Source organism: Prionailurus bengalensis, chromosome D1 (assembly GCF_016509475.1).
Source record: "Prionailurus bengalensis isolate Pbe53 chromosome D1, Fcat_Pben_1.1_paternal_pri, whole genome shotgun sequence".
NCBI classification, from domain to species: Eukaryota; Metazoa; Chordata; class Mammalia; order Carnivora; family Felidae; genus Prionailurus; species Prionailurus bengalensis.
The window spans coordinates 114,890,700-114,991,689 of NC_057346.1; the positions used below are offsets into that span (position 1 = coordinate 114,890,700).

The following is a 100,990-nucleotide window of genomic DNA, read 5'->3' on the forward strand; positions in this document are numbered from 1 at the left end:
CTCACAGGGCATCGGACACTTCTCGCGGGCCTGGCCTACTTATTCCTAGGGACGCTTCCCAATTTCCAAACATCAGAGAGCCCAAGCCAGGGACACAGGCCCGACCCGCGTGGGTGCGTGTGAGCACGTGTGCGCGTGTGTGTGTGCAGGATGCGTGTGTTTCAGGAGCCGGGAGAGAAGAGGAAGCAGGAGGTGGGGGGGTGCTGAGCTGGCCCCTCTCTGGGGGCTGCCAGAGGAGGCAGGGTCCTTGAGTCCAGCATCCTAGGAGCCCTCAAGAGGCTGAAAGCTAGAAGCCTTGGGCTGCTGCTAAAGCAAGGCTATTTTTAGCTCAAGAACATCTATTTATAAGTCTGGCAGCCCCTTGGAGTCAATAAAACCAGGACTGGAAGAAAGCTGTCTCAAGCACCGCGTGGTCTCTCCCACTCTCCCTAAGGCAGGAGAGCACCTGCAGGTACAGGAGGCAGGGTGATGGGGCCTCTCCCAGGCTGGCTGGCTGGGGCACAGAAGGCCAGAGGACACTGGGGGGGGGGGGTGTATAAGAATTCAAGCGGGGTGGGGGACGCCTTTTGCCAAGTTGACCAGGGAAGGGGAGGTCAACTTGCCCAAGAGCTGAGCCTAGCAGGTAGTGAGGCCAGACCGGAACACCGGTGGGCTGGCCTCCACCTGCTCTTGGCCACACGGCCCGGTGCCCATCACAAGGGGTCTTCTGTAAACACTGGGCGTCCTGCCGGCTTCTGCCTCTTGCTCCCCTGCCTCCCTAGGTCAAGAGCTTCAGGCTCTTGATGGGTCTTGGGTGGGTGAGTAGACTGGTCAGTGAAGGGTTGCTTTGTGTGTGTCTGGGCCCATGGGTTGTGATGCTTTCGGCCGGGGGTACCGGGGGCCCTCACCTGGCCCACACTACTTGGTGGCCCCCACGGGGCCAGGGGTGTGGCCACACCGGCCCTGCCAGTCCCTACAATGACCACAGGACACACCTCAGCAGCAGCCATAGGGGCCCTTGGAGGAACACTTACTGCCCACAGGTCCTGGCAGGTGCACACACACACCTGGGGCCACACGGCAAGGTCACGGGGAGAGAGGGAGGCAGCGTCTCTAACTTTTTGGGGTTGAGGGTGGCGGCTGGGGTTTCTGGAGTGGTCAGTTATCAAGGTCACCCAGGACTTTCTAGAGGGAACTTCACGGGTGGGGCGGCCTGGCTCTGGCTCTTTATCGAGTTGTGTAGCTGGCAATGTGCTTATGTGAGATGGGTGTCTCTGAAGTGAATGCCTCGGCAGTGAAAGGCTTAATGCCAGGCACTTAGATTAACAATCAGAAACGCTACTCATCGGGCACTTATGCTACAGGGGTGGATGGGGGGGTGGGTTAAATGGTTGGGCAGATGGGTGAATAGGGGTATATGGGTGGATGGATAGATGGATAGATGAGTGGTTGGATAGATGGATAGGTGGATAGATGTACGGATGTACAGGTGGATGGGTGAAAGGGAAGACGGATGGGTGGACGGGTGGACAGCAGGTTGACGGATGGGTAACCGCGAGGCAGCAAGAAGGAGGGAAAGAAGGTAGGTGAGTAGTAACATGACATGGTGCACTTCTGCTGGTCTACCTGATATTAGAGCTGGGTCCTAAGTTCATTCTACCGCCAGATTGTATGTAGGCTTCTAGTCCTTGCTTATAGAAGATGGGCAGTAAGTGTCCAATGTAAAACCCACAGCTCAGAGCCGGAGACTACTGTACAGACCCAGTTCGACCCTCCCCGAGGCCCAAGGAGGCGTTAGAAGAGAGACAACAGGCCCAAAATGGAGTCACCTGTGCTAAGTTCCCAACCAGCAAACAAGACTTAACATCTAACCCGACTGCACTTTCAGCCCCTCCCAGGAGTGAACTCAGTCTGGAATTTCCTGGTCAGCACCAGTGAGGTCATCGGCCGGATCAGACCCCTCCCTTCCTGAAACAATCCACTCGTTCCATCTCCTTGTCCCCTCCAGCCCTTCTGCCCAGAAAAACCTTCCATTCGATACAACTCCTCAGAGCTGCTTTCTACCTGCTAGGTGGGGTGTTGCCCAATTCATGAGTCTTCGTATGAAGCTGATTCCACCTTCAAATTTATCCAATCGAATTTTGCGTTTTAGCAAAGGGAACTGACATTCCGACGTCCCCCAGAGTTGGGACAGAGTTGGGGTAGGCTGTTTCCTGATCTCTGGGTGCCACTCATCCCAGCTAGCAGTCCCTGGAGGTGTCCCGAATGGGGCCAGCCTCAGTGGCCCCTCAGGCCCCTTCCAGCTCAGACCCTGCTTCTGAGGCTCAGACCTGAGGGGCTTAGAGGAGGGGAAGCTTGAAGCCACTGGTTCTCAGGAAGGTGGGGGGCTGGCCTCTGAAAGCCAGGCTGGATTTGGAGCCGTGTGTAAAGGGGACAATGCAGCCAGACCACAGAGAAAGGGTGGGGGTGGGGCTGCATGCTTCAGCGGGGCGGAAGCTGACTGCCTCTGGCCAATGGGTCCAATGGGAGGTGCAGTGCGAGGCTCAGAATACCGGTGGGAGGGGGTGTTGGGAGGTTGACCTGTTCTCCAGAAAAGTGGTCCTTCCTGAGAAGCCATGGGGCCTCCAAGGGTCAGAAAAAATGGAAACTGTCAGGGGCGTCTGGATGACTCAGTCAGTTAAGCGTCCGACTTCAGCTCGGGTCGTGATCTCACGGTTGTGGGTTCAAGCCCCGCATCCAGCTCTGCGGTTCAGAGCCTGCCTGGGATTCTCTCTCTCTCCCTCTCTCTCTCTCTCCCCCCCCCCGTCTCTCTCTGCCCCCCCCCCTCCCAATCGAGCTTTCTGTCTCTCTCAAAATAAATAAACTCTTAAAAAAATGGAAACTGGCAGTTGGGTGTCCCATTCTCCAGAAAGGGGTGCTGGACAGACAGGCCGACTGCCAGTGGAACTTCACAGGGCGTGTCTTGTGCACCTAGCATGAGCACTCGGGAAACAGTTCTCCCTCCGTGGAGGGGCTCCTTCAGCCAACCCCCCAGAGTAATCTCAGCCTTCGGTGGTGGGGGGGACGGTGGCTAGGCTGACAAGACAGTCCCAGGGCCTCCTCCCGGCCCTGGGGTTGGGGGTGTCTCCAGATAGAAGGTCATCTCTGAAGGAGTGGCCAGGCTTTGACAAGGGTGCCAATAGCTTGATGAAGGCAAGGGGATGGGAGTGGTTCCCTAGAGGACAGACCGGAGGCAGGCAGGCAGGCAGGAGGGCACCAGGCTGAGATGCAGGGGCCAGTGCCCAGAACCTGAGGAAGCCTTGGTGGGCTGGGGAAGGACAGTGCCCCATTGCCAGAACACACACAGGCCACAGGGCAGGGTGATGACAGGGTCAGGCCTTTGCCAACCGGGCAGGTGCCTGGAGAGCCCCTCTAGCCTTTCCAAACCGAGCAAATCTTCCAAGGACCATGTTCCTGGGGAGCACCAGGGGAAGGGAAGGGCTGGGGGCGGGGCCTCAGGAAGAAGAGCGGTGGGCGGCGCGGGACCCCGGGACCCCCGTAAATCGGACGGGACTAGAACACACTGGCGTTCGGACGAGAGGCCTTCATTCCGGAGGGAAGAGGCAGAGGCCACGGCGGGCTGCCCTGTGGAGCCCGGTGGGAGGCTGCACCCCTTTTCTTTGCAAACACGAAAGGTGAAACCACAGCGCCAAAGGCCTTTCCTCAGGGCAGCCCAGCGGGGTAGTTCTGAGGACCGAAGGGAAAGTTGCCCCCTTGCCGCCACCACCCCTGCCCCCATCTCGAATGAGGGGGCTGTCTCCCCCAAGCCTGCCTCGGGTGCTGCCGCGCCCAAGGTGGGATCCGCCACACTCCGGGGCACTCACGCACACCTGGGGCAGCCCGGGGCCCAGCAGGCCAGGTAGCTGCCCAGGCGGGGGTGGTGGCGCCCTTGGCTTGGGGCCGGCGGGAGCCAGACTCAGCCTGACGCAATTGGCGGACGTAGCTATAAATAGCCAAGGAGAGCTTGAAATAGAAGTGGGGGAAGAGATGGGGGAGGGGGCCGGACTCCTGGAGCCGGTGGAGGGGAGAAAAGGCCAGAGCGCCCGAAGCCCGGAGGAGGAAGACAAAGCCGGGTCCTAGAGCGCCCCACCCCCACCCAGCCCGTCTAAGGGGGTGTTTGCGCACAGAAGCAGCTGGGGAAGAAGGGTGGAGTCAAGAACCTTGCCGGCCCAGGGCGGGGGTGGCGACCGAGGGCCACAGCCCCCGCTGCCTGTCCCAGGTGGAGAATTGGACCCTCTTGATGCCTAACGGGACGGGATTCCGTGCCCCTCCTTCCTCTGCCCCCTCCCCAGTTTAGCCCCTGACCCAGGAGCTCCTTCCAGCACCCCTCGCACAGCTCCCAGGGACTGAACTAGTCTGCCCAGGAGGGGGCTCCACTAGGCGTCCCGTGCTTGCAACGTGGAGCCCCGACGTGCTCTGGGCTCAGAGGCAGGAGGACCTGTCCAAGGTCACGCTGGGCTGATGCCGAGCGGGGATCTTTTCTCTCTTCCACCTGTTTATTTGGGGGGCCTGGGGACTTAGTCCAAGACGGGGAACCACAGGCCTGCAGGGCTGAACCTCCACAGTGAGGCCCAGAGGTGGAAGGGAGAAACCCAGGGCCTGCTCTCTGCACTCCCGCCCCTCCCCGTGCTCTCTGCCCAGGTTCCTGCCCCAGGACACCCCCCGCCACGCGCCCGCCCCTCTCTGCTCCCGATCTGTTGGTGGTCAGCCTTGGGGAGGAGCGTGGGCAGGCTGGCGGCCGGGGGGCAGGCGTTAGGGCTGATAAAGAACGAGGGGACGTCGCAGGCGCAGCAGATCAGGCCCTTCTCCGCAAGTGGGCCCTAACGGGAAACTGCAGGAGGGGCAGGCTGGGGTGGGGGAGGCGGCGCTCGGCCCTCACCTCTCCCGGCAGGTGGTTGGCTGCCCCACCCTCCCCGAAGCCGAGGACCCAGTTGGAGAAGGGGGCAGCCGCTCCGCCAGGGGGAGGACGGGAGCGGTCCCGGCGGCGCGGGCGGGGCCGCTGGGATGAACGGTGACGTCAGCCCAGGTGAAGGGCCGCTCGGGGCCTGGCAGCTGGCGCGGGAGCAGCCGGCCTCTGGTCCTGGGCTCCCCAGGGAGCGCCCCCACCGCACTCTGGCTCCCGGGTCCTCCTCCCTAGAGGCCCGATCCCACCCCCCCCCTCCCCGCGCCCGCACTGCCCCCCGCAGCCCCGGGCTCCGAGGGTCGAGAGGTTGGGCCCGGTGGGGGCGCCGCACCGCCCGCGATGAGCTCACGCCGGGAAGGGCCGCGCCCACTCCTGGACGCCCGCCCGCCAGGCCGGCCGCGGCGCCCTTCATCCTCAAAGCGCCCCGCGGGTGCTCCCAGGGCTCCCCGCCCCCGCCCCCGCCCCCGCCTCCGCGCGCCCTCGTCGGCCCCGCTAAGAGCGCAGGGCGGGCGAGCAGAGCACCTGCTCGGCGTGGGAGCCCGAGGCCCGCGCGCCCCCACCCCGCGCTGCAGTCCTGGCCCCGGGTGGCCGAACACCTGCTGGGCAGGGCGGCGAGCGTCCCCCCAGAGGGTGCCTTTTAGACCCGGGGTCGCAGCGTGCGTTCCTCTGGGCCTCGGGCTCGGATCTGGCCCCGCGGGCCACCCTCCTCGCGCTCCCGGAGCCGCGAGGGCCGACGGCAGCCCGGCAGCGCCATCTGCTGCCCGCGCCCGCCAAGAGGGGGCGGCCGGGTTGCCAGCCGAGTAGCCCCCAGCCTGTGCACATCCTACCTGTGTGTGTGTGGGGGGGGGGAGGGGTTGGGTCTCCAGCGGCCTTGAGCCCCGAGGCTCCCACCCGCCCCTCTTCTGAGGGCCTCGCCTCGTCCCAGCCTCAACTGCCCTTGAGCGGCTCTGGGGCTCCGGGCCCCACAGGAAGGTCAGCCACACCCGTGGCTCCCGGGACGCTCGTGCAGTCGACTGCCCCAGCTGTATCACCAGTCAGATTTCATCCTCGACCTTCAGACCAGGAAATGCCAACACCGGCTGGATCTCAACACCTCCAACTCTCTTCCCTGCCCCAGCCCTCACCCCTGCAGCTCTAGTAAGCAGTACTGGGTATTGTTCTTGACTCTTACCTGCCTCACCACCACCCCCCCCCAGCCTCTGCACCTCTCACTGGATGGTTCCACCTGCCGCCACCCCCACCCACCCATCCTCCAGGGCTGTCTGCAAAGCACCCTCCTTTTCTCTTCCTAGAAGGTGCCCCTCCCCTGGTCTGCCAGCATATTCCATGCCCTCAGCGGCCTCACCCGGTCCTAGATGCATGGCCTTGCTAGGGTCCCCTCCTTGCTGAGGGGACACACAGTGTCCCCCTCTGTTGGGGGCTTGCCTCTGTCCCCCACTGTCCAGCAGAGCCTAAAACTGAGAGTCCCCACCTCTGCCCCCACTCTCCATGGGATTCTCCCTATGTCTATGTCCAAATGTCCCCTTTTTGTAAGAACACCAGTCATGAGATTAGGATGCACTGTAATCTTATCTTAACTAATTTCATCTGTAAAGACCCTAGTTTCCAGTCAGTTCACATTCTGGGGTACTGGGGGTCAGGCTCACACATATCTTTTGTGGGAGGGACACAAACCAGCTTATAACAAGGGTCAGTGGAGGGAGGGAGTTACCCACGTGCACTTCAGGACCACCGGGGGGAAGCCACTCAGCCCTCTCTCGCGGCCCTGCCCAGCAGCCTGCCCTGGGCACAAGGCTCTGTAGCAGCGGGTCTGCAGAGCGGCCTCCAGGGCTGACTGGTGACTTTGCAGACCAGAGCAGGAGAGACGTTGATCAGGAAAAGCCATCAGGGGCCATCTGGCTCAGGGCTTCTCACCCGGACACCTTTCAGGGTCACCTGGCAGCATCTTTGCATGCCGATCCCTGGGCCCCACCCTGACCCCCAAAGTCAGACTCTAGGTGGGGGGGCCGGCATCTGTGTTCCCAAAGTTCCTCCAGGGAGTTTGCTGTGGTAATTGATGGGGGGATCTAGCATTGGGACCCCTAATCTAGTGGTCCTCACCCATTTGATGGAGGGGATGGGGGTGAACCCGAGCTGGTTAATGGCAGGCCAGGAGGAAGGCCATCTCTTGGCTCCCTGCCAGGCCTGATCCTTCCACTACCACTGGCCCAGGGCCATCATCTAGGGACCCTCAGCCTGCCCTGCCCCAACCAACCCTTGGACTGGAGCTTGGGAGGGCTATGGAATAGATGATGAGGGGGAGGAGCCTTGGGAATGGAGCGGCCCCTACCCCTGGCACCTGCACATTCTTCTGGCTGGTTGGAGCCCAAAGCCACCCAGTAAGGGAGGGGTTAGGGAGCAGTCGCGTGGGAACCCCTGAAAGGGGTGGGTGAGAGGCAGTGAGACCTCTGTGGTTCCTGTCACCTTGTTCACCCTCTTCCTCCCCCTCGGGAGGAAGCCCCAACCGGAGAGGGGCTGAGCGCGGCTTTTTAAGGCCCCGCTGGTCTTTGAGCAGGAGGCCCAGCCATCCCCGCAGTGGCCAAGCTGCAGCCCAAACTGGGGACAGAGCTAGCACCCTGCTGTTCCAGCTCCCTCCAAGGCACCCATCCCCCCCCCCCCCAGGCCTCCCGGGGCACAAGGCTCCCACCAGGACGGCCTCTGCCACACCGGGCCCGGCTCCTAGCTCTGGGCTGCTGCCAGTGGGGTCTGCATCGGCCCCAGGCCTCCTGAAGAACTCAGCTGGCCGGCCAGCACCCAGCCCGTCCCATGGGCCTCAGGGGCCCCGGTGGGAAAGGCAGTGGGAGCAGAGCTGGTGGCCTCCTCCTCCCGACCGTGAGTGAGAATCCATGTCCGGCCTGGCTCCACCAACTCCTCACCGAGCCACCCCGGGCAAGTGCCCCCTCGCCGGGCCTCCGTGTCAGCCCACGAGATGGGAGTGGGGGCAGGGAGAGATTTCGCTGCCTTACTTTTCTGCTCCCACCTTGTGTGCATTTTTTGGGGTTTACTAACAAGTACTGGGCCACTGCATAAAAGAGACCCTTCAGCCCCCCAAGTTCCCCCGCCCCCCCCAAGTCCCCCCACCCCTGCCCTCATACAATGGCAGATGAGTGGCAGGGGCCATGTGGCATGCCACCACAGTGAATCCACGGTTCCTGTGACAGGGAACGTGCAAAGATGCCGCCACTTGAGGACGTAGTGCCTGGAGGAAGGGGCATCTGACAGAGGCCTTGAGGGATGAGCAGGAGTTCTCTAGAAGGAAGGGCATTGCAGAGGGATGGAACAGCATGTGCAAACTTCTATAATGTGACAGAGCATACTGGTTCGGGCCACACAGGTCATTTATTGACCAGGCATCTGCCCTGGGTCAGGTGCTCTTTGGGCTACAAAGCGGGGTTAGTGTGGGGAGAAGAATGGGGCTGGGTCAGCCCCTGAGGGTGAAGAGAGCCGACCAGGCCGACACCTCAGAAGGGTTGCTGGGAGGCTGGCACCGCACATCCAGGAAGGAGTGGCGGTTCTCCCGCTGGGTAGAGGTGGCAGGCTGGGTGGCGGGCACAGACCGAAGGGCAGTTCCTAACCCAGCAGGCCAGAGACCGCCCTGCTCCCAGGTATGGCCTGCAGGTGACCCTGTGGGGTTGGGTCCTCAAGGGGCAACCTGAGTGGTCTCCACCTGCTGCCTGCCAGGTACTCTGTCCACGTGAGGTGGGGCGGGAGCTGGCAGAAGGCCTCGCCTGTATCTGGAAAGACAGTTCTGGGGACGGCTGGGGATGCTGAGAGAGAATGGGCATGATGGTGTGTGTGGGGGGTGACACTTCCTACCAGGCACTGGGACAGCGGGTCACGGCTCGGCCTGGGAAATCCTGCCACCCTTCCACTCTTGCCGCCTCCTCTTGTGGGGGCTCCCCTGGGCCCTGTCTTCCAACCCCGGCCCCTCTTGAGCCTGCTCTGGTGGCTGGAGAAGATCCTGCTGGGGTCAGGGCACCCCCAGCCCCTGGACACCTCCTCCCCTTTCCTGGAAATAGAGGAAGATGGGGCTTCCTCCCAGCACTTCGCCCCACCCTGGCCTCTGGCAGGGGCGGGGGGGGGGGGGGTGGTCCCCAGGAGGCGGGGCCGGATGGGGACCTCTCCAAAGGCCAAGGCGGGGCAGGGGCAGGACCTGCCAGGAGGAGAGGCGGAGGCTGGCCAGGGCCAAGACCTGCCGGGACCTCCGGGCCAGCGCTGGGGGAAGGCTGAAGACCAGCGCTGGGGCAAGTCGGACAGGCAAAAACACTGCAGATTCGTCTTCTTTTGAAAAACTGGGAGACCTGGCGAGGCTCGGCCTGGGGTCCTTGGCAGCAATAACCAGTGGGAGATCATCTGGATCTTGGGGGCCTTTGCTGATGGGACAGGGGAGCCAGGAGAAACTTACCTTCTTGAGGTCATTTCTTGCCGTCCTGAGCTGGACGGCAGAACAAACAATAAAATGGAAAACGTCTCCGTCTGCGGGAGAAAATCTTCCCGATATTCAGGCCTGTGAAGGCAGGACACGTCTTCCGTGCTTAGTCTCCTGCCGCGGAGGGTCCAGGAAGAGGGAGTTCTTCTAGGAGTGAAGGTCCAGGGAGAGCCGAGGTTAGCAGCGCCTTTGAAAATCCCAACAGGTGGGGCACCTGGATGGCTCAGTCGGTCAAGTGGTTAAGCGGTTAAGCGGCCGACTCCAGCTCAGGTCATGATCTCACAGCTCATGATTTCGAGCCCCGCGTCGGGCTCTGTGCTGACAGCTCGGAGCCTGGGGTTGCTTCGGATTCTGTGTCTCCCTCTCTCTCTGTCCCTCCTCCGCTCATGCTCTGTCTCTCTCTGTCTCAAAAATAAATAAACATTAAAAAAAAAAATTGAAGAAAATCCCAACGGGAGATTCAAGCGAGTGGAATTCAAGTGATTCACCATTTGGGTGGGGAAAGTTCCAAGTCCCGCCTTAACGATTCATTCCTTAAAAAAGAAGCTTGCCTGTCACCTCAGAAATTGGTGTTTAGTTAATGACAAGTCACATCTAGATTAATGACACTCGGCAAATCTATAAGTCTTTGGGGACTTCCAGAGTCCCATCTAAATCCCAGGGCAAGCATGTCATATGTGACGAAGGAACCACCCCTGTTACGGGCTGAACTGTGTGCCCCAGAAGAGGCATGTGGGTGTCCCAACCCCCGGGCCCTATTTCCTTATTTGGAAATAGGGTCTTTGCAAGATAAGACGCGGTCATTAGGGTCGCCCTGACCCGATGGCCGGTGTCCATATGCAAAGAGGGAAGTTTGGACTCAGACACAGAATCCACGCAGGGGGAAGGCGGTGTGGAGGGCGGCAGAGAGAGGAGCGAGCGGTCCGCAAGCCAGGGAGTGCTGGCAGTCACCAGACATGCAAGGAAGATCCTGCTGCCACCTCGATTCCGACTCCCGGGCCCCAGGACTGTGGAGCCATGCACTCCCATGGTTTTAAGCCACCCAGTCTGTGGCCGTTTATTACAGCAGCCATAGGAAACTGACACAGCCTCCCACCAAAATCCGAATTTGTTTTTTTCCTAAAGGTTGGATCTCCACCCAGAAGTCCCAAAGTGACAGCCAGTATCCTGGGGGGAGGGGGGTGGCTGGCACATCATCTGAACTCAAGCATAACGATGAGACTTCGGACGGTGAAGAAAACACGAGAAGTCCTTCATTCGAAAGGTCCCACCCTTCTTTAGGTGCCGGATGCCCTCAGGTGAATAAACAAGGTGGATTCTGGGAGCGGAGGCACCAGCTGGCGCTGGTTCTCCGTGGGTGCCGGCTGGCCGAAGCTGTGAGCAGGGGCGTTGCAGTCACCTGCGCGTTCCAGGATGGAGGAGGAGGAAGGAGACCTGGGAATGCCAGGGGGGAGGGGGGAGGGGGACAGACCCGCCTGGGACCTCAGGCATCCCAGGGTGTAACCTGGGCCAGCGTGCTGAGCCACACCTGTAAGAGAGGTCTCTGAGGGCCCCCGCCTGGGGGGGTAGCAACGGGGTACACGGAGCACGAGCCTGGTGCCCGGCTGGTGGCGAGCACCCCGGAAGCGATCCCAGGTGATATCGGTTATTGGTGTCCCTGTCGCTACCTTGGCCCTGAGCCCTGGCCGCCCCACGGGCCCCAAGTCCTCTCCCTTACCACCTAAGCCAAGTGCACCACCAAGGGGGCTTCCTGCTTTCTGCAGGGGGAGGGCGCTGAAGCCACTGTCACCCAACACCCAGGGAGGAGAGCCCCACTGGGAAGCAGGGCACAGTGGGAAGATGGGGGGCTTGGGAGCAGAAGGTTCTGGGATCCCATCCCCCTTGGGCCGGTCCCCGCCCCTCGAGGAGCCTCAGTCTCCTGCCTGACGACCACCGCCCAGACGCCGTGGGGTTTAAGCGAAGGAACGCGTACAGGGCAAAGCTGGCCCACCGTGGGTCTGCAGGAGGGCGTCTCGGTGTTTGCTGAGGGCTTAGGAGGGTTGATGCCGCAGGAAAGACAGCGGCCACCCACCATGGAAGCGCTCGTGGGACTGGCTTCCTGAGTACCCTTCCCAAAGTGTCCCCCCCGCCCCAGGCCAGCTTCTCAGACAAGCAAATGCTGACCCTCTGGGGTGGTGGGAACGGAAGGGGCTGCCGCAACCAGCCTGCCACCCCCTGCCCCGGCCCCCGCTGCCCCTGCACTGCCGGCGCGCACCCTCAGCCTTACTTGGGACTGTACCCGGCACAGGAACCCGCTCAGGAGGCAAGAGGGAGCCATTGTTCTCCGGCCTCCAGAGTGGAGGAGAATGTGTGTCACGAGGCGCGCCCCGTGCCAAGGCCTCCTGGCGGGGCGGCCAAGCACAGGGAGGGGGTGCCCTGGACCGACCCAGGCTGTGGGCAGGGGCCCGGTGGAGGGCAGTGAGTGAGCCCGAGGGACAGACAGGGTCAGTCCAGACAGAGGCAGTGAAAGAGGAGGGAGGGCCCCGGGTCAGCCGTTGAGCAGAGACCCCGCTTTCCTCTGAGACTAGGCCGTGCGTTCACGCTTCTGCTACAGGTGTCAGCCTCCACCCGCGACAGGACCGTTTCCCTGGGGGGAGTTCCTGCCGGTCCTCGTCTAGAGCAAAGCAGAATTGGGCAAATTCTGTCTCCCAGCCCAGGAGCTCCCGGCTGGCACGGCCCCTTGGCATCTGGGCAGAAGGCGGGTGCCTGGTGGAAAAGGTGAGGTTGTGGACTGGAGCCTGTATGAGTAAGAAAGGAACACAAACTGGGCGGCTTCACACAACAGAAGTTCATTGTCCCACAGTTCCGGAAATCGGAGCCCCCCGAGTCTTTCGGGCGGGCAGGGCTGGTTCCTCCCGAGGCTGTGAGCGAGGATCCGGCCCAGGCTTCCCCCGCCTCGTCCTCCCCTGTGTCCTCACGCTGCCTTCCTAACCCTCTGCTCCCGCTTCCTCCCTTTTTATAAGGACACCTGTCATACTGGATTAGGTGCCCACCCTCGTGTCTGTGTCCTCATCTGAACTAATTTAATCTGCAATTACTCTCTCTACAGGGAAGGTCCCATCCTGTGGTCGTGGGGGCAGGGGACACCCAGCATTCTTTGTCCCTATCATCGGTGTTATTGTGTCTGACGTATTATATGTCTCATTTTTTCCCATTGACTGTCGGCTCTCAATAGCCTGTAAGCTCCATGGGGGTAGATTCTTGTCTGCTTTGTCTGCCCACCCACTGTATTCTGAGCACCTTACGAGTGCCCGGCATATACTTGGCACTCAGTACTTATTTGCCAAATGAATGAAGGAATGAATGGAAAGAAGGAAGAACGGATTGAAAATCCTACAAGTCCGGGGTGCCTGGGTGGCTCAGTCGGTTAAGCATCCGACTTCAGCTCAGGTCACGATCTCGCGGTTCGTGGATTCCAGCCCCGCGTCAGGCTCTGTGCTGACAACTGGGAGCCTAGAGCCAGCTTCTGATTCTGTGTCTCCCTCTCTCTCTGCCCCTCCTCTGTTCACGATGTCTCTCTCTCTCTCTCTCTCTCTCTCTCTCAAAAACAAATACACATTAAAAAAAAAAAGAAAAGAAAATCCTACAGGTCCACCTCCTGCTTAACTAGACCGCAAGCAGGGCTTTGTGGCCAGAGAAGTCACAGAGGGGCATGCCACCGCCCAAGACCCGAAGGACACAGACAGCGAGGTTCCTGTCATTCTCATCCTCCCCCTGCCCGCGCAGGAGGTGGAGGGGTGTCGGTGATGGACACTGTGCTTGCAAGTTTAAAAGACACGACTCCAACTGCGGCTGTCCTTTCGAGACGTGGTGTCCTTCCTGGAGCAGGTCGGCACATTTGTTACGCAGCTACGGGTCTCACGGACGCGACGCGCCCCGCCTCAGAGCAGCGCGCTGTCCTGTGGCCAGACCAGCAGTGTGCCCCTGCCTTCATGCCGCGGGGTCAGATCGTCTCCTGTTTTCCATCCCTGTTTGGTCCACGCAGATTCTGACCGTCTCGGCAGGCCTCAGGGTCTCACACTATTCCACCGGATGATGGCTTCATGCCAATAGGCGGTGGAGCCCAGGACTTGGTGACATTTCGGGAGTTCAGCGGTCTGGGAATGTCAAGATATCCCCTGCAAAGTGGAGGACAAATCTTTACGCCTTGATCACCGTAACGACAGGAAGAAGGCAGACATCCGGACGAGGGTATCAATTAGGTAATTGCCTTTTACTTCGAGTAACAGCAACAGGGAAGAACAGTGACGTAATCAAGAGTTTTTCCGTTAAAAGGAGTCCAGAGGCGAGAAGTTCGGGACTGCAGTGGGGGTCCCAGAGCAGAAGCGGGAACCCCATTCTGTCCTGCTCCTCTGCCTCCTGGTCCTGGCAAGCTCTAATGGAAGAGAGAGATGGCGGGGGGGGGGGGGGTCCGGGTTTTGGAGCAAAGCCGTGTCACCTGAAAAAATAAATGGCGATTCTTTGAGATGCAAGTTTTGGCTTGCCACCGGGCACAATTCAAACTGTACATCAGACGGGGGGGGTGTCACACGACCATGCGATCTGAGCTGCTCATTAGGGACTGGGTGACGACACAGGCTGTAAAGTGGGGTGTGCCTAGCCATGCGCCATCACCAAGGGAGAGGGGATTGACCTTGAGCCCAGGTAAATTGCCGGGAGCAGGTAGGCCACACTCCCCATTAGGCCCGGTCACACCTGCCGCTTCCGCACCTGCAGCCTGCACCGGTGAGCTCGCGAAGTTTCCTATGACACATGTGGCAAGGGTTACTCCCATTTCTCCAGCAAAGACGCTGAGTCACGGGGACATTAAGCAACGTGTCCAAGTCACCCGGCGGGTTCGAGGAAGAGCCGGGGGGGGGGGGGGGGGGTCTGACTTCCGGACTACCGAGGGGACGGCCGGTACACGGCGGGGGCGGCGGGAAGGAAGACGATGTAACCGCAGCCCCTCCCAGGACTCCCATGCCCGGTGGCCCGAGGCCGGCGGGGTCAGCGGGAGCTCGGAGTCCTCGGGCATGGCGGTCTAGGGGGCCGCACCAGGCGGAGGTGCAGCCTGACGAGGGGCTGGCGGAGGGCAGGGTCGTGGGAGTGGGTCGCGTCGCAGAGATGAGGCCCCCCGCGCGGGGCTGCGTGTCCTTCCTTTCCGAGATACGACGGGCTCGGCGACTCTCCTCTTCTGCCATCTGTCTCCTCCCTACTTCAGTGGTTGTCGGCGGCCAGGGTCGCACACGACGCAGGGGCCTTAGGGTCGCAGAGCGCGCCTTCCCCCCCCCCCCCCCCAACCCGCAGCAGCCTGGGCGCGGGGACAACGCGGTTAGGGCGAAGCAGCGAAGCGGGGCGGCCTCGGGGCTCCCCTCCGGGGTCCTCGCCTCGGCAGGCGGGGTGCGCCCCCCTCTCCAGAAGCGCCCGGCCCCTGGCTCAGCCGAGGCGCGGGCGCGGGCGCGGGGCGACCCCGGCCGGCAGCCCCTGGGCCCCGCGCGGCCACCCCGCCGTCCCCGCCGGCCCTCCTTCGCGGGGGGTCGGTGGGGGCAGGCAGCCGTGCCAGGCGGGGGGGTCCCGCGGGCCGTCGGCCACTGTCACCCCCACAACGGCGGAGGACGGCGGCTCGCCCGAGTCGCCCGCGACCCGGCCCCGTCTTCTGGCTCCGCGTTCTTAGCGGCAGCCGCCCCGCCCCCCGCCCCCCGCCCCCCGCCCCCCGACGTGGCCCCGGCTGGCTCCGGTGCCCCGGGCGTCGCGCCCCTGCACAAGCCCCGGGCGCCCCGGCACCTCTCTTCGGAGGCTTCCGGAAGGGAAGCCCGCGGCCTCCCGGGTCCCCGTCACGGTGACCTCAACACGACCCTGGCCTCCCGCTGCCGCAAGGGACGCTGGGAGGACACGGGGTCGCCGGCGGCCCGCGGCTCTGGGGACGGCGCGACAGCGGGGGCTCACCAGGCCCGTCGCCTGGTCCCAGAAGCCGCCCCCCACCGCGCCCCCGCCCCCGGGGCTCCCCTTTCCCTCAGACGCCCCTGCGGGCGACGGCGGGGGGGGGGGCGGGGGGGGTGGGGACCCGTCTGACGCGTGAACCTTCGCGTCCGCAGGGACCGCAAGGCGGCATCAGGGGACCTGAGGGGAAGGGACTTGGGGGGGCGGGTCCTCTGACAGCGGGAGGGGCTGCTTCCCTCGGGCCTGGAGGAGGTCGGTCCCAGTGCAGGGGGACATCCGGGGTTGTGCGGGGACCTCCGGGGTGTGAGGGGACAGCCGGGGTGTGAGGGGACATCTGGGGTTGTGAGGGGACATCCGGGGGTGCGGGGACTTCCGGGATGTGAGGGGACATCTGGGGTTGTGAGGGGACATCCGGGGGTGTGGGGACATCCAGGATGTGAGGGGACAGCCGGGGTGTGAGGGGACAGCCGGGGTGTGAGGGGACAGCCGGGGTGTGAGGGGACATCTGGGGTTGTGAGGGGACATCCGGGGGTGCGGGGACTTCCGGGGTTGTGAGGGGACATCTGGGGTTGTGAGGGGACATCCGGGGGTGTGGGGACATCCAGGATGTGAGGGGACAGCCGGAGTGTGAGGGGACAGCCGGGGTGTGAGGGGACAGCCGGGGTGTGAGGGGACATCTGGGGTTGTGAGGGGACATCCGGGGGTGCGGGGACTTCCGGGGTTGTGAGGGGACATCTGGGGTTGTGAGGGGACTTCCGGGGTTGTGAGGGGACATCCGGGGTTGTGAGAGGTCATCCGGGGTTGTGAGAGGTCATCCGGGGTGTGAGGGGACATTTGGGGTTGTGAGGGGACATCGGGGGTTGTGAGGGGACATCTGGGGTGTGAGGGGACATCTGGGGTTGTGAGGGGACATCCGGGGTTGTGAGAGGTCATCCGGGGTTGTGAGAGGTCATCCGGGGTGTGAGGGGACATGTGGGGTTGTGAGGGGACATCCGGAGTTGTGAGGGGACCTCCGGGATATGAGGGGACATCTGGGGTGTGGGGGACATCCGGGGTGTGAGGGGACATCTGGGGTTGTGAGGGGACATCTGGGGTTGTGAGGGGACCTCCGGGATGTGAGGGGACATCTGGGGTTGTGAGGGGACATCCGGGGTTGTGAGGGGACCTCCGGGATGTGAGGGGACATCTGGGGTGTGAGGGGACATCCGGGGTGTGAGGGGACATCTGGGGTTGTGAGGGGACATCCGGGGTTGTGAGGGGACATCCGGGATGTGAGGGGACATCTGGGGTGTGAGGGGACATCCGGGGTGTGAGGGGACATCCGGGGTGTGAGGGGACATCCGGGGTTGTGAGGGGACCTCCGGGGGTGCGGGGACATCCGGGGTGTGAGGGGACATCTGGGGTGTGAGGGGACATCTGGGGTTGTGAGGGGACACCCGGGGTTGTGAGGGGACATCTGGGGTTGTGAGGGGACATCTGGGTGTGAGGGGACATCTGGGGTGTGAGGGGACATCTGGGGTGTGAGGGGACATCTGGGGTTGTGAGGGGACATCTGGGGTGTGAGGGGACATCCGGGGTGTGAGGGGACATCTGGGGTTGTGAGGGGACACCCGGGGTTGTGAGGGGACATCTGGGGTTGTGAGGGGACATCTGGGTGTGAGGGGACATCCGGGGTGTGAGGGGACATCTGGGGTGTGAGGGGACATCTGGGGTTGTGAGGGGACATCTGGGGTGTGAGGGGACATCCGGGGTGTGAGGGGACATCTGGGGTTGTGAGGGGACATCCGGGGTTGTGAGGGGACATCCGGGATGTGAGGGGACATCTGGGGTGTGAGGGGACATCCGGGGTGTGAGGGGACATCCGGGGGTGTGAGGGGACATCCGGGGTTGTGAGGGGACATCTGGGTGTGAGGGGACATCTGGGGTTGTGAGGGGACATCTGGGTGTGAGGGGACATCCGGGGTGTGAGGGGACATCTGGGGTGTGAGGGGACATCCGGGGTGTGAGGGGACATCCGGGGTGTGAGGGGACATCTGGGTGTGAGGGGACATCCGGGGTGTGAGGGGACATCCGGGGTGTGAGGGGATATCCGGGGTTGTGAGGGGACCTCCGGGGTGTGAGGGGACATCTGGGGTGTGAGGGGACATCTGGGGTGTGAGGGGACATCTGGGGTGTGAGGGGACATCTGGGGTGTGAGGGGACATCTGGGTGTCAGGGGACATCTGGGGTTGTGAGGGGACATCTGGGTGTGAGGGGACATCCGGGGTGTGAGGGGACATCTGGGTGTGAGGGGACATCTGGGGTTGTGAGGGGACATCCGGGGTGTGAGGGGACATCCGGGGTGTGAGGGGACATCTGGGGTTGTGAGGGGACATCCGGGGTGTGAGGGGACATCCGGGGTGTGAGGGGACATCCGGGGGTGTGAGGGGACATCCGGGGTTGTGAGGGGACATCTGGGTGTGAGGGGACATCTGGGGTTGTGAGGGGACATCTGGGTGTGAGGGGACATCCGGGGTGTGAGGGGACATCTGGGGTGTGAGGGGACATCCGGGGGTGTGAGGGGACATCTGGGTGTGAGGGGACATCCGGGGTGTGAGGGGACATCCGGGGTGTGAGGGGACATCCGGGGTTGTGAGGGGACCTCCGGGGGTGCGGGAACATCCGGGGTGTGAGGGGACATCTGGGGTGTGAGGGGACATCTGGGGTGTGAGGGGACATCTGGGTGTGAGGGGACATCCGGGGTGTGAGGGGACATCTGGGTGTGAGGGGACATCTGGGGTTGTGAGGGGACATCCGGGGTGTGAGGGGACATCCGGGGTGTGAGGGGACATCTGGGGTTGTGAGGGGACATCCGGGGTGTGAGGGGACATCCGGGGTGTGAGGGGACATCCGGGGTTGTGAGGGGACATCTGGGGTTGTGAGGGGACATCTGGGTGTGAGGGGACATCCGGGGTGTGAGGGGACATCTGGGGTGTGAGGGGACATCTGGGTGTGAGGGGACATCTGGGGTTGTGAGGGGACATCTGGGTGTGAGGGGACATCCGGGGTGTGAGGGGACATCTGGGGTGTGAGGGGACATCTGGGTGTGAGGGGACATCTGGGGTTGTGAGGGGACATCTGGGTGTGAGGGGACATCCGGGGTGTGAGGGGACATCTGGGTGTGAGGGGACATCTGGGGTTGTGAGGGGACATCCGGGGTGTGAGGGGACATCCGGGGTGTGAGGGGACATCTGGGGTTGTGAGGGGACATCCGGGGTGTGAGGGGACATCCGGGGTGTGAGGGGACATCCGGGGGTGTGAGGGGACATCCGGGGTTGTGAGGGGACATCTGGGTGTGAGGGGACATCTGGGGTTGTGAGGGGACATCTGGGTGTGAGGGGACATCCGGGGTGTGAGGGGACATCTGGGGTGTGAGGGGACATCCGGGGGTGTGAGGGGACATCTGGGTGTGAGGGGACATCCGGGGTGTGAGGGGACATCCGGGGTGTGAGGGGACATCCGGGGTTGTGAGGGGACCTCCGGGGGTGCGGGAACATCCGGGGTGTGAGGGGACATCTGGGGTGTGAGGGGACATCTGGGGTGTGAGGGGACATCCGGGGTGTGAGGGGACATCTGGGGTTGTGAGGGGACATCCGGGGTGTGAGGGGACATCCGGGGTGTGAGGGGACATCCGGGGTTGTGAGGGGACATCTGGGGTTGTGAGGGGACATCTGGGTGTGAGGGGACATCCGGGGTGTGAGGGGACATCTGGGGTGTGAGGGGACATCTGGGTGTGAGGGGACATCTGGGGTTGTGAGGGGACATCTGGGTGTGAGGGGACATCCGGGGTGTGAGGGGACATCTGGGGTGTGAGGGGACATCTGGGTGTGAGGGGACATCTGGGGTTGTGAGGGGACATCTGGGTGTGAGGGGACATCCGGGGTGTGAGGGGACATCTGGGTGTGAGGGGACATCTGGGGTTGTGAGGGGACATCCGGGGTGTGAGGGGACATCCGGGGTGTGAGGGGACATCTGGGGTTGTGAGGGGACATCCGGGGTGTGAGGGGACATCCGGGGTGTGAGGGGACATCCGGGGTTGTGAGGGGACATCTGTGGTGTGAGGGGACATCCGGGGTTGTGAGGGGACATCCGGGATGTGAGGGGACATCCGGGGTTGTGAGGGGACATCCGGGGTTGTGAGAGGTCATCCGGGGTTGTGAGAGGTCATCCGGGGTGTGAGGGGACATCCGGGGTGTGAGGGGACATCTGGGGTGTGAGGGGACATCTGGGTGTGAGGGGACATCTGGGGTTGTGAGGGGACATCTGGGTGTGAGGGGACATCCGGGGTGTGAGGGGACATCTGGGTGTGAGGGGACATCTGGGGTTGTGAGGGGACATCCGGGGTGTGAGGGGACATCTGGGGTTGTGAGGGGACATCTGGGTGTGAGGGGACATCCGGGGTGTGAGGGGACATCTGGGTGTGAGGGGACATCCGGGGTGTGAGGGGACATCTGGGGTGTGAGGGGACATCTGGGGTTGTGAGGGGACATCTGGGTGTGAGGGGACATCCGGGGTGTGAGGGGACATCTGGGGTGTGAGGGGACATCCGGGGTGTGAGGGGACATCCGGGGTGTGAGGGGACATCCGGGGTTGTGAGGGGACCTCCGGGGGTGCGGGAACATCCGGGGTGTGAGGGGACATCTGGGGTGTGAGGGGACATCTGGGGTTGTGAGGGGACATCTGGGTGTGAGGGGACATCCGGGGTGTGAGGGGACATCTGGGGTGTGAGGGGACATCTGGGTGTGAGGGGACATCTGGGGTTGTGAGGGGACATCTGGGTGTGAGGGGACATCCGGGGTGTGAGGGGACATCTGGGTGTGAGGGGACATCTGGGGTTGTGAGGGGACATCCGGGGTGTGAGGGGACATCCGGGGTTGTGAGGGGACATCCGGGGTTGTGAGGGGACCTCCGGGGGTGCGGGAACATCCGGGGTGTGAGGGGACATCTGGGGTGTGAGGGGACATCTGGGGTTGTAAGGGGACATCTGGGTGTGAGGGGACATCCGGGGTGTGAGGGGACATCTGGGGTGTGAGGGGACATCTGGGTGTGAGGGGACATCTGGGGTTGTGAGGGGACATCTGGGTGTGAGGGGACATCCGGGGTGTGAGGGGACATCTGGGTGTGAGGGGACATCTGGGGTTGTGAGGGGACATCCGGGGTGTGAGGGGACATCCGGGGTGTGAGGGGACATCCGGGGTTGTGAGGGGACATCCGGGATGTGAGGGGACATCTGGGGTGTGAGGGGACATCCGGGGTGTGAGGGGACATCTGGGGTGTGAGGGGACATCCGGGGTGTGAGGGGACATCCGGGGGTGTGAGGGGACATCCGGGGTTGTGAGGGGACCTCCGGGGGTGCGGGGACATCCGGGGTGTGAGGGGACATCTGGGGTGTGAGGGGACATCTGGGTGTGAGGGGACATCCGGGGTGTGAGGGGACATCCGGGGTGTGAGGGGACATCTGGGGTGTGAGGGGACATCTGGGGTGTGAGGGGACATCTGGGTGTGAGGGGACATCTGGGGTGTGAGGGGACATCTGGGGTGTGAGGGGACATCCGGGGTGTGAGGGGACATCTGGGGTGTGAGGGGACATCTGGGTGTGAGGGGACATCCGGGGTGTGAGGGGACATCCGGGGTGTGAGGGGACATCCGGGGTGTGAGGGGACATCTGGGGTGTGAGGGGACATCTGGGTGTGAGGGGACATCCGGGGTGTGAGGGGACATCCGGGGTGTGAGGGGACATCTGGGTGTGAGGGGACATCTGGGGTGTGAGGGGACATCTGGGTGTGAGGGGACATCCGGGGTGTGAGGGGACATCCGGGGTGTGAGGGGACATCTGGGGTGTGAGGGGACATCCGGGGTGTGAGGGGACATCTGGGGTTGTGAGGGGACATCCGGGGGTGAGGGGACATCCAGGGTGTGAGGGGACATCCGGGGTGTGAGGGGACATCTGGGGTTGTGAGGGGACATCCGGGGGTGAGGGGACATCCAGGGTGTGAGGGGACATCCGGGGTGTGAGGGGACATCTGGGGTTGTGAGGGGACATCCGGGGGTGAGGGGACATCCAGGGTGTGAGGGGACATCCGGGGTGTGAGGGGACATCTGGGGTTGTGAGGGGACATCTGGGTGTGAGGGGACATCCGGGGTGTGAGGGGACATCTGGGTGTGAGGGGACATCCGGGGTTGTGAGGGGACACCCGGGGTTGTGAGGGGACATCTGGGGTTGTGAGGGGACATCCGGGGGTGAGGGGACATCCAGGGTGTGAGGGGACATCCGGGGTGTGAGGGGACACCTGGGGTTGTGAGGGGACATCCGGGGGTGAGGGGACATCCAGGGTGTGAGGGGACATCTGGGGTGTGAGGGGACATCTGGGGTTGTGAGGGGACATCCGGGGGTGAGGGGACATCTGGGTGTGAGGGGACATCCGGGGTGTGAGGGGACACCCGGGGTTGTGAGGGGACAGCCGGGGTGTGAGGGGACATCCGGGGTTGTGAGGGGACACCCGGGGTTGTGAGGGGACATCCGGGGTTGTGAGGGGACATCCGGGGTGTGAGGGGACATCCGGGGTTGTGAGGGGACATCTGGGGTGTGAGGGGACATCCGGGGTTGTGAGGGGACATCTGGGGTGTGAGGGGACATCTGGGTGTGAGGGGACATACGGGGTTGTGAGGGGACACCCGGGGTTGTGAGGGGACATCCGGGTGCGAGGGGACATCCGGGGTGTGAACGGCCCGTCCGTGGCGTGAGGGGACGGTCTGTGATGTGGGGGAACACCCGGCCTGTGAGGTGATATCCGAGGTGTGAAGGGACACCCCGGGTTGTGAGGGGACATCCGGGGTGTGACGGGACATCCTGGGCCGTGCGAGTAACTGTCCCGCAGTAGGGAGCGGGCCGTCGGGGCCGCCCTCCGCCCCCATCCCCCGCCCCCATCCCCCGCCCCCATCCCCCGCCCCCATCCCCCGCCCCCATCCCCCGCCCCCATCCCCCGCCCCCATCCCCCGCCACGCCCCGCGCCGGCTCCCTGGCTGGGCGGGCCTGGCCTAGAAGCCGCCGGGACTACGCGTCCCAGCAGGCGGCGCGCGCCGCGTCACTTCCGGCGGCGCCCGCGGCGCGCGTGTGGGAGTGTGCGAGCGAGTGTTTACTTCCGGCCGCCGCCGCCGCCGCGGGCTGAGGGCCGAGCGTGTCGGGCGGCGGGCCCCGAGCAGCCATGGACTGGCTCATGGGGTGAGTGGGGCGGCGGGGCAGGCGGGCCGGGGCGGCGGGGCGCGCCGCGGGCGGCACAGGGTCGCGGCGGCGGGCCCGGGCGCGGCGGGCCGGCCGGGCGAGGGGCGTCTCCTCGGGGACGGGGCGGCGGACGGGAGCTGCCGGCCGCGGGGCTGCGGCGGCGGCGGCCGGCCCGGGCGGGACGGACAGGCGCCCGCCCCCGGTGACCAGCGCAGGTCCGGCGGCCGCGGCTCGCCGCTGGGCGGGGGAGGGGGGAGGGGTTGGGGGAGCGGCCGGGGCTGCTCTCGCCGGCCGCCGCGGGGAGCCGGCCGTGGAAGAAAGAAGTGTGTCGCCGGCCGGGGACGCTCCGCGGGGGAGGGGGCGGCGGGCACAGCGGGTCCCCCCCCCCCCGCCGCCGCGCCCCCGTGCTGGCGCGTCCGCCGGCGGCGGGGCCCGGGCGGCGGGGGCCGGAGGGCGGGGTGCGGAGCAGGGCGGTCCGGGAGGCGGCGGCGGCGGCGGCGGCGGCACGCTGGCCTTCCGTCCCGCCGGCCCTGCGCGCGGCTGGAAACCCGGGAAGCACAGCGTGGCGTCGCGTCCAGAAGTTGCTCTCCCCGAAGCGAGCTAGGGTGAAAACTTTTTTGTTGTTGAGGAACGAGAGGGGCGGGTACTTTTCCCCCGGTGGCGCGGCCCTCGTGCGCCCCCCCCCCCCCCGCCCCGCCGCCCCCGGGGGCTGGGCTGGCAGCGCGCAGGTGGGGGTGCCCGGCCGACCCCGCAGACCCGGCGGGGGGGGGGGGGGGCGAATGGTCTTCGGGTCCGGGTCCGCGCAGGGCCGGGGGTGGCCGCGCGGGCCAGTGACGGGGAGACCGGCGGAGGTGGGCACGGGAGGGATGGATCCAGAGGCCAAAGAGAAGTGCGAGCTCGGCAGGGGAAGGCCTGGGCCCAGAGGGCAGGGCTGGGACCGCCGTGGGGCGGGGGCGCCCCGCTGGCCGCCTGGACAGGCCGGCCTCCGTCCTGCGCCCGCTGCTTGGCGGCGGTGTGCCTTCACGCCGTCAGGTCACGTCTCCAGACCTGCTTTTCTAACGCCGCCCGGGACCCGGAAAGGGCAGCAGCGCTCGCGGGCCAGGTCCGGGGAGGTAGACCGAGGCGGCGGCGAAGAGCGCTTGGCGCGGGGCTGGGCACTGGCGACCGTGGGCTGCCGGCAGGACGGGGATGCGCTTTGTGGGGGGCCTTTGTACCGCACAGGCGCGGAGGGTCGAGGGCAGGCGGCCGCGTTCGCTTATTTGGACCCTCGGACGCTCTCTGCGTGGATAGGCCGCCCCGCGGCGCTTCGGGGAGTGGACGGCTGATGGGCCGAGTTGACTTCCCGGCGCCGCGGCCGCAGGGCCGGTCCGAGCGTGGGGTTGTGGAGGGAGCGGCCGACTGTCTCGTGGTCTGCGTGGGATCGCTCGGCGCGCCGGCCCACACGGAGCGGGTCCTCCGTGCTGAACACCCGCCGGCAGGCGGTCTTTTCAACCGAGTTCCGCGCTTTGTGCCCCTTGGGTCGTCGCGGCCAACGCCCGGAAGCTGACCCCAGTGAGGCTAACCGGGCACTGTTCTCGAGGCCCTGGGCGAGACTGCAGCCGGGGCGGGGGCGCAGTAGGGTCAGCGGAGCCCTGGCCTGCTGGGTCCACGTGCCGCAGGAAGACCGCGCTGAAAGGGACGGGGCCTTAGGAAGGGCAGGAGCGTTTCCTGCCGCCTGGCCGTGAGACCGGCGGTTCCGAGAGGACGCTAGAGGTCTCGGCAGAGGGACTCGGCTGGGGCTGGTTATCTGTGCGTGTGCGTTTTCGGTTTAGTGGATTCACAGGCTGTGAATCAGAAGTTCTTCGTCGGTTCCTTAACCGCGGACCTCCCGCCCCCCTAAGGAAAAGTGACGCGGTTTCAGTTGTCACGCAGTGACGTCCCTCCAGAGCTGGTCATCCTAGGACGTGAGAGCTGGGAGGGCCCGGTGCCCTCTGCCCCTCCCGCACGTTGACTGGGCACCTGCTGTGGGAAAGGAGGATGCCGAGGCCTTGGCTTTCCAGCTGCAGAGGGAGTGAGCAGCCCGGACCCCAGGTGGCCCTCCCGCTGGTCTCCCCTGGAGGTGAGCCCGCCCACGGCGCGTGAAGAAGCCTGTCCTGCCAGGCACCTTCTGCGCGCTCAGTGCCGGGGCTTTAGTTGCCCGTCGGGCCTTTCTCTGCTTTTCAACCTGGAAGAGTTGAGGAACTGTGGTATTTTTTACCGTTCCTTGATATTTTTCTTAATTCACACCATTATCAACCAGCCAGTCTGAACTACAGTTCTCTTCTTATGTTTTAAACGGTCTTTCTTCTTTTTTAAGAACGTTTCTTTGCCATGGTTCATCTCGGGTGACAAAGCGTGGACTCAACTGTAGCGGCAAGCACCGCTCCCGCCCTCTGTGCTGGCAGCTGTCACGGGCGGAGCAGCCAACGGACGTACTTGTCTGTCACAGAAAGTGCGCTGCTGACTAACACCGGCGGCCTTATCTGAGGAAAGGGAGGTCTTGCCGGAAAGCTGCCGCGGGAAGTTGAGAACAACGCCAGCGTGTCACGACTTGCCGTCGGAGTTCGCTGGGACTCAGCTTGGAGGAGAGTTTTGCGATGCGTAGCTTGCCTCCGTGTGTTTTACTGCACGTTTCCTCTGCTCGGCGTGGAGCTGGCTCGTGAGCTAGGTGTACAGTAACTTTTCTTTCCTTTTTCAAAGAGTAATTTCTGACTTGAGAAGGGTCGCCGCTTCTCGTGTGGCTGCCTCTTAAGTCCTTGGCGATCTCCGTCCTGGACAGTTGATGACGGGGGAGGAAGCGCGCCCCAGAAGAGACGCTGCGTGAGCTACGTCAGACTCCGCGTGGTCCCAGACAGTGAGGAGCCCTACACATAGTGGGGGGTGGCTTGGGGGAAAACTTTTGGCTTAACTGGCAGTGACGGGCATTTGTGAGCAGACAGTAAGAGTGCAGTTTAGTTTTTACCCAACAGAAAGCACAGTCCAGAAGCTTCTGAGTATCTGGGAATGTAGAAGAGGAAATGCACTTCCTCCCACTTCTGAGTGGGGGGAGCGCCTCAGCCCTCCCCGCTGGTCGTGGGCGAGGCCGACGGGGTGAAGTTTGCAGGGACATGCCCGCCCTCCACCCTGCAGACTGGGCCCGGAGCCAGGGCAGGGGCAGGCGCACGCCAGCCCCCTTCCTGGGGCTGTGGCCGCCCTGTTGTTCTTCGAGCGGCGGATGAGGTGGGTGACGTCCGTAGCTCAGAGCTCTCCGGCTCTGGCAGGAGATCCGCCTCTGGTGTTGGCAGTTTAACGCAGACCACGACGGAAGTTGGCGCTCCTGGTCAGCCAGCAGGCATTTCTAGATGGCCACGGGGCTTTCTGGCCTGTCTGGCTTGGCCTTCGGAATCTTGTGCTCAGTTGAAGGAGATAATTCCCGTGTACGTGTACCTATGCGGGATTTGAATGGGGCGTTGATGACTTTTTCTTTGCACTTTGGCTCATGGGACGACTGGCCTGGGACTGACCACCAGATCTGATCGTGTGGACACCCAGACTGGGCTTGCCTGAGTCGCCAGGCTTTTTTTTTTTTGTTTTAACAGCCTCATCGAGGCGTAATTTACACGGCGTGGAGTTTCCTTGTTTTAAGTGCACAATTGGGTGACTTTCAGTGAAAGCACAGAGCAGTGTAGCCATCAGCACGGCTCGGTATGCCAGTGTTGCCATCGCCCCGAAGGAGCCTCGTGACCATCGGCGGTCACTCCCCTTTCCCAGCCCTGGGTAGTGACTGACTGACTTTCTCTAGATCCGCCTGTTCTGAGCGTCTCCCGTAAGTGGAATCACAACACGTGGTCTCTTGTGGCTCTTCACTTAAGCGTAACGTTTAAAAGTTTGCTCACGTTGTGCGTGGATCAACCATCCGTCCTTTCCACGGCCAGGTGACATTCTGGGGTACGGAGATACGCACACTTGGCTTCTCTGTCGGTGGTCTGGGTTGTTCCCACTGTTGGTCGATCGTGAGTGATGCTGCGGTGACCCAGCCTTTTCTGACAGTGAGTTGGGCCACTTCCTCAGCTGAGGTTACCTTCGGGTCCTGACGGCATCCACTGTCCACTGTGGGCCGGGCCCTGTGCTTCCGAGATCAAGGAGACAGTCTTTGCTTTGTCAGGCTGGGAGAGGAGGGCCGCGGACACTGGTGACCCAGCGTGGAGGGGTGAATGAAGTAGAGCTGGGGTGGGGGGGCCAGGCCGGGAGGGTGGCTCAGAGCAGGGGAGCTCATATGGGGAGATGCGTAGGAATTTTCCAAGCAGAAAGGAAGGACTGTGGCCCGGGCGTGTGCAAAGGCACGGAGGCATCGACGGAAAAGCTGTCTTCCAGCTGGTGACCCCCTCGGAAGCTGTGGTCGTGGAGCTTCCGGGAACGGCCGCGGTACAGACGGCTCCACCTGGGCGGCTGTTTGGGCCCGGGCTTGCTGAACTTCTTGGCTGCGGCCGCTGGTGCGTTCAGATTCCCGTTAACACCAACCCCTTTGTGGGGTGAGCCCGTGCACCTGGGTGCTCTCAGAGGCGCCTCATTTCTCATTTGTCCTCCCGCTTGGGGTATCCCCTGGGAGCTTTGCAGGGAGCGTCCCAGCAGCCGTGCCTCTGCGGGGAGACGGGACGCGCACTCACCAGTGGCGCTGCAGACAGGCTCTGCCGGCGACGGGGGTTGTGGCCTGGGAGGGCCCCGGGCCACCCTGGTGGACGCTGCTCTTCCCACTAGGTGCCACCGCCTGGTGCTTGCTCACCAAGGCCTCTTCCCCAGAACCCAGAAAAGCCAGACAGCACTGGGGGGGGGGGTGGGGAGGGAAGGGGGGGCTGGCTGCCAGGCCTTGTCAGGAGCTGGCGGTGGCTTGGGAGGGGCTCACTTGGTACAACGGGGCTGTTGTTCGCTCTAAGGCCTGCCGTGGGAGGGAGCCGTGTGGTTCGGGAAGGTGGGTGCCGGGGGCCTCGGCGGGGGTGCCTGTGCCGGTGTTCCTGTGGTCGCGGTGTCTCCTGCTTCGTCCTGGGAACCGACGGGCTCTTGGCTTTGTCGTGAATGTGCTCGTGTGGCCTGTGAGGTGCTCGGTGAGGCGCTCTCTGCACTTTTTGGGCACATGGATGCTGGGAGCTCGTCAGGGAGCTGGTCTCGGGCCCCGCCCGTGACTTGTGTGTGTGCCTTTCCTCCCGTCAGTGTCAGCCTGTCCGGAAAAGGAGGTGGTGCATGCTGTTCCTGTCCGACTTGGCAGGAGTGCCGCCCTTCTTTGTCTCCCGTGTTTGTTTTTCTTCCAGGACAGGACTGCTCCTGGCTGGGCACGCCCACCGGCGCCGGGAGCTGCTCTGTAGAGCAGTGCGTGGAGACGTGGACGTAGGAAGAGGCGAAACCAAGGAGTGAACTGTGGAGGCCTAAAGAGGAGAGAGGGAGGTGCTGGGTGGGGTGTCCAGGCCACGTATGAGCTGTGGCACTGTTCCTGTGTAGAGCCGTGTGGCTTTGGGCGGTGACCGCATTCACGTTGTCACCTTCTGGTTCCTTTCTCTTTGAAGACGGTTTCCTCTGCTAGCTCGAGAGAGCTGACAGTGCACGGCTGCTGGGGTGGGACATACTCTCCTCCTTCCTGCAGCTGTTCCTGGGCACATCCCTGGGAGAGCGGGGTGTGTGGTTACAACCTGTCGCACCTTTTTGTTTGTTCGTTTGCTTGTTGGGGATGTCGTTGCTAAGTTGGGTCATGGTGGTGACTTTTGGTGTTAGTTGAGCATTTCTGTGTAGGGCGAGGGCAGGGAGCTCCCGTAGGGGCACGCACCTTCTCCCCCAGAAGGCAGGCTGACCGTTGGCAAGCAGGGAGGTGTGCCCTCGTTCCCCTTAGGGTCAGGGGACCTCTCCCCTCCAGCCTTTGCACCAGGCTGGCCCTGGGCTGGCAGACTGTTCTCTCCCAGAGAACGGCGCCTCTGGAGTCCCGTGGTCTCGGGGCTCGGCCTGCACTGCCCGTGCTCACCAAAGTGGCCAGCCCCCCCACTTCACTGGCTGTGTCCTTCAAGGCCAGCCGGGAGACCCTCCCCAACCCCAAACGGCTTACTGGTCTGACCCCCAGCAGTGATGTGGGTGGCTTAGCCAGGTTGTGGATGTGTGGCCCACATCCAGTCCTGGGGTCCAGTGGACTTGGCCCCATCGTGCCAGGTAAATGTGTCTCTTTTCTTGGGCCTTGGGTGGTGTCTGTTGCTGTGAAAGCAACCCCAGAACTTAGTGGCTCCGAACAAGGACCACCATTTCTCTCAACTCTGGGTTGATGGGTGGGGCCTCAGTTTCCCCATATGGCCTCTCTGCATGTGGACTCTGGAGCAGCATTCTCAAACTTTTTGGTCTCAGGCTCCCCTTACGTTCTTAAAAATTATTGGGTTTCGGGGTGCCTCCGTCGGTTAAGTGTCTGACTTTGGCTCAGGTCACGATCTCACGGTTTGTGAGTTCAAGCCCCGTGTCGGGCTCAGTGCTGACAGTTCGGAGCCTGGAGCCTGCTTCGGATTTGGTGCCTCCCTCTGTCTCTGTCCCTCCCCTGCTCGTGCTCTGTCTCTCAAAAATAAATAAACCTTGAAAAAAAATGATTGGATTTATATGGGTTGTAGCTAACAATATTTACGTATTAGCAAATAAAATAAATTTACGATATTCTTTAATTCACTTGAAGAGAATAGTGAACCCAGTGTATGTCAACGTAAGTTGTTTTCAATTAAAAAGTAACTATATTTTGCAGAATACAAAGCACGAGAAGAATGACCCAACTTTTTGCAAATCTCATGAGCTGGATCCCTATATCTCCTTTTGGGTTCGTTCCGTTATAATCTTACAAGTCACGTAGCTTCTGGAAAGCTCCGCTGTACACGGGTGAGAGAATGGGACTGAGAGGCAAGTACCGTCTTCAGGTTGTCACGAGAAGAGCTTTAACCGTGGCCCCCCAGGTCACACTTCAAGCACCGTGACAGGGGCTCTCTACGTGGCCTTGCTGCAGCAGGAGAGCCACGGTGGAAGCTGTCAGCAGACGAGTGTCGGCTCTGCTGTGTCGGTCAGACAAGTCACAGGGCCACCCAGATATGGTGGGAGGGGACAGACTCTCCCTCCCGAAGGGGGGGGGGGCACGTGTGGGGAAGGGGAGGGCTGCCGGCAGCCCCATCTGCAGACCAGGGGGCATGGGAACGTTAGGCCGGTTATTGCTGGAAGTCCGGTATCCGGGTGCACGGGCCGCTGTCCTGCAGAGGTGCTGAGCCCGTGTGGCCCCGGGGCAGCTGCCTCAGGTGTGAGTCCTGGCGCCACAGCTTGTTTAGGGCCCCGGAGCCTCTGTTTCTTCATCTGCGACACGGCCTGAGTCGTCATCTTCCTGGCAGCGCTCGGGGGGTTTTGTGAGGCGTCCGCGTGTGGTGTGGGTGCACCTCAGGCAGCTGTTGTAGGGAACCCCCCTCCCCCAGCTGAGACGGGGCTTAGCACCGGCCGGGTCTGAGAACTCATTTCCGGGCCTGCACTTTCTTCCTGGAGACCTGGGGGTGGGCTGGTGTGCGAGCGGTCCCTGCCCTGCCCGCCCCCGGCCTTGGTGCCAGCTATGGTGGCCAGTGTGGGAGCGGTCCCGTCCTGCCCCCCCACCCCCAACCCCGGGTGCTGGCTGCGGTGGCCGGCATACGTGCTCAGCGCCCCAGGGGGGCCGGGTACACGTGAGGTGCACACGGCTCGCCTTCCTGGCTGCTTCCCTCCTAGCTTGTCTGCCCCGAGAACTTCACCGCACCGCAGCCTCTAGAGCTCCGCTGTCACCTTGCATGTCACCTTGTCCCTATCACCTCTGTCCTGTTCTCGGAGAGCTGCTGTTATGTGCGGTTAGGCCTCGTGTCCCGGTCCCTAGGGAGAGCCCGGTCGGATGAGCACACCATCCTGCGGGTACGGCTGCTCTTGGGACTGCAAGGTCGGCACCTGGAGCGTGACCCCGGGGTCCTGTGGCGGGTCCGGCTCTCAGGGCGACCGTGGGCAGAGGGCGAGGGTTCGGGGGCTCGGTGCTCTCTGGAGACTGCCTGACCCCATCCCCGAGCAGAGAGTGCCTTCCGCCTGTGACCTGCCGGTTCCCGGTCCCACAGGGCCTGAGCGGGGGCGGATGTCATCCCGCCACGCTTGCCTTCCCTGCCAGATACCAGCGCCTCTGCTGACACAACCCCAGCGTCGTCAGAAGGGCGCCGGCATGCCCCGTTTGCCGTCTCCTGCCTCCACCTTTGTGCCGTGGGGGTTGCCGGCTCATCCCTCTCATTCCGTGCCCCATGCCTGTCCTGACACCGTCACACGCTGGCCCGCACAGGATGCCGTGGCACCGGGTAGCGACGGCGGACCGTGGCCTTTGTGATCGATGACGCGGGTGCTGTGGCCGCTTCTTCCCTGTGCTCTACCGCTTTCTTGGTTGTGAGCATGTTCCTGCTGCCAAAGAGGGGAGGCTGAGAGGGCGCTGGCCTCACTGAGAGCGGCTTTTCGCCACCCTGCCGTTTGAGAGGAGCACGCCTGCCCCCCGCTTGTTCACGTTTCCCTCCGTCCGGGCTCCCCACGGCCATTGTGCCCACTATTTTCCCCATAGCGGACTCCTCATTTCCTTCTCCTGCTGCCCCCCTCTGGGGGCAGCCGCCCTCCGCCCTCCGGGCCCTCCACAGGTGGACTCTTGTCACACTTCCCTCCTGGGCTGGGGGGCCGTGCCAGGTCCTCCCCACCTCCTGTGCCGCCCCAGCGCTGAGACCCTGCCTCTTGCCCTCACTCAGCTCTCCCCCTGTGCCTTTCGTTCTCCACCCTCTGTCCCCCCCCCCCCCCCGCCTTCCTCCCCATCCCCCACCACCACTTCCCTTCTTTCCCTTCATGTCTGGGCCTGGTGGGGGGCAGTCCCAGGGCAAGGCAGTAAGGTTCAGCAGCAGAGGCCGTGGCCCGTGGCCCTGCCTATCCACGGGCAGCCCCTAAAAGGAGACGCCTGCTTTAGCGTGAGCGACGTGCCTCCGTGGCGTGTCTGATCCTGAGTGAGCAGCCCGTGGTCCGTGGCTGGGCTCCATCAGCTGGGCTCCATCTGGGGGAGCACTTGAACTGAGCCCGCTTCGGGATGCACGAGGGGTATACATGACCTGAGGTTAGGCTTATCTCTAAACCCGGGTGGCCACTTCTCCAGCCGTGGAACAAAGGAGCAGGCCCAGCCCCGCGAGGCCAGCAGCACAGAAGTAGCCGCCGTATTCCTGGCAGTTTGGGAAAAGGTGGTGGCTTTCAGAGTGCTTGTTCCTTCTTCCTGTCTGCCCCTCCCTGGGCAGGCCTTTGAGGGGGCCATGGGGACACTGGCCTCAGCTTGGTGCTTCAGTTGCTGTCAGTCAGGTGATTTGGCGAGACCCGGGGCCACCCCAGCTACACTCCATGGGACGGAGGCTGTCTCCCTCGTAGAACACACGTGGCCCGTCAGCATAGGACGCAGAGCCAACGGCAAGTTCCATGGCTGTAGGGCCCCGGATCCCCTGCTCAGAGCCTGTCGGCTTGGTCCAGCCTACCAGGTGGGCTCTGGCTTCTATATACATGAATGTGGCCCCTTTGGCCCGTCCTGTGCATCCCTCGGGAACTGCGCTGTCGTGGAGGATAGAGGATGACCAGGCATTATCACCAGCCCCAGCTGCTCGTTAAGTAGACGCTTCCAAAACAGATACGCCTCCGGGCTGCGGCTGTTTTTAAGGCTGTTCTCTACCTGTTCTCTACCTGTCTCCCCCTTACTGTGAGCCTGAGGTGCTAGGACAGCTGGGGGGAGAAGGGGGCTGACTGGGAGTCGCTTCCTGTGGTGTAGGTGGGCTGCTTGTGGCCCGTGTCCTTGAGGGCACGCAGCCTGGTGTCTCTCTGGAGGCAGAGCCAGATTCTCGAATGTGAGCAGCACCTGCCTGGCACAGCATTGGCCCAGTGTGTTGCCACTGCTAGGGTGCTCTGGCCCAGGGATGCCTTTGGGGAGGGGCTGCTCTCTGAACGTCTCATTTAGGAAAAGCGCCTGGGAGGCTTGGGGGTTCCCAGCCTGCCCCCAGCCTGTTCCATTCAGCAGGATGTGAGTGCCCTGGCCTCAACCCCAGGCCACCAGCCAGCCTCAACGGAGGCCTCAGAGTGAAAGGGAAGGGAGACCCTGAACTGCAGAGGACACACAGTTGGTCACCAGAGGGGAGGGACGGGATGGGGATCAGGGAGGGCACTTGTGATGAGCGCAGGGCCACGTGTGGAAGTGCGGAATCACTCGATTGTACACCTGAAACTAACATTACGCGGTGTGTTAACTGGGGTTTAAATAAAAACTTTAAAAAAGGGAAAGGGGGAAACGCCAGGCAGCAGGCTTCAGAGGGCGCAGCCTTCCCCTCCGACCTTCAGACTGCCCAGCCTTCCCCTCTGACCTTCAGAGCGCGTAGCCTTCCCCTCTGACCTTCAGAGGGAGCAGCCTTACCCCCTGACCTTCAGTATGTCCAGCCTTCCCCTCTGACCTTCAGAGAGCGTAGCCTTCCCCCCTGACCTTCAGAGTGCACAGCCTTCCCCCCCTGACCTTCAGAGCGCATAGCCTTCCCCTCTGACCTTCAGTACGTGCAGCCTTCCCCCCCGACCTCCAGAGCACCTAGCCTTCCCCCCTGACAGTTGTACAGCGGCTTTAGAAGCCTCAACCAGCCCCTGCGGCAGGCCTCCCCTTGGGGTGGTTCACCCATTGAGTCACACTGTCTGTTTAGCCCTGGCTCATCAAAGCAGACCCCTTTGATAGGTTCACAAGGACTGTCTCTAGTTCAGAGAACGGGGGCCCCAGCATAATGTTCCTCAGTAGGGGAGGAGGGATGGGGTACATGGGAGGTGATGTTTACTGAATGGGGTCCCTGGGTCTAGCCACGTGGAGGGCACTGCAGGCTGATGGGAGACAGTTGGGTACCCCTGTCACTGCAGCTTTATCTTGGTGGTGCCTTCCTAACAGCTGCTGGGGGCTGGGTGTGCAGGTGTGGGGAGTAGGGGTGGTCCTTACTAAGGTCCCTTATCCTCCTGGGCCTGTTACATTCTTTAGAAGTGGAAGTGATCGGGGCACCTGGGTGGCTCAGTCAGTTAAGCGTCCGACTCTCGGTTTCAGCTCAGGTCATGATCTCACAGTTTCATGGGTTTAAGCCCGACATTGGGCCATGTGCTGATGGTATGGAGCCTGCTTGGGATCCTCTCTCCCTCCCTCTCTTCCTCCCTCTCTCCCTCCCTCTCCCTCCCTCTCCCTCCCCTCTCCCCCCTCCCTCTCTCTCCCTCTCTCTCCCTCTCTCACCCTCTCTCTCCGCCCGTCTCCTACTCACGCTGTCCCTGTCTCTCTCAAAATAAATAAACTTGAAAAAAATGAAAAAAAAAAGTGGGAGTGAGCCATTTTCCTGTCCTTTCTGAGTGGCGGCTGTGGTTATAAATGATGGAGAGTGCCCATGTGGAGTGCCTGGCATTGGGGTGGCCAGTGAGGGCGGGTGAGGGTGGCATTTTTACAAATGTCATTAGTTGTACTGGGAGGAGGGGTGGGACGCTCTGTGCTGGAAGCTCCTGAGACATCCTCAGTCCCTCTGGCTGCTCAGAAGGATGGGCGTGTGCTGTTGGTCCTTTTTCAGACTGATTGCATGTGGTGGCCCAGCGTGGACACTGCAGACACGAGCTGACAGCACCAACTTGGTTTCTGAGCCCGCCAGGCTGTACCTCTGAAGTGTGGGGACTGACTCGCACTCACTTTTGGCCCTCAGAGCCTGGGACACTGGCACATTGAGCAACTGGTCCCTGCGGGAAGCGAGGGCCCATCCTGTCACCCCATCAGCATCCCACAGAGCCGGCCGCCAGTGGTCTCACCTGCTGGGGATGTTTTGGTTGGAGACATTGCAAGGCTTGGGTGGGGGCTTCTGGCCCCTACATCCTGTGGTGCAGGACAGCCTCACAGTAGGAAGGACTCCTCTCCAGGGGCCTTGTATGGTGGAACCAGCCTGGGCCAGGCCAACACCACATGGCTGTAGGGCATGAATCACAGGAGGTGCCCTGAGCAGTTGCGGCCTTGGTCCAGGGCTGCCCCCGTCCTTGACTGCTGTCTCCAGGTGCTGGTGATTGTCAGCCCTGCACATGGGTCGGCAGAAAGGCCTCAGAGCCAGGCCCGAGGGGGCCTGTCATCCCAGAGTGGCTGCACTTCCTGGGCGGTTGGGTTGGGATGCACTGGGGAAATGTGGGATGCATAAAAAGGATTTTGGGTGCCGTGGGGGCCGTCTTGGGGAGCCACCAGAGTAGACATGCGTGCGTCTGTGGTTTCTAGTGGTTGTGCCCTTTTGAGCTAATATCGTGTCACCTGCAGAGAGTGCTCTTGAGGCCCAAGGAGGAGAAGGAGTAGTGGGTTCCAGGTGCAGAGGGGCACTGGGGTGCCGGGCCACCGTGTGGAAGCACGCAGGAAGTGGAGGTCCACTTGGATCTAGGGGTCTAAGGAATTCCAAAATCTCAGTTAAGAACACTCCTGAAGGGTTTCCCGGGGAGAGAGGCAACAGCACCCACTTGCTCACTCACTGCCTTGCGAGCACCACTGTGTATTCCTTTGTGTTTCCTGCTGGTGTGCGAGGGAGCAGAGTGCCTGCTCCCGCGGAACTTGATTTCACAAGTCTGTTGTAGAAATATGAAAATACGGGAAACGTAGAAAACAAAAAGTGAGTGATCCTGCCGCCCAGAGACCGCAGTTAATGCTGGCGTCCTGCTGGGCCGGACTCTCCTGCAGCAGTCAGCAGTCGCCGGCAGGAGATCCTGGTGGCTGCCTGGGGACACTCCATAACTCACGTGGTTCTCTGTGGTTGCGTCTTGAGGATGTCTCCTCCGGGTCGAGTGGTGTTCTGCACACCCTTGCACATCACTCACTGTGCCCGATGTTGGCATTTCCTTGGGTGGAATTCCGGAAGGGGACTGGCGGGCTCCAAGAGCAGGGCCCGCGAGGGTCTCCCTGGAGAGGTTCTGCCCACTCACGTTCCCAACAGCATTAGCAGGCACTCGCCTCTGCTTTGTGGCCAGCTGCCTGTGTTATTCTTTTGTGAGAAATACCTTTGCCGCGTTGACAAGTAGGAAAGGGTGTTTGGTTGGAGCCCGGTTCCTTGAGGGGAGCTGGGGCTGACATTCTCGTGCGCTGGGCCCATGTGTTCTTGGTGAATCCTCGGTGTGCTCTTTGTGTGCTGAGTGGTCTAGCTTTCTTGTGACCGGCCTGGGTTCTGTACATTCTGAGGTACAATGTATACTTAACCAAGTATTAAGATTTTAGAATTCTTAAAGAAACAACAGCAAAGACAGAGCCAGGGAGGTGCTGCAGCCGGCGGGAGTGGGACCACCCCCCGGCCCCCAGTGCCCCATGTCTTGCCGTTTCCCAGGGACATTCATTCTCCAGCAGAGCAGAGAGTGTGTGTGGCCGTGCTGCCCAGACCAGAGAACCCACAGGGGGTCAGGGTGTGCCAGGAGACCAGAATGGTAGCCATGGGACAGCGGACACAGCAGTGTGTGAGCATGTTTGGGCTGTGAGACTGAGCCCCACACCCTCTGCTAGGCAGTTCTGGGGTATAGCCTGGGGAGGGCCATAGGCACAGACCAGAGCTTGGCCCTGTGCCCTGCCCTTTTCCTTCCTGGCTGATGCGTGGGGGGTGATCTCAGCATTCCGTTTTCTTGTGCAGCCTTTATCACCACCACCCCTCCTCATATGCACACGTGCATGCGTTACTGGAACTGTGTGTACCGTTTGGTTTGTTCTCCTGGGAAGACGTTCAGTTCACGTTGGTATCGTGAGCTGTTCAGGAGCCCCTTGCTTGCCGACTGCCTCCTTGGGGCTGAGCTACAGGGGTTATTGAGAAAGCATTGGGGCCAGAGGACAACGTGGAGAGTCCGGAACAGGGCTTTTCAAGATGCCCCTCGAGGAGCACTCATCGTCTGAGATGCTGGATGAGTTTGGGACGCCCTGGCTGAAGTCTGGGGTCGTCTGGGAAGCTCAGTGGTCAGCAGTAGTTTGGGCTGTGAGCAGTCCTAAGGAAGATCACCATATGAGCTGTCTGTACAGCTTGTGGGTCACACTCCCCCCCGCCATAGCCCTCTCCCAGTCCCTCTGCCCCATTTCCTCTTGGCTGTTGGGGTGAATGAACAAAGAAGGGCTGAGAAGGAATCCAGGCGCTGCTGTCCTCACCACCCCCTGCCCTCCCGCCAGCTGATGATGGGCCGCAGAGAGGAATCCTCCTGGGAGGCCTGGTGTCCTCGGGGCGATGCTCCCAAAGTGTGTTTACTTCTTGCTGTGGACTGTGTCATATTCCCTCCTGTGCTGGGTGAACTGTGTGGTGGCCCACAGGGCAGAAGGTGGGCAGGGCCTAAGGCCGCATGAGCTTGTCTGAGAGTCACCGACACGGGCTGTGCAGCTGAGCACCGTGGCTTCAGCAGGAGAACAGAGTGGGCACCTTTGTTGGTCCGGGACAGGGTTCCCTCCCTTCCCTGAGAGGGGTGTTTTGTGCTGCACTGGCTTTCCGCACCTGTGATAAAATACATTACAAGAGCTCCCCTTTCGGGTGGGCTTCATCTTCTCTCCCCAGGCCCCTGGGGAGCCTCTGCCGTACATGGTGTGGTCAGGGAGGAGGCAGCACCGAGGTGTTCTGAGCCTGCCAGTGGGCAGCTGGCGAGGTGAGTGCTGGCGGCAGGCGTGTGTCCCGTAGGCCCTGGCCTCGGTGGGGGGGAGGTGCTGGCACAGAGGCCTGGGTGCTCCTTCGGCGTAACACCTGCAGCTCGGGATCTCGGGCACCGTGACTGCTCCCTGAGCCTCAGCACCCAGGTCACAGCCCCTGCCCTGCAGGACGGTTTGGGCTGGGACGTAGTTTGTAGCAGGTGCCTGGTGGTGGTAGGCATCCGCCTCGTCGTAATCAAGTTTACTGGTTTCAGAGAGATGGATGTGCGAAGCCCCAGAGGGTGCAGAGGCACCAGGGGCACACGGGAGTGCGTCTTATGGGTCACTTTGTAATCACACAGGCTGTCCCTGCTGCCTGCCTCCTGGAAGCAGGGCATCCAGGCTGAGCTCTCTGCTCTGATGTACAGAGGGGACTTGTTTCTGGCTTGCACTGTGGTCTGGGGATGCACGGTTTGCTCCTATGCTGTCAGAATGGAGACCCAGGCCTCAGCCAGCTGGGGTTTCAAAATGCTTTGTAATTAAAATCCTTGTTTTCAAGTACATTCTATTGTTCCTGCTGGGAAGGCCTCCTACCTTTTTGGCTGAAGAAGTGCTGGGCTCAGCTGAGTTCTGTTGAGAGTTCCTGGCATTTGTAATTCATGTAAAAATAAACGTGTTGTCTTGCTGTGACCTTGTGGGCTTTAGTGTACTTCCTCCAAGGCCGGCCGAGTGCACCTGTTGTTCAGTGAAGTGGACTGTCAGCCCTGAGGTGTCGCACTCTGACCCTCTTTACAGGGCTCTGTGAGGAGCAAGGCTGTGGCCCGTGGGCAGTGCTTTCTCCTGGGGGGCCTTTGCACCCTGGACCGTTTTCTCTCATCTGCTGCCTCCTCACTAGGCTCATGGCTTTGGGGAGTAGCCTTAGTGGTTTGCAGGCCCCTGAGGTCCGAGCTGTCACCAGGATGGCGACAGGGCCCTTGGTTTGCCCGAAGAGCTTCCTGTCTCCTGACGTCTGAGCGAGAGTGAGGGCACAGCCCTCTGCCCTCTGGTGGAGCTGGGGCCCAAGGTGGCCTTTGTGGGACTCACATTCCGCTCACCCGGGTTCTAGGGCCCCGCCGAGCCCCTCACCCAGAGTTCCGGCCTGGACCTCTGAGGCCCGGGATGGAGGAGGGGGGATGAGAGGCCTCAGAAGAGGGTCTGTGCCAGGCGGTGCTGTGGCCCAGACCACTCCCTGCCCCACTGACCCTTTCCTGCTGTGTGCCCGGGCCCTGGGCAGTCCCAGGGCAGCCCCCAGGTAGAGACCTCAGGGGTGCTGCAGCGGCTCAGCTTTGTGCTTGCTGTCCTCGCACCTGGCATCTGGCTGTGCCCAGGAGAATTGTTGGCAGCAGCATACCGGCTGAGGGGCCTGAGGGGTCCCGCTGTCCTGTCCCCTGCGGCCTCCCGTTGTGTGCGGCAGGCTCCCTGCTTGTGTGAGCACGGCAGGGACACATGGGTCAGGGCTGACCCACAGCTAGCGCTGGTGGCCAGAGGTGCCACCTTCGCTGTCCCGTAGACTCGCTGCGGCCCCTTCCCACCGCCAGCGTGTGCCTGGGGGCTGGTGTTCAGGTCCTAAGCTGTAGGCGCCCTGCCTGCCTGTGAGGACTGTGCTGCCTTGCCGGCCAGGGCGCTGTCCTGGCATCTGGCTCCCGGTGGCAGCCGGTCCCGCTGCACCTGCGGTGGTGGCCGCATTGTAGGAGCAGGTGCTGCTGTGCGGGACTCGGTGGCTGGGGTTTTCAGTGTCCTGGCCCTGTGCTGACCTGGCAGGGCGGGGACGTCGGCGGTACTTTCTTGGCCTCTGGTAGTCGGCACCTGTAGTGCTAGAGGTGACGAAGGTGCTGGGCTTGGGCTGGCTACCCCCTGGGGGAGCAGGGATGGGACTAGGCGGTGGGAGTGGGGTGTGGTGTAGGGGCCGGAGCCAGGGCTCACAGAGCTGTGGCCTCTGAGTCTCTTCTGATGGCTTGTTTTTAGCCAGATGGTTCAGATGCAGCATCAACATGCAGTACCTGTACGTGTCGCCAGTTGTCCCATTGGTTTTTTTTAAGCTAATTCTGCTGTAACTGGAGTCACAAAGTGCTCCTGGTAACACAGCAGCTGGGAGAACAGTAATCATGGGGCCGTTCTTGCTCTCCGGAGCCAGGTACCCCTGCCAGGAGCCGCCCACAGGGACCCACGGTTTTCCATTTCTTTTGCAGAAGTCCGGGTCCTTTGATCTCTAATACAAACAATATAATGTCCCCTCAAATGACGTTTGCAGGAGTCTAGGGTGAAGATTGCACTCTTTGGCCTGTATGCCGGGGCCTAGGGCCTGTGCCGGGGAGGCCGTGTCCTGGCTGCTCACACACCCTGTGGTTCTGGCTGTAGGCTCGGTCCGGGGGCCAATCTAGACGCCAGGACCTCATCAGGGCCATGGCTTTGCTGGGCTCCCTCCAGGCAGGCCCCAGAGCCCTGGGCTCTCTCAGATACAGGCACCCAGGTGTGGGGTTGGGGGCCGTATGTCCTTATCTTTGACTCCAATCTTCCAAGACCACCAGAGAGCAGATCGTGTCCTACTCCTGCTTAAAAGATACTTTGTCAAATTTCCCATCTCCCTCCAGCTCCCACCCCATGCCCACCCCACGGGTACCTGTTGTATTGCAGCCTGGTCAGCCCCCCGTGTGCCCTCTTCCACTGAGACCCCTGGCCCACGCTCACGCTGTCTCCGTGGCCTGGCGAGTCTCTCGCTGCCTGTTTTCTGAAGAACACGTACACATGGCCAACAGATACAGAAAAAGAAGCACCACGTCACTCATCGTCAGGGAGGTGCACATCAAAACTGCCCTGAGCTGTGACCTCACACCTGCCAGAATGATGATCATAAAAGAGGAGATGACAAGCGTGGGTGAGGAGGGGGGGAGAGGAGCACTGTTGGTGGGGGTGCACGCTGGTGCAGTCGCTGCGGAAAACAGTATGGAGGGTCCTCAAGACGTTAAAAATGGAGCTACCATTTGACCCAGCAGTTTCTCTTCTGGGTATTTAGCCAAACAAAACCATGACCTTGAAGCCACGCGTGTATCCCCGTCGTCGCTGCAGAGTTATTCCCAGCAGTCCAGGTGTGGAAGCAGCCTGTGCAGCTGGCGACAGAGAAATGGGTAAAGAGCGTATGGTAAACAGACACAATGGAATGCCACCCGGCCTTAAAAAAGGAGGAAATCCTGTCATTTGCAACAACATGGAAGACCCTGGGGGGGTATTACGCTAAGTGAAATAAAAGCCTGATGAAGAAAGACAAATACCGCATGGTTTCACTTATCTGGGGAATCTAAAAAAAGAAAGGAAAAGTCAAACTCAGGAGCAGAGTGGTGGAGTAGTGCCAGGGGCTGGGGCAAAGAGGGAGAAGTCAGTAGAAGGACACAATTTCAGGGAAGAAGGATGCTTGTCCTGGCTCCGCCCCTCTTCTTGTTTCTGCCTCCCCGGGGTCCTTGGACAGCACCCCGGGAGTCTCTGGAGCTACCCTGCTGGCCCAGGGCCTTAGGAAGGTGTTGGGAGGCCGAGTCCACCTGCTGGCCCTGCTCTAGGGATGCCGGGGAAGGGGATCCTGTCACAGCAGCTCAGCTTGGCAGTACTCTAACCAGACATGCCAGCTAGCGTGAATATTTGAAAACCACGACTCACACATTTGAGCCAATATAGAGAATAGTGAACCCAACAACGGGGGGGCCACACACCCTCTTTAAGCCCTCATCGAACATTCGCAAACTGACTGAAACCTCGACGGATTTCCGCCAGCTGCAGCCATCCGGTGTATCCTTGGCCTAAGTGGAATCCAGTCAGACGTCAGCAACAAAGGGAAGCTAACTCCCTCTATTTAAAAATTAGGAGACACACTTCTAAGTAACCAGTGGGACAAATAATGATTCAGAATGGAAATTAGGAAATATTATTAGCTGGAAAATAACAGAACCCCACCTGTCAACACCTGTGCGCTGCGGCGAGACGGGAGAGTAGTTCAGAGCCTTGGATGCACGGATCACACATGAAGGAATCACCCAAGGAGTGGCATCCAAGCCCAGAGGAGGCAGTGGAGGGAAGGAAGGCCGCGGCACAGACTGGATCTCCAGCAGAGTCATCAGGGCCAGAGTTTGATGCATTGAACGTATGGATAAAGTGAAAATCTCTGGCAAGACTAATCAAGACAGAAGAAAGAGACGGTCCAGAGAGTCTTTTAGTAATGCATGCCGGGTCAACTGGGTGTCCGTGTGTTAAAAAAAAAAAAAAAAAAAAAAAAAGGAAATCTTGGTCCATACTTCACAGCATACAAAGGAGTTGAGCCGGGAAGAATGTAGGTCTAAAACTTGGAGAGCCTCACGTGCTCACCGAGAGCTTCAGCTGTGCTGAAGTGCACAACACCTAGATTTTGAAAAAAAATAACGTGAAGTGTGGTTTTTGTGTCTGTTGCATATTGAAATGATGATCCTCTGGGCTAAACAAAATATATTAAAATTAATTTCACCTGTTTCCCTTTACCCTTTGTGGTGGCTCCTAGAAAATCTGAAATTTCAGACGTGGCTGGCATTTGTGGCTTGTGGTATGTTTCTCTTGGACAGTGCTGTTCTAGAAGATAACACAGAAGATGCTATTCTTGGCCTTTGGGTGCATAACGGTTTTCCAGAACAGGACCAGGAAGCGCAGATCATGAGGGGGAAGAGAATTTGGTTTATGTTGAACCTAAGGCACTCTGTTCACCAAAGGATACCCCTCGAAGAGTGAAAAGGCCAGCAGCACCCTGGGGAAGTGCGGCACACGTCCCTGACGGCAGGGGCACAGCCAGACCTCGTGGAATAGCAAGAAACAGGCCGGAGACTCACGGAGGAGGGGGGCACACCTGGCCCCCGGACAGAGGCAGAAGTGGGCCGCCCCGGGGCTCTGGGCTGCACGCTGCAGTCCCCACGGCTCTGGCGACTGTCACGTAACCGGGCTGCACATGAACCATCTTTCTTTTTAGCCCGTTTGCCCTCGATGCTTGCGGTGGTGGCCGGGTCGTGTAGGTCAGACCTGCCAGCACTGCCTGTCCGCCTTTCTTTGAATGTGTTTGTTACCGCTCTTTTAAACCCTCCTTCCTCCTAACCCCCACTGCTTTGGAAGCTGTGCACTCACGTCCCTTTCTTTCAGAGGTGTCTCGTGGCACAGAACCAGAGCTTACCAGCATCTGATGCTGCGAGTCGCCCTCTCCGCCTCCCTGCAGCGCCCAGACCTCAGGCCCGCACGCAGTTGCCCTCCCCGGGGCTTCTGCATGCTGCTGACGTGGCTCTTCACGCAGCACGTGTTAACCCCCGGTGTCAGCAGTGTTTTATACGCTTGGCGTTTGTTGAGGTGCACACTTTCTTTCCATCCCATGTCGGGATTTGCCGTTCTCTTTGTGCCTTAGTCCTCCTGGCGTTTGACTTCCTTCCACGGCTGGTTCTTTTCTGCCTGAAAGACGTCCTTTTCATCTGCTTTCTTCAGTGTCGGTACATGGGTGGGTGGCTCCCCATCTTTGTCGGCCTGAAAATGCCTCCAATTTGCCTTGTGTTCTCACTGCACAGAGCAGTTTTGCTCGGCTTTCTTTCAGCCCATTTAGGTGTCTGGCCACTGGCTTCTGGCTTCTAGAAGCCACCTGTCAGGTAAACTCTTCTCCTTTGGAGGTGATCTGCTCCCCCTTCCACCCTCCCCCCCCACCCCCAATACTGTTTACTTTTTATTTGCAGTAATTTCAAAGTTAGAGGAGTTGCAGAAAATAGTTTCAGTAATTCCTGTATACTCCACCCACATTCCCTAGCGTTAAACTTCTCATGTTTGCTCTGTCATTCTCTCCTCCCCCCACGTATATATTTTTTTCTTAACGGTTTGCGAGTGACCTGCCCCTTTAACCCAAAATAGGACAGAGCATATTTTTGTGGGAAGGTGCTCGGCTGCACTGCACTAGAAGACGCAGCGAAGGAGTCCGCTGCCTCTGCCCTGCTCTGTATAGCTTAGAAATAGGATCCGAAGTCACTGGATGAGAGCCACAGGGAAGGGAGAAGGCAGAGGTGAGGACGATGTGGTATCAGGGTAGGAAACAGAACATCGGGCTTGCCAGCTTCTGAGGCCCATTGCAGCAGAGGCAGGGCAGGGGCGGAGCCTGGAGGGCCAGGTCTCCAGGGGTCGCCGGGCTGGTGTGCCCTCTGGAAGCCCCACTTCCACAGAGGCGCATGTCTGCCCTCCAGCTCCCAAGGCCACGGAGAGCAGCCCTTCCCTGGCGGCAGGGAAAACAGAATGGATGGGACATGTGGGGAAGTCTGGTGACTGACAGGTTAGAGGCAGAGTAAGACACAAAGCAGTCAGTGTTCCCCAAATACGTACATTTGTTGTATTTTGTAGGATTTTGTGTCCAGCTTCTCGGAAAGAACGTCAGGTCTTCTCTGCTCCTCATCTGCAGCCATCGTTCTTGCTTTTGCGTTGGTGACACCCCTCCCCTAATTGTGAGGTTGGAGATGCCCCATCTGCGGAGAGCAAAGTCTGTGGAAGGAGTTGGTTGGTATTTTCTAGAGCCTGTCTGTGCTCCGGTGAGCTAGCTTCCTTTTCCAGCACGACCTCAGGTGAACCTGGGCTCTGGCATACCTTGGTAAAACAGATCTGCTCTTTTGTCACGAGGCCCATGCTAATCCCTGCAGTGTCCCCCGGCAGGTTCCAGAACTCTAGCTGGGCCCTACCAGTCGCCTCTCCCCTCTCCTGGTGCAGCCTCTCGGTCAGTGCCACAGCCTGACTTTTCACTTCTCCACCGAGGTGGCAGATGCTGCCCGGGACAGAAATGTGCCAGGTCCCAGCCCCAGTCTCTTGCCCCGGTCCCTCGGTGTGCGGAGTTCCCTCCAGCCTCTGTTCCTTTCTGTTGGCTCTACTCGCTGACCATCCCCTTGGAGGCAGGGCAGTGAATCCTTGGGTGCTGTGTCCCGGGGTCTCCGGGGCTGGCCTGGGCAGGTGCCCGGTGATGTGTGTTCGGTGGGTGCAGAGAGCCCCTGTGGCAGGGCCATCTCAGCCTCCTCCACTGCCTTTGCCCAGCCTCTTGCCGGCACCCCAGAGAGGACAGGCCTGGCCATCTCGGTCTTAGAGGGACTCCCGCAAGGACACAGGGCTCCTGGGGCTGGCATCAGCGAGAGAGTCCTGAGGCTGCTTTCTTTGTGCCTCCTGTGTGGGTGGGAGTAAGCCATCCAGTCCACTGCAGTGGTGTTTGAGAGGGTGGAATTGGGGGCATCAAAGCAGCCACTTGGTGTAGGGAGCTGTGGTTTATAGTGAGGCACTTTGGCCTTGCTGCCTCCAGCTCGCTCATCCACCCCAGGTGACTGGAGACGCGGCCCCAAGGTCACGATGCCGGGGGGAGGGAAAAAGACCTGAGCCCCATTGGAGTGGCTGGACAAGGCCCTGTCTGGCTGCTGACCACCTCCTCCTCCCTGGTGCTGGCCCGGCAGAGGGGATGTCTTCCCGGGCCATCCTGGCACGGCGCCTGGTCTGCGTCCACAAAGGCTGATAGGTTCTGGCGGTGGCCATGGGCAGGGAAGGAGTGTGATTCGGAACACATCTGGCATCACAAGTCTGTCTTTGTGCTGGCCAGAAACCCCTCACCCACCCCTTTCAGAGCTCACAGCTTTCGTGTGGTCCCCACTGGCCACGGAAGTTGGAGTTGAGCACATAGTGTCATTTACTTGGTACCTCATTTCTCCTTGTTGGGTGAGAGGGAGAGAGCAGGTGCAAGCCTCACCTTCCTGGGTGTGTGGACACGTTGCTGAAGGCCACATGCCAGTGTCAGGGCAGCCTGGAGTGCAGCACTCTGACCAAAGACCTGTCAACTGCTTGGTTCCCCCAAGATACCCCGAGTCAATGTAGGAAATTCAGGATAAATGCTTGATTTTTTCCCTCTTTTACCAGCTCTCACAATTAAGGAGTTGATACCCTGACATCTTCTCAAGGTGACCAGGAGGATTTAAAATATACATGTTTCAAGAAGAACTCATAGATTAAAACAGTCTTGGTCTTTGAGTCTCTTGTGGTTGTCCTCCTCAGCAGTGGTCATATCGTCCTGTCTCTTGCCCCCGGGAGCTCATTCAGGCTGGGTCTGAGTTCTGATGACCCGGGCTCTAGTGACCTTGGATAGTGTCGCTCCTCTGCTGTGATAGCAAGGTCCAGACCTGGAATCTGCCTCTTCTCTAAGAACCCCTGGTTTCTTGTGGTGGGAAATGCTTTTCCAAGACCACGTTCCGGGTGCCAGGGTTGACCCTGTTGCCTTGAGTTGACCACGGTCTCTAGGCCTTTTTGGCGAACAGACCACGCGTGGACGGACAAAGGTGCTGTGGAGTCATGCTCACCCTTCTCGTTCCGTGTGGGCCTGGGGCTTTTAATTAATTGAATCCGTTTTATAGCCATCTCCCACTGTGCTGGAAATCAAGATTCTCAACCTTAACCAGCATAGTTTCCCTGTTGATTCATCCCCTATCCGTACGCAAGACTCTCGGAATATAACGGCAGGATGAGCCTCGCCCCCCGACAGAGTTTGGGCTGGGCGCGGCCCCGAGCTCCTTGGGTCTGCCCCCCCCCCCCCCCCAAGCTGCTCAGTCCTCCCATCTGGGCGCACCAGGCACTCGTGCGCCATTCTCTCTGGAGGGAACGCTACGGACTGGTTCTGTGAGGTCAGGTTCTTTTGTCACGTGCTCTGAGTGTTTCTGATTCTGATGTGGCATCACGGTCCTCTCATGGCTTCTTGTATTTTCCTCATTGTTAAAACAGTTTTGAAATTGTGGGTTATGGTTTTTATCTTGAGGGGTGGGCCCCTTTGGCGGGTGTTTATTGCATGGAGGGTACTTGTAGTCCTGGGCTTTTCGGTCGGTCCTTCAGCGACCAAGTCAGATTCACCCATCACCCTTTTCTGTCAGTCTCTTTCTAATTAAGTAAAACGAGTTTTATTTTTTGGTTGGGTTTTATTTTATTCTCTTTTCGGTGGGGAGAGCGGGGGAGCATCTAAAACGTCTTTTCAGTTTTGTGCGCTAGGTGGCCCTCTCCTGTTGTCTTCAGAGGGTTGCATCAGCCTCCTCCCTGCCTCTGTCCGAGCTGTGTCTCCTGTCCTCTGCCCAGGCTCCAACTTGGGAAGGAGCCGTCGTTAGTGTTTGCTAGATGGCTCTGCACCATCAGACAGTGCCGCGTCGGGTTCTGTGTGCCCCAGGCCTGCCTCGCTTCCCAGGGGCACCTGTGGTCGCCGGTAGACCGACTCGCTGCTGTTCAGGGAGGCCAGTTTGCCTCCCCTTGCTTCCTCCTGTGGCACAGTGTCGCCCCATCGTGTGATGATAGTCCAGACGGCTGGCCTGCTGGGTGTGCCCACTAGCAGCCTGCTCACGGCCGATCGCTGGTTCGCCCCCCTCCTCGGTAAGGTTGAGTGGGCTGCCCTGCCTTAACCCCAGTCCAGGGGGCTGCGTGGTGGTGCGCCGTGCCCGAGGGCTCACGGCCTCGTCACTACCCCCTGGGCCCGGGCCTGCCTCTGGGGAGGAGGATCCGGTGCCGTTGCTCCCAGGAGCGAGGAGTGGACTCTGAGTGCCTGTCTCCTGGGTGTGGCAGGGTAACCATCGGTCATAATATGCTCAGCCAGTCACTTGTTAAATTATACAATGAAATGTGCAGAACGAGCCATCGTATGTCTGCCCTGTGGTATTCCTCCTTTGTTTCTGCATGAGCTGAGGACAGCATGAAGGCAGGGTCCTTCTCTGTCCCATAGAGGCATTGTGGGAGGGCCCCTTGCCCTTATGGAGGGCACCCTGGCTGGGTGTCCCCTTGCTGCCCTACTTTTGGGTTTTGGCTCGCCCCGCGCTTCTCAGCTTCTTCCTTTCTCTGCACGAACAGTGGTCTAGTTACCCCCCCTCTTGCTGTGCTTGTTACAGCCATTGGTGGCAAAGCTTTCTAACTTGATGGAGGGGCCCTAGGTTTGGGCCACCAGGGTTTCCAATCAATCTATGTTGGGGAAAGACTGCAGCAGGCTCACCTGGGTCAGGGGCCAGATTTGGTTATCGGAAGGGATTCAGATCCAAGAGGCCAGGAGCTGGGTGCTGGGCTCAGGGCAGAAAGGGCAGCGAGTGCTCAAGTACAGAGTGGCGGATCCCAGACTCTTGCTGAGCTGAGGCCACTGGAATGAAAGAGTGCTGTGCTTCTTAGTAACCACTTAGGGAGTGGGGACACGGGAGGAAGGTGTCTGGGCCTTGGGTGGTGTCCAGTCCCTGAGCACATGATGCTGGAGCTTCAAGGCTCCCCATCAGTGTGGCTTCTCTTAACCACCACAGCCCCTTGGATTGGGAGCGTCCCAGGGCGTGGGGAACACTGCCCTCTCGTGATGTTGGAGGGCCGTGGCGGAAGCAGGAAGGAAACTCGCAGGTACTCTGACTGCAGAGCTGGCGAGGAGTTTGGGGGTGTTGGGGTGTCCGTTCTGTAAGAGATATTTTGCAAGAACTTCTATTAAGTGACATTTTGAATAACTGTCTGGAACAGAATCTGAAAAGCAGCTCCAAAAATAGCAGACCTCACTTAAAGTTTATGGCTAGCTCGTAAAAACACTGACGCAGTGAACACACTTAACTACATTGCATTTGGAAAGCATTCTCCGTTGAGTCTGTTTGCGAGCGTGGTTTTGTTTTTGTCAACCCAGCAATCCTTCTCCTTAGGACTGTTGCAGACCCACGTGTGTTTGTAGCTCTTTCCCCCTGGAACAGACTCTTCAGCAGAGAGGATGTTTCAGTTGTTTCCAGAATGTGTAATGTGTGAATTTGTGCCCCTGTTGGTAGCTGGGACCTTCCAGTAGACACATCTCAATGGGTGCACTTTCCAAGGCCCTGTGTCCACACAGGTCGTCCCAGATAATAGGCCAGATATGGCCACCGTTTGTTCCAGAACAGTCTTCCGAAACTTTGTGGTCATGAAATTAATTCATTTTGTAATGTGACTTAGAATAATACACTGCGCAAGTCTGTGTATATGTGGTGTGTGTGCGCATGTGTGTGTGGTCTTTATGTATAACTGAAACGCACTGGTCTGGGGCATGTGCCCTACACCGATCATTTCTGTTCTGGGCTACTTGTTTTTTTATTTTGTTAAAAAAGGTCTGCCCCACCTGGCCGGTTTTATAAGCCATATTAGTGGGTCTGGCCTGTAGTTTGAGAAACTGTAGGTCCAGGATAGTTTCCATTTTGAAATAAGAAAAATCACACATGTAAGGAGATCTGTTTAAAATGGCACAAAATCCAGGCTTACAGTCAGAGTTGTTTGAGAGGCTGTTGTACTTTAAAGGAGGAGACGGATGACGGGGACGATCCTGCGAGTGGAGTGTGAGCGCTGGCCAGAGCTCCTGCACAGGCCCTCATGTCTCGCCACGCAGGGCGTGCGTTGTTTGCATGCACGTGGTGGGGGCTGTGCACCTGCCCTACGTGGTGGGCGCCTCCTCTTGGGAGAGGTGCCGAGTTAGTGATCTGTGCCATGCAGCTGGTTGGGGTGGGCCGAGGTTCCCCACCCCTCTGGGGCAGGGGAGTGGTCCTAAAGCTAGTGCTGTAGGGAGGGGCGCACAGCAAGCATGGCCCCACCCCTGGGCTGGGGCCCCTGGCTCTTGAAACACCAGGACCTGGGCTTTTCACCGAAGTCCCTGGTGGCAGAGGGCAGATGTGGGTCCCCGTGTCCCCTGCTGTCTCTGTCCCTTGCCCTCTGCGCCCCTTCCCGGGGCCTGGCTGCAGCTCACCAGCCAGGAACCTCAGTAGGCCCAGCACGTACTGCCTTTCCTTTCCTCTGCTCAAGGCAACAGAGTGACGAGTCAGAATTAAGACTCCTTTGAGAAGATGAGGCCCCCAGGTTGTCTGGCAGGTGTGATTCTATACCACGAACACCAACTTTAAATGAACGAGCGAAGGCTTTTCCCAAGTGGGACAGTCTTGCCCGGCACCCTTCCTCAGGCCAAGCCTTGATGCTGACCGCGTGTGGTGCCTGCCTGGAAGCTGAGGGCCACTCGCTGCCTGCGTGTCTGGCCCTCGGGGCAGAGAAGTCCCCGCAGGCAGCAGCAGGGGCTGCGGCGCCAGGGCCACATCTTTTTGTGCAGTGGTGGGAGCTCTCCTTCTCGGGGGTGCTGAGGCTGCAGACGCCTTGCTGGGAAGGCCTCTGGGCAGCGGGGCACAGCCCCAGGCCTCCGCTCCGGCGCTGTGTGCAGGGGCCAGGCGGCAGGAAGGGTTGGATGGGAGCGATTCTCATTTCCGCTCTGGTGGATGACCTTCCAGTGAGGCGTAGGTGTTACTCTCAGAGCTGTCTGAGAACAGAAGCGTCGGGCTCCTCCCTGTTTCTGCTAAGCATTCGGCGGCGAATTGCTGGGGGATCATTTCTAGAAGTGTTGCTGTGGGCTCTTGGGAGTCCTTTGGAGGACTTTTGCAGGCCGCCTCTCTTCCCATGACTGTGAGCCTTGGACTCTAATCTGGCTGTGCCCGTGCCCCTGCTGGACCCAGCTTGCCGCCGCCTCCCACACATCCTGAGTTCCCGTCCTGTGCCTGCTGCCCACCTGTGTCTCCACCCCTGTCTCTACCCACGTGGCATGTCTTCAGTTCAGACTCCCTGTGTCTCAGAGTTTCCCTGGTTGCTCCTTCTTTCCCCTCTGGCCCTTCTCTTAGTGGGTCTGGCTCATTGGCTGGCTCTGCCACAGCTACGCGTCTCTGGTTCCTTTGTCTCCTTCAGGCCCTGGGAGGTCAGCTCCGCCGTCAAGCACACCCCAAACCTACTGGGTTCTGGCCATGCACATGAGCCTTGTGGGCACCCCGGCTTCTTACTCCCGGGCCGCCTCCATGGCATCCCAGCTGGTGCCCTGCTGCTTCTCTGCCTCTAGCGGCAGCATGTCGGCCGTGTCACTCCTCCCCTAGGGCCCCAGTGGGTTTCCACTGCACTGGACTCCCACGTCAGCTTGTGCCCCACGGGGCCCAGCTGCAGCCTGCCGGTCTCCTGCCTGTCTGCATGGCAGGCTCCTTTGTGTCCCACGATCTTTGCACTTGTTGTTTCCTCAATACCTTTGCTTGGCTGTCCCTTTGCATCACTCAGGTCTCGATGAAAGTACCTGAGTTCTCTGTGGTTTGTCTCCATCCTTGGAAACAAACGACAGTGTCCCGGAGGCAGGGGTTTGGGCTGCACAGTGTAGCGTAATGTCACGTAACTGACTTTGCCACGTTCCTGACACCAGAGCAGGCCAGGCGCGGCGTCCGTGTGCCTGCTACAGTGTGGGCTGAGCGAATCACGACCCTGCCCAGGCTCACTGCTGCAGCACATCAGCCTGTGGGTGGCCGGCCTGGCAGAGTCCTCTCTTCACTGCCAGGGCCACTGGTCTGTACGCCAGGGCTGGGACTCGGCGTCGAGTCTTGCCGGCTGACCCGCCCTTGGCACTCCCACGGGGGGGGGGGGGGGGGGAGGCCGACGTCGCTCATGTGCATTGCGAGTGGAAGGTGAGAGGCCATCTCATCAGGGCCCCCGGGGCCAGGGCTCCATCCCAGCTGTAGCTGGTGCCAGGTGAGAACCCACTGTGGACAGGGCCTCCCCATGGTGGGCGGGGTCTCTCTAGTGCACTGGCTGCCGGAGGGTCCTGAGGAGGCATGCTTAAGCCAGGGAAGCTTAGGCACCGGGGGAGACAAGTTCTGTAGGATGCACGAGGCCTGGGGCCAGGCGGGCAAGAAGGGCACGAGTGAGCACATCCCGTGAGGCCAGAGGGACAGGCTTCAGGCGGCCTCACAGACTTGAGGTGTGTTTCAGGCACATCAGGAAGCCTTAAGAGGGGCTTAGCGTGGCCTGGTTGTGTTTTGCCACGACCCCTCTGGGTGTTGCATGGAGAGGGGGATGTTGCCGGGACCCCATGAAGGGGCCAGTTAGGACACCTGTCAGGGTCCCAGCAGGTGGCAGTGCCTGGTGGAGGTGGAGATGACAGGGTGGCAGGCGCACTTGTTCCCTCCTTCCTCAGCTCATGCCTTTGGGGGTTCTCATACTCCTGGTGACCCCATTTTAGAGGCGATAAAGACAGGCACAGAGGGGGTAGGACAGTGCCTGAGTTACTAGGAAGTCTCGGTGCTGGAGTTCAGCCTGACCCAGCCATGCCAGGGTCTGTTCCAGGGTCCTCTGGTGGGTTTGAGAACTAGGTGAGGGAACTGGTGGTGGACTTTGGGTTGCAGAGGGAGATGGTGGCCCGGCCCTGTGTGGACATGAGTGGGCAGGGGGCAGCTCTGTTACTGAGACGCAGGCGTCCATGTCCTGGTTGTACTTCAGGGCATGGTGAGTTTGATGAGCAATGGTGCCCTCTGCCTGGTGGAGCAGAGGTGCCGGGGGGCTGTGAGTATGCAGACGGGCCTGGCCGAGCCTGGGCAGAGGGAGAGGAAGGGAGGGCCAAGAGAGAAGGGCAGGTGCAAGGCTGGGCTCCGAGGAGCTGGGCCCCAGGTTGGGAGGAGCTGTGGGGAGCACGGAGTCTGCAGGGAGGCCAGCGTGGGCAGCTGCGGCAGGTGGACAGGTGCCCTGCGCTCACCGGCCTGGACCGAAGGGTACGGGACTGAGGGTGACCTTAGCCAGAGCGGTTTTGGTGTATGGATGGGGGGCAGGGGGCAGGCGCGGGCCAGTGTCAACCTCAGGGAAGGTAAGGAGGTGGAGCCAGGGAGCGATTTTCAGGAGCTTGGCTGTGAAGGGCACAAGATAGTGGGGCTTGTTGGGTCGGCCTCCGTGCCGGCCACTTTGCTCTGTCTCCCGTCTCCTTGCATTTCTTGGCATTTTTTTTCTCGTGACACGGAGGACCGCACAAGAGAATAAGCCTCGAGAAGTGTTCGCGCCCTGCCTGCCTCGTAGAAGGTCGTCTGGATGCTCTGCTGTGAGCTTTGTTTCGTGCAGTGTTCTTTCTTCCATGAGGAGACTCAAGGTAAAGCCACACAGGCTCCACCTTCCGGCAGAAGAGAGGGAAGATCACACCCCCCATCCCTCCCCTCCCCCATCCACTTCCCTCTTAGGGGCATACAGACCCCTAGATCTGGAGATGCAGAGTATTCTCTCCCGTTCCCGTCTGTTTGAAACAAAAGTGGGGCGACCGTATTCTGGACTTTGCTTAAACCTGCTGTGGACCTCTTCCCCCCGGCTCGTGTGACTGTGACGTGTTTATCTCGGGTCGGCTGTTGTTGCCATTGTGGGTGGTGGTGAGGGTGGTTATAGTGGTAATTATAAACAGCGTCACAGGGACAGTCTCACAGGGACCGTCTTGGCCCATCTGTCCTTGCTACTTATTTTTTTTTTTTTTTTTTTTTTTTTACCAAGGGAATCACTGCTGTCCCTTCCCTTGATGATACACTGTCACATTCTTCCTGTGCCCTCCTGCCTGCTGGGTGGCCAGAGGCCTGCTCTGGTCAGGGGTTGCCAGTCTGGTGGAACACAGTCCCACTGTCCTCTGTGTTTCTTTGTTAGTGGGGCCAAGCCTATTTTTATGTCTTTGTTACCTAAGTTTTCCTCTGGATTGCTCATTCTAGTCTCAGAATGCTGTGTTGATTGGTGTGGTCACTCCCAAAAAAGAGATTTATCCTATTTATTCCTTTACCTGTGTTCACCACGCACAGGTGCTTCCCTCCAGGTGACTGGAGGGGAGCATCAAGTCAGAGGAAGCAAGACCGTGGAAGCAGCTAGTGCTTGGTGCCTTCTGTTTGCATAGCTCTGCACACTGCATGACAGGAAGATTCAAGTTTCAAGATCCCACACCTGCCAGAGGTGGCCCTTTCCCTTATCACCTCAGTTCTGTTATTAAAGGCCACTCCTCACGTTGTAAGTTCAGAGGCCCAGGCACCCTCCTCTCTGGCGGCCAGCTTTCTTATACCCAGGGACATCTGGGAGCTGGGGTCAGACACCACACGAGGCTGCGTCTGCTTGCTCAGGATACACTGGACTGGACTGGACTGGACTGGACTGGAGGCCAGCATTCCCACTTTGTAGACTGGAAAAGAAGGCCCAGAAAGGTCGAGCGGCTGCCGGGGTCCTGAGTCTGGGTACCGTGCTGCCGGAGATCGATGTGCCCACTTTCTAGTCTGGAGCCCACCGAGCCTGCTCACTAAAGCCTCTGGGGTATGCTCGGGTGCTCCCCAAGAAGCAGGCTGACCCCACCTCGACCACTGCCTTCAGACCTCCCGACACAGGCTTGAGCTGCACACCTGCCACGGTTCTGAGCTGAGGAGGCAGGTGAAGTGGAGACAGCCAGTGCAGACCATGCGGCCTACGGTGGGACTTAACGTGGAGGGGGACTTACCTGGTCTCCTGGCAGGAGGAGGGTTCGAAGGAGCTGCTATGAGCAGAAGGAGCCTGTGTCCACCAGAGGGCGCAGGTGACCACGCAAGTAGGCTGGACAGCGGAATGGAGATTCTGGGGCTGGATGATCACCCGGAAAATGAGTGCGTGCCAGAGAGGGCCGCTGTGGAGCCTGCGTGTGTGTTTGTGTATGCTGCTGGTCCTTGCCCTGCTGCCCCACATGCTGTGGCTGCCAGGACCCTGAGGGGTCCTGCTGGGTGTGCGCCGGCTCAGCGTCCTGCCGACCAGACGCCTGGTGGAGGTGGCCCTGTGGAACAGCCGGCCTGCCTACGAAGTGCACGCCGTGTCCCCAGGCCGGGAGGCCTCAGGGCGTGCCATCACCAGCAGGACGCCCTGCCAGGCTGGCTTGCCTGCTCTGGCTGCTCCTCCCCCACAGCCACGGAAATGCCACGCACTCTCACATCTGCCAGTGCCGGGTGGCCTTAGCGTCTCAGTCTTTGAGTGTCTGCTAGGTTATTGTCATCACTGGTCCACTTTTGGTCTCATTTGTTTTAGTGCTGCCCCCCACCCCCCGTCCCTCACCTGCCCCTGAATTTTGTTTGGAAGACTCTAGGCAGCCCGCGACCATCCCCTGCCTTGTAGCACCTGTCAGGGTGGTGGTCTTGGGGGGAACATGTCCATTTGGCGCCTGTATTGGGTTCCCTGCTAAGCTCTGAGCTCTGGAGAGCAGGTGTGTGTTTGTCCCCGGTGAACACGAGTGGCCGTGTCTGGCTCATAATAAATAGGTGCCAGTGTTTGAGCAGCTTCCTAAGGGGGCACCAAGAGGAGGTGTCTGCATTTTGCCGCTTGGTTGACCTTGCGCTAAGTATTTGCTTTTCAGGGTTCCTCACAGAGATAGTAACCCTAGTGAAAGCCTGCTGTCCACTTGTGCCCACTCCCCACCACGAGGGCCGAGGGCCAGGGGCCAGGTGACTGCCAGGATGAGGGACTCTGCCTGAGGCTGCAACAGGGAGATGGCGTGGGGACCTCTCCAAGTCACGCGAGCCTTCTCCACGTGGTTTCAGGGTTCCAGTAGGGTTGGGATGTGGGTAGTGGCAGCTGAAGCTAGTTGGAGGGGAGGGGACAGACATGCATGCGCCTTCCCTTGCCTGCCACACCCCTGCCGTGCAGACATGAGCCTGAGTTAGCAGCCTCAGCCAGGCTCTGGGATGAGAGTCCAGCACGTTTGACAGATTTGTGCTTTGTCTTTGGTCTCTGAGCACACCTCCATGGAGACAGTGGTGTGTGTTTGGAAGCCTTGGGCCACGGCTGGGGCTGGGGTCTATCGCCATGGCCTTCGGGTACAACCCACTGACCCTCAAGGTTGGATCAAGTCCATGGCTTTCTGACTCTTTGGGGATAGGGGACAAAGGGACAGGTGATCCTGAAATGCTGGCTAGGAAGTAGGGCCAGGGCTGGGCTGCACAGGAAGGGGCAGGGGCTGTCAGGATTCATTTCCTCTAAGGCTGGCCAGCCCTGCAGTCGAGCTCCATCCTGGTGGGGCAGGATCCTCCTCTGTGAGTGGGCTTGACTGGGTGGGAAGTGCGCCAGCAGATGAGTAGAACTGACATTTCCAGCGGCTCCTTGGTGAGCCAGAGACCCTGGGCCCCTCGTGGGACCGAGTGATGGGCGTGGGGCCCACACCAGCCAGGATGCTCTGTGGCCCGGTTCAGATGCCTCACCACTCACCTCTCATACACAGAGACAAGTGGGCGTGGGCCTCAGTTGGTAGGTGGGATGTGGAGCCCGGGCCGCCTGCCTGCATCCCATGCACTTGGCCCCGATGCCTGAAGGAGGTGGAGTGGGCTTCTGTGTGGAAGTTAGAAATGTAAGAGCAAATTAAAAGCCCAAAGGATAGGAGATAAGATTGGGTGTACTTCCCATCAGGTAGAACAGAAAGTCAGGTTTCAACCCCAGGAGCACAAGAGCAAGGGTGTCCGAGCATCTGTGCAGGGAGCGCACAGACTCCACAAAGGAGTTCCAGAAAGAGCAGGAAACAGAAGGAGGGAATTATTAAGCCAAGTCACCATTCTCCCAGAACCACAGGCAGTGGGTTCACATTGAATGGGCTCAGCGCCTCACACAGGGAGTGTCCTCTGTTCCCACAACATTTCAGGATGCCAGGTATAAAGAAAGGATTCTAAAAACTTCCAGAGAGAGGAACAAAGCAAAACAAAAAACAAAGGAATCCAAACACAAATTCTAGCCCAGAAAAGAAAAAAAATAGTCTTCAAGGAACTGTCAGAAAAGGATTTCCAACACGGACTTCATATCAGCCGAACCATCAGTCACATGTGAGGTTAGAATAAAAAATCTCTTCTCGCTCATAAGTTCTACAAGAAAGGATTACTTTCATGCACCTCCTTTCAGGAAGTTTCTGAGGAGACCTGGTGCTGAAGGGGGAGGAGGGCAGCCCTGTGGAGTGCTGGGGAGCAGGCCTAGTCAGAACTGAGGGACGGGGTCACTGGCAGGAAACCCAGGGAAGACCCTGGGGGGCGCTTTACCAAAGCGCTTTCTCAGGGGTCCATCCAGTCACATGTCTTGGTTGGGCCCTGTCCTACTCTGAATTTTCCTAATTAATAATTCCTGGCTTCAGGTTCTAGAAAGCCACATTTACCTAGATCTAGGTGAGTGGTGTCAACATGCTATTGCTCCGTGAGTGCCTGTCCCCTCTTCCTCACCGTGCGCATCACCTAGTTTCTGGGAGGGAGGCGGGAACAGTGGAGGCCCCGCTGTCACGGGGAAGTAAGCGGTAATGGAAGTCCCCTGGATGCTCGCTGGTGGCCACCCTGTCTTCTTGGCCGTGGGCCCCACCCTCGGCTCAGTGGTCCCAGGTCGACCTGGGGCAGTGCTGCTGTGTGTGTATGTGTGTGGTCAGCGTTGTGGGGTGAGGGGGGGACAGCGTCCACCCCAACCCAGTTCTCAGGTCAGCAGTGCTGTTGGAGGAGTTTTGACGAAGGTGTGGGTTCATGTGTTTCTCCCTGCAGATGGATGGCTCCCTCCTCCAGCCCTCCCACAGCCATGCCTGCCTGCCACCTGTCTCAGGCTTTTCCTGGGCCTCGAGGTCACCCACCGTGTGTGTGGCAGTGGCCAGCTCCTCTCCCACTGTGGCCAGAGCTCCTTACAGCGCTTTTGAGGTCCTCGTGTGGCCGTGTGGCCTGTGCCCTAGGGGTTAGGAGGGGCATCGTCATGGGGTGCCCACTGTGTATTTCACTTTTTGGGAAATGCCAAATATTTAGCTGCACCTAATTTTTAAAAATCTTTGTTAGGATGTATGTAGTAACTTTTTTTTTTTTTTTTTCCAATTATAAAACTTGGAGACCTGGGGACAAAGCCTCCCTTTATTAGCATTTGTTTCTTGGTGTTTTCATGTTTGACTTTCTCCAAAATTACAATAGCTTTCTTCCCCTTTCTGATTGTATGGGAAATTCCAATAATTCATAGAATTATAAAAAAATGAAGGGGCGCCTGGGTGGCTCAGTCGGTTGAGCGTCCGACTTCGGCTCAGGTCATGATCTCGTGGTCCGTGAGCTCAAGTCCCGTGTTGGGCTCTGTGCTGACAGCTCGGAGCCTGGAGCCTATTTCAGATTCTGTGTCTCTTTCTCTCTCTGACTGTCCCCCCCATTCATGCTCTGTCTCTCTCTGTCCCAAAAATAAATAAACTTAAAAAAAAAAAAAAAAAGAAATCCACATCAAATCTCACCCCCAAGCAGCCGTTCAGGGTGGCCCCTTCCAGCTTCCCAGTGCTGTGGCCCATCTGTGCCAGCGTGCGCTCCAGCGGGGACAGAGACTGCCCCTCTGATGGGGACACACCACGGCTTGTTGACCAGGCCCCTGTGCATACAGGCTTAGACGGTTTCCAATATCTTCATTTCAAGCAATTCAGTCCTTATTCGTAAGTCATTCTGACTTTGAGTATTTGTGATAAATTCCTAAAAGTAGACATTCTGGCCCAAAGGGTCTTCACGTTGTGCATTATGGAACATTTTGTGGGGCAGTCTTTGGGCCGGGAGTGTGGGCGAGTCTCCCCAGCACTGGCTGCCTTGTGCTACAGCAGAAGCAGGAAAAGATTGTCTCGTCTTCAGTGGGGTTGCTTCTGAGTTAGGGAAATTGGCCTCCTCTTCTTATGTTTACTGACCATTGACCATTTGTCTTTTTTTTCCCCTCTCTCTTATGGATGTTTTTTTTTTTCTTGCCCTTTATTGCATATTTCTGAGGGGAGGGGGGTCGTGTTTTCCTTACTGATTTGCACATGTTCTGATTTGTACATCAGTAGTTAATTCATTCAGAAGCACAAGCACTTCAGTGCTGCTGCTGCTGCTGCTGTTGCTGGACCGTGTCCTCAACGCTGAGGTGGCAGCAGAAAATGACAGGCCTGGTTCCCGCTCCCGTTTAACTACTAGACACAGTGGAGTGGGGGGGTGGGGGGTGCTGCAGGGTGCGGTTTTTTGGAGGGTGAGGGTCTCGGGTGACATTTGTGCCAAGACTTGTAGGAGCAAGGGAGGATCTGAGGCTTACTGGGGCTGAGAACACAGCAAGACAAGGTTCTGTCCCTGGGGCCAGGCTGGCCTGCTGGGCGTTGGGCAGGGGCACACACACATCTCATGGGGCCTCTAAGACCCTTGAGAGCCCATGAGCCTTCACAGCCAATGGGGGCCCTGGGCAGATTTGAGCTAAGAAGTGAGATGAACAGGTCTGGGTTTTAGGAGGAGCCCTCTGAGGACTGTGGCCTGGGGCCAGCAGGTGGCCATGGGGGCCTCGAGCAGTTTCCGTGCCCGGGAGGCACCAGGGTGGGAGGCCAGGTTCCTGTCTGGACCCTCTGTCCCCAGGCCAGAGTGCTGTGCTGAGTGTCTGCTCCCCGCGGCTTCTCTGGGCCTCCCCCCCCCCCCCCCCGCCGAGGAATCTGAAGTATGGGCCTCGGCATGTCAGATTCTGGCTTCTTCACACTGTGCCGAACTCCCCCCATACCTGGTGCCCTCCTCCTCATGTCAGAGAAGAAAACAGCACTTCCAATTAGAGGGGAATGTGCTGTGGGGGAGCAGCGTGTGGGGGAGGGGACCCGGGACCCTTCTGCCAGCATGGCTTCAGCCTTCCCTTAATGCTGCAACCAGGGACCGGCTCCCCAGGGCCCCACAGCCACGGCACGAAGTGGACGGTGCCCAGCCACAGGCCTGCTGCTGGCAGAGCTCTCATGTGGATGGAGTTCTGGGGGGTTCTGACCCTCATGCCCTTTTTAACAGGGTAACTTGGGTGCTCCTGGCTTTGGTGCATGGAGCTGCTGGGCCAGCATGGTGCTTCCTGGCACCCCACACCCTCCCCAGACCTGCGATGCTCCTGGGCTGTATTGCGCGGGGCTGCGAGGGACAGCCTGGTCCCGTGGCCGAGCGGACTAACAGGGGCAACCGGGGAGGTGCTATGGGGGACAGGTTGTCTCCACCCCCCTTGGGCTCCCTGATCTATGCCTCTCTCAGGAGTACAGCCTTCTCTGGAAGCTTCCCTCCACGCTTCTATGACATAGAGACATTCATCTATTTCCCTTTGGCATTTTTCTAATGAAAGGCTGTTTCTTGCTTCGAGTTCAGTGTTTTGGGGGGAGAAAGAAAGCTCGCCAGTGTTTGTGCTGAAGTATCTGCCCGTGGTGGGGTCATACAGGAAGTAAGGGCCCTGGGAGGGGCTGGGCACAGGCGGCGTCTCACTGGGCTGTGCTCCCCTCCTTCCTGGTCTGAGTCTGGGCTAAATTTTGCAGCCTAGGCTTTTATACCAGCGGGGAGGGCGGGGCAGCTTGGCGGGACCCACATCGCCCTATTAGGCGTTGTGGGCTCCTTGCCTGCTGGGCTTCTGAAGCCTGGTGGGGGCGGGGGGGGGGGTGGGTGAAGAGAGGCGGTCACCCGTCCCCTGCCTTGAGCAGACTGGCCTTCCTGACCACGACCTCGCCCGGAGGAGTTAGCGCCGGTGCACCCGCCCCTTGTTTGTAACTGCCACGGCTGGCACTCACCTGGGCCCCGAGATGGGCAAGGGAGAGCTGGGGCACATGGGCTTTGCTGCACTAAACAAAAGGGTGCTGTGGAGTCAGTGAGTCTCAGCCAGCCTGCCACGAGCAGGCCACCTTGCTTCTGCCCAGGCCAGTGGGCGCCTGTCTTGGCCGATGCCAGTGTGGGGGTCAGGAGGGAAGACTGACCAGAGGGGGCTGCCGTGCGGCCGGGACACCCCTGCCCTCTGTGGTCAGCGGTGGCCGGGGGCCAGGCGGGATGACTAGGCAGGCTTCAACAGCCACTTCCATTGTTTGGAGTTTGGCTTGACTTGAAGTTGGAACGGAACGATTTTGGTGGCGTGGTGGTGCATTTCTCTGCTTTCTGCATGTGTGCTAATATCCTGGCGCCCGGCCCTGTGTGGCATACAGCCTGCCTCCTCTCCCATCGAGGCGGCTCTTTCGGCCTGACTTCATACCTGCTCCCTGGGACCCATGGCTTCTCTGGTGCTAAGGCTCCAGGAAGGCACTTGACCACCTGCCTCATCCCTGCAGGCCTTCCTCGCCCGCCACCTAGGGATTCTCCCCTGACCGCCTCGGCCTGGTTCACAGAGGTGCTGGGCAAGTGTGTGAAAAATGCAGGGTGGGCCCCGCTTGGTCACGGACCCGGGCCCAGCCCTAGCTCTCCTCCAACCCCCGTGTCTACATTCTTGCCTTGTCGTAGCAGACTTGGCCCCCACTCGGATGCTAGTACCAGGGTGAGCCTCGGAAGGGGGCCGGGCTGTCACTGCTCGCGCTTTCCCTGGGCCAGGGTGCAAAGGAAACGGTATGGTGTGTTTGGCGTGACGTGCTGGTGCAGTGGTGGGCTTGGGGCTCTCTTTCTCTCTCTCTGGTACCTGCCTCTGCTGCCAGGGCGGAGAGAGAAGCAGAGATGCTCGCCCTGGGAAGTTGGAGCCGACTTGCCTCCTGAGTCAGCTGCATGGCTGCTTGTGACCAGGCTGCCCGAGGCCTGCTTTCTGCTCAGGACAGCTGAGCTCTGGACCAGCATGGAAACAAGTTGCTTTCCTTTCTAGAGGTGCCCGTCCCCTCTTGGGGGGTGGGGTGTTTAAGAACACTCCAGTGGCTGTCACCACAGAAAACCTGCACCGAAGTCAGCTGCCACCTCCCCGCCCAAACCTCACCTCCTCTCTCGTCTCTGTCCTCTGACTCCTGCTGCTGCTGCTGAGGGTTCCCTGCGTGCTCTCTGCTCGGCTCCAGCCTGGTTTTAGTTGTGGGATGACTCTAGCATTCTCTCTCTCTCTCTCTGACCCCATGTGGGTGGTGACCGCTGCGGCATTGGCTGTCCCAAATAACAGAAGTGGCATCCCTCAGGTCCCTCCCAGGATGTTTCCACTAATGTGGCAACCTCACTGCAATGGAAGGTTTCTTTACATTCCAGGGGACAGGCCTGATGCATTGGCTCTAGCTGGCCATGCGTGCTCTTTTGGGGTGCTGGGCCCCTGGATGTGGCCTGGAAGGGGGTGGGGGTCGCTGGGGGATGGGGCTGAGGAGCCATAGGGGACGGAGCAGATGCTGTGGGCTGGTGGCTTCCCTTCCTTCCTTTCATCTTTGACAGCGTGGGCGATGCCACTCATCCTGTGTGGTCGTCTTGCAGAAAGGGACGGAGAAGGCCGGTGAACATGCTGTAGCCACCGCCCGGTGTACAGACAAGGTGTCCCAAACACGTGTCATCTTTGTGTTTCTGCATCTTAAGTAAACAGTTCATCACGACATCCCGTATGGGGAGAGCACAGATGCACGCACGGGCTTCCGTGCGTGAGACCGTTTGCTTAACCTCCCGCCGTGGTTGGGCATTCGGGTTGCTTCCGGGGTTTGGCGGTTGTGAGCGGTGCTGCCGTGCACCGTCCCGGCCCCGTCTTGGTCTCTCCTGCAGACGCGGTACACTCTGGGTTGCACGGGAGGTGCACGCGTGACCTCAGAAGACGGCTTTCTGGTGAAGCGCCAGCCCCTTCCTTTTCCGCCAGCAGCTCTCGGTTTCTCCGTGTCCTCTTCAGCCCTTGTTGTCACCATGGACCCCACCAGCCTGGGGGGGTGGGGTGCTGACTTGTGGTTTCCCTGCCGACTGATGCTGAGCGGCTGCTCACAGCTTCGTAGCCCTCCTTTCCTCCTTTGGGGACATGTCTTTTCAAAGCTCTTGCCCACTTTTTATTGTCTTATTATTGTTGAGTTTTGAGAGTGCTTCATCTGTTGTGGATGGAAGCCCTGTGTCACTAAGTGACTTGCAAATATCTCTTCCAGTCTGTGGCTTGTCTTTTCTGAGACACACCCCTCTTTCCTTTTGATGATGTGCCGCTCATCCGTCGTCGTGTTCTACGGGCCATGCCCTCGGCAGATGGCGTGTTTATGTACCACACTGAGGTCTTGCTCGTGCTGTTTCCTGGAAGAATTTCCAGTCCGGTGCAGGCCCCTTTCTGTGTATCATGCGAGCTCCTGGGGGGCCAGGGTCAGGCGGGCAGGGTGCCAGGTTGGGCATGAGCACCTGTCTCTGTGTACTTTTCCTGGGGCCAGCAGGTGTGCAAGCCGCAAAGCTGGGAAGCGAAGAGAGAGGAGTTCTGACACCAGCTGTGCGCCTACATCCCTGGAAACTCGGAGTGTCCGGCTCTCGCTGGCCGTGCCTTTGGGCTTTATGGATCTGTGGTCCGAAAGTGTTCTTTGCACCCTCTTGGGACCTGGATAATCACTGGTGGAAACACTTTAGCTGTTGCGTGGTGGTGCTGCCTTCCAGCCAGGAGCCTGTTCACCAGGTCCCTTGTCTTTGCCTGGACATTGGAGCTCATCCAGAGTCTTGAAAATTTGATTGCTTCTTGTGCCAGTTTGACAGAAGTGCCAGGAAAGCAGACGGAGGTTGGATGAAGTTAGCGCGGTAGTGACCCTTCACCTCAGCTGGAAGGCTGTCAGGAGCATGTCCTAGCGCCAGTGGCATGTCATTGAACTCTGAAAGTTGCGTTAAGAGCTCCCCGGGAAGGTGCCGAGGTGAGGGCACAGTCGATGAAACAGTTCATGTGAGAAGTCAGCAAGTGCGCGGGCCCTCAACGCGTTCTGAGTGAGCGACACGGCCGTTAACAGGTCTGGTGATGCCCTGCACGCCTGGTGCTAATCCCTGGCGTGGCAACGGGGGACATAACAAGCCGCGTGCCGGGCGCTGTGCGCTAGCAGAGAGTGAGGGAACGGGGGGGTCGACCATGGATGGGGGGGCATCTCTGGGAACTGGTGAGGGAGCGGCACGTGAACAGTTGGGAGAGAGAATTGAGGGAGAGCAGGAGCACAGCAGCCCCCAGGCGGGCCTGAGCTCCTGTACTCGGCGTGGTCAGGGGCCAGCACGGCCCAGCAGCGTCGGGGGTCACGGGCTGGGGTGGGTGGGGGGAGAGCCTTAGGAAGAAAGGAGCACAGTTGCCTGGAGGTCATGTGCGTGCACACACATGTACTCATATACGTGTACACACACAACTCATATGTGCATACATACAGCTCACACACACACAACTCACATCCACATAAACACACAAATACACATACACACCCCACATATAATCATACACACACACATACACATAGTCGCAAACACACACACCCATGCACGCAACACGCAGATAGATACGCACTCTCTGCTTTGCAGCGTGTGGCTCCTGGAGGAGTCCGTGTGCAGCCTGGCCAGTCCAGCCGCTTGTCTTATGTAGAGAAAAGCAATAGATGAGGGTGGACCAGCTGCTGGAAAGCTTTCTTGGCCCTCTCGATTGGAAGTTTGCACGTGGCACGCAGAATCCGCCGTGTGTGATGTAATGAAAGGGTTTGTGTGGATCTTCTTTATTGCTGGTTTTCCTGGGTGTAAAATGGATATGGAAGTATGTGGTCGCCTCGCTGGGCTAGGAGGACGTGTTGAGGTCATGCCCATGGGGCACTGCCCGTAAGGCTTTGGCGTGGAGATGCTCCTTCTGGGAGCCGGCATCGCGCCAGCTGTCATCGATTAAAAAATACTGATTCTGTCTCCTGCCTGCCAGGCCTCTGTGGGTGTTTGGGGCTCTCCAGCTTCTGTTCAGTGCTATAAAGGTTCTGTGTTTTCTTCTGAAAGAGGGTGCCAGTGTGCCCTGAACAGACCATCGTGTCAGGCCTTCTTCACCAATAAGGCAGGCAGGGTCACGGGTCTGGAGCACCAGAAGAGGATGTCAGAGAGGACGTGAGAGGGGCTGCTCTCAGGGGCCAATTCTTCTCAGAACTCTGCTCCCTCCTTCCGGCAGGCCTAGGCCAGTTGGTGCTCCAGGAGACGCTGGGGATGAGCCCCCACTGTTTACCTTCTCACAAGCCCCTTTCTGTGCCCTGGTCTATATGCCTCCAGCCCTTGACGTTGGGATCTGCCTGCTCAGAGGCTCTTGGGGCAGGGCATAGAACCAAGGTCCAAGGCAGAAACGTTTTCTGAAATACCCAGCCCCTGTCTCTGCCTGGGAGGTGCCTCCTTTCCTACAAGGTTCTTAGATAACCAGGAAGGAGGGAGAACCTCCTGTCCAAAAGGTCTGGTAAGCAGGTGCTTCCTTCTTGTGGAGCTGAAGTCGGCAGCAGCTATTCTGGGTTCTTCCAGAAAATGCTCCCTCCACGCACGAGGCTTATGAGGAACGGCTCCTACATGCTGGCCAGGTCCTCACCGGCCAGGCCCGTCAGACGCTGCCTCCTCCCCCTGGGTGCAGAGAGCGGCGGGACGGTGGGGAGGCGGCTCTGGTGTGCTCCGTGCCCCGCAGCCTGGCTGGGAGTTCGAGCCAGCCGTGCCATCATCTGTGTATGAGGAGGTACGCGGGGCACCTGTGGTCTGGAGACAGGTCCTGCACTGTGGTGTGAGGCTCGCCCGCCTTTGGGCCGTGTCCAGGCCCTGCTGGCTGCAAGCACCCTCATGCTTGGGGACCTTGCCCAGCTGGCCGGCGTCCGGGGGAGCTTTGGGACGGGGCTCCTGTCAGGGTCATTGGGCCGAGGCGAGGGTTTGATGCCTCCGCACAGTGATGAGCAGATGTCACCTGCGGTGGCGGTGCCGGCACAGGTGCTCATCCAGGACGTCTGGGCGACTCTGTGGCAGCCGGGTGCAGCCCTGTTAGCCTCTGCCTCTCTCGTCCTGGCGCCATGACCCCGGCCCAGTCGTGCCACTCCAGCCCAGACTGGCCCTCCCGCCTTCTCCACACAGGTTAGGCCTTCTGATCACCACTCTCCCACTCAGATCCTTCAGGGGTTCCCACACGCCTCAGGCACAGTCCAGATTGCAGCCCCGCTGCCCTGTCTGTTTAGCCACCCTGCACGGCTCTCCTGGTGGCTGGAGCTCTCCTTCCCAGGGGTCTGCGTGGCTGTTCCCTGCACAGACCCTTCTTTTCCTCATCCCTCGGGCCTCACTCGTCTGGACCCTCCCTCACAGCCTGTCGGGGTCGGACGCTCGTGTGTGCTCAGGGCTGGGTGAGCTCGCTCCCTGTCCCACCCAGAGTGTCGAGTGAAGGGCGGGGATGTGCAGAGCCTGTGAGTGTGGGCAGAGCGCCTCTCTCTCTCACCACACACACGCGCGCCACCTGTAAGCCACGCACGCTCCTTGAGCAAGCTCCCTGCAGAGGCGATCCCGTTCTCCGGAGCAGCACTCTGCCTGAGGCTGCATAGCGGGTGTGGGGGAGTCGGGGGGACCCCAGCAAGCCCAAGGCCACCACCCTGCCGTCACGCTCTGCTCGGCACTCAGGGCACCCTCGGCCTGGCCACGTGTCCGCTGCCCGTGATAGGTGTTGGCTTCTGGAGAGAGTGCCAGGAGGGCAGGGTTACCGGTGTTCGCTTTTCAAAGTCAGATGCCCCCAGGAGCCAGCGGGTCAGTTGGGGGTGAAGGGTGAAGCCATCTTCCCCACATTGGCAAGGAGCGCACATGCTTTCCTGTCCAGGTCACTCTGCAGTTGAAGGGATCCACGGAGCCCCCGGTGGCCGCTGCTTACCCCTGGACCCTCCCAGGGCTGGATGTCAGGCCTTCTCCCTGTGGCAGTCCAGTGGAGGACCGGTGTCCGTGGTGGCCTGCGGGGCCTCGGCTTGGTGGCAGGCAGAACGTGTGTGCACGTGTCTGTGTGCCAGGGGGGCGGGGATTGGGGTTTTCCGCGGCCAGACGGCAGAGCCCTGAGGGTGTGCGGGGCTTCTCCAGAATGACTGCACCAGAAAGACATTTTTCCGTCCTCTCTTCCTCGTTTAACTCCTGGCTGGCCTACGCACCTGTCAACACTCTTTTTGTGCCCTCAGTGTGCCAGGTGCGCTCCAAGTACAGAGTGTACCGCCGAGGAAGTGGCACGCAGCCTGGCCCCCTGAGCTGGCGGTTCTCGGGGGTGGGGGTGGGGTAGACTCACAACACAGTTCTGTGCAGCCCGACCGGATGGGCGCTCCGTCCACAGCTGTGTGTTGCTGGGGGAGTGGCACCCGCCCAGCACCCTCACTCCCTCCTGGCGTCTGCCATGCTTGTAGACAGAGTCACTGTTCTGTCCCGGCCCTGGGCCTCCCACGGAGGAGAGAGCGGTAAGCGTGCGCAGGTGCCTGGCTGGGGTCCGACTGCTGTGGCGGGAGACACTGGGATGACGTTGGCTCAGTGTGGTGGGCACTTGGGGTGCCAGGGCCCTGTCGCTCCAGTCCTGTAAGGCACTGGGGTCAGAAGCAACATGCAGGAGGTGGGAGAGGAGGAGGCAGGCTCCTGGCAGAGCACCTGGAGGAGGCGGGAGCAGCTGTATCCGGCTGGATGCAGGGGTGGGGGGCTGGGTCCGCGTCACGGTGCTTGACCCACAGCAGGAGACGCGCGCACTTACACTGCCCGGCCCTGGGCCTGCTGCTGCCTTCAGCTGGAGTCCGCTTACTTCAGATGGACAGTGCATTTTTCTCCTGAGAAACCCGGCCCCGGGCAGGCGCCGTGGCCCGCGGACGCCCTTCTGCCGCAGCAGCCCTTTCCTGGGGCGACACGGTGCTTCGGGACGTGCCGGTGAGTGAGCACGCAGGCAGCATCCCGGGACAGGGGAACGGACTGAGGGCGGGCACAGGCGGGAGGAGGGAGACTTGTCAACCACCACGGTCCCGCAGTGAGAGGGACGGGGGGCTTCGGCCAGGGTGGACCCGCCGACCGTAGATAGAGCCTCGAGGACACGCAGGTGGACGGGTGTGGGTAGGGGCTGGGAGGATGCCAGAGGGGCCGTGCTGGAAGGCGGCCTCGGGACGGGTGGAGCAAGGACGCGTGACGGGAGCCGGGAGCCGTTCTCGACACACGCCGCGCCTGTTGAGAGGGTCCAGCCCTGCGGGTGTTAGCGTGCGCGTGCGCGAGCCTCGGAGCCCTCTCCCCAGTCAGGGAAGTGAGCCGACCCGTCACCTCCGAAAGGTACCACGTGACTTCTTTCCCACTCCCTTGCAGGTGACCGCTGGCACGCCTCTGTGGTCACGGGTTAGTGAAATTGTCCGGCCGTTTACGGGAGGGAGTCTGACAGCAGAGTGTGAGGCCCCCGCACGCTGCGTGCGTCCGGTGTCTTCTGTCCGCAGTCGGGCGGGGCCCCGTGGTGCCGACCGGCCCCAGCTTAGTGGTCCGCTTTCCTGCTGGCGGCCACGGGGGCTGTTTTCACGTGTCGGCCGACACGGATGAAGCTGCTCTGGACGCGCGTGCAGGTCTTTGTACAGACACGCGCCTTCCCTTCGGTGGGTCGCCCGGGTCGTATGACACACGTGCGTTCAACATCTTCAGAAACCGTCAGACCGTGTTCTGCAGCCACCACGCCACTTGTCTTTGTGCCAGCCGCGCGTGACAGCCCCAGAGCGAGCCCGTCATCGGCACTGGGTGCCGGCAGTGTCGGTCAGGGAGCCCTTGTGAGGGAGGGAGGCGGGGTCTCGCGGTTGCGGTCCGCGCTTCCTCATGACCTCATGACCTCATGACCTCCAGGTCTTCTCAGTGCCGACTGTTCAGACCTTTTGCCCGTTTTCTACGGAGTCTGTGTTCGTGTTGAGTCATAGGGGGCGATTAAGCATTCTGGATGCAAGCCCTTAGTCAGACACGTGTTTTAAGAGGGGTCCGCAAGCAGCTGCTTGGGGGGGGGAAGGGGGGGCCGTGGGCTCGCAGGAGGCCCGCTGCTCGGGTCATCGTCTGTTTCCCATGTTTCATTTCGGATAGCCTCCGTGGTCGCAGCTTCAAGTTCATGCATCTTTGCTTCTTTGCTCTGGCCGTGTTCGGTTGGCCGTTAATCCTACCCAGAGTACTTGTCATCACCCGTGCTATCCTTTCTGTGTCCAGAAATTCAATTGGGATCTTAAAAGAAACCTTCCCTGTCTCTCCGTGACGTGCTCAGTGTTTCCTCCAGCTTCTGCAGCAGGCGGGACTCCGTTGTGACAACCTTCTAACGTTTTCTCATTCTGTCATCTGGCCATTTCGGGGTCTTTTTCCATCAGTTATTTGACTCTTAACAATGACTTGCATTTTCCTCCTTCCTTGAAGGCTTCCAACTAGACACAAGACGACATGTGCTCTGCCTTTTTTGGTGCTGCATGTCTTTGTATGTTTCTAGCTATTCTTGAGCTGTGTTTCTTGGACTCTGTTGGGAAGTGATTGAACCTTTTTAGCTCTTGTGTATGTTCTTTGTTTGCTGGGATTCTGGCAGGGTCTCACGTGGAGCTGGTTCTCCTCCCGCTGATGCTGAAGTCCTCGAGTATCGCATCTGATGCCATGAGTCGTTTCTCCACTCTGGCCAGGGTGCCCCTTTTCCCTGCATGAGCCCCAAGGATGGTCCCTGTAACCTTCCCAGGTGGCTCGCCCCACCCTCGGTAGTTAGTTCCCTCGCACCACCCATCCCGGCCGGTGGGGCCCTCGGCAGATCTGTGCAGCGCTGTCCTTGTGGGTCCCCTGCCCCCAGCCCCCCGGCGGAGACGCCTCAACCCAGGGTCTGCTGGGCCCCTCCCTGCATGCAGACTTACCTTGTCTGCTCCCATCCCGGGGTCACTGTGCCGTGCTGTCTGGTGTCCAGGATCTTGAAAGCTGTCACATATTTTATCCAGTGTCCTGTTGTTTGAAGCAGCAGGTAAAGTCCGGTCCCCGTTACCCCACCTTGACCAGAGTGGACGCCCCAACTGGAAGTTTTGTTTTGAGGACGTTCCGGGTTAGAGGTCGTGCTCAGACTGGCCGCCCATGGTTGCTCTGTAACGCCGTCTCCCTCCTTACGTGCCTGTGAAGTTCAGTCTGTGCACACGTAGCAAAACTTAGTGAGGTTTGAAATCACTTTTATCTCCCCAGACTTGCTTTCTTCAGCGTATGAAAGCGGCGGGCCGTTTGATGGCAGAGAAAGGCAGCCCTTGGCCTTATGTTTTCGTCTGCTCCTTCCGTGGCAAGCCCGGTGCAGTGTGTTTAGGGGTGCGTGCCAGCTGCTCCTGACTGGTCCTGCTGAGTTTGCAGCCACATCCCGGCCAGCCACCCCGTGACCACTGGGCCAGGCAGGGCAGCCGGGGTCCCACCCTGCCCCCCGGCACAGGACCACCCACAGAGCCCCTGAGCAAGTCGGGAACGGTGGGTTTCCAGAAGCTCCTGGCTGCACACGAGAAGAGCAAGACTTGAGCTGCCACCCGTGCAGGTTAGAGGGACAGCTTGGGAGGAGTGCACATCCCCACCCAGGCCGAGCGGAGGTGGGCCTGGGTGTGAGGAAATGGGCCGTGGTCTCGGCAGCTGAGCGCCGGCTCCCTCCTTGCCTGGCGGCTCTGGAGGAGGCACACCAGTCACCACTAGCTGCGCTAACTCAGACTTTGCTTTCCAAGTACGCATGCGCCCCGCACGGTTCTCGCTTCCGTTTGTTGTGAAAGCTGATGGTGCCCCTGGCTGAGTGTGGACCGTGCCCGAAGAGCCCGGTGAACGCCCTCACCCCTGCCACGCGCCTGTGTGCCCCCGGTCCGCCCTGCTCCCCACCTGACGAAGTGGGCTGCTGCCGTCGGTTTTTCCGGGGACGTCGCCGTGGACCGGACTTCTCAGAGTGCCAGTTTACACGCACGTGGGCCATGCATAACGCCAGTGTGTGTCGTGTTATAGCGCCCTGCTGCCCGGGGCTTGACCAGGCATGACCACGCCTGCGCCATGCTGGCCGTTCCGAGGGAGCCTCGGCGCACTGACAGAGGGGAGCTGCCACCAGGTGTTCACGGGGAGGCCCGTCTCTTGGCGGGGGGCCAGATTCATGGCCGGATCTTGTAGGAGTGTGTTGTTAAGGGTGAGGTTTCAGCAGGCACGCGAGTCCGGAGCTCCGTTTCCGAACTTACATCCAGTGTGACCCTAATCTTGCCGTTCCCTTTTCTTCACCCCATTGCCCAAGCTGTTCTGAAACAAATTCCGGACGTCGTGACATTCGGTCTGTAAATGTCTTCGTGTGCGCACGAAGGGTAGGGCCGCTTTTCCTTGCACAGAAGACATGTCGCTACCATGTCAGAGCAGCGATCCGTAGTAACGTCAAACATCCGGTCTGTGTTCGTGTTTCCTCCAGTTTCTTACAACTGTTTTTTTAGTGTTTGCATTCAAAGAAAGTCCATGCATCGTGGTTGGTTGACAGGTTTTATAACTTTCTCTTTTTTAACTTTATATCTCGAAATAAAAACTCACAAAAAATTGCAAAAACATCACAGAGAATCCAGTGTCCCCTTCAGCCAGCCCCGAGTGGTGACACTGCACACCACTGGGGTGTAAGGGGGTGACGTTGGCACAGTGCCGTTCACCAGGCCACAGACTTTATTCAGCGAGTCCTCGGTCCACAGGTGCTGCTCCTTCTTCTTCCCCCTGCGGTCACACTGATGAAACCAGGCAGCTTCTCCTGTGGTGTCACCCAGCCGTCCTTGTGGTCCAGCCTAGCGTGTTCCTCTGTGTGTCCCGTAAGCTGTCGGCTCTCCTGAGACACTAGTTGGGTCGTGTTCTTCTTATGTGGGGGCAAGACTCGCTGTCAGTGGTGGTCGGCTTCCAGTAGGAGGCTTGCACTCTGGCTGTTGTGACTGGTGTGTGGCCCTCGTGACCACCGGCCGCCCAGAATCGCTGCTTTGTTAGGCGTTGCACAAAGGCTGTATCTCTGCATCCTTCCTGGTCGGTTAGATGGAATACTTCTGTAAAGAAAACCTTCTCCTCTTCTAACTAACTGGGCAGCTGGAGAAGCAGGATAAATACCCAATCCTTCCTTTTATTGGCTGTCTTTCAACATGCAGATTTGTGTTTTTGCCATTTCCGAAGGTAAACAACCAGGTGTTTTTGGTAAAAAAGTATCGTTAGATGAAGGTTTAAACACTTTTGCATTTCAGACCATTGGGTTGTCGTCCTGTACGCTTAAATTGCCCCATCCTCGGCCAGGGAATCTCTTCAGGCTCGTCCACAGTCACAGTGACAGTGACCCTACCAACCTCAGCTGCAGCCCTTTGCCATGACAGAAAGGTACAGCCCTGGAGTCCGTGTGCAGGAGCCCACCTGGCCACTGCAGGGGCACGCACGTGCAGAGGCCACAGTCTGGACATCAGGTGTGCTTTCCGCTTCTGAGCCAGTTACGTTTTCTTGGCCTTTTCAGTGGACAGAGGCAGAAAAGGTGTGAGTGTGGAGCACACGAGTTCTTACGGCTACTTCAGGTCCAGGTTCGGGGCCTCACCTCCACCCGTGTCCCCACACCACGAGGCCCTTTCTCCGCCATCCCACACCCTTGTGCCCGTCCCATGCCAACCACACCAACAAGAGGAACACAGAAAACAGGGACCACACGTGTGCCGAGGAAGCGGAGGACGGACCCTCGGGCCCTGTCGGCATGAGCCGGTGCAGCTGCCGCGGAGGACAGCATGGCGGTTCCTCCAAATACTGCAGCTAGAACGAGCGTGTGACCCCTAGTTCCTCTTCCAGGTATTTACCCAAAGAACTGAGAGCAGGGACTCGAGTGGGTATTTGCACACCCACGTTCACAACAGCTGAAACACGGAAGTGACCCCGTGTCCACCAACGGGCGAGTGGGCGGACGTAGTCCGTCCGCTCCCTGGACTATCGCTCGGCCCTGATGAGGACGGATGTTCTGCCACCTGCCACCACGTGGATGGACCCGGGAAACGTGATGCTCACGTGTGATCCACTCACACGAGGTCCCTGGTGTCTCCAGATTCCCGGAGACAGAGAGTGGACGGTAGGCGCCGGGGCTGGGGGAGAGGCCGGGGGTCCGTGTTTCACAGGGACAGAGCTTCTGTTGGGGAAGATGGACAGTTCTGGAGATGGGGGGGTGGGGACGGCCACACAACTCTATGAACGTGCTTAGTGCCCCTGAGCTGCACGCTTAAGAGTCGGTGGAGATGGTACTTTTTAATGTGTATTTTGTCACAGTAAAAAAGAAGATTGTTTAGAAATATTGATGTTTTTCTAGCAGTTACTTTATAAAGCCTCCAGTCCTATCCTATCATCTTTTGGCTGTTGCCCTTTGGTCCCCTCACGTGAGAAGTGAGAAACGTCATATTAGCTAGAAGCTTCTGCCCACTCCGCTTCCTCCTATACCCCGTGATTTGGAGTGATGTCTGCTGTTCAGTTGTTGGCTCAGTGTTGGTTCTCAAGATAGAATACCCTTGGTGCTCACAGGGCCGCCCCACGGACGTCCTTGTTAGCACTTCTCTTGCGTCCCAGTCTCCCGGAGAGCATGTTCACACCCACGTGCTGGCTTCACAGCAGAGCGTCCAGGCTGGTTGGGCTGCGTAGGCCTGAGAACTGGCATTTCGGGCAGGCTCCCAGGTGATGCTGCTGATGCCGGTCTGGGAGCCGCTTGAGAAGCAGTGACGTTAAGTGCAGAGAGGCCTCGTGGGTGCCGTGGGGCGTGAGCTCGTTTGCAGCTTGTCTGGAGCCTTCACCCAGGTTCATCCACCTCCACACTGTTGACGTGTGTGGCTGGGTGATTCTCGGGGGGCAGAGGGGCGGCCCTGTTGGCTGTGGGGTGTGGAGCCGCAGCCCTGTCCTCTGCCCACATCTCCAGATATCGCCAGATGCTCCGCAGGGCAGTATCGCCCCTAGTTGAGAACTCACACTTGAAAGACTGGATGGATGGATATAAAGTCTCTGGCTCACGTTTTCTCGCCTTGTGCATCTTTGAGCACACCGTAGCTGTCTTCGCTCCGGCAGCCAGAACAGAACACCACAGGCGGGCGGCTCAGACCGCAGACCTTTAGTCTCACACTTCTGGAGTCTGACATCAAGGTCCCGGGTGATTTGGGTGTTGGGAGGCTGGGGGGAGATGTCTTTCTCTCCTTCTAAGGGCACTAATCCCATCGTGGAGCCCACCCTCACCATCTCATCTACCCCTGATCACCTCCCAGAGGCCGCATGTCCAGACATCATCCCATCAGCGGGTAGGGCCTCAGTGTAGGGATTTGGGGGCGACACCAACATTCCGTCTGTAACGTGGCCTTCTGACGTAAAGCGTTGTTGCTGGAGTCTGAAGCAAACACAGTTTCCCCTGCATGTAAGCTGGTCTTTCTGTGGAAGGAGCCTTTCCACGTTGTAAGTCTGGTGATGGGGCCATGACACCTTGGTGCGGGTGGCTCTGGTTCGACATGTGCCTCTTCACTATGTGGATCCAGGTCTTTGTTCTTTTAAGTTTACCCACTGCTTTCACTAAAATGCTTTTTCTGTCTTCCTTTGTAACAATTTTTAGTTTTTTAAAAAATTGGTGTCTAAATTATAGACAGTATCATGCACAGGTCTTAAGCGTACAGTTAAGTGAGTCTTGACAGATGTGAATACCCCTGTAGCTTACACCCTCAAACCCAGAAGGTTCCGTCCTGTACTTCCCAGCCACTTCTCACCATTTCCCTGCTACGTCCCCTCCCAAGACGCGACCGCTATCCTGATTTATTTGCATCAAAGATTAACTTCACCGTTTCTAAACTTCATATAAATGGAACTGTAGGGTACCTATGTTTTCTTCCTGGCATTTTTTCCCCAGTGTGATACCTGTGAGGTTTAGCATGTGGATGTGTTTGGTTGCTGAGTGGTATTCATTATGTGCATTTACCATAATCAATCTGTTCTCCTGTTGATGGACTTCGGGGTTGTTCCCGGTGTTTGGCTATTGCGAGCAATGCCGCTGTGAACATTCTGTGTGCCTTTATGTAGATAGATGTGTGTTTTGTTTCTCTTGGAGAAATACTTGGGCACGGACTTACCGGTTCATAGCATAGATGACACATTTCACTTTATGATGAACTGCCGACTGTTTTCTCGAGGAGCTGTGCTGTGTCCTGTTCTCACCAGCAGGGAATCAGAGTTGTGGTCGCTCTGCCTTCATGTCGACCCTTGGTGTTGTTCGTGTGTTTAATTTTAGCCAGCCTGGTGGGATCTCGTTGGGAATGGATCTAACGTGCCTTTCCCTACTGACCAGTGATGCTGAGCACTTTCTTTTGTGTTTGCTACTCAGACAGCTTCCTTTGTTAAGTGTGCTGGTCTTTTGCCCTTTTTAAGCCCTGGGTTGTCTTGTTACTGAGTTGTAGCACTGCTGTGTATGGTCCGGATAGCAGTCTTTTGCCAGATACATGTTTGCGAATGTTTTCTCCCAGTCTGAGGCTTGCCTGTTCTTAACGGTATTTTGAGTGGAAGGAGTGTGTTTGGCGGTGGGAGGTGGGGGGGTAATTAAATTTTGATGAAACGTGATCAACTTTTTCTTTTATCATTAATGCTTCATGTGTCCTGAGTCATTTTTGCCTGCTCTGAGTGTGGTACAGAACTCCTCCCGAGCTCTCTGTTAGCAGTGCGGTCACTCTGCTTTCGTACTTCAGTCTCCAGCTCGTGCTGAGTTGCCTGTTGTTCGTGGTGTGAGGTAGGGGTTGAGGATTTTTGTTTTTGTTTTTTAATAGGTGTTTACTCTTTGCAGCAGTGTTTATTGAAAAGACTTTCCTTTTCCGTAGAATTGCCTTCACATCTTTGTTAAAGTCCAATTGACCACGTTTATTCTTTTTTTAATATCTGTTTGTGTTGTTAGTAACACAGTTTCTTGAATACCATAGCTTTAAAGTAAGTCTTGAAATTAGTGAGTCCCCCAACTTGATTCCTTTTCTTGCAAGAATGATTTCATTATTGTAAGCCATTTTACATTTCCATACACGTTTCAGAATCACCCTGTCAATTTCTACAAACACATTCTGCTGGGATGGTAATAGGCTTGTGCTGAATCTGTGTTCAGGTGGGAAAATTGACATCCTAACAGCATCGAGGCTTCTAATCTAGGTTGAGGATAGATGTTCTCGTTTGTTTATGTGTTTAATTTTTCTCAGCAACGCTTTGTGCTTGGTAGCAAGAGGCTCTGTACACTTTAGTTAAATCTATTTCTAAATTTTACAGATTCTGTTGTAAATAACAGTTTTCTAACTTGCATTTTCCATTTGTGTGGTCTTAGTATATCGGAATAAAGTGAATTTTTTTTTCAACATTTATTTATTTTTGGGACAGAGAGAGAGACAGAGCATGAACGGGGGAGGGGCAGAGAGAGAGGGAGACACAGAATCGGAAACAGGCTCCAGGCTCTGAGCGGTCAGCCCAGAGCCCGACGCGGGGCTTGAACTCACGGACCGCGAGATCGTGACCTGGCTGAAGTCGGACGCTTGACCGACTGCGCCACCCAGGCGCCCCTAAAGTGAATTTTTATATATTGACCTTGTATCGTGTGATGTTGCTAAATTTATTTTTCAGCTGTAGCAGACTTTTTTTGCAGGTTCCTAGAACTTTGTGTATATACAACCGTCTTATTTCCCAAGCAAGATGTTCTTTTCCGTTCTAATATTTATACCTTTCATTTCTTGTTTGGCCTCGTTGCACCAGCTGAGACCATCCACGCAGTGCTGAGTAGCAGTACTGAGTGAACATCACTGCCTGGGTCTCAATCTTACCCGCAAGGTGTTTAGACTTTTTCAGCTGGATGTTTGATCTTCATATTTAGATATTTCTGTAGGCGCCCTTTTCCAGTTGAAAACATCCCCTTCTAGTCCTGGTTTGCTGAGGGTTTATGTGAACATTTTGCCGTGTACTGTTTCTACCTGTACATGAGAATGATCATGTAATTGAGATGATCACTTTTTCCCCCTTTAATCTGTTAATGTGGTGAATTACATCGATTTTCAGATGTCGGCTAAGCTTAGATGATGAACCTCTCTCGGTTCGCTCTGTTACTCCTTTTGCATATCGCTGGGTTCATTTTGCTAATATTTTCTTAGGGAGTTTTGCATCTGTGTTCAAGGAGGATATTGCTCTGTAATTTTTCTCGTGATGTTTGCATTTTGGCCTCGCTGAATTAGCTGGGAGGTGTTTCCTCGGCTATTTTCTGAGAAAGTGTGTGTAAGAATGGTGTTATTTCTTCTGTGGATTTAGTTGAATTCACTTCTGGCCATCTGCTTTTGGCATTTCCTTGTAGAAAGGTTTTTTGAATTTTTTAATCAAATTTTTAATCATAAATTCGAATCTTATATTTGTTCTTCTGTCAGTTTGGGTAACTTGTGTTTGTAAAGAACTTGCCTGTTTCATTTCTGTTGGCACACAATTGTTCACTGCGGTCCCTGGTCCTCACAGTGTCTGGGATCTTTAACAACACCTATTTCACCTCTAACATTGGCAGTTTGCACCCTCACGCCCTCCCTCACGCTCTCTCCCCTTTTTGGATCAGTCTGGCTGAGGAATTGATCCATTTTCTTAAGCTTCTGAAAGTTACCTTTGTGGGGTTTTTTTTCCTTGTTTTCTGTTTCATAGACTTCTATTATTATGTCCTTCTTTCTACTTGCTTTGGGTTTAATATGTACCTCTTTACATATTATAACTTATTAAAACTTATAAGTGTTCCCTAAGCCTGGCTTTTTACCTGTATTCTACAAACTTTAATAAGTTATATTTTTATTGTAATCTTTTCTTTTTCACTGTTTAATTTGTTGTTAAGTCTATCCCATAAAAAAGTTTTTTTAAGATTTTTTATTTTATTTTAGTTTTGAGAGAGAGGGAGCATAAACATGAGTGGGGGAGGAGTGGAGAGAGCAGGAGAGAGAGAGAATCCCAGGCAGCTCCATTCTGCCAGCGCAGAGCCCAACGCAGGGCTTGATCTCACAACTGACCCTGAGATCACAACTTGAGCCGAAATCAAGAGGATGCTTAACTGAGCCACCCAGGCACCCCCCCCCCATAAAATTTCATTCTGGATGTTCTATTTTTTCAGTTCTAGAAATTTCTGTTTGTTCTTTTTTTCAATTTATAATATTAGAGTCCTAATATTTGTGCTCATTATGTCCATCCTTTCCTGTGAATCCTCGAATCATTGAATGTATGATGTATCTTTGTTGTGTCTGGGTCTGTTTCTGTTGACTGTTATTTTTCCTGGTTATGGGTTACATTTTTTACTTCCTCACCTGTCTCTGCGTGTATGTGTGTGTGTGTGTGTTGGACATTGTGGTGGCTAGTGTTATTAGAGCTGGGTTTTGTTGTTCTTCCTTAAAGAATGCTGTGCGTATTCCAGTGTGCGGTTCATGTGCTGTTGGTTCAACAGGAGCCTTTTGAGGCTTGGTGAAGCTTCGTTAGGGCAGGTCTAGAGAAACCTCCTTCTGAGGCTACTCTTACCTTGCTCCTGGCATGGCTTTGGGCGGAGGCCCCATGGAGCCTCACTGGAGCATCCTCCGTCTCTACTTGGGAGCAGGATGTCTGTTTTCTGCCCTTGCAGCCTTCCAGAACACCCCTTTGGCTCGCGGCTCCCCATAGCTGCTCTTTGCCAGGCCCCGCATGCCCTCAGCCGAGTGCTTGGCCAAAGGCTTACCTGGCTCTGTCCTTCTGTCTGGAGTCCCTTCTCTGGGCAGCCCAGCCCCTCTGGTACCCTACCCTGCACGTTCCAGCAGCCCAACAGCCCCACCTTCAAGCCGTGCCTCCGTCCAAGACTGCGGGGCCTGCGTGGGCTTAGCCTTTCCGCACCCCAGCCTCCAGCAGGTAACTGATGTCTGCTCACCCGTGGGTCCCCTGCTCTCAGGGGCACCGTCCTGAGCTGCCGGCTGCCAGCGTGGCATGTTGTCCAGCATCCGAACAGTTGCTTCGTGTATTTCACCCAGTTTGTGGCTGGTGGCCGTCGAGGAGGCCAGCCCAGCACCTGGCCAGCCCTGCTGCCATGGAAGCGAGAAGTGTCTTCACTCGTCTTTTGTTTAAAAAACTTTCCGCCCTGCACTTCCAGCCTTGTGGGCTTTGTGCTCCTTCTGGTTTACACTGTGTGTCAGAAGCTCTGATTTCTGGTTCTTATTCTGAGTTCTTTTGCCTCTCTCATCTTCCCTTTTTTTGAGTCACTTTGTTTCTGAGGTTGTCTAATTTGTTGGGTTACGGTTTTCAGCTGTTTTGTGCGTGTGTGTTTCTGGGGTGTTCTGGTTGTCATCAGGGGCTTCTTATTCTCTCTTATTTTCTTGTTTTCATTGGACTCAACCATGAAGCTTTTCCCATTTGCTTTTATTTATTTATTTATTTATTTATTTATTTATTTATTTATTTATTTATTTTGAGAGAGAGACCATGCGAGTCAGGCAGGGGCAGAGACAGGGAGAGAGAATCCCAAGCAGTCTCCATGCTGCCAGCGTAGAGCTGATGTGGCACTCGAACCCACGAACCGTGAGATCATGACCTGACCCGAAACCAAGAGCCAGATGCTCAACCAGCTGAGCCTCCCCCGTGCCCCGGAGCTTTCCTGCACCTTCAGCAGGGGTGCCGGGCTGTTCCCTTTGCTGCCTTCACAGCACGGAGCTCCTTCTGCTGTGGTTTTGACAGAGTGATTCATAACCTGTGGCTGCTCAGAGTTGTCTCACTGTTGCAGGGGGAGCTTATAGACAAGCCAGAGGGGAGGCTGGAGTAATGCACGGGTGACAGACGAGAGTTGGAGGCATCGGGATGAACACGTATGTAGCATAATACGCACGCAGACGTGTGTAGGTGAGCACACGCACTTTGCTCTGTCAGCAGAGAGGACCTAGGATAGGAAAGGGCCACCCAAGAGCCAGATCTCGGGTTTTTGTTTTCTCCTTTCGAAGGGACCAAGGCTTCTTGGAGAAATGACCAGTTCTAACACAGGGCAGGGAATAGAGAAAGATGAGCTGGTTTCAGCTGCCCAGCCTGCTGGGGCCCCGACCGAGCAGGTGGTGTCATCCCTTCGCGGGGGCTCCACACCTCACCTGCCCGGGGCTGCGTGGCCATCCTGTCGGCATCCCTACCCTGGACAGACAGCAAATGAGTGTGGTGCCTGAGGTCATGCTGACTCCCAGGGTGGCAGTGGGGACGCCATCCTGCCAGGGCAGGAGAGGCTTTTTTTGCCCTGCCTCACAGGTGACTGGAGCTCTGCTGGCGGTGTCCTCAGCTGTGCCCGGGCAGAGGTTGCCTTTCGTTGTCACTGAGCTGTCCTCTTGGTGGTTTTGGAGTTGCCACTGGGTTGAACTTGGACAGATGAGAAGGTCGGCAGGGCCCTTTGTGGGATGTGGCCTTGGTGGGCGGAGGGCAGAGCTGAGCCTGGGCATATGGGTGCAGGAGCCTGTCAGACCTGTGGCTGTGCTCCATGCTGGCTGGGGCTTGTCAGCGGGCACGGGGAAGGGCTGTCACTGTCACTGTGGTTGGAACTGAAACCAGGGTTGAGCAGATGTTTGATTTGTCAGTACTTTGTGGCCTCCTGCGTATACAACAGCTACAGAGAAGTTCTTGGGCACACAGCTTCTTTCACCCTCCTAGGAAGGTGTTCTGGATGTTTCTATCCAGGTCTGCCCTCCAGGAGCAGCCTCTGCCCAGTGCGAGCTCGGTGCCTGCCCCGGATGCCCTGGAAGCCAGCCAGCTTTATCTTTCCAAGGCTGTATGAGTGTCGGTGCGCCACAGGCTTGTGCCCATGCTCTGCAGGTGTGCGGTCAGCCTGTCCCCCCACCCCCACCCCTGCCCCAAGCCATGCCTCCACCGGTTTCTTGTCTCAGCTGGGCTGGGGTCAGGCAGGGGCTGTGTGTTGGCCCCAGGAGCACATGGGGCAGACCTTCTGCCTACTCTCTGTCTGAAGGGCCATGTGGTGCCACCCTGGGGCCTCGCTGCTGGGTCCTCCCAAGGGCTGTGCCCCTCCCCGCAGCAGTGGCCTTGCCCCACACAGCGCCCGCAAGGCGCCACTTTGAAAAGGCCACCGAGACACTCCCTCACTTAACCAGACTTGGCCAGCCTTCGCCTGTAAAAGGAGCAGCTGTTCCTTTCTACCAGGCCAGAGTCCTCCTTTCTCTCCCTGCGTGTCCTCATTGGCTGGTCTCCGGGAGGGAGGGAGGGAAGGAGGGAGGGGGGGGAGGGAGGGGAGAGCAAGGAGGGCGCGGCTGTCCCGTGCTGTGCCGCGGCTCCTGCTTTCCCTCCCCGTGTCTGCACTGCCCCATCATGCTTGGAGACCACAGCAGTCTCCCCGCAGACCGAGCTCTGCTCAGCCAGCCCCCCAAAACTGGACTCAGCTGCAAAATGGTGCTTCAGGCAGTCGGCAAAGTGCTCAGGTGAACGGGACGGGCCAGTGGGGGTGGTCTGACCGTCCCCAGTCCATATCCCAGGGTTCAGCCTGCAGAGCAGTGGCAGTAATCGTCCGCTAAAGTGCCGGTGGCAGGCAGCCGCTGGCAGGGCATGGGGCGGCCAGCTGGATCTGGTCGGGAACTTTGTTTGGAGTCCAGTCTTCCCTAAATGCCTGCACTTCCTGCTGCTGGTGGGAGGCAGCTCGCTCACTTGACAGAGTGGCCCCGGAGGATCTGGATGAGGACAGGGGGCCCACCAGTGACCCACCTCCCTCTCGGTGGTTAACCACATTTGTGACCATGGAAGTCCTGCCTTGCCCCCTCCCGAGCCTGCCGGACAGGTGCTTCACCCCCGGTAGGGTGTCCTGCCTGTTGGCCGTAGGCAGGATGACCGGAGCCTGTCCATGAGTGGCCTTGTCCAGAGACCTGACGTGGGCCACGGCTCTCCGCTGTGTGTGTGGGGGAGGTGTTGCTAGAAAAGCCATTTTTGCGAGCTGTTTAAATTTATTTTTCTGACCTGCAGAAGGGTTTAGAGAAAGCCAGTGCGGTGCATGTCTGCGTCAGAGTAGGTCTGTTTCGGGCATTGGGTAGAGCAGGTGCGGCCTGCCGTGTAAGAGAGCCTGGGGCCGGGAGCGGGCCGGAGCGGCCAGGAGGGCCAGTGAGCAGCAGTGGCCTTCCTGACCCCCAGAGATGGGCTGTTCTGTGCTCTCAGGGGTTAGGAGCACAGCCAGAGTCCGTGCCCAGAACATGTCACAGTCGAGACTCAAATCTAGTTTTCTTCAGTGTAATCATCTTACCTTTGCGTGAGACTTCAGTGGGTCATAACTTTTAAAACTCAAAGCGAGTGCCTCTTGCTTTTCTGTTCTGTCTTTAGCTGTAACTAAACTAAGCAGGCCTCTTGGGTGAGGGTGTGACTGCTGGTGGTCATCGCGGAGTGACCGATCCGACCTTCCGTGGGCACCTCTGCTTTCCACCCCCCTCTTCCACAGCGGGTCACGAGCGTGCCGCACAGGGAGGACCCCGGCGAGTTACAAGTAGAAACCAGAGATCCAGCCCGTTAGCTGCCCAAAGCTGTCCTGTCCCATTAAGGTGTGAGATTTGGAAACGTGGCCAGGTTGTGGGTGCTCTCCTCCAGAAGTTTGGCTCAGATCCGGAGCAGCGCCCGTCCCTGGCCTTGTGCAGGGACCACGCGGGTGCCCACGTGCGTGCCATGGTGAGGGCCGAATGCTGAGGTGGGCTCCACAGAAGACAAGAGGCAAGACCGACTCTGCTGAGTCTCTGCGTGCACTTGTGGCAGACTGGAGGCCGAGCCATTCTCACGGCGGGGGGAGGTGGGTCTGGGAGGACCTCACAGTAGAGGTGACGACTCAGCCAGATTAGAGGAAGAGCACTCACTTCACAGAGTAGCAAGAGTTAACGTTGAACTCTGAGCAGTGGCCACACCGTGGCTCAGACAGCACTCAGGGGCACCTGGCGCACGTGGACGCTGGGTCCGGGGTGTCTGCGTGCTTTTCTCAGTCTGCCGTGGCTTTTCCCCTCTCAGTGGGTCTCTTGTTCTGTAGGGGATACGAAGGCTCGTGAAAGCTTGCACTGTTCGGGGGTACGGACCGCCGGGCAGTTAAACCGAGGAGGGAGACGCCCTGCGGGTCCCTCTCGGCAGCCTCAGGCTGGCCGTGGCCTGTGGGGACGCGGGGGTCCCATCCCAAGCTGGGTCTTCCCAGCTTTTGGTTTCCAAGGCTCGGTGACAGGAAGGGGGTTACAGGGGCCCCAGGGCCAGTGAAGACCAGCAAGGACGTGATTCAGGAGGGGCGTCTCCACACGTCACGGTGGTTTTCGGGCCCCACGCCAGGCCCGCCACGTCATAGTCTTGAGGGTAGGCAGTGCTGCTGAGCCCCAGTACTTTCACTGTCCCGGGGTTGAGAGGCTTGTGGGAGGAAGGTCCCCTGTGTGTCTGGCCCTGGTCGCGGGCCCGCGTGTGCCCTGGCCATGTGGGGTGACAGGGCTGTCAGTGACGTCCCTGCCGAGTCTGCGCCCTTACCGCCGTCCCAGGAAGGAGGTCAGTGCGTTCCTGTGCCCTCGGCCCGGAGGCTGCCCTTGCTTCCCCCAGCATGCCACCCCAGGTGGCGGCATCTGTCAAGCCTGCGCCCGGGAGCTGAGCCTCTGAGCCCGTGTGCCTCCCTCCTGCATGAGGCTGCCGTGGGGGGCGGCAGGCTGGGCCCAGGGCGGTCAGCACCCACTTGTGCTGCTCTCTCCGTGCGCCCCTGCTTTCCCAGCACCGTCAGCTGTGTCTGTGTCCGTGCAGCACTTCCTGGGGGCCTCTACATGCCGCAGGTCCACCGTTCACACACCCGCAGGTTCCTCGTGATCTTGCTCCCCCACCCCCAGACCTTTGGCCTGCATTCCGGGAGGCTGCCTCTAGACGGGGCTGCCTCGGTCATCGTGTCCCTCCTCCGGGGTCTCCATGCTTCCCCTGACTTCCCACAGGGGTCCCTTCCTACACCTGCCCTGCCTCCTCCCAGCCACATCCTTAGCCGTCTCAAGGTACCAGCGTCCAGTGAGCACTTCGGGGGCCAGACTGGGGCACAGTAGGCTGAGCAGGACTCTGAGGAAAGAAGGGGTCTCCCTCTGTCCTGCCCTTCTTCCCCTGGCTCTCTCCCCTTGCCAGGCGCTGCTCTGTGCCCGGGGACCACCAGCCCCTTGCCCCAGTATGGCTGAGGGCTTGAGGAGGCCTCCCGTGTTCAAACCTCACAGCTGCTTGTTGCTCCTTTCGGGTGTGGCCGGGCAGCCAGGGCATTACCGCGTCTGCCCGTGGGGGCCAGCCCTGTGCGTTGTTGAGCTGACTGCTGGGCGCATTGGCATGGGACACCCAGTGTCCCCTCAAATCCAGCCCCAGGTGTTCTTGGGCAGCCGGGGCTTCCTCACGGTGTGTCTGTGTCCCTAGGGCAGACTCCTCTCCTGTGGCTGACAGATGCCTCCCAGCCTGTTGGGCAGGCATCACCACATGGATGGATTACATGTCATTGCCAGGCTACACAGAACAACCTCGGGAGCCTTCCTGGTGGCACCAGTGGTGTGACATTGGAAAGGAAGTGTGTTAGGCCAAGCATGTGGGCAGAGGGACATGTGTGGGGTATGGGGACTCCTGCAGAGGTGGGACAGGTCATCCCAGGACACTCCACAGGTGCCAGGAGTAGTGGAGGGTGCACGGTGAGGCTGGCGGGCAGGCAGCCACTGGGGTGAGGAGACACCGGGAAGACGTGCTCCATAGGGCCTCGCCCCTCCCAAATGGATGACCAGCCTCGGAGTGCAGCCGCTGGACCCGGAGCAACGTGCAGGGTTCCGTCGGGGGCTCTCTGCCTGTGCCTGTGGCCATACTCTTCCCGAGGTCCCGGCAGGCCCTGTGGCGAGCCGAAGCCTGTGTCCGCCTTCTGGTCCCTTCAGTGCAGCTCCGTGCCAGGGCCTCAGACTTTCACTGTAGTTGTGGGCGTCCCAGCGAGCAGTAGGGGGGAGAGCCAGAGAGGAGGAACCCAGCCGCGTGGTCCCTGGGCAGACCCCTGGGCCTTGGCCAGACAGAGCCGGCTCCAGAGCCCAGTGTCCGTGGGGTGGGGAGCACAGGGTCTCGTTTTCTCCACCGATGTGGCCATAGGGACAGAGGACAGGTACCAGCACGGTGTCGCACGGAGCAGCCTGTTCTACCTCGAAGGCCACGAGGTGTTTTCTGAAATCTTGCGCCTGCTGCTGTTGGCGGCAGAGGAGTGGGGCTGGGTCAGGGCCACTTGTTGGCCAGAGGGGCCAAGTGTCTTGGCAGTGGACGGGACACAACTTGGGGCGGGAGGGACCTGTCGTGGCTGGGCTTGTGGGCCCCTCCTGCACAGGCCCTGCCGGCACGGAGGCCCTGCGGGTCCCCAGACGAGCCCCAGACACGCTTGTGCCTTCGTGCTGCGCCCTTTGGGTCAGAGCCCATTGTCTGCTGTCTGCTCGTGGCACTGAGGGGAAGAGGACTCGGTCCAGGGGTCCCAGGCCAGCCCTGGGTGGCGAGGACAGTGAAACCAGGGGGAACCGGCTTGGAGAGGTGGAGCTTGGCGGGCCTGCTCTGCATCTGCCTGTTTGTTGCAGGGGAGCAGGTTCAGACAGCAGCAGGTGAGAAGGGCGAGGAGGCCGAGGCCTTCTGACCACGCGGGTCACGGCCCACATCCTCCCGGGGCTGCCTGCCTGGCCCTCCGCGACTCGGCCCACGGGGGCTCCCAGGCCCCCCTAGAAATGGACTCGTCAGCATGAGGGCGCCACACCCTTCCTAAGGCAGTGTCCGCGAGCGGGCCTGTGTGTGACCCCAACGACTTCCTGCACCACACCGGTTCCTGCTGCTCCTCCCATGTCTGCTTCTGATGCATGGTCCTCAAGTCACTTGGTGACATGGCTCCTAAATGGCAGGGCAGGGAGGTGCTCAGACAACTGGCTCTTGCCCCGTCCCTACACGTGTGATCATAGGACCCTCTAGACCCGGGGATCGAGGCCCGGCATCTGTGGTCGTAGCCGGGTGAGTCAGCGTGAGGCGCGGGCAGGTGTGCGCGTAGAGCACAGGCGAGGGGTTGGGGTCAGATGGGGCGTAGACGCAGGGTGGAGAATGTGCCCAGCAGGTGGATGTTCGGTGGTGGGGGTGGGGGTGGCCGGAGCAGAGCCGCACGGGTTGAAGTGCCTCCCGTGGGCTGGGCCCTCGTGCCTGGCGCTCTGGGCACAGGAGATCTTCCAGGTGACGCAAGGCTTTCTGACAGGGTGGCATGGCATGTGACTCAGTAGCAGAGACTAGGGTCAGGAGAAGGGCAGGGGGCAGGGAGTGAAACGGCCCTTCCCACGACCTGCTGGGGCATCTGAGGCAGCAGCAGAGCTCCTGGGCTCCCTGAACCCTCCCGGACCCGGTGTCCCTCGACACATTCTGGGGAAGGGTGGGAGCCTCGCTCTCCCAGGCCAGGGGACCACAGGGCCTTGTGAAGCGCATGTCCACACTTGTCCCCAGTGAAACAGCCCCACCCCACAGTCCCCTGGGCAGGGACCCCTGAAGTGCTCACTGCAAGTGTGTGTGTGGGAGAGAGACAGAGACCTTCACGCCTGTGCTCCAGCCTTGGCCTGCTCAGGCAGGGCTCGGAGCTCCGGTCGGGGGGGGGGGCGGCGGGGGGGGGTCTGTCCCTCCCTGTCCCCAGGACGCTGTGGCCCTGCGTGGCATTGGCCACTCCCAGTGGTGCACCAGGAGGCTGAACACACGTCGCCTTTTAAGGAGAAGATTTGCTGAGAAGCTGAGGGAAAACATCTCCCTGGCATTCAGGGAACATATTTCCTTCCTGTTCCTCTTAAATAAACCACCAGCGACTTTTCAAAACAAGAAGCAAAGGACAAGGTCAGGGAGCTGCAGAGACCTTTCACCCCTGCTCCTAGCAGGGCTGGCAGGGGGAGGGATGCACAGGGAGCTGAGTGCCCCGAGCCGTCGGGACGGCAGTGTTCAGCTCCGCCACCACGAGGCCATGCCGCTGCCGAGGCCCACGGCACAGTGAGCCGGTCTGCCGCTCCTTCCACAGGCACCACAGCCCTTGAGGGTGTGAGCGGGTGCGGCCTGGGCGTGCGTATGCTGGGCCCCAAGTCCAGGTCCTGCCCGCCTGCCCCCCCACCTCTGCGGCCCAGCCAGCACGGCGACCACAGCCCCCCAGAGTTTGCAGGGGGCCAGGTGGAGGAGGGTGGCCCTTGGTGCAGTGGGCTCATGGCCATCCTGACGGGAGTGCCTGCTGGTTTGCCAGGGCGGGCACGTGCCCACTCCGGCCCCTCACCCCCACAGAGCAGGAGGTGGATGGGCTTGCGTCCCCTGGGGTTCTGGCCCTCAGGCCCGTGGCTGCTCCGCGGACGGGGATGATCCCTCCTTGAGAGTTGATGGCCACAGTGGCCTTTTCTGGTCAATAAGACTTCATGACGAGCAGTCTGTCTTCCGTGGGTCACAGTGTTTGCCGTTAAAGAATTCAGTTCAGTTAAGAGTCAAGCGGCTCATTCGTGCTTTTAAGCATTTCCCTTCAGTTTCTCAAACTTTCCCCCAGGAGCCCAATTCAAAAATTGGGGATTTCCTACAGGTGCAGGAGGATTGCAGCGTCGCTCTGAGCTGACCGCTAGATGGCGGGAGGCCCCCCTGCCCCCTCCACATTGGGTGGTTGCTGCCCGGAAGGGGGAAGGGCCGTGTCTGCACGTGGCCCTCCCCGGGGTCCTCTGCCCTGAGGTGTGTTTGCCCAGTGTGGGCTCCGGTGTGACAGATTCAGTGACTTCTGACAAACCCACCCTGGGCCACTGTGTTGGTCACGTGTCTCTCGTGAGGACGTCCTGTCTTATTTGTGTACCCAGTTCGCACACACCATGACCCTGGCTCCGGCCTCTGGGGCAGCTGGTGGGAGGCTGGTTCTGAGGCTAAGGACTCCCCCACCAAGGAGGGGCCCCCTCAGCACCAAGAACTTTTGGTTCGTGGGGCTTAGCTACTGATGCTCATTGGATTGGAATAAAAACAAAGACATTTCAAAAAAATGTATTTAGTCCTATAAAAATAGCTATAATAAGCCTATTCTGTTTTGTATGACAGCATATTGTTTTGGAAAAGAACTATTTTCAAAACAAAAAAAACCTTTTGGTGCAAAGCGGTAGTTTGAGCAGATTTCCCTCTGCCCCTGCCTGGAACCTGCACCGTGTGCTTGGGACGGAGCCCAGGGTTGTGCAGAGGGGAGCCTCATTTGTGTCAGTCAGTGCTCTGTAACGGTGGGCCGCTGGACCATCTGCACAAAAGGACCGGGGCCCAGGCCAGGGACGCTCTTCCCTGGGTCCCACCTGGTGGCTCTGGGGGCCAAGATGGCTGCAGTGTCACACATGGCAGGTGGAGCCTGACTAGCCTGGCCGGCGGCACACCTCCTTCAGTGGGCCCAGAGCAGCCTGTGTCCCCACTCGTGTCTCTGGGCCAGCTCGTGGCTTCCATGCCAGCATTTGTCTGCAGTGACCCTCTGCTCCCTTGTCTCTGGCAGGAAGTGACCCTCTGCTCTCTCTTCTCTGGCAGGAAGTCTAAAGCAAAGCCCAATGGAAAGAAACCTGCCGCGGAGGAGAAGAAGATGTACCTGGAGCCGGAGTACGCCAAGTCCAGAATCACTGACGTTGGGTTCAAGGAGCTGGTGGTGCTGCCCCGGGAGATCGACCTCAACGAGTGGCTGGCCAGCAACAGTGCGTGTGGGCACAGGGTGGGGAAGGGCGCCATGGCGGCTGCAAGTGGTCGCCTCCTCCAGGCCTCCCCACAGCTGGTGGCCGGCCCTGCAGTGCGCTTGGGGTCTCCACCACACGGGGACCCAGCACAGGTCCTGGCCGTGCCGGGGAGTGTCTGTGGGGTGGGAGTGCGGCCGCAAGGCCAGCGGTGCCCAGGTCACGGGAAGGCCGTGGCCCACGGGACAGGGGGGTGGCTTTCACCTCCACCTGCTGGGCAGGCCTGGGGCTCAGGGCTCAGGGCTCACAAATTGTATGCCTGGCCCACCCCTTGCGGAGGGGACTCAGCCCGATGGCCCCTGCCTGTCTGCCCAGCTTGGCACCGTCCAAGCAGACACCCAAGCCCGCACAGCAGTGGCTGGTGGCCGGCTTCCGGGGCTGGTGCTGTGCGCTGGGACATGTGTCTCTGGTCTGCGGTAGGTGCTGGCTGCCCCAGGGTCCAAGGAAAGGAGGCTGTTCCTCGTGGACGCAGTGGTGGGTTTCACGCCTGCCCCTTCTCTTCTCTTCTCTTACAGCCACCACGTTTTTCCACCACGTCAACCTGCAGTACAGCACCATCTCTGAGTTTTGCACAGGAGAGGCATGCCAGACGATGGCCGTGTGCAACACGTGAGTCGCTGCCTGGCTGCAGCTCAGACCCTGGACCCTCTCACTGCACCCGTGCAGGGTCTCCTGATGGCGTGGGGTCCTCCTCAACGGCATCCTGGCCGGGGCTGTGCCTCCTGTCGCTGTGGGGCAGGGACACCAGAAGCAGAGCCCAGCCAGGGCAGGGCACTCGGCAGTGTGTGGCAGGGGGGTGTCCGCAGTACATGCCTGGCTTGGTTTCCTGAAATGTCAGAGCGTCATGAAGCTGCAGGCACTTCTCTGCTTTACTTAGTGGTCCAGTTGAAGGATGGCTCTTTTCTTTTTTGAGAGAGAGAAAGAGAGAGATCGTGCACGCAAGTGAGATAGGGATGAGAGAATCTTAAGCAGGCTACGTGCTCGGTGCGGAGCCTGATGGGGGGCTCGCTCCGTGAGATCACGACCTGAGCTGAAATCAAGAGCCAGCCGCCCAACCAGTGGCCGCCCAGGCCCCCGAAGGACAGCTTCTCCTGAGAGCCCCTGCTCTGTGTGGAGGGGGTGACGGGGGACGGCGAGGGACTGGGCGCCTTCCTCACTGGCAGGTTTTGTGGGGCTGGGACGGCTTCTCCATGAGTTTTCGGTGGCCTGGGTGCTGGTTACGCTCTTCCAGAAGCGCGTGCACATTCGCGCTCTCAGCAGGGAGGCACCCCACTGGACTTGCAGCAGCTGTGACTGGGGTGTGGGCGGGAGGGTCCCTGCACAGTGCGGGCTGGCCCCCTGACGGCAGAAGGGATGGAAGGGGCTTTGAACAAGAGGCCGGGTGTGCCGGGGCTCAGCCTAGGGCCGTTGGGACTGAGGACGAGCGCGGAAGCTCCTTTCTAACGTCTCCTTTTTGTTACCGGGGCTGCAGGTCAGGGGCTGATGCAAGCGTACATGAGCCGCTAGCCCCTGCTGGCGAACACACATTTGCTGTGCTGTCCTGAGCCCATCCTGCCGGCAGAGCTGCTGGCCAGGCTGCTGGGCACAGACCCAGCTCAGTCGTAGGCAGGCTGAGCTGGCTCCTAGCCCTGCCAGGCCCTGCTCTCGTGGCCCCAGCAGGTCACAGCTCAGGGCTGGGTCACATGGGAGCAAATGTAGACAATGTACACTCTCCACTCTGTCACCCAGAAAGAGCCACCGACGGGAGCCCAGGCATTACATGTGTCCCCCCTGGCCACCGGCAAGGGTATCTCGGGGCAGGTGGGGCAGGTCGGCTTGAGGCAGGAGGACATCGATGTGGGAGGGAAGCGCCCTCGCTAGAGTGACGCCAGCGGCAGGTGCTGGAGGCGGGCGAGGACACTGCTTGAGAGCCGTGTGTGTGGTGTGCTCAGTAGGATGCTTGCTGGCTCGGCCTGACCAGGCAGCGTCAGAGGTGACCGGTAGGGTGGGCGGGTGGGGAAGCCGTTCCCCCCTGCCCCCGTGCGCCCTTTGGCATCACCGTGTTTGAGAAGAGACTCCTTGAGACGGCGTAGGGCTTGGTGTCGGGCAGACCTGCGCCCGGATGTTGGCGCTGCTGTGTGAGACTGGGGATCTGAGGAATGTTGAGCCCACTTCTCTTCATTCTTCTCGACCTTCTGTGGCTCCTTCACAGGGTTTTTACAGACTCACAGGACCTGGTGTGCTCTAGTGCCTTCCTAGCGGTTGTTTGATACCAAATTAGTTTCAGAGAAAAAGGCAGGTTTGCCAAAGGTCACCCCACAGAGCTGCTTGCTCCCTCGGGACCGATCAGCACATCCACCTGGGTCCCGAGTGGGGCCGCGGCCTGTCTGCACCCTGCTGCTTCCCTAGGGATGGAGACCAGAGGGTAGCGTTGGAGTCCCAGAAGGCGAAGAGAAAGGGCCGGGCGGAGGGTGTATTTGAGGAGATAATGGCTGGGAGCTTTCCAAGCGTGGCCGACACAAACCTACAAATTCAGGAAGCTGAATGAAGTCCAAGTAGGACAAAAGAACCCACAGGCAGATGCATCATAACAAAATGGCCGAGAAGAGAAGGCCTTCACAGAGCAGAGCCCACGGCACAGCGCCTGCAGGGACATTGGCGGGTGCCTGTGCCTCTTGTCAGAAGCCTTGGGCCACAAGGAGGAAAGGAGGTGAGAAAAAGTGAGAAGAGTGAGAAAAAGCAGGTGTCCCAGAGTCCTTCGGGCAACCCGTCCTTCAGGAGTTCGGGTGAGGTACAGACCTTCCCCACACGGAGGAAGACCGACCCGCGCACAGCCGGCGCACCTGCTCCACGGGAGTTTCTGCGGGGGGTCCCAGGGCAAGGGGGCTGCGGCTGGGGACCAGCCCTCCGAGCCCCTGAAGCCACACCTGTCTGATGGGCCAGATGGAGGGGCCCGCGGGGGGCTGTGCTCTCAGCACAGTGCAGAAAGCATGACTGAGTATGTAGTTTATACTCCTGTGAGCAGCCTCTATAAAAGTTGTGTAGATGACCTAGCCAGGTTCGTAACAGATGAATTGAAAGGAAATACTAAAACATAACCCAAAAGAAGTCAGGAAAGAGGAAACAAGGGCGATGAGAAGCAAAGGGAATAAGTAGTAAACGAAAGACGGCAGACTTAAATTCAGACTCAGCAGAAATTATGGTGAGCGTCCGTGGTGCAGACATGCCGATCACTAGGCAGAGATTGTGCCCAAGGGCCGTGCCCCTGGGCCCCCATCGGGGGCCTCAAATTACAGACCAGCCTGACCCCTGCGTGTGCACACATGCCTGTGACAAAATGTAATTTATGCGTGAGGCACAGAGTGTAACAACGATACCTGATAATAAAATAGGACCGTCGTGACAGTATCTTACAATAAAAGCTACGTGAACGTGCTCGCTCTGTCTCTCAGCTTGTACCCACATTCTTCTTGTGATGGTGCGAGACGAAAAAGTGGCTGCGTAGGGAGAGGAAGTGAGGGGCCGGCGTGGGCATCGTGACGTGGCCTTGGATCGCTTCTCTGCCTTCTGCCGCTGCGTGGGGAGCAGCAGCGTCTGCCTCTGGATGGTGGGTCACCGCGAGGGACTGGCCCCACGGAAGGTGAAACCGCACACCCCACTGTGTGAGAATGAGCCAACTGAGCAGCGTTCACAGGAAGCTCACTTTACTTCCAGTGACATCAGTAGATCACAACTAAAAGCACAGAGAAGATGTATCAGCAAAACACTAGTGAGAGGAAAGCCAGAGTGTCTGTTAATCCCAGACACAGTAGGCCTCAGAGCAGAGTCAATGATGAGGTGTGAAGAAGTCTGCATATTTACAAAAGAGTCAATTCATCAAGGAGTATCGATCTTGAATGTGTATGCACCAGACAGCAGCGTTTCCCTAGAGGACGTGGACAGAACTGAGAGAAACGGACAAAAATCAGAGTAGGGGACTTCAGTGCTCCTGTCTTGGAGGCAGAGGGCTGGTAGACAGTAAGCCAACGAGGTCACGGACTCACTGGCATTGCCAGCCAGCTGGACTGGATGGACTGGAGAGCATTTCACCCTCGGCAGCGCATTCTTCCCAAGCGCACACAGAATAGTCCCCAAAATAGATCACATCCTGGCTCACAAAACAACCCTTCGCAAACTTGAAAGAATCAGAATCGTGCTGAGTCGGTCATCTGATGTCATGGGGTTAAACTAGAATGAGTCACACTTGGAAATTAGCATGTTTCTAAATAATCCGTGGATCAGAGAGGAAGTCTCAGAATTAGAAATGTATTAAACGGAACACAAATGAAAGCGCACCGGACTTGAGGGGACACAGCTACAGCCGTGCCTACAGGGACAGTTGTGGGTACGTGCCTACTTTAGGAGAAGGATCTCAAGTCAGTACCCTAAGCTTCCATATTAAGAAACTAGAAAAAGAAGAGCAAAATAAACCCCAATTGAGCAGAAGAAAGGAAGTAACAGAAACGATCAAAAGTGATTTCTGAAAACAGGAAAATCGATGAAACCAGAAGCCAGATCTTCTTAAAAAGATCAATAAAATTGATAAACCTTCAGCAAGATTGACAAAGAGAAAGGTGCAGATTATCACTGTAAGCAGTGAAGGGGGTGTCAGCATAAACTCAGCAGATATTAAACATCGCAAATTCTTATGGACATAAACATGATAGTTTTCCAGACGGCTCCGGAAACAGCCAAGTGCTTCGGGGTACACTCGGGTGTGCACGCTGCAAAGTGCCAGGTGCTGGTGAGCGCGGTCAGAGGCCTGCGCCAGCGGCAGGCGTGCCGCGCTTGTGGGCTGGGAGGCTTGACAAGCTCCAACGGGGAGCTCTCTCAGCCCGCCCTGTTCGTTCGTCGTCGGAGCCCCAGCAGAGCCGTCGTGGGTGCCGATGAGCTGGCTGAGACACGTGGAGGGGCGCAGCCGCTGGCGCAGCGACAACGGTTTTGGGGAAAGAGCAGGAAGGCTGGAAGGATCCCACCACCCAGTTGTAATCGCTGTAAGGCCACGGCACCGAAGACACACGGTGTGGCAGAGGAGCAGACGCACAGGTCAAGGGGACAGCCGAGTCCAGACATAGACCCACACAGATGTGGGCCTTTGATTTTTGACAAAGATGCAAAAGAAATTTGGTGCAGAAGGATTAGTCTTTTCAACCAAAGCTGTTGGAAAAAACAGTCATCTGTGGGGGGTGGGGGAGTGAATCTTGACCCAAACCCGGCACTCCATGCCAAAAGCAACTCCAAATGATTCTAAATTGTAAAACTGTGAAACTTTTGAAAGAGAGTGAGGAAATCTTCGTGACGTACCATCAGGTGAAGAGCTCTTGGCTGTGACACAAGGCATGGTTGTTAACGAAACAGAATCAGTAAATTGAGCATAATCAGCATGTAGAGCTTTTGCTCAGAGAAGGACGCTATCACAAGGAAGAAAAGACAAACCACAGACTACGTACCCAAGAAGGGACTCGGCCCAGAACGTGTGAAGAAGCCTCACAACTCGTCTGTGGGAAAACAGCCTGGTCACCGGTGGGCCCGGGCCTAGACACACAGGCCAGCAGAGAAGACACAGGAGAGCAGATGAGCCCCTCAAGCAGCAGGTGGATGGGGATTCAGAAGTCACAGCCAGCGTTGGCGGGCCCAGCGCCGGCGACGCTGTGTGCGGCAGGGCCGCGGAGGGACACGGAAGCCAGTCCGGGAGTGGTTTCGCGGCTTCTTCGGAAGGGGCGCTCTCCCCTTGCCTGGGCCCGGCAGTTCCGGTCCCGAGTGTCCGCCTTAGACAAGTGAGAGCTTGTGCTCCCATAGGAACCTGTCCTGGAGTGTGTGTCGCAGCCTGAACCGTCATCACCCCGAGCCAGGGACAAGCCGGTGCCTGAGCGGGTGAGTGGCTGGACACACCAGCACTTCCACACAGGAGCACATCTCAGTGTAAGAAGGAAGGGGCTGCAGATGTGCGCACGGACGTGGCCGGGTTACCCCCCAGCTCAGGATGCCACGTGGCGTCCCCGGGGGACATCGCTGGTGTGCGGGGGGGACTGACCAGGGGCCGTGGCAGGAGGGCAGCATGAGCTGTGTCCGGCTGTGGGAGGCACCCAGCCGTCCGCATGGGTGAGGAGCACGGGACCACATGCCACCAGGTCATCTTTCCTGCGTGGTGATTTAAAATGAAAACAAACAAGAGGAACGTCAGAAACGGAGCATCTCATCTTCCTTGGTTCCAGACGGGGCGGTCCTCGTCATCCCTCAGGAGCCAGTGTCTCAGGGCTGCATGTTGTGGGGACCTGTTTCCCAGTTTCTGGGGTCAGCTGTGTTCTCCGATGCCAGCACCTGTGGCCAGGTGCATCTGCCATCACGTGGGGAACGGGGGGGTGGGGTGGGGCGTGGGGAATGGGTGGAGCAGGTGTCTGTGCTGCTGCCCACGCACTTGGGCCTTGTCCTCCGGATCTCACTGCAGACCTGGGCCTCAGCCTGGCCGCTAGAGGCCGGGCTCCACTTCCTGGCACAGGGACCCCGCAGGCTGTCCAGAGTGACACAGAAAAGGGCTTTGTGTGGATGTCCTCAGGTGCTCCAATGCACCCGCACTGACGCCTGGGCAGGCAGGATAGGGGTGAGGCAGAGCCACCTTGTGGTGAGGAGGGCGCCAGGGCGGGCGTTCTAACCGACGGCAGGGCCTTGCAGGAGTTTCCCTTCCTGGGGGAAAACAGGGAGCTTTTCCAGCTTCCGAGGGCTTCGTCTTGACCAGCTCCCCTGCCTGTTCACGTTCTTGGGCCTTGTGGGGCACACGGCACCAGGCGCTCATGCAGCCTGGCCTCCCTGCAGGTACCAGGGAGTGCCACCTTACACCCCGGTCACAGCCCAGACCTTCCACCTCCGAGTGGGTGGCTCTGGTGCCAAGTGGCAGCCGGGGCCGAGTCCCCTTCCCCATCGAGGGCTGGCCTCCTCCCAGGGCCTGTCGATTAGCAAGGAGGCTGTGGCCGGGGGTGGGGCCTGCGTGTCTGTGGTGATGCCGTGACTGGCCTTCTCTGTCCCCACAGACAGTACTACTGGTACGATGAGCGGGGGAAGAAGGTCAAGTGCACCGCTCCCCAGTACGTCGACTTTGTCATGAGCTCTGTGCAGAAGCTGGTGACTGATGAGGACGTGTTCCCCACGAAATACGGTACGTCCCTCCCCTGGTGCTGGGTGCCCCTCCCTGATAGGCAGGCGTGGCTGCAGAGGACACAGAGCCAGACCTGTCTGGAGGGGGCAGCCGTGTGGCTGGGGCTGTAAAGCTAGGCAGGTGTCCTCTGGCAGGGTCAGCTCGGCCTGGGTCGAGAACCCCATCCCCACCCCAGGCTCTGGGACCCGTGGCTTCTGCCACCCCCTCCACCCCCGTGTGCCGGGGCCATGGCAGTCCCCCTTACTTGGGGCCTGCCAGCCAAGGAGCGGCGGTTGTGGCGGGGGCTCCAGGCCAGTACAGAGCTGTCAGAGGGTCCCTTGCATCTTGGTTCCCGTCATTCTCCGTGGCCCCGGCCCCATCGGGGGCCCCGAGAGCATCCATCACGGAAGCACACGTAATCCCGGGCCAGGGCCGGGCTGAGGGTGGCCTGAGGCAGGCCCCTTGATGCAGAGGCAGCCGGTACGGAGCAGTAGGTACCTGCCGGGTCAGTAGGCACGCAGCTCCGGGAGCCAGGCCCAGGGCGACAGGTCACTGGAGCGCCTGCCCATGGGGGGAAGGTGGGAAGTAGGGGGGGCCCTCCAGACGGCTCCTGCACAGCCGGTCCCCACCCCCACCCCACGCCAGCCAGCTCCTTGCAGACTGGTGGGAGCTCGGCGGGACGTGGCCCACCGAGCGGAGTGCCGGTGACCCGACGTGGTGGGCTCTCTCCCCAGGCAGGGAATTCCCCAGCTCCTTCGAGTCTCTGGTGAAGAAGATCTGCAAGTACCTGTTCCACGTGCTGGCGCACATCTACTGGTCCCACTTCAAGGAGACCCTGGCCCTTGAGCTGCACGGACACTTGAACACACTCTACGTCCACTTCATCCTCTTTGCCAGGGAGTTCAACCTGCTCGACCCCAAAGACACCGCCGTCATGGACGACCTCACGGAGGTGCTGTGCAGCGGCGGCGGCGGCGGCGGCGGGGGCCGCGGCGGGGGCGGGGCCGGCGGCGGGGGCGGGGCCAGCGGCGGGGGCGCGGGGGCACAGAACCACGTGAAGGAGAGGTGAGCCCCCGGCCGGACAGGCGTGCACGTGTGCAGAGAGACGGTGGTCCGTGTGCCTGCGTGTGCGCGCACACGTCCCGGGCGCGCTCGGCGGGAGGTCTGAGAGGCTGACGCCGCCCCCCCTGCCCGGCCCCGGGCGCGCCGAGCGCGGGCTCCCCGGACGCCGGCAGGCCGCGCGTCGGACTGGCCCCCGCCGGGGCTGTCCTGTTGGATGGATGAGTGCCGCTTGTCAAGAAGGACCCTCGGATTTCATTCGTTCGCTCGACAGCGTTTATGGGACTGCCGGTCTGAGTTTCCTTCTCCTGTGGGGCTTTCCTTTCCTTGGTCTTCCGTGTGGCGCCTGCCCCCGCCTCCCCTGAGGGCTCTGCTGTTTTGAGAGAAACACACCAGTGAGAGCCGGGGCTCCTTCCCAGGAGGGACTCTGGCTCGCTTTGGTTTGGCATCAGGGTGGGGTTATTCTAGAGATTCCGCCCCATCCCCCCCTCAGACCTCCCTCTCCTGGCCTTGCTTGGATCTTGGCTGTTGGCGGGGCTCAGAGCAGGTGGGGTAAGGTGGGCGTGGCCGGGGGTGCCCCACAGGGGCCCTGACCCTGTGGCCATGTCCCCCTCTCTCCTGCCCCTGCTGCCCACGAGGGCCCCTGGACTAGCTGGGCCTAGGACCGAGGTGCCTGGGCGGACGGACGGCCTGTGTGGAGAAGCGGCTGTTGGCGGAAGGCTGGGTGTCCCTGCTCCGCTCACCTGTTCGGTCGGTCGTAATAAAAAGAATTCTCTCAGGTCAGCGCCTGTGTGTATCCTCGGCGTCTCGATGACCCTTGCTGAGAGTGCCAGGGCTGGTGCCAGACTGAAGGTGGCCTGCCTCCCGCCCCCTCGTGTGGTCTCTGCCCACCCCAGGCTGGGCTCTTCCTGCCAGGGCCAACAGCCTGGGCCTGCGGGACCTCGGGAAGCTGGGGGTGTGGGGGTCATGCCTTGTCTCCTGAGTGTCGGGGGGGGGGGCGTGATCTCTCGTGCTGTGCCTTCCTGTGCAGGTAGCAGGGACCCCAGAGTGTGCTCTGGAGTGTGTGGGGGGGGGGGGTAGGGGGGCTTCCTGGCCAGCCTGGCCCCGGGGGCTCTGCTGCAAGGGCTAGCGCTGGCCTGGCAGTGTGGTCCGAGGGGTGAGCTTGGGGGAGAGCTCCGGAGTGGGATGAATGCAGGGGCAAGGCCAGGCTTGGGGAGCAGAAGGGGAAGGGGTACCTGAACCCTGGAGTCGGTCTAGGTACTGTGTGGGCAGAGGAGAGAGAAGAGGGTGCCGTGCCCTGACATCTGGCCTGGGGACTGCCTTCTCTGGCTGTTGACGGCTGTCCTGTTCCTTCCCCCAACACCCCGTACACGGTGGGAGTCGTGTTCTCTGCGTGTGAGTGTACGTGTGTGACACCTCCATCTGCAGAAAGCTGTCCAGGACACACATGGTCCGTGTAGCTCTGACTCGGGAAAGAGCTGTGGGATCCGTGGGCACAGCACTGGCACAGGGCCTCAGAAAGTCTACCGAGGAAGGGACAGGCAGCCAGGATGAGGAGCAGTCTGCACACCTCCTGAGGGCGAGGGCAGTGCCCTGTGCCCTCCTCCAGCTGGCTGGCTCTTGGCTGCAAGAGCCAGAACATCCTGGCCTGCTGAAGCCTCGGGGAAGCCTTCTCGCCTCTGCATTGGTTCCTTGGCCCGCACGGCAAGTGGCTGCATGCGGCGCTCCCGGGGCAGCTGGGCTCCGTGCTGAGGACTCAGCTTTCGGTGGGCGCACCCGGAGTGGAGTCCCCGCTCTGCCCCGACAAGCCGTTCGCTTACCCGCCCACACCCCGTCGTTAGCTCTTCCCGGAAAGCGAGAAAGCACACAGGACTCCGTATCAGTGGAGGGAGAGGCTCGATGAAGGGGAGAGAAAGGGCCCTGAGTCAGAGTGCAGCACCTCGAGAAGCTGGAAGAGGAAGAAAACGTTTTCTCCCCCCTGAGCCTCAGGAAGAAGCAGCTGTGCTGACATCGGATTGTCGCCCAGTAGGGACCATCTTGGACTTCTGTCTTCCAGAGCTGCGACGTAAGCCACTAGGTTTGTGGTAAGCAGCCACGGCGGGGACAGGAAATAAATGCAGATTTCGGTCCCGGGGTGGGGTGCTACTGCAGCAAACACATAAAATGTAGAAGCGGCCTTGGGGTGCGGCAGTGGCAGAGGCTGGAAGGATTTTGAGGGGCACAGTAGAAAAAGCCTCGGTTTTCTGAAGCAAGACGATTGGTAGGAGGCCCGAACATTGATGTGTCCCCTACCAAAGACCCAGGAGTAAATGAGGGGCACCATGGAGGAACCCTGGTGAGTTCACCTTGAGGCCTGCCCGGAGCCAGCGCGAGCATCCGTCGGCAGAAGCAGGGATGTGGGGCGCTGCCGGTGAGGGCCCAGAACAGCAGGGCCCATGTCAGCGGGAACGGAGGCTGGATGTGCAGCATTACCTCATGGAAAGCTCCGCCGAGTTCTGCCCCTCGGTTGTCGGAAAGCAGGACTTGGGAGCAGTCCGCGTGGATGTGTAGCCGAGAAGGTTTCCAAGCAAAGTGTAGCTGCGCAGCGTCGTTTCCTGCTGCTCTGCTGCTCGTGGCGACACGGGGGAGGAGAGTCAGACGGAAGGCGGAGCTCTTGAACCAAAAGGACCTGGCACTTGACGGTTTGGGAACTTAGCCGAGCCAAAGGACGGCAGGTTCACGGTCAGAGACAATGTGCTCTAGAGAACAAGTCGAGGGCGCAGCTGGACAGCCTTTGGTTAATACCTGGGCAAGATGAGTAAGGTCAGAGCGTTCGGTCCTGCGGAGGGCACTCGGAGGAGATTGTACGCATGACGGACAGACGCCTCCTTCCTCTCGGCAAAAGCCAAAACAGAAGAAAAGATGTTTTTGGAAGGATCTGGAGGCGCCTCTCGTCCTGTGGAGCAAATCCCCATGGCGTACACAGGAGACCCGTGCCGTGCTCGAGAATCTCACGCACCAGAAACCCTGCCAGGTGGGATGAGGGCGCCTAGGGAGGAGGGAATCCGGCCCCGTGGGCAGGAGACTCAGGGGAACGGGGAACGGGGAACCGGCAGCTGCCGGGCTGCCTTTCTTGAAAGAAAGCGTGGCCTGCAGGGGGAGCTGCGAGCCCAGAGGGGAGAGCCTTGAGCCACGAAGTTATTCCCAGGCCTTGCCAGCACCTCGTGGGGTTTGCCTGGCTGGGCCCAGCGATGCCCACTTCCTTCCGCTGTCTCCCCTTCCACTTGTCTTCCCCCTTGGGGATGGAAATGTCCTGTGCCTGCCCCACCTTTGTATTCTGGAAGCAGGTAGCATTTCCTGTGTCAAAGATGGCACGTGGAAAGGGGTTTTGCCCTGGGATGGATCGTGCAAGTCTCACCCATACCTGACGGAGTGACTTAGGTGACGTTCGGGGCTTGACTTGATGCTGTTGAGAGTTTGGGGGACCTCAAAGTTTGGGGTGAGTAATTTTCCATGTGAGGTGGTTGTGCTAGAGGGCCGTCTGCAGGGGGCAGAAGGAGGTCTCCTCCAAACGTCCACACCCTAGTCCCCCGGATCTGTGAGCATGTTACCTGCACAGCATAAGGTTTAAAGTTGCAGACGGAGTGGAGTTGCTAATAAGCTTGAGATGCGGAGATTGTCTGGGCCCAGTGTGATCACAGGATTCCTTAAAACTGGGGGAGGGGGCAGAAGAAGGGGAACCAGAGCCGGAGGGCGGGACGAGGGCTTGGCCTGGTGCCCCTGCCTTGAGGGTGGAGGAGGGCGCTACGCAAGGGATGCAGGTGCCTCCGGAAGCCGCGAAGGACCAGGAAGCAGATTCTCCTGCAGAACCTCCAGAAGGAGCCAGCCCTGGCGAGGCCGTGATTGTAGCCCAGTGAGACCCACTTCTTGACCCGCAGAACTTGGTAACGATCGGCGTTGAAAGTTTGTGCTCACTTGTTCCAGCAGGTGGGAAACTAGTACATCTTGAAGGGGGGCCCTGGAGCTCTTGGAGGGTCATTTTGAGGGCGCACAGAGATGGCCTCTGAAGGCACTTAGCCCAGGGCCCGACACCCAGGATGAGCTGGACAGACAGCAGCAGAGACTGCCATCCCACCTGAGCCCCAGGCGGGCGCACTGCCCGGGTCAGAGGTGCCGCCTCCCTCGCCTCCGTCCGTCCCAGCTGCCTTTCTCCTCCGGCCGGCATCACTGCCCTGATGCTCCCCACCGGTTCTTTCTCTTCCTGTCACCGGTCATCTCCTCCGCTCCCTGCTAACCTCCAGCCCTTGATGAATCACACCGGCAGAAATTCGACTTGATGGTGGGGAGTGGGGTGGATCCAGGAAGGGGAAGCATGGGGGTGGGGGGAGGGGAGAAACCACAGGGTGGGGCTGGTAGCCTGGGGTGAGGGCAGAGGGGAGTGGGCACTGAGCTGCAGGGCGAGGGAGAGGCGGGGCCACTGGCGAGGGCTGGGCCGCTGCTGGTAGTGAGCTCCCTGGCGTGGGAGAAGTGTGAGCTGGGATGCTGTAGCACCCTTCCCTGAAGCTGGGTTGCGGGACTTTGAGGGTGCGCCCCCCTCTCCAGGCTCTGAGGCCTCAGGACACCAGCAGTCGCTCGGTCTCACAGCTTAGGAGCCTGTGGGGCCCTCTGCCTCCACTGTCAGCTGGCAGCACGCACGGTCTAGGACAGGCTCTGAGCAGAGCAGAGCACATCCTCCTCTCGGGCCTCCACCCTGCCTCTGCCACCTGCTGGCACTCAGAGCTCCTGGGGGGAGGGGGGGGCGGGGCATGTGTCTGTTCACTGGGGCCGCGGGCCAGCAATGGCTGGCCCCCAACGTGTGTCGGTGCCTGAGAACTGACAGTCCTGAGAGACCGTCCTCTTACCGGGTGCCAGGTCCACCACCGTCTCCCTTCCGGTGTAAGTCCCTGTTTCAGTTTGTATCTTACAGAAATAGCGTGGGGACCGTCTGGCTTACTGCTCAGTGTAAGTGCTCAGGGCAGTGTCTGTTGCATAGCAAGTTCCTTATATACACTTTATATTAGTGAATATTAATACTAACAGTCTCTGGCTTCGCTCGCCTTGGTTTCTGTTTCTTACAACCAAGAGGGAGCTTGGCGTCAGAAGGGGGGTGGCACGACGAAGGGGTGCGGTGGGCAGGCGGCAGGCGTGCTGTGATACTCGGGATTCCCGTCACGTGGCCCGCTACGGCTGACGCTTTGCAGTGTTCAGAGGGCCAAGTAGAGGAGGATGAGGTCTGTGCGTCGCCGCTCATTGGGTAAAGCGGATGCAGAGCCACCGGTCAGGGAAACTGCTCCCGCGGCCGGCAGCCCAGGCCCCCGGGAGCTCTGTG

At 59.4% G+C, this 100,990-nt stretch overlaps 1 protein-coding gene across 3 annotated transcripts; it reads left to right on the forward strand.

The window, feature by feature from the left end:
- Positions 1-22,494: 22,494 nt before the first annotated feature.
- Positions 22,495-96,426, forward strand: MOB2 (MOB kinase activator 2). Of its 3 annotated transcripts, none has more exons than XM_043582052.1 (5): positions 22,495-22,608; positions 87,238-87,398; positions 87,950-88,043; positions 94,481-94,605; positions 95,319-96,426. In XM_043582052.1, exons 1-5 carry the CDS (start codon positions 22,592-22,594, stop codon positions 95,651-95,653), a joined length of 732 nt encoding a protein of 243 aa, XP_043437987.1. In that variant the 5' UTR covers positions 22,495-22,591; the 3' UTR covers positions 95,654-96,426. The 3 variants fall into 3 exon arrangements, with proteins under 3 accessions (XP_043437987.1, XP_043437986.1, XP_043437988.1); XM_043582051.1 differs by lacking the exon at positions 22,495-22,608 and adding an exon at positions 80,010-80,153; XM_043582053.1 differs by lacking the exon at positions 22,495-22,608 and adding an exon at positions 84,590-84,702.
- The last annotated feature ends 4,564 nt before the right edge of the window (positions 96,427-100,990 follow it).

What these genes read in the sequence shown, in the direction of transcription:
- MOB2 (XM_043582053.1), top strand. Translation starts at nt 84,590, where the DNA reads ATGGCAGGGCAGGGAGGTGCTCAGACAACTGGCTCTTGCCCCGTCCCT. An exon ending in GCATCTGTGGTCGTAGCCGG is followed by an intron (nt 84,703 to 87,237) that starts GTGAGTCAGCGT and finishes CTTCTCTGGCAG; the next exon opens with GAAGTCTAAAGCAAAGCCCA. An exon ending in CGTGTTCCCCACGAAATACG is followed by an intron (nt 94,606 to 95,318) that starts GTACGTCCCTCC and finishes CTCTCTCCCCAG; the next exon opens with GCAGGGAATTCCCCAGCTCC.